Genomic DNA, 144179 nt, shown 5'->3' on the forward strand with positions numbered 1-144179 from the left:
AGAAGACATCAAACGCGGGATAACCCACCCGTTTCACTTCCTTTAACGCATTGATGTCCTCCTAATAGATCACTATGAGCGTGAATGTGTTCGAGGACAGACTGAGCTCACCTGTAGGCAGCAGATAAAGAGAAACAGCCCACTTGTGCCTTGAGAAAAAAATCAGACCATTAGTCTGGAAAATCCAAAGCAATTTTTCCAAGAACTTTGATCTGGGATTAAAGACAGGAGAGAGAAAACGGTTAACTGAGGGTGGGGGGCGGTTTTGAGGGCTGAATCCATCAACAGGGCCACAATCAACCGGAGCGAAATTTTGCGGGCCTTTAGAGTCCATTAGGTTTTCTCATAACCGTGCAGCAGCTTGAGTTATCGGCTGATTTAAAATCCTAATACATAATGTAATAAGAACATCTCAGTGGTTTGTTATGAGGTGCAGAAATCTTGCGGAGGGAAGGTTCGGGCAATATTCACACTCGTTTTTTTTAACCACCATGTCTCCATCTCAAGGGTGCCACTTGTAATGTTTGATAAATGGCTCTCTTACGCAAGGCTAAAATTCTGTTTGCTGCCTCAAATGCTTGTTTCCTCGGTTTTCGTCCAAACCCTTGAGTGGAGTTCACATGATGGATGCTTTTGTCTTGTCAATGGTAATTTGCTAAAGCATTGTACACAGAGTCAGCTTTGAGTTTATTTCTGTCGCCACACGCATTGTTAAATGAAAGCTGTACTGTAGCCTACTGTGGAGGTACAATACTGGTGTCAGATGCTGAGACTGCTGTCTTTTAATGTATCATCTTGATTTAATACACTATATATGTACTATTAGAGAAATTCGCCTGAATTCTTTATGGGTCTCAGTAGTGTGCTGTCTTTGTGACAAACATTATGAAGTGTTTGCACCTTTTGAATTAGTTTTAAGAGTTCCTCTGTTGTCCTAGTGTGAAAAGATGGCCCTCAACATCTTATAGCTACTTTGAAGAAGAACTCAGGGAACATTTTTATGACAACAATGTAGTACAAAACTGATATGTTTTTTCTTTGGTTTTTGAAATTTTCACATTCACAAGAATATTGTCAAAACAATCTGCGTCAAAGGATTAGTTTGGGTGAATTATTCCGTTAACACGAATCCGCAAAAACGATCAAAAAGCTGTTTATGAATGTCAGTCCAATAGTTGGCAATGTCGCTTTTTCAAAGAAACACTGCGTGCCTATGCACATACGCAGACCCAGGCAGGTTTAACCCAAAAGCTTTTTTTGTACGGAGTAGTAGCAGGGTTCGAATTGAGGGGGGACTGGGGTGGTCACGGACCCCTCATTAGCATTAAGGGACACCTCATAAAGTCTAAATTAATGAACTTGGGGGTCCCCTGGTTTTTCATTAAAGCTAGACTACTAAAAACACGAAATTATTTTTTGTCAAGTTATCATGCTAAAACAAAAGAATATTGACCGTTATTTGTCCAAATTTAAGACAAATTACTCTTGCAGCATGCGGATCCTGTCATATTGAAAGGGACATACAGGTGGTGGAAAAAATATGTAGGCTAAGGGAGCGAAACTATTTTAAATCTTTTGCTCTCCCCAAGAACATTGCGTTGCTTTGCAAAACTTTTGCGTTTTCCCAAGAATATTTTTCTTTCCCTCGGAAAACGTTCGCATTCCCCAGAGAATATTTTGCGCTCCCTTCTGCAAAAATGAGCTCCGACTTTGACGAGAAGGGTACCCATCTGCTCTCGCCCATTATTCTGCATTGGTTCATATTGTTTTCATATACTTGATCTACATTATCAGGAGATGAATCACGTTTAAAACACTCATACGCTTCTGCATACAGTGACTGCTGGTTTGGCAGTCACTATTGACTTTGACCCGTCCTCTCCCTCACTCGCTGCAAGGGAACAGCACTGCATTACAATAATATAAAGAACGAGAATCAAAGGACAAGACAATAAATAAATACAAAAAGGAAAATAAAAGGAAAGGAAAGGAAATCTCAATTAGTAAGAAAAATGTTATCATAAATTTTGAAAAACTTGTTATTCTTGTTATCAATAAGTTTAAGAGATTTTACAATAAGCGTAATCTCAGCAAGAAAAACATCAACCCTAGGTTTTTCTGAATACAAATTATCAAGTTATTGATGTTTGTACTGGCAGCTCCATCTATTTCTTTTTTTTTTTGAGGGCTGGTTAGGGGACCCCCAAGAGCTTTGACAAATGCTGGAAAATGTTAAAGGGATACTCCACCTGAAAATGACAATTCTGTTATGAATTACTCACCCTCAAGTTCTGTTGAACACAAAGAAAGATATTTGGAAGAATGTTAGCAACTGTGATTTCTGGGATAGTCAAAATATGGTAGGTGGTTCTGTACCACAACCACAAATACAGCCCTGTGGTCCGCCGTTATTGTTTTGGTACAACACCACTCACAGCTATAGACTAAGCATGTAAAACGCATGTGCATGACGTCACTGTTATCAGAAATTTGTGTTTTCGGACCCCCAAAATGCCATTGTTTTCCATTTTAGTTGTAAACAATGTCGTGTAAACATACTTTTAAACTTGCAGAAGATGTGCAATCGTGGAAAAGATTTTTACAGGTCAAGCAGGGAATCTCAGGCAAACATGCACAACTTTCATGACAAACATTCATTAATCATCGAGTAGGCTACACAATGTAATAAGAACCAGAGGGATGTAAACTGAGCTGAATTGTTTTTGTTATTCTTTTATTGTTTATCTTGTGGAATTTGTGTAAACATCTGATATGTGAAATGGCTTAATTAGAGCAGTACTAAATAAAAAAACAAATTACAACATTTGGGATTTCCCTTATTTTAAATAATAAACAACTTATAGACTCTGCAAGGGGTATGCAAGCGTACACTCTCAAAAAGGATGTGTTAAATACTAACACATTTTTTGTGTTACAGAACACATTGAATCAGAATCAGAATCAGAATCAGAATCAGAATCAGAATCAGAAGAGCTTTATTGCCAAGTGTGCTTGCACACACAAGGAATTTTCTTTGGTGTTGGAAGCTTCTAGTACAGACATTTAACACAATGACAATACAATATAATACGATTTACAGTCTAAAAGATTCTAAATTGTGCATATATAAAATAAAGACTATTTTACAGAAAATGGGGGATAATAACATATAAGAGACATTGTACCGGGTAGTATATAGTAGAATAAACATATTAACAGATTGTATGTACACTTGTGCAAATGGATAATTTAGTAAGTAGAGGTAGTGTTATATACATGTATACATAAGATGTAGATATAATAAGGCACTATAGTGCACACTATAGGAGTAGTGGAAGTGGAATATTGCTCTTAAGGAGCAGTTATCTGTTTAGGAGGGAGATTGCCTGGGGGAAGAAGCTGCTTCTGTGTCTGGAAGTCCTGGTGTTTGGTGCTCTAAAGCGCCGGCCAGAGGGCAGCAGATCAAAGAGTTTGTGTGCTGGGTGTGTGGAGTCAATGATGATTTTTCTTGCCCTGTTTTTCACTCTGGAATCGTACAGGTCCTGAAGTGTGGGCAGAGGAGCACCAATAATTTTCTCAGCACTACGAACTGTCCGTTGTAGTCTTCGTAGGTCTGATTTGGTGGCCGAGCCATACCAAACAGTAATTGAAGTGCACAGAACAGATTCGATGACCACTGAGTAGAACTGGGTCAGTAGCTCCTGTGGTAGGTTGAACTTCCTCAATTGACGGAGGAAGTATAACCTCTGCTGGGCCTTCTTTACAATGGAGTCTATGTGGGACTCCCACTTCAGGTCCTGAGAGATGGTGGAGCCCAGGAACCTGAATGACTCCACAGTATCCACAGTGCTGTCCAGGATGGTGAGGGGAGGAAGTGATGGAGGGTTCCTTCTGAAATCCACTATCATCTCCACTGTCTTGAATGCATTCAGCTCTAGGTTGTTTTGACTACAAAATTGGGGCGGTTTCCCGGACAGGGACTAGGTTAACTCAGGACTAGGCCTTAGTTAAATCAGTACATTTAAGTAGTTGGTTCAAACATGCCCTACAAACAAATATTACTGGTGTCTAGTCTAAAGTCTAAAGGTCGCCATTCATACAGAACGTGTTTTTCCATTCCAATGCGCTACTTTTCCATCGTTTTTCTATGTAAAAACGTGTTTAACGAACATGCATGATGTTACGCTTCGCACATGAGAGATGCGTTTTTAAGACGCCGTCAAGTTAAAAGAATTTCAACTTTTACACGCAGCACTGCTCATCAATGTCAGTTCCAAAGCAATGGACCAATCAGAGGAATTTGGAGGTGGGGCAAGCGTTGCGAGCTTCTGTTTACAGTAGCAAGTTGGCTTGACATGGCAGAGACGTCTCGAGTCCCTCGCCTTCTACGCTGTGCTTTTTTAAAAACCATTCCTGAGCGCTGCGTGTGAATGGCCAACTCACACAAAATGTGTTGTCTAGACACAAAGATGTATTCAGTTAAGGACAGATTGTGTTGTTTTTAACTAGCGCTGTCAAATGATTAATCGTGATTAATCGCATATAGAATAAAACTTTGTGTTTACATAAAAAACACAAAAGTTTGCGTTTACATCTGTGTACTTTGCAAATTAGTTTTGTATTTATAGAAGCACATACGCATACATGCATATATTTAAGAAAGATATAATATGTACAAATTAATAAACATGTATATATAATTTAAATGATTGAATATTCATGTATACATGTATGTGTTTATAAATACACAATTAATATGCACAGTACACAGACATTGTATGTAAACACAGACTTTTATTCTGGATGTAATTAATCGCAATAAATCATTTGACAGCCTCATTTTTAACACAGCTGTTTTTAGAGTGTAAATTTATAACTGATGGTTACATTCTTATAGATTTACATTTATATTCCTCTCCAGAAAAGTTTTCGCACACACCTCCATTGCATTAAACACTTTTCAAATAAATGTACTTTTGAATTTCTAAATGGAAAAACAAAATTAAATCTTCACAACTTTTTCCACAGCATGACTGTAAGTCGAATACATTTAACTCGTAGATTTAAACTGCAAAATCAAAAGTCACAAGTTTATAATTTAAGTAATAAACTGCAGGTATGTAGTCAATACGGTTGTATGTTAGATTTGCTAGACAATAAATTACATCAAGCTCAAGAAGTTTCAGTTCACTAGCTGTCTCGTCTGGGATGGTCCCCGCTTCAGAGAAACAGCACGCCCATCTTTTCAGTTTGCATGCGGAGCTGACAGTGCATTGAAATGTACAGCTCTTTTTAGCTTGATGAATCAACTTTAAATTGCTCAGAAAACTGCCATAATGAATTTCTGTCAGCTCTCTGTTCTCTCTCTCTCTCTCTCACTCTCTCCCCCTCTCTCTGTCTTATTACCTGGAGTGAACTCACAGTCCTTTGGTTTTATTTAATGTGTTTTCTTCCCTTTAACTCGATTAAAAGGCTTGGCATTCATTTCACGCCATACAAACGCTGTTTACCCTCATAGGACTGGAACATCTGCTCTATACACTCCATGAAGCTTGTGGTGAAATCATCAAAACCCTCCTTAGGATAATATGGACTTTCTGAGCTTGCACGTCACAAATCAGTTGTGAGTCCTAATTCATACCGACTCTGTGACAATTACGAGGGTGAATCTTAGAGTTCAATTGATGTGTTTATAGCAGCCTGTGTTATGTTGGGATTGATATAATGTGCAGTCTCAACTCCTTTGGTAGGTTTTAGATTAAATCTAACAATACCTGGCACTTTGAGAGAACAAATTAATTTTCTTTGAGAGAGATAATTGACTATCGCCAGAAAATAGCCGTTTTTAGGGGGTTGGTAAGTTGGTGCATATAAGTGAAAATTAGCTTCAAATCACTGATTTCGCCATTAAAGACCTGGGGTTGAAAACATTCAACAATAACTGCAGAAATGCAAACATGAAACCAAAAATACATTTTGCGTGCTGGTTATTGATATACATTAAGCAGCAAGGTGCCTTAGTAAAATATATGTAATTTGACAGCCTCATTAAGCACATTACAGCTATATCATAGTTCAGCTGAGAAAAGTTTCTATACATTTACTAAATGGCCCTTAGTGACAGGAGGAAATGAGGTCAATGAGGTATGTGAGCAGTGGCGTGGAAAGGTCATACTATTAAGGAGCCTTTGGAGGGCATGTTAGCAATCTCTCCCGTAAAGCTCTCATACTTGCTGGCGGTGTGCATCAGCCTGCTGCTGGTGTGATCTTGTCATAATAGCCGATTTTTGCAGTCGAAATATTTCTCCACCTTTATCTATAATTCAGAACAAAGATTTTTTTGGTAAAAGAATGGATCTCTTTAGACAAGTCTGAAAAACAGCCAAAGACTATTTTTCAGATTCTGTTTTTGTACAGAAGCTATTGAATATAACATTGAAAAGAATAATACTTAGTTTTGGGACCCTGCTAAAGAAATACAAGTACAAAGTAAGACAACTAAATAAGAATTTTACAGCTTTCAAAAAAAAACAGGTTTTGTGCAGTTTTCAATCTCAGCATGATAGCAAAGCCTTCTGCAATAACATGTGTGGCAGTTTGGGAATTATTTCCTGGAAATGTATTTTGCAAAATTTTTACTTCTAAAACCTGCATATCATCGCTGTCCTTCCGAAACCTTGGATGTCCAAATTTGCTGTTTTTTAGGAAATGGACAAAACACTGTACTTTTAAAACTAGTGAATACTGTGTTGTAAAAGTCGACAAGCACTTTTTAATGCTTCTTATTAGAGATGCACCGATATATCGGCCAATAATCGGTATCGGTCAATAAAAGCAATTTTTCACACTAACGGCTGATAGTTTAAAAACAGACGATGATCAGGGCCGATATATCCTGTCAATCGAAAGCGAACGATAAAAATTCAATGAATTTGTGCTCTGTGTATAGAAAATGTTAAGAAACATCACCAGTTTGATGTTCAATATTAATAGTCGTTATAAAATTAATAGCATTAAGAAATATTAATTTAGCCTTTAGAATGTAGTTAATGCGAGTTAATATAACCACAAACTATCAGAATCGGCAGATATCACTGGGAATAAATGGCTATCGGTGGAGAAATTCAGTATCGTGCATCTCTACTTCTTATTGGTTAGATATTTGCAAAACCCAGCAACAAATAATAGTGATGATGACTAATAATTATGATTTATGGCAAAAATAATCTCTAAATATAAAGAGACAAGGTTTCAGAAGGACTTAACTCTTTCCATCCAGCGTTTTTTCTTTTTATCCAGAAGGATGATACAAACATTTTGGATCCGTATATGCTGTACTGTTTAAAAGGTGGGTAGCGGTGCCACCTATTGCCAATTAGCGGAAACACTGATTGACGTAAAATTTTGTCTTTGGCAGGGAAGTCATCTCTTAATTGATAAGACAACTCATCATTGGCAGGGAAAGAGTAAAGTGGCTAAATAGTAAAATAAGCTTGAACAAACAGTTCACCCAAAAACAGATAAAAAAAGATGCTAATACTCATCCTGACATGTTGTTGTAAGCCCCCGTGATCTTTTCTCGTTTGTGGAACACGACTGCGAAACAATTCATGCATCGTTCTGTTCTACACAATGAATGTTTATGACCAGTAGCTGTTAAGCGCCAAAATCGAACAAAGAATGCACTAGACAAGTAATCCATACCATTTGTTCACTGCGCTCTATCATGTGCAAAGTCAGATCGGTCATGAGATCCAATCACCTTTGAGATGTCAAACATAAAGCGATTCGTCTTAAGGCTGCGTGTTTCAACGTGTGTGAAATAAGCTGAAACCCAAGATGACTCTTTTCTTGCAGTCATATCTCATATTTACAGTTGCAATAGGGAAACTCATGCAGCGGTAAGCAATGCTAACCAAACTAAAAGAAAGAAATAAAACATTTCTGTGTGTCTGAAGTTCACAAAAGACCACTTTGATGTTCCACAGGGCCACTGGCACAATATTCGACGGACAAAGCTGAGGTGAATGCTGGAGGGTCATTGTGGTTTGGGGCTATTTGTTGCCTCAGGGCTTGAACAGCTTGCTGTTATTGACGGAAAAAAATGAATTCCCAAATCTATCAGAGCCTTTAGCAGGAGAATGTAAGGCCATCTGCACACCAATTGAAGCCCGACAGAAGTTGGATGATGCAACAGGACACTGACCCAAAGCATATCAACAACAGAACGGCTTCAACGGTGGAAAATACACCTCCTGGAGAGGCCTGGTCAGATTTTTGACCTCAGCCCGATTGAGTTTGACATGAAAACACATCAGGGATCCAAAGAATATAGCTGAATTTATATACTTTTGTGAAGCGGAGTGTTGTGATTTTTTTTCTGATCGTTGTGTGTTGCAGATCTTACTCAATATGTTTGGTGAAGTCTGTTCATTCAGTCAATAAATACAAGGATTTACAATATTGTGAAGTGTTACCAAGATGTCCAATCTGTGAACGTATCGTCACGTTTTCAAAGAATGGTTTCCTTTGAATGCTAACAGTTTTGAAACAATTGATTTCCAGACGTGCATCTGATTTCCCATCACTGAATGTAGTTTATGCATAGATCCAGGTGCGCCCAAAGGGTTGGGATATTTTTTCCCACATCCATATGAGACAGCCAAAATGAAGCATATGTAAATGTTCCTTTGATACACTCTAACTGTGCCTACTTGCATAGTTGATAAAAGCTGTTTGAAGCTGTCTGGATCACAGTGAATAGATTTCGCGACGCCTTGCCAGAGTTATTTGTGGTCTGGACAGCGTGTGCTGTCCCCGGTTTTTCTGTTGTGTTTAATGAGATGACAATTCCATGCCTGTCAATTCACTGCGTCTGTAATCCCGTTGTACCACTAAGGTGACAGTTTGTTTTATATCGAAATGGAAACTTAATCTCATTCTCAGATGAATGCTGAGATATCAAAGGGTTTTGAGTAGCTTTACCTCGAACTGCTAAAATATGCTTGGTTTTGCAATAATGTGATACATCTTTATACTAAATGGAACATGGTTTAGTACTACACATGAAAGGACAGATTTAATGTTGTTGTCATGCTGTCATTCTTGATTTAAGATGTAATGTGTTATTTTTGTGGTTTTGTGTCTATTGTACAATAAATGTCAATGGAGTTTAATGTTGTTTGGTTACAAACATTCTTCAAAATATCTTCTTTTGTGTTCTTCAGAAGAAAGAAAATTATGCAGATTTGCAATGACATCAGGGTGAATAAATTATGAAAGAATTTACATTTTTAGGTGAACTATCCCTTTAAAGGTCCAGTGCCATCTGGTGACATCTGGTGGTGAGGTTGCGAATTGCAACCAATGGCTCAATCCACTCACTTTTGAAGCACTAAGGTTGCTCTCACAGGACTAAGATGTCGTCACATTTTCGCTTCTTTGCCGAAGGAGATAACGTATTTAAGAAACATGCTACGAGCAGTTTGTCCATTAGGGCTACTGTAGAAACAACATGGTGAATTCCATGCAAGGCGACTTGAGGTGTAGATACAAATCGCTCATTCTAAGGTAACATAAGGCTTCATTATGTAAGGTCTTTACACACCTCTGAAGACAGAGTTACTGTATGTATATTATATTGCATTTCTATCAATAGATCCTCCAAAAATTACACATTGTACCTTTAAGTACAACTGTTTTAAGATAATTGAAATGTAGAGTCAGCAGAAAAGTTGTTTATTTTTTTAAACACGGATTCAAAGGTGTGTGAATACCACCTCTCTTCTTGTGGCGGTTGTGGGTTTTGATCATATTCATGAATTCCAGAAGCGGTGATCACGTCTCTGATCACTGCCCATGTTACCCATGACCCTCAGAAACAAAGGCCATCCAAACCCTCCCTGTGATAAGTCTCTTTATCACTCTCCACACATCAATGAGCTCTGGAAATGCATTCTCTCTCTCCCAGGACCTGACCTTTTCATATCTGAGCCTTTGAGTTTTTCTATTAGCTGGGAGGAGATTACACAGACACAATTCTTTCACTTCTGACTGCCATTCATATCAATTTCTTTGGACTTGACCGAGGTGGATCTGATCCCGTGGATCTATATACTTATTAAACAGGATTGGGTTCATTCAGATTTATGGAACAAAAACTGTGATTTGGTGAAGGAGCCTTGTAGCAGTAACATTTTTAAATGTGCAGGTTAAAGGATTAGTTCAACCGAAAATGAAAATTCTCTCATAATTCGTTCACCCTCATGTTGGTCCATCTCATATGACTTTTTGTCTGCTTCAGAACACAAAAGGAGATAATTTAATGAATATCCGACTTGGTGGATTCAATACTACGGCAGTACGTTGTGAATCATTTTAATGCTTAGTAAAGGAGCAAAGCGAGTTGGCATGAAAGTATGTGAGGCTTGTAATCATTTGTACTCGTAAAAAAAATAAAAGCTGCAATCTGTAACTTTTGGCGTTCATATCGCCATCTCTGTTTAAAACATAAAATTGCGTGTTGAATGTAATTATCTTTACATGTGTCAAACGAAGTCAAACTTACATTTCTGCCAAATTCTTACCTGCAGCTCAACTTCAAACAAATCATTATTATAAGCTTACCATTGCAAATATGAGGTTAAGTTTGACTTTTTACACTCCCTCAATAACTGATTTTAGTTTATATTAAATCTAAAAAAAATTACGGATTGCAGCTTTAAAGGGATAGTTCACGCAAAAATGAAAATTCAGTCATCATTTTTCCAACCCTCTTGCAATTTCAAACCTGCATGACTTTCTTTCGTCTGCAGAACACAAAAGAAGATATTTTGAAGAATGTTGGTAACCGAACAACGACGGTACCTTTTTCACTTCTATTGTACAGACACAAACCAATGCATATGTATATGAATAGGTGCTGCCGTTGTTCAGCCTTTCAGCTTTTGAAATGACAAGAGGGTGAGAAAATAATGACAGAATTTTCATTTTTGGGTAAACTATTCCTTTAAGCAAAAAAAACCTTTCCTCAGGTTTACCAGTGTCAAGATAATCCAGAGTAACTATGAATACAGAGTGAGTTTATTTAGTCATCTGAAGTTTATAATCCATCACAAGGCATATTGTGATCATTTGAACCCGCACAAGAATATTAAACATCGCATTTATGCAGACAATTCCATCTGATGATATCTCTCCGGCGTGCCACCGTCGCCAAAAATCCTCAGTTCAGAAATGAGCGAAGCTCTCTAATGAAGCAGTTCAGCTGCAACAGTCGCTCACTAGCGGGTGAAATCTAAAAGCGAATGAGCTTTAAAAGACAGAGGACGGCGGCCTGTGCTAATAGGCCTTCTGGAAACTCCGCTCAGCCCCTCGAGACAGCAAAGCACGGCCCTTGTAATGAGCAGCGAGAAACTGATTTTAAAGGAGGTAAAGCGATCAAGGGCCGCTCTTCCATCGAGCCCCGAGGCCAAACCGACACAGAGGAGCCGAAATGAAAAGGAGGAGGTTGAAGAGGTGTGGGGTGATGAATCATATCTTACAATGTGAAGTGACGCACATTGAAGTGGTTCATGCCAACCGCTGTGTAATCTCTATCTGTCATCTCTATGTGCAGTGTTCTACACGCTGACACGGATGCTTTGGGATATTTGGATCGGGTTCTTCGCGGGAGTGGATCTGTGTTCCCAAAACGTCCTGACAAATCTGTAACATTTGCTAGAACATATTCACACGTCACAGAGCTTCAAGTCTTCTTTTTCATGTCTCGCCCAAAAATAATTTTTCATTTAATCAGCATTTCTAGATGTATTGTGGCCATTCCCGTCCAGTGTTTGTTGAATTTCAATCAAATCAATCAGCAATGTGAAGACAGCATGACAAGACACATGAAAACTGTGATAAAAATCGAGGTTATCACACAATTTTTTTCCCTAAATACATGTACAAATATTATTGTGGTTAAAAGTGAATCTGAACTTGTTTTCTTTGCAGTATTTGAGGTCTGAAAAAATACAGAGCATCTTTTCTGTTATTTTGACATGTTTCTCCATTTTTCATTTTTTTGCAAAGAGAAACAATATTTTTATTTGAAATTTGGGAGAAATCTTGTTTGAAGTTTACAGAATGAAACAAAAATGATCATTTTACCTAAACACATACCTATGAATGCTAAATTCGGTCTCTTATTTTTTCTGCGGCTGCACATTCATTTCAACTTCAGGACTTGCATAGAAATGTTCTTTTCAAGTCTGAACTCTGCACTTCCCTTCAAATGCAGAAAAAGAAAGAAATATTGCATGAAAAAGCTGCAATATTTCCAGGTGCTTGCTAATTAGAACGACAAAAAACACATGGTGGCTTGTTATGTACCAATATAATACCATTGTGATGACTGTATGTTTACATTTCACATAATGAGGTAGTGCTAAACCAGATGTCAAGTTGTAGCGCTCTAATTGAACACCTGCTGCTAACAAACCAGATAACACTTTCAGATATGTCATAATCTAATAACTGTTTTGATGACTTCATCAAAGAGCTCACCTTATAAGAATCAAGTACGTGTTGAATCTAAAGGCAGATTCGTGTGTTTTTACTCAAGCTGAGAGCTTTGTAGGACGTCCACCTCTTCTAGTAAACAAAATTAATGACGCGTCAGGGTCCAGACAGTTTTTGTGGAAGTGGACCGCTACATCTAAGGTGGGCTGTAACTGTTTAACCCTTAACAGAAGTATAAAGAGGTCAGTACTCTAGAGAGGTGATTATCCTTTTGTCTGCTTAATGGCCCTCACTGACAGGCCCTAATGAGAAATAATGAAGGGCCGTATGACTCCACATCTCCATATCCTCACAGGAATCTCAACAGACAACGGTGGAGACGGTTTAGATTTAGACTTCATTATCGTCTTATTTTTTTATTGTTTGATAATTATATTGAGATGATGGCATGTAGTGATAATGTCAATCTATATAGGAGAAACAGTGAAAACAAAAGTTGATTTAAAGGGATAGTTCACCCAAAAATAAAAATCTAAATGTTCATTTTCTCACCCTTTTGTCATTTCAAACCTGTATGACTTTCTTTTTTCCGCAGAACACAAAAGAAGATATTTTGAAGAACTTCTTTTGTATGGACACAAAACCAATGCAAGTCATTGGGTACTGCTGTTGTTCGGTTACCAACATTCTTTAAAATATCTTCTTTTGTGTTCTGCAGAAGAATGTCATACATGTTTGAAATGAAAAGAAGATGAGTAAATGATGACAGAATTTTCTTTTGGGGTGAACTATCCCTTTAAGTGCATCATTTCTTTTTTATCAAATAGCATGCATGTAGAATCTCAAATACATCTACTTTAGTGTTTTGCAAGAGGAAATAAATAATACAGGTGTAGAACAACACGAAGGCGGGTAAATTTTCATTTGTAGGTTTACTCTTCCTGTAAATAGCTTCATTATCTTTATGTTTACATAATACGCCATTCTAACGCCCTATACCTGACCCTTGTGATCTCATAAGAAGGTCCTTCTCAAAGTTGAGAGCAGTTTAAACCTCACGTAATTATAAGATCATTCTGTTCATGAAGAGTAATGTTAATAGTGACTACAGTTAATTGTGATCGTAATGGCATCTGGCGGGCTAATGATGCTACTGAAATGAAGGCATTCTTATCAACAAATGAGTTCCACAAATATATCACGAACAACAATGCATTCGGTTTATCATCTCTAACATTCTGCGCATGTTTCTTTTGACGGTGATGAGCTTCTCTCGCCAATGATGTTTAGAGTTTATCAGTAGGGGTGCTTATGGGTCAATGACGGAATTAAACATTTTTCTTTGCTCAGATTTGTGAAGATAACAAGTGACTGTGTGCCGACGTGTGCAATACACTCTTAAAAATAAAGGTGCTTAAAAGGTTCTTCACAGCGATGCCCAAGAAGAACCATTTTTGGCTCGACAAAGACAGAACCATTTTAGGCTAAAATACACTACAAGACTTTTGCTCAGATTTTGCTCAGATTTTCAGTCTGGACTTGTTGCAGAAAGTCTGTGCCAATCTGCAGATTTCATCAGTTAATGTGTTTCTATCTGAAACTTTCAAAAAGTCTGCAAGTGTATGATGTCTAGTTTTTAAAAAAAATCTGTTTAGATTTTAAAAGTCTTCTAGTGTATTCCAGCCATTAGTCAAAGGTTCTTTGAATAATCATCTTCTTCGTACCTTTTCATAATCTGAAGAACCTTTATTCGCCACAAAGAACCTTTTGTGAAACAGAAAGGTTAAAGGTTCTTTATGGAACCCTCTATGGCATCGAAGAACCTTTTGAAGCACCTTTATTTTGGCCGACTTGAGTTTGAGTCTTGGCTCATGGTCCTATTCCAGCTCCAGATCCACTCTCTTGTTCCATCTCATTTTTCTAATTTCCATACGTTAAAGAAATTATTGTCAAATATGTCTAGGTGGTGTCTGATTGAAAGTCTGAAGTCTGTCATTTGACCAAAAAAGCAGGAACTTGACAGTGCCCCCTATGAACCCCTCCTAAAGTAAAAGTAGAAATAACAACAAAAATAATATAATCTTAACACAAATTAAACAACAAAATAATAAAAAATGACACTATTTACAAATGTTAACATAAATTGTGTTGAATGTAAAGCCTCCATGCAATATGAAAAAAGTGAAAAAATTTCATTACATTTTTTACCTTGACAAATGTGGAAATAATGTGGAAATAATGCTTTATATATTCTCTGTGTGTATCAACAAAAGGAAAACTTGACCTTCTTCAAACAGTTAACTCAAACATTCTGTCAAAAACTCAAACAGGAATGCAAAGATTTGTCATGTGTTTTGTTGTTTTCAAAGTGAACGTTTGCATTTTCAACATTTTTTAAGAATTCTCCTTTCATTTGTCATTGACCCTTTTATAAAAGCACCATAGGTGCTAGACCCATCTCAATTCCCACAAAGCCAAGACATTTCAAGGCTATTTCCAAAAAGCCGGGCTCTGGCACGCTGCAGCGAATGCAATCAGAGCAGATTTTCCTCTGCATGTGGACGGGGGTCCTCTCAGGAATGGTGGTGGAGTTCAGAGGAACCAGGCCTCCCGTGTGTCCTGGAGCTCTGGCACTCGTGTGTGGGCATGACTCTTAACACTGTAATTACACTGCTGTCGCTCAAAGCCTGTCAACATGAGAGACCGTTCCAAGAGAACATTTACATGCAAGAGACAGTCGCCTCTATCCTTCGTAGCCTTGTCTTCCTTGCTGTTTCTTTTTTCCTAACTATAAACTTCAGCGCCACTGCAAATATTGCTGGTGAAGTGTATTAGATTTGGGATGGACTCAAATGATTAGGTAAAATGATGATATCCTTTTTCCATGTGTTTGTGCTTTCATAAGGACGGTATTGGCAGCGGTTATCCATTTATGCTGATCTGAAATCAGTTTTGAGGCTTATGAAATAACGCAATATTTCATTGTCTGAAAGTGGAAGCTGCTTGTTGATCAGGAAGGGTGGATCAATATTTCGGTTCTCGCATGGTGCAAGACTGCCACCTGCTGGTGGTGTCTCAAAACTCCTGCTCGCCACATTTGTTGGAATTTTTGAGCAATGTTGCCAATAAGCCTGTTGGATGGGCAATGCGACCATCTGTTACTATGTTCCTTGTTATGTTTACCAGATTCTCCCTCAAAATGTGCCTTCCCCTAATCACTGTTTTGGCATATTGTGAAACTCCATAATCTTGTGTTCTTGTGAATCCCATTCACATATGCAGGTTGATCACTTGATCGTGTCAAGAGATGGCAGAACCATAAAGGTCTGTTGACTACTGCTGTGTGTACGAAATTGTGCATAATATTTCACACATTATGTGTAAATTATATTGCTGCTTTGTTTTTATTTGGCATTTGTCACTTGCATTACAGAGCTGTAGCACAACACCTACCGAGAAGCAGGTCTCATGAGCAACTGCAGTACCTTCAGGCTGAGGTCAGAAGGTCAGTATTAACCAAAATAATCCCACACAACGCCTCTTCAAAACCACAACAGTAACTGCCCACTTTTTCTGTGTCCTTCGTTTTCCTTTGTTTTCTCTACAGGCATGTGGAAACATCGTTCTGACCGTGAACCAAAGGAACCTGGTCTAAGATGAATCACATAACAAACTTTGATTTAAAGTAAAAACATGTGGAAATCAAGAATCTACAAAATTGTGTACAATATTGTGTGAGAAAATATAGTAGTCATCGCTTGAAACAACAATCAAATCAATAGGTTTTGATAGTTTTAGGTAAGAACGCATAGGTTAAATATGGATGGATGGATGGATGGATGGATGGACGGGCGGGCGGGCGGACGGACGGATAGAAAAAAGAAAAGACAAAGGGGGTACAAAGAGGAATTCAAAAGAGGAATTAAGAGCACTGTGTAAGTCCATTAGTCCTCAAATCTTTTCTGCTAGCAAGTCCTTTGTGTTTCTAAATACATTTTCAACTTAAACTGGATAATATTAGGTTTCCTTTCAGACCACTTGCATTTGTGAATGTGAAACTTTCCAAATAAAATTATAAGATTTAAAATAAAAATATTACTTTTGGTCATTTTATTTTCCCCATAGAAATAGATGACATCTTTTTGCTGTATATTAATTTTTGTCCCACATAATGACTCAGACACAGGTTCTACATCAATAAAAAAACTGGTATACATACAATAAAAAAAGGTGTACAATGTTTTCTGTACTAATATTACAAAATACACTAGAATCTGACGGACCATTGTTAATTTATTGTAGAAATTGGTTTGTTGGATAAATTGTGTGTATAATTGTGTATAATTTCAAAGTATACTTCACTAACTTTATTGTTAAAGAAGTCATATGGCACGGCTAAAACGAATATTATCGATTGTTTTAGATGTAATGCAATCTGTATACACGCTTTAAGGTTTAAAAAACGCTGTATTTTCCACATACCGTGCATGTTTGTATGTCCTCTTTGCCCCGCCTCTCTGAAACGAGCAGATTTTTTACAAAGCTCATGGCTCTGAAAAGCGAGGTGTGCTATGATTGGCCAGTTAACCAGTGCGTAGTGACTGGTCGAATACTGCAAGCGTGTGATGGAAATGTAACGCCTCTTACCATATTTGGAACATCAGGTTCCAAAGCAATTATGCTGACAGGTACGCCCACCTTACTTCCGTATACAATTGGGCGGTCTTAAGGTACGTTTATACTCGAGCGTGGGACCTAAGCCGTAGCCTACGTGTCGGTTTTAATTTATACTTCTACGTAGTTGTCCGCGTCGACAGGCAATGACCACTAGGCGTCAGTGTCCACGCGCGTGTTGCTTGTGTAACCAGCATTAGCCAGCATGAGAAGCATTAGCAGTGATAGCGGCAAGTAAACAGTCACTTTTGTTGCAGATTTGAGATGTTTAATACAGAAGCACAAATATTTTACTTAGATAATTCATTCGGAAATGCGTTTGAGTAAACATGACTCTATCAGTTTTTTGACCCGAGGAAGGGGTTCAAACAGACCAATCCCAGCGCTTGCGGTCCTCCGTAGGGTCGGCGTTGAGTTGACGCGCTGTTATGTTTTTGGAGAGGTGCGCGTCAGGCTACGGCATAGGGTACGCGGCTCTGCGTAGGCTACGGCGTACGTCCGACGCTCGAGTATAAACTGAATTTATTCAACTCATACCACGAACTGGATTTGTGTGGGTGTGGTTACACGAGGCGTTTCAGGCAGGTTTGGGTGAGCATTCGCTTTTAGATAGAATGCATCTTTTGTTCCGACACTTTAAATTTTGCAATTTTTACGTGTATACATGGGCAACTTATAACACACCAAAGACACAGAAAAACACGTGTTCGCGCCATATGACCCCTTCAATACAATATTTGTTATTGTAAATCCAGACTATTTTCCAATTAATGTTCTCAAAAAGATTATCCTAGTATTGTTTACTTCAGAATATTGCAGGACAATGAATTAATCTTCTAAAAAATCTATTATAACATTTACGGTCTTTAATATTAATACCATTTAAAAAGATTTATATCTTAAAAGTTGGCTTCTTGTCAGAGTAATAATCTTAAAAACCTGTAGGAATTCCATCAAATACAAAACTATATTCTCGTAGAGAAACTGGGAGATTAGGTTTCTTGAATATGTTAGTAAACAACCTTTGTCGTTTAACAGTTGTGAAATAAACAAAATAACATGTTTAACCTAGTTATTATAAAATATTGATTAATTCTTATATGACATATTTATTATTCCAAATTAAATGCTTGTGAGGAGAAAAAATATTTCTAGATAAGAAGCCAATATAAGAGAGGTTGTCAAAGTTAGATAATTGAAAGGGGAGTTTATTTACATCAAAATCACATTGAAGAAGAAACTCTATAACTTGAAGGTTATATTAGAAGAATGAAAATCAAGTACATATTCATATCCAGCCCACATAACCAAACGATATCATCCCGTTTACATCATCATCATCCCCAGCAGCAACCAATAAGCTCGAGCGGCTCGAGCACCTCTACACCCTCCGCGCCCCCATACCGACGAGCGTCATGAATGGCCAATGTTGATGACGTCAGTGCAGGGAGCGGTTGCGCCATTTTGAATGTTGAGAGGAGAGTAGGAGGCTACAGCAATTTCAGCAAAGGAGGGAGGATTGTAGGGAGAAAGTCAGGAACTCTTAAGATTGGAGGGTGAACAAAAGAAATACCGAGAGGGCTTTGTTCCAAGATCCGCGCTCATTTATTCTCAGACGTCTTGCTTGCAATAAAACAAACACGCCAAAGTTACCACTCTCAGAGCAGTCCTGTTCTAAAAATCTGCAGCAGCAAGCCAAGGTAAGAGGCGGAAGTGACGCAACAAACCGTGTTTTTTCTTCAAAATATAGCACCAATTTCTAAGGTATTAATAAAACTAATTGTCTAACAAAATGACCTCATATACATTTCCATAAAAATAGTGACAATTATGATAATTGTGACAGGGGAATAATAAATTGTTGATTGTTTGTCATCTGCATTTATTTATCAATGTATATATTATAGCCTATTTATTGTAAATATTGTATATTGTATTATGTACTTGTTATACGTACAATAAGGATATAGTCATAATTTATACTTTCACTGTGATTCACAAAGTACATGTTAGTTGTGTATTCTATTGTACGGTACATGCAATAATACATTAGGGGCATTTGTTAAAAATAAGCTAATAAAGATTTAAGACAATCTTGTGCACAGTTTCAAGAGTGTGCAAACACAGCGCAAACTTATTACACAAAAATAAATATATTGTGTTCATGTTGTATAACATTTATTGCTTTGCCCTACTAATTACAGATTTTCCCACAGTGTTTATGTCCAAGTGCTTTTATTTTGAAAATCCACATTTCCGGTTACTGTATTGAAACCGTGGTGTGGTCGCTGCCTTCACACTGCTTATCAATCCCAGGGTCCGACATCGCCACTCTCGCCATGGCAGGTAACAAGTTTATGAGTTAGTCAGCTGGGGATTTACTCAAACCCGTGTGTTTATATCATCTGCTCCTGTTTACTGTATTCCTTGCTCACTGTTAAGCAGCGATTGCGATAAAGCCACCCTCAGCGTTACTCATCACTGACAGTAGCCTAGCCAGTTAGCTGCCTCGTTTCCCTCCAGTTAACGTTAGCCAGAAAATAAGCAGATCTGCTTTCGAACGGGTTTGACTCGATTTGTCTAAGTTATGATTTTCGCATGGTTTGCAAGTAACGGCCCTGCTGCGTCTTGAATGTGATTTACTGGAAGGTGTTTTAACGAGGAGCTAACTTACATTTGTGTGGAAATGTGATTGACTTAACAGCGCTCATCGTTTGTTAGCTGAGATGCGTGCTGTCATTATTTATTTATATGTTGGTTGTAGTATTGAATCTATATTGAGTAAGATTGTCAGCCTTTCTCCGTGTGTATATGCATTGGTGTTAAATAAATCAGTTTCAGCCTCTTTAAATCAGCTAGCGAACTTCAACCGGCTTCTGCAGAGTCATGTGCAGCTGAGGAAGCGCCGCGCGGTGACTCTTGTGACTATAAACCGCTGAAACCATCACGATCCTCAGGAATAATGTCAAAGGCTTTGTTTTTTTTACTGATTTATCCGAATGCTGATTTCTGACATAACAGATCTCAAAGAAAAGACGTGACGTTAAAGGGAGGATTTACTGTATGACAATGAGTGGAAAAATGTAATGTTACAGATAACGTTACGCGACAAACTCTTTCACGCAGTGTCTGTGCGTTTAATAAATATATCTTATAAAATCATTTTATATGGCTATTGCATTTCATTTTTCCACGTTTTGTTGTAAGTGAATAAACACTGAAGTCTCTCGCGTGTTTTTACTCCGAGGACGGCAGTTGGTTGAATAAATGAATCGCTGAAAAGTCAAATAAATCTAGTTTTAGTTGATAATAGGGCGGTTGTTTTCCTCTCTCTCATTCAGTGTCTTGTAAGCACTTGTCTGGTGAACAAACCCAACCAGTTTGGCACTGCTGGGATATGCCTCAGCCCGTTTCTTACCTCAATAAAACATGATGCTCACACACACGATGGAAACTCTTCTGTGCATAGACACTGTTGTGTGTTGTGTATGAAAATATATAAAAAATAAAAATTTAGAACATACTTTATGTAGATGATGAAAGAGTGAAGTAAATTTCCTCACAGACTTCTGTTTTTCTGCCTCTACTTTTTCTTATTGCCACCTTTTTTAAAGAACAGAAATCCAACATTATGCAACATTTGAATGTATTTTTTTATTACAATCGGTGGGTTTTAAAATAAATGTATTTTATACTAAGATGTGTTTTTTGTTGCTTGCTTGTTTTTGGTTTAGGAGCCGGAGGCGGGGGCAACGATGTGCAATGGTGCTTTTCGCAAGTGAAAGGCGCGATCGATGATGACGTAGCCGAAGGTGAGTGCCTGGACGTAGGGCTGTCACGATTATGAAATTTGATTGACGATTAATTGTCTAATAAATCATTGCGATTATGATGATTAATTGTCTGTTTTAGGGCTTTGACGATTATGGCGATTAATTGTCTGTTTTTGAGCTTTGACATTTAATTCTCATACATTTTTGATTCAGCGATTGAAATGACCATATTGTTCTGAATACAAGACTGTTTTTTTCTTGGAAATACATCGGAAAAAATTGGGTCATCATATATTTAAGGTTTAGGCTTTTACCTGTCAATAATACAACCGCCAAATACTTGTAAATTAAGTAAATTGATCAGGTGTGAATTGAAGCCACCATTAAAATACTATCAGTCATAGAAAAGCTTCTAGTCTGTTTTTTTCTCACTTGCAAGACTACAATAAAATTTTACTTGTATGTTAATGAAATTTTGGTAGACTGGTTTTCACACTGAGATTTGCTTAAATAATATTAAATTGTACTGCAGGTAATTTGTATATGTTTTAGTTTTTTTTAAGTGATTGTGTTGTGGTGGTACATTTGACAAGTATTACCATGCTTTAGTAACAATATATACACTAAAATATGCAATATGCATATGCACTACAGCTCCCCCTAGTGTCTTCTATAGAGATGTGCAATAATTGCGATGATCTGAAACCATCGCGATGACGTCAAACAATCGCGATGAGACGATTATTTAATAATCGTGACAGCCCTACCTGGACCAACCTCATCCGTCTATATACAATTAATGCATAAAGCACAAAATTCTTGTCTAAATGCTGTGTTTCCTTCTGGAGTAACATGATTTAAGTAAACGTGATTTAAAGATTTGAAGGTACCAATGTGAAAGATACTATGAGTAAATGCTTTCTGAAAGTTTATGTCATGTTTTTTAACATTGCTATACATTGGTGAAAGGATCTGCTTGGTTTGTCGGACTAGTTTCCTGTCAGTGTTGGTCAGATGCAGGATGTAAACTGATAGATATAATGACATAGGTTGCTGTATTAGGTTTTGAGGCCATTTGTTTATCAAGCTTTATTCTCCTGATGTCATATAATTCTTTCTTTATCAGAGAACTTCGTGTCCCGAGCAGCAGAATGTCAGAATTCAAACTTTAAGCTTATGTGAATGTTACATTTTCTGTATTGACAAGTATTTTGTTGTAAGCTTCTTATAAAAACCTAAACATACTCTGTTTAGTGATTGTCTACATATTGGTTGCATAATAATGTTGCAGATACAAGTTTTGACATGAAATGTGTTCATTCATGAGACGCACTTTGTCAAGGCCACATTCATTGTGGAGTATTACACAGAAGTACCACTGTGGGTTATATAGCGAAAGGAAAGCAAACAGCTCAGTTTCTGTTGTTTTTTATATATTTCAATGTATTTGGTAATCGCTTTGATTTGAAATGACGTACACTGAAGTTTACCAATACAAAGCATCAATCTACATACCTTTATCAACTGTGGTTTAGGTATTTAAAACTGTGTGAACATGTTTGACTGATGCTGCAAAGCAAATAGAGTTATACCATGGTCTGTTTGAATACTGGATTCTGATTGGCTGGAAGGTGTGCATTAAAAGCCTTTAACGCACGGGTAGCTCCAGTCAGTTTGATTACATTTAAAATGAACTGACAAAATAACTGTCATTTTCACCTGTTTGATCTAAAATGACACTGTAAACATCAATAAAAGCTTTAAATTTGCAAATAACCATGGTATAAGCGGGATAATCCTCCGCTTCGCGTCGGGTGGTTCTTCGCCTCCACGTCGTGCATTATAATCCTTTAATGCACGGCTAGAAGTGGATTATCCCTTACTTACTTACTTACTGTTTTAAACTGATTAAATAGTCAGAATTCATTAAAATGCATTGTAGTGCTTAGGTTTTTAGTAGTGACTGTTTCATACGAAGAGCAGGTGGGAACTTTGTGGCGAAATAAAATAAAGGCTTTTATGTTAATGTGCTATTCATGATGTAATTAATGTTAAATAATGTTGAACAGATAAATATTCAATGTATTGTTGAGCAGTAGAGCAGATTTGTGGACCTTTAGTTTGTGCATTAAGATATCATTGAAAATGCCCCAGCAAATCAAAAAACCAAGCAGATCTTTGCCTAAAGGCTTTAGTGTGTTTTCAACATTTGTCTTATGCTATGTTTTAAAGCTCCTGAGCTTGTTGGTCTCTTTTCTCAAAGCCTTCTTGGTTTTGCGAATCACTTTTTCTTTACACACAAAAGTACTGACACGCAGGGAATCTCTCGCCCCTGAATTGGCCCCCGGAGATGCAGGCTAACACAAAGGGGCCTTGCTTTAATTTTTCTCCCGTGTCCTTCTGCTCTGCCGGTTAACACAGGGTTACATTTGTTTGAGTCCAGCTGCCCATCTATGACTGATGCAGGAATAGCGAGACAGCTGCTGTCTCAGAAACATATAGTGAGGCAGGAATCTAGGTTACAGATGTGTGTGTGTGTGGGGGTGCCTTTATATTGAAAGATTCTCAAGATGAGAATGTCAGCGATGAGCCTGTCAAGACAAAAGGACACTTTCTTCCTGATGCTAAATATGTTCGAAGCAAGTTTAAGGTGGCGTATGCGTTGACATAACAAGTTTAGGGTTAAGATTTATTAGATTACCAAAAATGTCACATTTTACTTCAGGTTTTCATTCAGTTTTTGTTAGTTTTAAAGGCAGTGACACACCAAGCCAACATTCAACCAATGTTGAACTGTTTTTGAGCGCTCTTCGGCTTAGTTTTCTTAATTGTTGGCACCCCTCAGTGACATTTTGGCAACATGAGGCACAGCCTTCGTTTTTGTTTTTTATTGCTGTTAGTCCTTTGATTTCGGTTTGGTGTGTTTTGGCCTTTACTGCTAATTAGGGGCAAGCCCCGAATTCTAAGGTGAGCATGCCAGAGGGTCATGTTGCTGTATCTTCGCGACACTATTGACACGAAACTTAGTGTGTGTCATCACTGGCACATCTTGTCTGCCTCATAAAAAAATGGTGACAGTGCCACTTAGCGGTCAAATGTTAAAAACTATATTATTGCGCTCGAAGTGCCTTTTCCATTTTTAAACTTGGTTTTCAAAATCTGGTCATCTGACATGTCCAAAATATTACTTTGTGGGGCATTGTTGGGCTTGACCCCTGATTGCTGCTTGCAGCTATATTGTTTGTTTTTATTTGTTGAAATTAATAATAGTATTGGTTAAAGGTATAGTTTAACAACAACAAAAACATTTTGTTATAATTGATTCACCCTCTTGTTGCTCAACCTGTGTATGACTCTTTATTGTGCTTCTGTTTTGTTCTGCAAAAGAAAATTAGTCATACACTTTCCTGAAGATAGATCATGTAAAAGGAAATGTAACGATTGTTGTGTATGTTGGTTTCTGCCCTCCCAACAGCCGACATCATCTCTACTGTGGAGTTCAACCACTCAGGGGAGCTGCTAGCCACAGGGGACAAAGGCGGTCGGGTTGTCATCTTCCAGCAAGAGACAGAGGTAAAGCGTCCGTCCAAACATTCGACAGCCCGTTGCCTCTCCGGCATTATATTGACTTTCGTTTCAATGTGTCTGACTATGATTTCCTTTGCCTTTTTCCAGAACAAGAGTCAGCCACAGTGCCGTAGTGAATACAATGTTTACAGCACATTTCAGAGCCACGAGCCTGAATTTGACTACCTGAAGAGCTTGGAAATTGAAGAAAAGATTAACAAGATCCGTTGGCTACCGCAAAAGAACGCTGCACAGTTTTTGTTGTCCACAAATGGTTAGTGCATCATTGGGGCATCTTGTCTTTAGACACATTTTATTTTGCAAAAGGAAATACTTTGTATGACAATTTTTCTTAAATTCTAAATTGAGTCATGGATATTTATGAAAATTATGAATAAATAATTTCATTATCATTAGTTATTAGAGTCTATTTGCTCTCTGTACATAGCAAAGCTTAACAGTGGTAGCCTATATACATTCAATACACAATCCTGTTGAATTAGGCTTTGTGAGTTCTTCAAATCAGTTTTTCCCCTCTGATTCACTGAATCCGTCTCCATGCTGTCTAAAAGTATGAGCTTGCGATTGTGTTATGCAACCGGTGTGTATTTATAAAGACTCTTTTGAATTGACTGAACGCTGAGTCTCTATTTACCAGCACACTGAAGAAAGATATCTGTGGGAGAGATGTTATAAAAATGTAGCCGTGGGAAACATTTTGCAGATGTTTAAGCTGTTTCCCAAATGACATACGATGCACTTAAACTATGCACTATGCACTCAGCCATGTAGTGTATGAGTTTTAGAAGGGTAGTATCGTCCGAAATGGAATACTAAACGGTTTTATACTAACTGGAAGTATATCGGTTTCCCAGAGGAGCGCAAATGACGTCAAATGCACGGCACAATGCGTGTGAATAAAAATACATTTTTGCGTTGTACATTTATTGTAGTTTTCATCTGTTTTGCCCAGCATTACTTTATTCGTCATTGAAGATTATCACTCTGCAGGAGAGTTGCTCGAGCAGTGTCTGATAGCCCCGCCTCCCTTCTGCAATGTAAGCGAAACTGCGACCGCTAAGTGCGTGAAGTGTCCACAGTTCCACACTTCATATTTTCAGTTGAAAACGTGCATCACCGGGCACTTTTTTGGGAATTTTCTATTTGAACGCACTACTCACGCTATTTATACTACAAAATGCGAAGCGAAGAAATGACTCTTTCACTTACCGCGTGCGGTTCATGTCCGGCATCTTTTAGCGCTGGGACCGCTCCATCCATCAGTTTCAAACGATCTCCAAATCCAGCGTTATATCCAACGTTTATTTTTCATGTTCGAAAAAAACTTTCCAAAACCTATATGAATGCTGGGGGAGTGTATCCAGCACAGAAATACTACATCATATGTCCAACTCGTTTTTTGACAAGTTGACCATGTCAAGCATGAGAAGCCAGCACGTTTAACAGTGTAAAGAAGTCGGAATGCATGAAACACTGTGGTACCCCACTTTTCAAGGTCCAGTGTGTCATTTTGTGGAGGATCTATTGACAGAATTGCAATGTAATATACATAAGGCCGTGTTCACAGTTGACTTCTTTTTTGAAGCTGCCAGCGTTTGTTTTACATTATAATCCTATGGAGTAAACCATGTTTTACAAAAAAGTCACGAGCGCTTTTTTAAACGCCACCGCCGACGTCTTTTTCTGCAGCTCCGAGCGCCTTTTTAAGTTGAAAAAAGTTCAACTTTTCTGAAGAAAACGCCCTACGTCAAGCATCTTTTTTGACAGCTGACCAACGACAAGCGAGTAGCGAGACCTGTCGTTTCCATAACAACATGCGAGGAAGGTGATTGGTCGAGCAGGATCCTTCTCTAAAAAATAAAATGATGGCCGAAGCGCTGCTTTGAACATATTTTTATATGAATTAAAGTTTATTTTTCACCTTTAATAACTTTCGATTGCATTTCTAGTGAGAAATTAGTACTATAGTTTTAAAATATGTGGTTGGTTTTTGCAAAGACGGTCTCTGTTTATAATTCAAATTTCAAATAGACTTCCGTTACTCTGCCTATATGAATCCCGTGTGCTGAGCTGCCTTCATGCACAAACGCTGCCAGCTTTTCTTTTTACTAAAAAAGCGCTCTTGTCAACTTTTTATGGTCAAAAAAGACGTCAAGTGTGTTCATGGCCTAACTATGTCTTCAGAGATGTATAAAGACATTACATAATGAAGCGTTATGTTTTTATTACCTTAGAATGAGCAATTTCTATCTACATGCATACTAGGGCTTGAATGACCTCAGATTTTTTGAAGTCGACTATCATGTGATGTCATGTCGACTAGTCGATGGCCTCACTAATAAATAAAATAAGAGCTCGGGAATATTTTGCAACACGATTTGATGGGTGTGGGCAGTAAGACACTCGTGTGTGTGCAGGCTGCTGGAGAATGGCGGGACTCTCACAAAATAGCCTCTAAATATACTGTAACAAAGTTCAATAGAAGGGAAGGAAGGAGGCGGGAACCAGCCGACTGCCGGCCACACGAACATAAACAAACTTAACTTCCGGGCCCGGTCCTCTCCCTCGATGGTCCGGTCGCTCGTCCTCTTATGCTCCCGAGCTCCCCCGTGAGGCATGCGGGGACCGGCGGTCGCACAGCTGACACTCGTTGCCACTTACGCCGCCGGCCCCGCCTTACTCGCCCCACGGCTCTCGCCCCGCCTTCCTCGCTACATATACAGTATCCATTCCAAATACAAATAAACTGTTCTTCATCTATTGCACAAGAGCAACAACAACTAAACTAAAATAAAACTATTTTAAAGCGCGAGGCCGGTGGTAGCGGGGCTTCAGTAAAGAGCAGCAGGTGGATCTCTAATGCAGCCTAACGTCACTTCAGATCTGAAGTGTGTGTACAGACCAAACTTCCCTGACATTTACAAGTCAAGTCAAAGTATCATGTGCACTAATAGATGAAACAACAGAAAAATGTGTTGAGTTTGTTTGTGACAGCCTATGACTTTAGCAACGTCAATATATTTATTAGCCCAATGCAGCAGACACTTTATCATAGCGGGCTTACAAATGCAGCATCTCAGTGACACAACAGCCAATTTGAGAAACATTTTTATTTATTCTGTTTCTTTCATGTTTTATTAAATGGAGTATAAGTACAAAAATATAATATTAAAAGAGTCATTGGTTGCAATTTGCAACTTCACCACTAGATGTAGCTAAATTTCATACCTTTAAGAAGCTGTTGTGTGCTTTTGGTTGCAGATAAAACTATAAAGTTGTGGAAGATTAGTGAACGTGACAAGAGACCAGAGGGATACAATCTCAAAGAAGAGGATGGCCGATACAGAGATGCTACTACTATCACAACTCTACGGGTACGTACACTCGCTACCTACTGTTATAGACTCTTACGCTACATTCACACCGCCAGCGGTTTCTAGCTGTACTCTCATGTTTTTGAACCTTTAGGAAGTCATTGACATTATATCACATTATAGTGCCCTCATGTGTATACACCAAGTATAATTGTTGGCATTAGTAGCACAAATCCATTTAATGTTAATCATCTATTATGAGCTCCATTTTTCTGCAGGTGCCAGTATTCAGGCCTATGGATCTCATGGTAGAGGCCAGTCCACGCAGGGTCTTCGCTAATGCCCACACCTACCACATCAATTCCATCTCGGTCAACAGCGACAATGAGACTTATCTGTCGGCAGATGACCTGCGCATCAATCTGTGGCATCAAGAGATCACAGACCGCAGCTTCAGTATCCTACAAGCATATGACAACAGACAAGAAAACCCTAAATGATGTTTGATGGGTATCGAGTTGTCTTGTGTATGCAGTGTTGTGTATCTTTAACTCAGTGCCAGACATCGTGGATATAAAGCCAGCCAACATGGAGGAGCTGACGGAGGTGATTACAGCCGCCGAGTTCCACCCCCACCAATGCAACACATTTGTCTACAGCAGCAGTAAAGGAACCATCCGTCTGTGTGACATGCGTGCATCAGCACTTTGTGACAAGCACTCTAAATGTAAGTATCAGACCAGAAACTTCACATGCAGAGTGATTTGACAAACCCACTGATGTCATTTCCTTATGGCTGAAAGGTGATTGCTCTTCTTGTTAACCCTTGTAGTGTTTGAAGAGCCAGAAGACCCCAGCAACCGCTCTTTCTTTTCTGAGATCATCTCCTCAATCTCGGATGTAAAGTTCAGTCACAATGGCCGCTACATGATGACCCGAGACTACTTGTCCGTCAAAATCTGGGACCTCAACATGGAGAATCGTCCCGTTGAGACATACCAAGTGAGATTTCCAGATTAACTAAATATACGAAATAAATAGAATTGTTAAATCTGTTTCAATATTCAGTATTGTGGCAGAATTGCAGTTTTAATATCAGATTCATTACTTTAAGACATGCGTTTTAAATGACAATTATTGGTTTAGTTATTTTTCATCAATGGTTTAGAAATGTAATGGTTTTAGCTAAAGTTCTTGACAAATAACAGTTCCCCTGTAATCAGTAGTTGATTCTAAATGCAAGTTTGTGTATAAAAAGATTTTAAGATACTAAATATAGTTACAGCCATTAGAGGGCGCTACATGCACTATATTACCGGACAGTCTTGAGATGGAAAGTAAAAAGGGAAGTCAGCATTTTTTGTCCAACCGCATAAAATTGAAAAGGTCTCTCTTTAATCTACAGTATCACACACCCTGATGGTTTTAATAGACCATCATGGGTGAGATGAGAGAATCGCTGCTACACTTGAAGTTGTTATTGGTATTCTGAGGTCATGACCTTCTCTTGTTGCTTCCGCAGGTTCACGAGTACCTCAGGAGTAAGTTGTGCTCGCTTTATGAGAACGACTGCATCTTTGACAAATTTGAATGCTGCTGGAATGGGAATGACAGGTAAAATAATCCAAATAAATCTATAAATTATCATTTCAATAATGAAATAACAGTTTTATTAACACTTAGATACTCCTCATCATCTAAGCAATAGACAATACACTCAGCTCATGATTCGATACAATACATGATGATATAATATTTTGAATAAAATTGGAAAACTTGTAGTTGTAGCTAGAGTTTGTTTTAGAATTGACAACATTTAAGGTTTATTTGAACCTTATGTATATGAATTATTGAAAATTGAGTAGGTTGGTCACCAGAAAATAAAAATGAAATTTAACCAAATTACAATGAATGGAACCCTCAAGAGGAAACTTCTTAAAGGAGTAAAAGCACAAAATTAAACAACACAATGAAACATCATTTCCCAGGCTTGGAAAAATTTAGAGAGCACTATAGTTTTCACCTTAATAAGCATTTCTAGATGTATTGTGGCCAGTCCAGTGTCGGTTGAATTTAAAAAACGAGTCAACCTCTGTAGTGACATTAAATCATCCAACAGCAATGTCGCAGTATTCAAGATCTGCAGAATCTTTGTTGTGATGAATTTGACCATTTTGTCACATTTCAATTTTTGCAAATAAAATGTAGTTCCTCGAATGAAACAAAAATGTTACTTAAACGCATGCCTCTAAATAGTAAATTCAGAAAAGCTCTCGCTCGGATCACATGCTGGAAGCTCAAAAGAATCAAACGGACGTCATTGCGCACAGTAATATTATATCATGATACATAGCGCCACAATGTGTTTTTTTACACCCTTAAGGTCTTTGCACATACAGCCTGAAAATTTCGTGTGCGTTTTTTCGTATTTGGAGCTCGTTTGTACGGTGTCTCTGAATTGTCAAATAACGCCTCTCAAACTGCTTGCTACGGAAGCGAAAAACGCAGAAAATCGAACCCAGCCCGAATTTTTTTATGACGGACGAAAATATCGGAGGCAGTGTGTAAATTATTCTTTATTAACTCGTAACCTGCAAGTCTGTTAACACAGTCTTTCTGGTTCTTTGTTTTTTGCTTTTGTTAGCGTGGTGATGACGGGATCCTACAACAACTTCTTCCGAATGTTGGACCGCACCCAGCGGCGAGACGTCACCTTGGAGGCCTCGCGCGAGAGCTGCAAGTCCCGGCAGGTCCTGAAGCCGCGCAGGGTGTGCGCAGGTGGCAAGCGGAAGAAGGATGAGATCAGCGTGGACAGCCTGGACTTCAACAAGAAGATCCTTCACACCGCCTGGCACCCGCAGGACAATATCATCGCCGTGGCAACCACCAACAACCTCTACATCTTCCAGGAGAAAGTGAACTAATACTGTCGTCGTGGGGAAAGAAAACCTCCAAACCTCTGTCTATGTGAAAAAGACGAACTAGCGAAAATCATTTCTGTGTCGACCACCACCATCATCACATACCAACCTTGGCCTACTCCAGGACGGGATGAACTAGTGAAGCTGGCTAGTGGCTGCCAATACTGAGTAAACTGGTTCAAACTGGTCTGGAGAGAGTGTGACCTGGCTTTGGCCTCTGTGGCACCGTGATGCGCGCCTTGCTCTGGTGACGTGCCAACCTCTGTCTGTACCCTCCATCCTTTTTCCCTTTACCTATAAGTTCGAGCCCAGGGAATGTAATGGGCGGCAAGTTCCAATCAGATTTCAACCATAGTTTACTTTTTTGTTTGTTTGCTTTATTTGTTTTTGTTTTTTGGCTTTGGTTTATTCAAGGTGTCTGTATAAAAACTAATCTGAACTCATGTGGATGTGTCCCTGTGTTCTTTAACGGCCAATATGTCATTTTTGCCATTGTAACCGTTTTTTAATTTTATCAGAGAAACTGCCAAGTTGTTTAGTTTTAATTCTGTTTCAAGAATAAGTGTTTTTTTATAGATTTTTTTGTTTGGTTAACTACACATTCTATACATTTCATACTGTTCACTACACTCCATACAGCTAGAAATGCTTTTGGCTGTGTCAAAGTGCAGGGCCGTATTTCTTACACCCTTGCATACACAGACCCTCTCGGTTCCCCAGAGCTTTTTTGTTAGCACAAACAGGCCTGTGGCGAAAATTGTCACTTGCTTTGTTTGCTGTTGTAGTCTTAATGTCTGCACTTGTTGAAGCACATACACTGCGGTTGGACTGCTCGCTCATGTATGAGTCGTACGGCCTTACAGGATTTCTTTTCTGATGTGATCCATGCCCACTTTGTCTACTCTCTCTCTCTCTACAAACTGAGAAAGATTATAGAGATTATGATAATGAAATGGTATTTATAAACTGAACAAACAAATCAGAGTTGTGTTCTTTTCTTTTACATATACAAACCCTGCCTAGTGACAACCTGAAGAGGAAACATAAATGCTGTTGGTGTGGACCAAAAAATAAACAATCTTGGTGGGAGAATAAGAAATACTTGATAGGTGTTTAAAATATAAAATACATGTCGTTTATTCATAATTTTGGAGACAGACATTCATTGCTTGCTTCGTGTGATTAGTGTTAGTCTGTTTCCCACTTGTGCCGCCAAAAGTTAGAAGATTTACCAATATATGCTCATGATGTATGAATAGTAGGTCCTAGAAACAAAATTCTTTTTTTTTCTGGTTCTATTTCTAAGACACTCGATAAAAAGCTCATTTTTGGCGATCGACCAGACATACAAACACAATACTTCTACATTGCAATATTTGCCATGATTCATCGGCACCCACCATTTGAAAGTACAGGTACTTGCAAGTTTTGGAGCTGGTGCCACCTAGTGAAAAACAAAACAAAAAGTTTTTGCAAAGCATTATTATATTTTTATTAGTTTGCTTATTTTTACATCCCGTAAAGGGATAGTTCACCCAAAAATAAAAATTCTGTCGCCATTTACGCATTCTCGGACTGTTCCAAACCTGTATAAATTTATTTGTTCTGTTGAGCACAAAGGAAAGTATTTGGTAGAATGTCAGTAACCAAACATACAATGGCAGTAAATGGAGGATGAGATCTGTTTGGTTAATGACATTCTTCCAAATACCTTCCTTTGTGTTCAACAGAACAAATGCATTTATACAGGTTTGGAATAATCTGATGGCGAGTAAATGATGACAGAATTTTCATTTTTGGGTTGAACCCTTCGAGTCATGTCGGGTATGGTGATACCAAATTGGCCCATGATACTTACTGGCCAAACATTTCTTTCAAACTCTTAGAGCTTAGGTCCGTTTTGAAAGAAAGTTTGTGTACAATAAGGACACTGGCAAAAAGTTACAAAAAGCTGTTCAATAGACCAAGCACGTCAACAATACAGATGTCAAGATGCTAAAGTTATTTTATGCCGTATGTTTTCAAAGGTTGGTTGTATAACATGAAACAGTGCATGAGTTATTGCCACCACAATGCACCACATCTTCATGAAGGAACCTCCTAATGGTCCAAAGTTATTATTTATGGCATAAACGATTTTAAAGGCATAGTTCACCCCAAAATAAATCATCTCTCGTAATGTATTCACCCTTATGCTGCTCAAAACCTGTGTGTGACCCTTTGTTCGGTGGAATACAAAAAAAGATATTTTGAGAAATGTCTTTGTGGTTTTGTGTCCACACAATGGAAGTCAATGGGGTTCAATGTTGTTTGGTTACCTGTGTTCTGCAGAAGAAAGAAAGTCATACAGGTTTGAAATAACGTGAGGGCAAGTAAATGATGAACGAATTTTAATTTATATGTGAACTATCCCTTTATCTATGGATGGGGCTCGATCCCTTTGTCATAGCAAGTCAGTTCATTGAAAGGAGCGTGACGTGTGTATTTTTTCAGTTTTTCCAATATGCAAAACCCTCACTACATTACGTAATGTTAGTGTCTTTGTTATCAGAGCAGCTCATGTATGCGTCATTTTAGCGCTGCAGGAAGTTCGCGCCTCATCCCCTCTGTTTTAAGATCGGCCCAATGGAGTTCTTCACCCAAATCCTATAGCGTGTGATTCACATAACGTCCGATCCGCGGTCAGGCTCCGTCACGCGTGTGCGCGCAGCTCTGAATGTGAGCGCGCAGACTGTGTTCGTGCTTCTGTGCTGCTGACAGTCTTATGCAAGCCACCCTACACATAGCCACGATGTCCGACGCTGCTGCTCCCGCAGACAACAACGGGGAAGCTGGATTAAACGGTACGTACAGCTGAAGTACCTCCTTATATTTAGTTGTCATCCTTACGGCCTGTCAGAAAAGTCTTCGACGTGTCTAAATTGGTGGTTTTTATACTTTTTTTTGTTTTGCGTAAGGTAAATAGTTCTTTGTTTAGTTCAAGTCAACATTACTTTGCCATAGACAGAGGGAGGGGGTTGGTGTAGCAGACGTCCGTCATTGCAATTGACAAGCATTCTGACCAATGGGGTTTAAAGTTGGCTGTCGAGGCGGGTCTTAAAAAACGACTGACTGCACCTCGAGCCAATAGCGTCGAGGACGGTAGGGAGGCGGGCCAAAATCCGATGTCAACAAGGCGAACTCTAACTAGAACAACTCGAAAATGGTGATTGTGCACATGCTCAAAAACAGGCTAACTTTGTTTCATAAACATACAAATGTGCAGTTTAAGGCCGTGTTCAGACCTGACTTCTGAGCGAAGCTGCTAGCGTCTGTTTTACATTATAATCCTATGGAGTAAACAGTGTTTTCAAAAAACGTCCTGAACGCTATTTTAAACGCCAGCGCCGGCTTCTTTTTCTGCAGCTAGGCCGTCTTAAGTTGAAAAAAAAAACGCCCTACGTCAAGCTCATTTTCACAGCTAACCAATGACAAGCGAGTAGCGAGACCTGTCGTTTCCATGCGAGGAAGGTGATTGGTCGAGCAGCTGCTTTGAACATATTTTTAGTTTAAGTTTATTTTTCACCTTTAACTTTCGATTGCATTTCTAGCGAGAAATTAGTACTGTAGTTTTAAAATATGTGGTTGGTTTTTGCAAAGACGGTCTCTGTTTATAATTCAAATTTCAAATAGACTTCCGTTACTCTGCCTATATGAATCCCGTGTGCTGAGCTGCCTTCATGCACAAACGCTGCCAGCTTTTCTTTTTACTAAAAAAGCGCTCTTGTCAACTTTTTATGGTCAGAAAAGACGTCAAGTGTGTTCATGGCCTGTGTGTAGATGGGCTTTAATTTCCAGCTGTTTGTCTTTTTTAATTTTACATAAAACAACATGTGGCCACAGATGTAAGGTATTCGTCTAAAGGCGAGCGTGACAACAATTTGATTTGTTAAAGTCAAAATTATTTTTCTGAAATACAAACGCGTAATTTAACTCGATAACTATCTTTACACACAATATAGTTTTCAAACACCTTAAAGATAAATTGAAGCTAAAGTAACTGTTTACTATTAAGTTAGCATATGGGCCATAAACAGGGTAACGTTAGATTATAATATGTAGGTTTGCAACAACCCTCTTACACTATAATTTTGGTAATTGGTCAATCGAATAAAACAGTCCTTAACATTTTGTACGTTTACTTGAAGTGATTATATTTACAAGCATAAAGGTAGAAATTCTTAAAAGGTGAACTGGGGTAAAAACTAGTGTCGTTGATATTCCTAGTATGTCTATGAAATGCAAAGAGCAGACTGCTATATCTTACCCTGTCTGAACATTAAGACCGCGGCTTTTGGTAAAGTACACTTAAGCAATCATGTCATACATCCCAGAATAAACAACCTGTCACTGTAATGCTGAGTGAGCTAACTTACGTGCACACAAATGAAAACGGCAGTAGTAGGCTTGCGTCCTGACGCTCCGCACGTACCGTACATCAATTAATTAAAAGGTAATGACTTGGCTAATGAATATTAATTTTCTTAAGAGTACTACAAAGGTCATAAATATAAATAGAATATTATTTGTATTGTGAAGTGTCACTAAGATACTGCATAGTGTGAGTGTGATAATACTGGTAAAATGTACCAACAAAAAACTTTAAAGTGAAAGTGATGTGAAGTGAGGCCAAGTATGGTGTTCATACTCGGAATTTGTGCTCTGCGTTTAACCCATCCAAGTGCACACACACAACAGTGAGTAACACACACACCCAGAGCAGTGAGAAGCCATTGCTGCGGCGCCCAGGGAGCAGTTTGGGGGCATACAGTATACCATAAAAAACTGTAGTACAACTTAATATTATTTAAGCTAAACTCAATGTGAAACCAGACTACCAAAATTTCATTAACATAGAAGTTAAATTTTATAGTTGTCTTGCAAGTGAGAGAAAAAAACAGACTAAGCTTTTCTATGACTGATAGCATCATAATGGTGGCTTCAATTCACTCCTGAACAAACTATTTGGCGGCTGTATTATTGACATGTAATAGCTTAGACCTTAAATATATGATGACCCTATTTTTTCAGAGAAAAATACATAGTCTTAAATTCAGAACAATATGGTAGTTTCAAAGCCGAATCAAAACTGTATGAGAATGAAAAGCCGTAAAACAGGCAATTAATCTCAATGATTTATTAGACAATTTATCATCAGCAAATGTTATAATTGTGACAGCCGTAACATCAGCATCATTGATATATACATTTACATTTATATTCAACATAGAAATATTTGTTTTATGCCATTTAATACATGCTACTCTTAATAAAATCAGGTAAGAAAGTAGAACAAAGTAAAGGAAAGTTACAGTACTTAAATAATTAGAAAATAATAGCATTATTATTGACAGTTGGTGAATAAAAATGACAAAATCTCAAATGTTGTTTAAGCCCCTGTGTCCACCGAGACGCTTTTACGCTGCTGAAAATGCCAGGAGCTCGGCCGAAAATGCCCGCCGCAGGCGCAGCGTTCTGCCCCAGGTTGAGAAATTTTCAACTCTGGGCACCCGGTCGAACACCAGTGCTGAGCATGGGAAAAACACAGAGTGCTGGCACTGAACGCGGAAAAAAAACGCCAGCTGCTCGCGTTTTCAAAAAACGCAGCGTTTCCATTGGAAACAATTGAAAAAACACACCGTACCCGGCAGAAACGGCTCGGTTGACACAGCCCCTAAGTCAAACAAATACTTTACAACAAAGTGCAAAAGGGTGTGTGGGGGGTGCTTTAAGGAAAAATAACTATGTGTTAAAAATCGATAACTTTAAATCGTGGTTCTTGTGTCTCATGACTAGTTGTTATGATATTTCCTCATGAGACACGCAATAACCAATGAGATTTTAAGCTATGAGTGCGTCACCATATTTGAATTACCACGTATTAGCACCCGGGATGGCACGAGGGGGAAATTTACGAGAGAATTTTTATTTTTGGGTGAATGATTCCTTTTATTTTTATGAAAATAACAACTTCTTTGTTTGGAACAACACAAGGGTGATTAATGGTGGAAGAATTTTTATTTCTGTATGAACCATCTCTAACATCCTTTCATACGTATAATATGGTAGATATCAGTCGCTGATGCTTCAGTTTTGATCTACAATAAGTCAATACATCAGTGTACATCAGACCATCTGATATTTTGATCCATTTTTTTTTCCTGATGTGAGACAATGTTACACTAATGTTCCGTTTGAAGGGTGTCATGGCAACATTGTTTATGTCACTGGATGAAATCAAAGGTCAGCTACATGGCCCAGTTCACAGGCTCTCTATCAGGACTCGATGTAAATGTGTGCGTGCGGTGCGTGCATCCTAACAGGAAAATGTATGTAGTGAGAGTCACGGCTGCCAAGTTAAAGCAGCCCTTATATCAGCTGATCTACATGAGTTTTCCTGAACCGAAGGAAGTCATGTGATCTGACCACGGCCTGGCCTTTGTCTGCCATTTTTGTTGTTTTCCTGGAAATGCTTTGACTCGAAAAGTGTGCAGTTTATACTTAGCTCATGCGGTTGGTCAGCGGTGTGTGTGAGAGAACAGGACCGACGTGTCAAGCCTGCAGTCACAAACAGAGGACTCTCTGTGCGGTCACACAGGCTTCCTGATGAGACAGCAAAGCAGATGTGTGTGAAAGGGGAACACAGGAAGCTTAGCTCTCCTAACTCGGGGATAAATGCAGTCTGTGTGTTTGTGAGACTGTCCATGCCCTCAGAGCGTGTCCCTGCTTGTAATCACGTAGGGCACGGAGCTGTGAGGTCAGATGTGAGTCATATATCAGTAGCTTGTAATGGACCAGAGAAGGAGGCATTTACTGCCCTTTCACCAGGCAGTAAATAGAAGCAAAGCCAGATGATCACTGACCTACTGGGAGATCCCTATGTCTGCCACTGGCTGCCCCAGTGTGTCTCTATTTTCCCTCGGTGCATTCTAGGTACAGAATCATTTCCTATGTTTTCAACATATTTTTACAGTTTTGTTGAATCTCACAAAATGAGATTGATCACATTTCACTTGTACATTTCTTTGGATTTCGATTTTTGTTTCATTGTTTTTACAGTATAGGGCTGGGTATCGATTCTGATGTTCCGATTCACAAGCTCTCGATTCGATTAGATTCTCGATTCGAGTCAATGATTATAGATTTAATACAAATCCTATAGATATTTCTAAAAAGGATCAGTAAATATCACATTACAATGGTGAATTAAAAAATGAAACGAAAAGCCACAAACCTGTATGTTAAACTTTAAACTCACTTGGGTATATTGAGACAGAACAGGTTATTTTACATTTAAGATACAGTATAACAACATAATTTCGCAAAATCAGCTGTAAAGCGGGGCTGTAATCATATGAACCGCTGACTTCTAAGTCAAGGTGATGTTAAATTCGACGACACACCGCATCCGCTACGGAATGAACGATGCGCTCCCTGTTGTAACATCCACCCGTTGTGAAAAGAAAAGTGACATCTAGTGGATAGTAGTAGCAATAACATTCACTTTCATGCTTGCGGAAACATGAAAGGGAAAAAAATCGCTTCACATCTTTTGAGAATCGATATTGAATCGACCGCATTTAAAAAAACGATTAATCGACTTTTTTGCCCCAGCCCTACTATGTTGTATATTAGTGAAAAATTGTTATAGGTTAATAAGGTTGTATATGTTAACTTTAGTAAATGCATTAACTAACAATGAATATAGTGTTTCAGCATGTAATTATCTTAATGTTAGTTATTCATTTTAGTTCATTGTGCATTAACCAATATTAACAAATACAAGTTGATTTTAAAAATGTATTGGTATAAACTAAAATAATATAAACTAAGATTAACAACTGTTATATTAGTGGGGTATTGCTCATCTTTATTAGTTTGTTAACTAATGCATTAACTAATGTTAACCAAAGATGTTTATATTAACAAAATGCGCCACTGCCGTTACAATGATTGGCGAGGAATGCAACGCTCAATATGGCCGCTCTAGCAAAAGAAGTCCAGCCTTCCAGTAAAGCGAGCCAATCATCAATTAGTAAAGACTGATGATTCCTGAGTCGACTCATGGCTCTCGTGAGGCGCTTGCCAGTCGGTGCGCAGGCGCAGTAGATGTAACGATCTCGAAAAAGGTGATTTTTAGCGCAATTTAGGCTTAGCAAACCAAAGTTATGATACAGTTCATGTCATGTTTAAATATTGATCGGAAATATGCTGTTTAATTGTGATTTTTGTAAGTGATTTTAGAAATACAGTACATGTGTTCCCACATTCGAGTAGATTGGACTTGCTGTGACGTAAATAACTGCCCAGTGGCATTGCAAACATGGCCGCCGAGTGGCACGACTTCCGTAAATGGACTTTGTGTTAACAAATTCAACTTTATTGTAAAGTGTTATCGAAACTACAATAATACACAATCCCACATACTTCTCTGACAAACAGTAGTAAACAGAATCAAATCATCATTCACGGGGGTAAAGTTAATACCTAAAGGCTCTTTAAGGACGAACTAGCCTTTCAATTTCATGTGTCAATAAGAAACATTTCAAACGAAAGCACAGAAAAAAATACAGAGTCAATACCATTCAGTTTTTATCATTCAGATGTTTTAAATAGCCATGTAAAGTCTCTCTTAAAGTTTGTAAAGCATTTCTTGTGTTTTTAAAGCATAGATTTCCATAGCCAGGTAAGAGAATTGTCACATACATAACGGTCCGTATTCTTCATAAATGGGCACATAATATAGTAACGATCTTATGTTCTTTAAAGAGTCATCCCTTCTCTATTTGTTGGCCATTATTGATTCTTTGTACATTTAATTCACAGAAATCCTACAAAGTACGTTGTCTCCACGTGTCCTTTTATGTCACATCCATAACACTTTCATTTTTCTCTCTTATTAAAATATAAAACTCATGCATAGACTGATCTTTTTTGATGTCTGGACATCATCATAAACAGATATTTAAAGATATTAAATACATTCTCTGAGAATTTTTATTTCACGTTTTGACTGAAAATGTCACATCCGTAACGCTGGAATTGCCCAGATCCCAAAAAGCGCAATAAATAATATCATAATATATAAATACTTAACAATGTAAATGATTTTGGTCTTTTTTTATATTGCGTTAATGAGAGTATGTTATTGCATTGTGGTAATAATAAGATTTAGTGATGCTTGAATGTGCTTAAAGCTTGGCTAGGCAGTGTTTGTCATAAACATTATTTGTTATTCTGGTTGAAAGTCTCTTCACATCCTGATAGCAAACATTATTAAAGTGGTTTAAATATTAATATACTGTATGTATATATTATTTTTGTCTGTGGAAGACTCAAAGCCATTAAGTGTTTGATTAATTACTCTGTTTGCACAGAAACATTGAAATTACAAACCGCCAACAAAAGACGTTCTAACAATAGCCATAAGTTGTTTACATCTATTTTAATTGTAATGTTATGTGCTTTGTACTGTAATGACATGAGGAGGTGTGGCTTTGAAGAGTGCTCCAAAGAGAGGGCAGTATATTTTCCCCTTTTGTGCATTTAACGCTAGCTTGCTATTTCTAGCATCTACAAAACTGCCTACCCCAGCTTTAATAAATAAAATCAATAATAATATAAAAATGGTCCTAATTCATAGAAATACCATGTCATCAGTTAGTCTACTCTACACAAATATTCCCATTCCTAAAAAAGCGGTCTGTTTTGTCACTGTAGTAATTGTTTTATGATATCTGTGTAGGGTCATGGGTGGCGCTGGAGATGAACAGAAACTCTGCATCGCTCACGTCCTCCACCGCCTCGGTCCCGCCCCCTTTAGTGCAGGTTGTAGAGGAAGATGATGGGATGGTGGGGGGGTTAGAACACGTTCCTTCATCATCCTCCATTCACAATGGAGATATGGAGAAGATCCTGCTAGATGCCCAGCACGAGTCCAGTCGCAGTAACTCCTCTTGCGATAGGTAGATTCTTCTTACATTTCGTCTACTTTAATGGTAAACATTACGTACAAGATGTATGTACATCATGTACAAGACTTCTGAAAGTCATTCAAATTTAGCTTTTTATTTGTTGACAACCATCCAAATTTGTGACACACAGCTATTGTAATTTATATGAGTTTGGGGGAACTGTTTCTTTCATTTTTCGGCACAGTTATCTTTACAATATTTTGTACAGATGTTGTTTACATATTACATGTGCATACTTTATCTGCAAATGTCACATGAGGTATTGAGTATGACCTCATTTATAGGGAGCAGCGCTATAAACATGCATTCTAACTAAATGACGTGTTCTCACATTGACTCTAACCTGACACTGATAGGATACAGTCATAATAACACTTTATCTCTGAGTCATGTGATTCAGGATGTTTACTGTAAGAATACGTTTCTCTCACATGTACTTAATGATACAGAGGCCCAAAAATAATACTAAAGTCACTTTTAAAAAATGCATGAATATCATAGCTTAACAAAATATGAAATCAAGTGGTGTTTCTTTCAAGCTTAGCACTATAAGACGTTGATAACTTTTTTTAACTAAATTTATACAGTGCAGTTACCTGTAAACTGTCTTCACACTTTATGTATATACTGTAATTATTTCATTTCATACTAAATCTCATTGATTTCTCCCTCAGCCCTCCTCGACCCCACAGTCCTCAGGACGAGGGGCAGATCATCTTTGACGTGGATATGAGGAGAGATAGTCAGGTACTTCCTCTTGAGAACTGTTTGTTGACTGTCCTGAAAGAAATTATGGCACATGTTTTAGCTTATCTTTATTACCTGTCATGGTTTGTTTACACATGTCTCTGGTTATGGATGCGTGTGTGTTGTATTTGTGCCCATACAGGAGGAAGTGATGGAGAGAATTAGAGATGATGAAATCTTAATGAAGGACTCAGACCGCGTGGCAGATTGGTCAAGTAGACCGGAGAATGTTCCACCTAAGTAAGCCGATGTGAAAACCCAAAGATATAAAAACAGGCTCCCAAACACACTCCATATCATTTATAAAAATTGAATGTTGTTGAACAATAGTAACCATTTGTATACAGTACTATACAGTTGTAACCATAGTAACCACTAGGATAATCATTCTGCTTAAGAAACACGTGCTGTGTCCCAGTTCTATGCCCTTAAAGTATGTATGTACTGCTTTTGTTATGGTAAAGTATATACATTTTTGTGCGTAGCAGAACTGTATGCACGCGAAACGGAAGTGACCGTTGTTGCCGAGACGACACTGTGATCCTTAACTGTCACGAACATCAAATTAAAGCTCTTCTATGCATTTAAGTATTTATTCATTGATTATTCATTTATTAATTTAGCAAAGCATCTTTTATTAATGCAGTGCAGCGTCACTAAACTCCGCCCTCTCGCTGTGAGTTGTGGGTAATTTTAGCTGTCCATGGATTCACACTTCGAATTTTCACCGGAAACAGTAGACCATCTGGGTACTTTGAGAGTACTCATTTCAGCATACTATGATTTGGGACATACTAATTCTATTTTCGAATACTATTTAGGACGGATAGTATGCGAATTGAGACGCAGCTACTGTTACTTCACTTTTATAAAACTGTAGGTAATCTTCCATGGGAATAACTCAATTTTGTTTACCCTCTCCGCTTCTGTAAGATGAAGATTTACCTGAGAAGCTTGGCTTGAATTTATCAATTCTGACATTATCATGGACAAAAAACTAGGGCTGTCAAAAGATTAATGGCATCCAGAATAAAAGTTTGTGTTTACATAATATATGTCTGTGTACTGTGCATATTCATTTTGTATTTATAAAACCATATACACACACATGCATATATTTAAGAAAAATATAAACATTTATATATAATTTAAATTATTGGTAAATATAAATGTAAATATTTCCTAAATATGTATACATGTATGTGTTTCTCTAAATACAAATTAATATGCACATTACATTGCGATTAGTCGTTTTACAGCCCTACAAAAAACATAAAGCGCACAAATGTTGAGTGATAATACATATTTTTATAATACAATACATAATACAGTTTTGGATTACATGATCAATGCATACAGAAAAAAAAAGTTTTTATTTCCAGTCAGCTCCATTCAGCATTATAATTTTCAGCTGTGCTTATAGCAGTGCATTGTGGGATTGTATTGTATCAAGTGTTGGTTTGCATAAATATGATTATGGTGCTTTTGTGGATGATGTTGATGGGTTGTTTTTGTCTGCAGGGAGTTTCACTTCCGGCACCCGCGGCGTTCAGTGACTCTCAGCATGAGGAAGACTGGAGTGATGAAAAAAGGAGGCATCTTCTCTGCTGAGTTCCTCAAAGTGTTCATCCCATCGCTGCTTCTCTCCCACATCCTGGTCCTGGGACTTGGGTATGTTCAGCTAACACAATCACAATCCCAGATATCAATGTTTTTCATTTCAAAATACTGTGATGTAAAGATGTAGTGTGGGGTCTTTGATTTGTTGAGTAGGGGGCAATCTTAAAGTATGTCTTCCAGAATTTGACAATTAGTATAACATTTGTCAACGTTTGATGCTCATACTAGTCAAAAACCATACAGTACACAACAGACAAAAATAAACTGGTAATAACAGTAATCAATAATAATAAAAAATATAATAATAATAATAATGACTATTATTTTTTCATCTAAAGTTATTAAGTATTGATTCATTTAGAGGTAAAACCTGACATAAATTGTTTACTGGCCACTAACAAACTTAAAACCTTCAATGGGCAATTCCATGCAAATGTCAACCTTACCATGAAAACGTTTTTACAAAAGATGTTTACTATAGTGATCTCAACATTTGGTGGTTCAAATACCCAATGTGAAGGCTTTTTTTATTTTTAGTGCATGACTTTCCAGTCAGTTAAGTGCCATCTTCGGGATTGTCACACACATAACGCTACATATTCCTCACGAATAGATTAAAATAAAGTAACTATTTTATGTTTTATGAAGAGGCATCCCTTCTCCATTTGTTGGGTATTATTTCTTCTGGTTTGTGCATTTTAATTCACAGAAATCCTACAAAGTATGTAGTCTCTCAAAAATTGTGCCCTTTTTTTTGTCACATCCATAAGACGTTTATATCTGTCACGGTCACAAGGAGAGGGAACCCAGGCGCAGGCAGAGGTAAGGGATAACAGGACAAGACTTTAATGAACGCAAAACAAAAACCCACGATGGGGTGCAAAAACAGAACAAGAACACGGCAACAAAACAAGAAATCAAAACAAAACACTTCCCATGAGAGGGCAAAAACTGAACTAAATCAAAACCGAGACACTATGTATAAACACTTACAAGGTACACAGGCAACATAGCGAACATGGTCTAAGGCACACGACAGGGAAGGCAAACAAAACTCCACCATACACAATGAACGAACACAGGACAATGAAACATGAGGCATTAAATAGGCAAGACAAACGAGGGATTATTACACAGGGCAGGTGAGGAACATGAGACACGGGAGGAAGGCAATACATGAGACGAGAGGGGCGGGGCCAATGACAAGACACGAGAAACCACATGAGAAGTAAAAACAAACAACTCATGGTTATCTCACATAAAACCTAAGGCTTTGTCATGGCTCTGCCACAGGACCAAGAAAAACATGACTAAATGAAGCAGAGCCATGACAATTTCCCTTTTTGAACATATAAAGCTTGTGCATAGACTTGTGCATTCTCTGATGTCGAGACTATCAACTGGGGTTTAGTAAAATATAAAATCTCAGAGAATGTATTTAAACCACCTGTGTATCTGTAACATCCATAACTCAATATGTCACATCCATAATGCTGGAATTGCCCCAATATCGAAGATTCTGTTCTACAAAACTTGCACATTTTGTTGAATCCAGAGAGGCTCATTACATCAGCCGTTGTGTACAGATGAGCATGACTTCTGACAGCTCCAGAAAGCTAGCCAATCAGATTGGAGTATGTGGATTTTGTAACATGCCTGTCATTTTTGTCTGCGGCATGCATCAAACGCTCAGTCTGTCTGCGGCTGAGACTAATATTCCGCTGTCTAAACCACTGGTTAGCCACCTGTTTGATCACTCTGCGTACACTCCAAAAAATGTTCATATCATACCACTAGAGCAATTCACACACCCCATGAGTATGTGCCTTGACAACAGTGACCTTGAATGTATGGGGGTGCTGTCGAAATGCCTGATTTCCCCTCGGCTCTCTCTTTCTCTAATACAGGGTGTACATCGGAAAAAGACTGACAACTCCTCCTGCAAGCTCCATTTGAACACACATCAAGTGCCTCAGGCATGGCCCGGACGGATTAGAAAGAAGGTTGAAGTTTGTATGAAGATTGCCCCCCCTTCACCCACAATCCTTTGCTCTTTCTTCTTGCAGACTCTCTCACCTCTGCTCTTTTATGCTTTTTTTAGCTCTTATTTCATTTGCCCTTTCAACATTGAGACATTCTTCTGACTGAGAGTATGAACTTTTCAAGCTTTCTATTTATCATTAGTTTATTTTCAGTGTTAAATCGTATCATGTCCCTTTAAAGCTCAATGTTATAGTTACAGTTGCAAGTTTTGAAGGTGGCAATGGGTTCAAGCAAACGTGCTAGCTTAACTGGCTAGAAACCAGTGATGTGTTTGGCTAGCTGCCATTTCGGGTCCGATCACATGACCCATGAATGAGCCACAGACACAACAGTGACTAAATAAACAATCCCTGCAGTTGTTACCCTAAACACGGGATTAACCTAAATATAGACTTATACCATGTATGAGCATGCCTGAGTGGTAGCTAACATTTTATTTATTAATACAAATTATATTGTTTTAGTTACACCATGGAAGATGCTAGAATGATGGATTTGTTGTATGTGGTTTGGAAAGACAGGGCTCTCCGTAGACCCCATTTTCATCTAACGATGACAGAAAATGGTAAAGTGGACTGTATCATATACACGTTTTATACCAAATTTAGCATGATGTTTTACATTTACCATTGACAGTACACAAATACAGTGCCTGGTACAATTGTCTGACAGATTCATGTTCGAGAATCCATAATCCATTTGGCTGGATGAGCTGGCAGATCCCTGTATGAAAAGAGATTATTATTATTTTCTCTGTCCTTGTTTCTGTGTGTTTGTTGTGCAATTTTTGTCTCTTGTTTACTTGACATACATATTAGGACCTAGTGATTTTATAACTAGGCTTCCACGACAGTTACACACACAACTTTTAAAGCATTAAGCGATACTGGATTTTCAAATGGTATGAAAACCCATGGACTTTCCGGAGCGCGGCGATGTTCTAACAAAAGCAGCGGCTTAAATGTTGTGCCATGTTATAGCCGTGTCAAAGGTTTATAAAAATGTTGGTATATCCTCTCTTTTACACTTGTTAACATTTTCACGCTCTTAGTTTGAGGTGACTTTTGAAATGTCAGTGGTGTTTGCTTAGCAAAACACCACGTAGCAGGAGGTTTTTTATTGAAAGGAAAAGTTCATCCAGAAAAACAAATTCTACCCTCATTTCCTCACATATCACTCAAAATCTCAATTTTTTGATTCTGTGGAACATAACATTAAACGTTTGGAAAACTGTTCACATTTATCTCGTCTATACAATGACAGTGAGTGCAGATGAGCTCTCTGTAGCTCAAATGTTGCAATAAGAAACATAAAAGTTATCTTGCGTATTTCTAAATATTACATTTGCGTGAGGATTTTAAGAATTTTAAATCATAAAACATGTGCCCTCCACTGTAGTTTAAAGAATAAAATCTTTTGTAGCACTTGTATTTTTGGATCTTGACCACTTGTGGTCACTTAATGCTATTAAAGGGATAGTTCACCCGAAAATGAAAATTCTGTCATTTACTCACCCTCCTGTATGACTTTCTTTCTTCTGCAGATCACAAAAGAAGATATTTTGAAGAATGTTGGTAACCGATCAAAAGCGGTACCTATTGACTTCTATTGGACAGACACAAAACCAATGCAAGTCAATGGGTGCCACCATTGTTCGGTTTTCCAACATTCTTCAAAATTTGTCTTCTGCAAAAAAAGAAAGTCATACAGATTTCAAATGACAAGAGGGTGAGTTTTCATTTTTGGGTGAACTACCCCTTTAAAAGAAGAGCACTTTAGACATTCGACATTCTTCAATGCAGAACACTTTTGTTCACACAAAAGATTGCAGATTTTGTACAGACAATACTACAGATGACATGAGGGTAAATAATAACATTTTTTGTTTTTTTGGATGAACAATCTATTAACGTTGTAAAATGGTGTCCAGTCAGATAGACACCAGTCCTGGGTGTGAACATCATGGCGCTCATTGTCTGGAACAGGGTTTGTGTTTTTCTAAAACCCTGATGTGAATTATTCTATTCTTATTGTGTTTTTGTCACATCAAGAGATTTGTATGTGTATTTTGGATGTGTGCGCATTTTCTTGGTCTTCACTGTTTGTTTGTATCCTGAGAAGGATCTGATTCTCCTCAAACACAGCTGCCTGAGAGCTCAAAAACATTGTGCCTCGCCTTCTCAATCATGTTTGATACAGTGTGATGTCATCACTTCCTGTCATCATGTGTACATTGTTCCTTTTTTCGTTTTGTCATTTGTTTTGCGCCACCTTCTTTGGGAGGTTTCTCGCATGCTTTGTTTTGATTGTTATATTCTTTAACATCTGAGGCAAACTAGTACACACAGAAGAGAAGGTACAGGAGAGCTGTTAATAATACATATATTATAAAGAGGATTTTAGTTTGTTTTTGGACTTTTGATTGTGGTTTTTATGAAGTGCGTAAGCCTCCTTTGTTGAGGTATGTTGATACTTTTTTGAGACTGCAACAATCAAAGGAAATGTAACTTTTTTTGATTTGACAACCATTTTACCCCCATGTTTTGAAATAAAATTTAAAGGATGACCTGCATTTCAAACACTTGTTTGATTTTGTATTTTTGTGTTTTGATATCATTGATCTCATTCTATTACATCATTCATTTTCAGAATCATGCATTAAAGTCAAACAGATTATCTGTATGATCTTCTACTTTGCAAGAAACTTCATTTACAAAGTATAATATTCTGCTATGTTAATACTTCTCTTAAACGGACAGTTCACCCCAAAATTCTTTCATCATTTACTCATTCTCATGTCATTTCAAACCTCTTTGACTTTTCTTCTTCTGCAGAATAGAAAAGAAGATATTTTTTGGCAGAATGTTGGTAGAACATTGACCCTCATTGACTTCTATTGTATGGACACAAAACCATTGAGACATTTCTTAATATCTTCTTTTGTGTTTCACAAAGTCATATAGGCGTATATGAACAACATGAGTGTGAATAAATGATGACAGAATTTTTATTTTTGGGCGAACTATCCCTTTAAATTCTCAACACATTTTTCTGTGCTCATTGTTATTAGTAGTACATTAACATGTAGGCATTGGTTTACATTTAGTAAAAGCGAGTGTCATTATTATTGCGCATACGTAAACTTCAGTGTTTTTATTGTGAATGGCCTCTTTCGATTTGGCCCAGTAACAACCTAGCCATGTCGAAGCAACCACCCAGTTAACTGAACAGAGCCACAACGCATAGGAGCAGTGCATCATGACATCATAGCGATCCCAAGCACGTGTCTGGGAATTTGACCATACTTCTGCTATAATTATTATGGTGCCAGAGGAGACCATAGTCAGTCTGGTCTAATGGAGGAATATGTCTGTTGTCCTGTAATAATAATATTATCACTACATTCATAAGTGTGTGCGCATTCTCTATGCAGTAGTTAAGACATGCCTCCATATTTAAAATGCCTATTGTGTGTTGCTTTGTCTATTGTGATAATATGGGGTTTTCACACCCCTTTGCTTAAATAACTAAAGTCTATCAGTGAAAATTAAATAACCAGTTATGAGGGACATACGATTAATTTTATTCGTTTTGAAACCATGCATAAAAGTTTAACAGAAACTTATTACTAAATCTACTCCATTCTTTGATTGTGTGTGAAATAAGATTGATTTGTACTATATTCTCTTGGGGTGTTGCATGCATTTACTCACAGCTAAGAGGCTGAATTTTTTTTTTAGGTTTTAGAAAACCTAAATTGTGTTATTTACCTGGTTTTATTTTCATTTAAATGACTCCATTAAGATGGACTCAAAGAGATGAGAAGGGAATCTAAAGCATGACGAAACTGCCCTCTAGTGGCAGAGATGGGAAACGGGATGTGTCAAATTCTGAGTAATGTCTGAATGTGTAAAAAAAATCACCCGTTTTCCCAAAACTTGTTGTATCTGTTTTGTGCACATTTGCCTAAAATTTATTTCACAGTTTCCCTCTCTTAGGATCCTTATTGCAGGAATTATTTGTAGCACACAGCAGAAACCAAACATGATGAGACCGCAATAGCTCCTATATACACCCCGGTCTGTAAATTTCTATTATTTCAATATTTGAGTTTCACTACATTCTGCACATTCATGTCTACATGACTCAGTGTTCAGCGGTGTTTGCTTTGTTAATCAACTGGGCCATATTAATATACTCTGTGGAAAATAATTGTGTTGAATGTTCACATGGTAAGGCTCTTTGAAATAAACAAAAAACATATGTAATAAGTAATTCTGTATTTCACTATGCATTGTTTTGTAAGAGTTTAAATATGTCTTGGATTCCATGAACCCATAGCAACTGCAGGAGCTGTAGAGGGAGGAGCTGAAAGTGAATTTGCAGTGCGGTGATTGGCTGAAACAGGTGTTCTGAGGTTGAAGGATGACGGTAGTGCCTTTGTGTGTGTGTTGTGATTTTATTGTAAAAATGTAGAACGTTTTCTGTGATTATTAGGTTAAAGAACAGGTTTAGTGAATAGATTTTTACAGTTTAAACAGTGCGCAGCCTTCACATTGGGACGCACCTATTATGCCTCTAGAAAGTCCCCATAAAACATGGCAACACAACGTGCGTGTGCGCGTCTGCGGTTGCTGTAACACAAGACCATTATCACAGCTACGTAATGATCCACAGGGACCACTATGTCAGAAATTGGTTCGGAAAAACGCATAAGTTAACTTGTTGCTGCATCCTACATCCATGCCTGCAATTTGATTTGAAGGTCTTCAATGATTTGCACAATGATCCGTTGTCCCTTTTGTTACCCAAACTTCATTTCTCACTGCTTCACCCAATCCCCCCCCCCCCCCCCCCCCCCCCCCCCCCCCCAATGCAACAGCCTGCAAAGACGGTAGCCAAAGCAACTCTTTTGAGCGGGTTGGGGTAGAAGTTGTTGTTATGGAAACTAGGCTTTGGGATCTATTATTGTGAGACCTCTATAGAGAATCGAACAAAATGGGCTTGTGTCTGCAGTGGGTGAAATGGAGTGTGGAAAAACACACCAGGTGAACCAAAGACCAAGAATAGCTCCTGCTTAAAAATACTTTAAAAATGGCCCTCAAGGGATAGTCCACCCAAAAAATGAAAATTCTGTCATGAATTACCCTCAAGTTGTTCCAAACCTGTATAAATGTCTTAGTTTAGTTGAACACAAAGAAAGATATTGAGAAGAATGTTAGCAACTGAGATTTCTATGGTTGTCAAAGGTGCCCCAGAATTGTTTTCCTAAATTCTTCAAAAGATCTTTTGTGTTTAACAAAACAAGAAAAAAATGTTTCTACTATGGTAGTCAATGGTGCCCCAGAAATCTCAGTTGCTAACATTCATCCAAATATATTTCCTTGTGTTCAACAGAACAAAGACATTTATACAGGTTTGGAACAACTTGAGGATGAGTAATTACGACAGAATTTTCATTTTTGGGTGAACTATCCTTCAAATAAACGTAACCACGGGTTGTTTAAGTTAGAAGCGCATGCACCTAATAAATTGGTCCCGCTTTTTGAAAGCGCGCGTAACCGTTGTAATGCCATTCGCTGTCATAAAACGCTACGCTTATTTCCCGTGACGCTACACAGCAAAATCACCAGTGTTAAAAAAGGTCAAATTAACACTCACAGTGTTTATAAACGACGCAGTTGCTGACGCATGTAAACATGACAAAAATATATAAATTTCACTGAACAAAGCACGCGACCTATTGTGTGGAGTCAACGCAACTTGAGTGTTTCCTCGCGGGTGACGCATGTGGTGCTGAACGGACAGCGCCCTTAACTTTTAACCTGCATGGGCGTGGCGCTTCAACTCTCCAAATGATCCCTGAAGACCCCCAGAAAATAAGGTGAATACATTTTTAATCCAGTCTAGTGCTTCAAGTAAACTTGATACACACGTCTCATGTTGCACGTTAATCGCATGTTCACCAACCATACGTGATTATGTCAGAAGGTATCGCGCAGCACAATAGTCATTAAGTGGCATGTCATCCGGAAAAGAGAGCCTTCAGATATGGACATTCGATCTTTAACCCTTAAAAACCCGCATCACTTCCGCTTTTTTTCTTCTCAGCTTTCCAGCAGAGCGTCACATCTTCATCCGTCCGATCTCACGCCTGCTGTACGGTAACATTGACTGTCTACCTGGCATCGCTTCTATAAATATAATGTTTTAGATACAGTTCGTCAATGCATGTGTTCAATTGAATAAAAATGACGTGTTGCATGATAAACGGTTATTGGCGTCTATTTTTGTAATTTTGTATTGTTCAACGAATTGTTTAGTGATTTTCATTGAAGGGTTGCGCAGTTGTGATGAACAGCATGTTAATGTGCAGGTCTGGAAGGTGTGATTGATGAAAGCTTGTGGACATCATCTTCCGCTTTACATGCCTTTGCATTCAGAGTTCTGTAACAATATTTACTGAGAGAAATGTCTGCTGCCGGTGATGCCCTCTTCCACAACATGGGAAGCTCCAGTCCCAACCAGCCTCGACAGAAATTCTGTGGCATGTTCTGCCCGGTGGACGGTTCGACAGACCAAAAGACGCTGGACGATTCGCTGTCCTCGGCAAGAGGTCGAGTGATAGAGAGGCAGAGAGATATCTCCAAACCACGAAAGGTTGAGATCAGAAGAAGTACCGGTAAAGAGATTCTCCAGAACCTAAACGACGAGGTAAGAGCTGCGGGGGATTATGCGTTGTCATGCGGGTGGAAACGCCTAAATCTTTGAATGGCCGAGAGTCTGATTACCATCATTGTAATCACGTATCGTTTTTAATCAGCTTTGCTTTCTAATAATTACCATTCATCAGTGAAACGTTTTGCTATTGTATTTTGTGGTTTGATTTTCACGACAATATAGTTTAAGGAATGTTTATTTATCTCCAGACTGTTTTCAAATTATTAGCTAAAATAAGGGAAACTCCATATAGTTATGAATACATACTTCATAATTTATCGATTTTTTACTTGATTACTTTATATATTTTTTAATTTAAAATCATATCTGACCAATACTGCAGCTGTATTTGTGCATTTATACACCAAGAGTGCAGTGCAGTTGTCAAGTTAGAGTGCTTTCCTTCAATAAGACATTAACTGTGATGGGGCTCAGTGAGTTGAAATCACAAATTATTTTTTTATTTTAAAACAAGCTATTACGTCACCAACAGAGTGCAACAAATTGGATGCAACATAATTTCTACCTTCATTGCTCTGTTCTATAACTTTGTGTTTGCTTATTTTCATGGGTTGACTGCCTGCTTTTGTTATGAACCATGTTGTACTCACCATTAACAGACATATTAGTGTTTTACAAATGAGAGAGCATTCAACATTTTATCTTATCGGTTTTCTTTATAGAACACTTTGCAAGACGTAGACACTGGTCAAGCACTTTTATTTTATAACTTTTATAATCTTACACGTATAATTAAATCTTAAAGTTTGTTTCACATTTTGATTCCGTTATAAATGTTCTGTTGGTGTTTTTTATTTATTCAAACTGTCAAGTAGTATTAAGAAGTTCTTCTGGACCAACATTGGATCAGCATTAGTTGCGTTTTCCAAAGTGGTCTATACGTTTAAAAATAAAAGTTGAAAACTGCCAGCACACACTTTTATTTACAGAAAATTTATAAAAAATATTACATTTTGTAAATGAGATCCACAAGCACTTTACTAGATCATTTTCACAATGACAGGTCTTACTCCTTGGAGCCCAGTAATCCAAGAGGTTACAGTGCATCCGGAAAGTATTCACAGCGCTTCACTTTTCCACATTTTGTTATGTTACAGCCTTATTCTAAAATGGATTAAATTCATTATTTTCCTCAAAATTCTACGAACAATACCCCATAATGACAATGTGAAAGAAGTTTGTTTGAAATCTTTGCAAATTTATTAAAAATGAAAAAAGCACATGTACATAAGCATTCACAGCCTTTGCCATGACACTCAAAATTGAGCTCAGGTGCATCCTGTTTCCACTGATCTTCCTTGAGATGTTTCTACAACTTGATTGGAGTCCATGTGGTAAATTCAGTTGATTGAATATGATTTGGAAAGGCACACACCTAAGGTCCCACAGTTAACAGTGCATGTCAGAGCACAAACCAAGCCATGAAGTCCAAGGAATTGTCTGTAGACCGCCGAGACAGGATTGTATCGAGGCACAGATCTGGGGCAGGGTAAGAATTTCTGCAGCTTTGAAGGTCCCAATGAGCACATTGGCCTCCATCATCCGTAAATGGAAGAAGTTTGGAACCACCAGGACTCTTCCTAGAGCTGGCCACCCGGCCAAACTGAGCGATCGGGGGAGAAGGGCCTTAGTCAGGGAGGTGACCAAGAACCCGATGGTCACTCTGACAGAGCTCCAGCATGTCTCTGTGGAGAGAGGAGAACCTTCCAGAAGAACAACCATCTCTGCAGCACTCCACCAATCAGGCCTGTATGGCATAGTGGCCAGACGGAAGCCACTCCTCAGTAAAAGGCACATGACAGCCCGTCTGGAGTTTGCCAAAAGGCACCTGAAGGACTCTCAGACCATGAGAAACAAAATTCTCTGGTCTGATGAAACAAAGATTGAACTCTTTGGCCTGAATGGCAAGCGTTATGTCTGGAGGAAACCAGGCACCGCTCATCACCTGGCCAATACCATCCCTACAGTGATGCATGGTGGTGGCAGCATCATGCTGTGGGGATGTTGGCAGGAACTGGGAGACTAGTCAGGATCGAGGCAAAGATGAATGCAGCAATGTACAGAGACATCCTCGATGAAAACCTGCTACAGAGCGCTCTGGACCTCAGACTGGGGCGAAGGTTCATCTTCCAACAGGACAATGACCCTAAGCACACGGCCAAGATAACAAAGGAGTGGCTACAGGACAACTCTGTGAATGTCCTTGAGTGGCCCAGCCAGAGCCCAGACTTGAACCCGATTGAACATCCCTGGAGAGATCTGAAAATGGCTGTGCACCGACGCTCCCCATCCAACCTGATGGAGCTTGAGAGGTCCTGCAAAGAAGAATGGGAGAAACTGCCCAAAAATACAAGCTTGTAGCACCATACTCAAGAAGACTTGAGGCTGTAATTGGTGCCAAAGGTGCTTCAACAAAGTATTGAGCAAAGGATGTGAATACTTATGTACATGTGCTTTTTTCGTTTTTTATTTTTTAATAAATTTGCAAAGATTTCAAACAAACTTCTTTCACATTGTCATTATGGGGTATTGTTTGTAGAATTGAGGAAAATAATGAATTTAATCCATTTTGGAATAAGGCTGTAACATAACAAAATGTGGAAAAAGTGAAGCGCTGTGAATACTTTCCGCATGCACTGCATATGTGGCCATTGATAGCTGTGGTGCAGTAACTATAGTTACAGAGGCTATGATGCTGAACGATGAGTGAACGATGATTGAATTATCCCTCGTCAGGGTCCTCATGTACAAAGACTTGCGTTGATTCCATACTGAAACATTGCGTACGGACAAAGCTGTAAATGTGCGTACGCACAAAAAAACTCATGCCTGACATAAAGTTGTCATGGAGGAACGCACATTCTGACGTTAATTTCACTGTTAGTACATCCGACCATGAGCGTGAAAGCTGGCGTACGCAACGTTTTTGTGCGTGCGCAGCGTTGATACATGAGGCCCCAGACCTTTAAGAGCAGTACCTTGGGATTTATTACAAAGTTTATACAAGTCTATCACCTTGCCTTTAGAATAACATTTACAAATCGCATAAACATTTAGATAAACAATGCACAACTTATGCACCGGTATTTTTTCTCTTCCATGTCAGCTGAGTACAGGTATTCCTAATTGAATTTTTTTACTTTTATACCCGGTAACATGATACTAGTATCTAAAAACTGCTACGTCACCAAGTCAATCAAACAGGAAATTGTTCTGTGTTCGACAAATGTGATTTGAACATTTTTTTCCTCACTTATAGAACTAATGACTGCAGAAATCAATAGTATGTTTAGGTTTACTGCATTGAGACCGCACCCGGAAGGATAAAAGCATATAACCTTAACACTTTGTAAACATAATCATATAAAATATGCTAAGACATAATATTACGACTAAAGCGTCTTTGTGTGTGCAAGTAAGGGACATATTATTGCAAGCAGGTGTCATATTCATTTTATGGCACTGATATTTGATAAGAGAAAATGTTTAAAAAGACTTTTATTTTCTTTCAGTTTCATTTAAATTAGAATACAGTTAAGGTTTTTATTTTATTTTTTGACATGAAAACGGTTGTCTGACGCGGGGTCCGGACTCTGGGAGGAGCTGTCCAGGGCGGGGTTGTGCGCATGCGCGCTGCTCGCCGCTGTGAAAATCTCGTTTTGTCTCAGCCAGTCTGTGGACTTGGTGCATCAGTGGAGAAAGAGTAAGGAGAGGAGATATTGGGCGCAGGTCCTTTGTCTTTGATTCACAGCGCTTTTGCGTCCTCTTTATATCACCAGACTCAGCTGAACTAAGTCATTTCCCCTCCCAAAGCAGACCTCTGCATCCATTATCGCAGCGATAACGGTTCGTCAAAGGGAATAAAGCGTCACGAAGATGTCGGGCTATCAGGGCAAGAAGAATATTCCCCGCATAACCGTGAGTTATGGAATATCTTCTTTCATTAGGCCTATTGGTTAGAAAAGTGCGTGTTTAGCGACATTTGACATGTCTTGAGAATCCATGTATTCAATTGACGATGTCGGTTCTCAACAGTCGCCAAACGACGGCTATGTGCGTGGATTAAACGCGTGCGTCAGGTCGAGCCGGTAACGCAAAAACCCTTGCCGCTAAGACTTGACGTTTTCAGCGAAGTCGAGCTGTCAAAGTCTTTGATATATATGTCTTGTTAGCAGCGATGCAGCACACACCCCATCTACACAGCAAGCGACGCGACAAACCCGGAACGCTCCAGTTAAACGAATTCTGTACACGCCTGATTATAATGCGCGTTCTGGTTCTCCCATGTTGTATTGCTATTAAGGTTACAATGAATCATACCATTCCAAGTTTATTTGATCATTTCAATCGAAAGGCAATTTCCGCGACTCCTCCGTTTGTGACGCGGAGGAAACGCACGGAACCGGTTGCGGACGCGATGCTTTCTTTGGTGACACGGCTACGCTCTTTGTTTTAAGACAGTCGCGGCTGCCGAGGCAAATGTGATGGATTTCGTTATGTTTTAGAGATCTGTGGTCGTTAGCGGGGGTCTTCTCGACTAGCTCACTGAAAAGTCGCTCGTGGGATCATGGCGAAATGTGGGAGCGGTACAGGATAACGGAAAATAACAGAAGCAAACGTGGGAAATATGATCTAATTTCCTTCCTCGTCTCATTGCCTTTATTATAATGGAAATGGTAGAAGTAGCCCTGTATATTTCTGCATACAGTGCAATGCAAGCTCCACCAATCTCACAATAGATCAGAGTCAGACATTGTCATGCATTCCCACCCCTTATAGATGAAGATGATAGTATAATCATCAAGACGTCCAAATATGCTTAGTTTTGGGTTTTTCATTACTAGTAATGTATGCTGGAAATAGCTGTCGGACAGTGGAACGGAGATCTCACCAAGCTCGGCTGGTGGCGGGTGTGCCTTTGTTTCTTTTCGATGGGAGCACTTTCAGCAGGGGTTTGGGGGGAGCTTTAAGACACCCTTTCAGATTCTTCAGGCTGTTAAATGAGAAGTAGGTACGCTGCGGTTTACATCCAGCATGTTCCGGAAACCACGTTCAACCGCTCTTAGTGATCTAAGAGGATGGAGACAAGCCAGCCCTAGAGTACATCCCTAGGCACGCGCAGAATTCCAGGCGGAAAAAGATCACATCTGCGGCCAGAAAATCAAAATATATAAAAATGGAAATTATCATAGAATGATGAAGGACAAACCACCCTCTGCATGGGGAAAAATGCGTGTGGAGTTATTCAAAGCTGTATATGCCACACCCCTGCACAATGGCTGTCCTTCAGTGTTGTGTCTATGCCAGATTAACAAAATTTACAGTAAAGAGAAAGGAATGTAGCTCGACAGTCGATTTGTCGATTGACATCGAAGGCATTTCTTACACGTGATCTCTTGGTCTGTAGTCACTCACAGCTTGGCTTCGGTCTGTAGTGGAATTAATGTACCGGATTGCACACAGTGGACCTCCCAAGCACACCGTGACCCGAAGACCCCATGCATAAATATTGTCCTCGAAAAGGCTTCAGCACAATTCTGTGAACTGTTTTGGCAGGAGTTGTACAGCAGAAGGGCAGACAGTGATATTTAAGAGCAATTGGCTCTATTCTCACAGACAACAGACAGTCAGAAATACACAAACACAGATATAGCTTGACACCATCATATTGTCTGATTTAGAGATCTTTTATTAAACTTATAGACACCGTATTTTCTGTACCGCAATTTGGTCTCCTGCACAAATAGACACAGGCGTGGTCTGAATACACACATATGTCACACACACAGACACAAGCATATGCCTTCATTGCCGGTGTGATGGAGGGTTGCTGGAATGGTTAATGGGGTGGGTCTGGGCAGGCCAGCTGCATTGGTCAGCTGCGCAGACAGGCGGAGGAGGGTGACACCTTCTTGGGCCTCAATAAAGATGAATGTTAACTTAAATTCACCACCTGCCTGGTCACTTTTAGCTATAGTTATGAGGTCAGATTTCAAGAAGCAGTTTTTGTAAATTCATTGAATGTTTAGTTAATTTATGTCGTTGTTTCATTAGACACTAAATATAAATGCGATAAGCAGTGAGTATTGGCAGTGATTTTATCATGGGTAAGGGGTGTTTTCAGTCATTTTTAATATGGCATAACCTCTAAATAATGACTTGTATTATTTACGTATTTAAATTTTTTAGAATGTTTAAGAACTTAAATATGATTAAATATGAATCACCCAATGATCCTTTCTTTGCTGTTTAGTTTAATATGGTGTCTACGATGCCCAATAAAACAAGAGTTGTCTGGTTGCCATGGCAACCATGGCAGGTCCATTGCACACTAGCTGTCCCAGAATGCGCGGCTGACCCGTAGTGTCTCGTTCTCACCCCCACATACATCAGAATTTCAGCTCTGACTCAAACCGTCTGCCAGGGATGTGTTTTTCCTCCACACACATTACATACAGGATTTCCCCATTCAGCAACATAGTGAGCGGCTGTGTTTGTAAAAACAAGCATACTGGTTATAAGCACGCATGCACATTAGCTGCCAAACACACTTGTTGAGTTTTCTTATAAGAGGATGATATGGAGATCAGCCTTGCATTTCAACCAGATTCTGCCTCGCAAATGTGTATAAATATAGGATGACTTAATTAGTATTTCTATATTGGTCTTTTCTGCTTCTCAAAATGTTTATGGCACAGACAGTATTTTATTTTCAGGGTTGTCAAACGATTAATCGTGATTAATCACATCCAGAATACAAGTTTGTGTTTACATATGTCTGTGTACTGTGCATAATAATTTTGTATTTACAAACACAAATTTAACACATACACAGACATACATGTATATTATATTAAGGAAAATTTACATTTATTTATTTATATTTACCAATATAAAATATATAGGTGTTTATTATTATTTTATCATGTTATTTTTTTTCCCTAAATATATGCATGCATGTGTATGTTTTTATAAATATAAAATTAATATGCACAGTACACAGACATATATTATGTCAACTTTTATTCTGGAATTTATTTATTTATTATTAATTATATTATATTATTTTATTTTATATTATATTAATTATATTATTTTCTGCATTGGTGTCAAACTAGTTCTGGGCGGTATGACCAAAAATTAATATAACTGTATTTTCCAGATTTATGCCGGTATCCCGGTACATGGCGTATTTTTTAAACCACATTTTCTACTGAGTGAGAGAGGAAATACTGCTGTTGATTGACTTAAAATGCCCTTTTATACTGTCATGGTGACAGTATCCCCTATAATAACTGCAAAGTTTAGACTTCTTTAACAACTGAATAGCATGTAAAGGCTTCATGATTTCCTGAAATCATATTTTTTAATCAGAAAACAAAGGCTTAAATTGGATGTGTGAGAGGAAAGCGATCGCATCACGCTGTCAATCCTCCTTCCTCTACCGACCCTTGTTTCTCATCATAGCATATAGAGAAACAGTTCAAACTAAAAACACATCATATTATATGCTTATATTGAGCAGATATGAGGGGAACATGATCGCTTTTTGAAAATGTTTGTTCGTGAGTATATTTAATATAACGTAATGCGAACTTGCAATTGCTACACTTGTGCTGCCGTTCAGCCGCGAGGTGCTCGCTCCCATTGCGACGCGAAAGAAATATGTAACATTACCGCTCAAGCGCGAGACGCAAACATCCAAGCGCCTCTGTTTAGCACATGTTTATATAGAAAAATGATGATAAAGTAGTGCCGCGGCATACAAAGACGCATTCTGTGTGAATGGCCGGTCACAGTGCAACAGTGAAAAGAGACCCCACTGAAACAGTGTCGCGCTGCGTTCCGCAAGTTGTTTAAGCGACATACACCGGTAATGCGGTATATTAAAAATTCATATCATAACAAAAATACACACCGGTATTCGGTATGAACCAGTATATCACCCAGCACTATGTCAAACTGAGCACAAAATACATTACTGCACTCAAATGGTAGTTGAAATCCAAAATATTAAACCAGCAATCAATAGGCAGGGGTATAAAACGTCTGTGAATGACTGGTGTGTTCATTGGAAATCTGTGGTCCTCCATATGGCTCATATCAAATATAAACCCTGCTTGATTTGATAAGTTTGTGTCATTATGATTTTTTTTTAAAAGGTCTCATTCGAGGGTTAAACAGTACTTAGAAACTGTAGACAGCGTGTAACAATTTAGGCATGTTTGGCAAAGCAATGCTGCAGATACGGAAAACGGGACTTAACCCAGAAACATTTACAAATGACTAATGGCAAACATTCAAACATACACGTTCATTTATGGCAGACAGTGGTTAAGCTGTGGTTTAAAACTAACATTCAGAGCACAAGACGAAAGACAAATGTATGTTCTCAATAAGTTACACTCTGATTTCATGGAGAAAGTCCAACACAAACGGCAATTTAAGGATAAACTCATTTTATTTCAGACTTCCTCTTATTAACATTTTGACCAGATTGATGATGTCATGATGCTTTAGCGCAGTACGTCGGCTGTGATTGGTCGGTGATTGCCTGGGTTATGTAATGGATGTTATGAAGCAGCTGTTCAGTGTGGCTGACCGCCAAAGCCACATGCATGGTCTCAGAGGCCCATGAGCAAAGATCCAAACATATAAAGTTCTTCTATGATAAAGCATTGTTTCTCTGTACAATCTTTGTTATACAAATTACATTCCCAAAATCTGGATTGGTGTGTCTGTAAACTAAACTAAAATGCTGTGGAAATTCACCGCCAGTGCATTCTATGTTTCTTTTCGGTCATGTTTTGCTTGTTTATGTCATCCAGAGATGTGTAGTAGATGTCAGGATCCTGGAGAATTTGCTTTCATCACAAAGTGAATTAGGGCAGGGCCTGAGAATCCACCCAGGGCCTCATGTTGCTGGGTTGCCATCAGGCACGCAAAGAGGCAGAAACGCAGACAGAGGCGCCTTTGTCCCCTGAGGGCCTTGTGATTGGAATTGTTCCACTGTTCCCCTTTCAGAAAAATGAATGTTCTGCTGGGGTTGAATGTAAAGTGAATTCTAGATGGTGATGGCTGTACCGGGGTGTCTGGACAACTTTACCTTAGACATGCTCAGTGGTGTTGGGAAAAACTGATTAGTTTATATCATTAAATTGTTGCTTGATAAATAGTTTTTTTATCCGTTAAATTATACACTTGACACTTAGTCCTCATAATACATAAGAACAGCTTTCTTTTGTCATTTGTTTACTAATCAGCAATTAAAACTAAAATCAACTGTTGCACATGTATAGGGCAAATTCCTATAGATGTTTGATTTAGATGTGATATGTGTCAAAAAGTCCCATTAACCTAAAATGACTGGGTAAAAAAGTTATTGATTTTTAAATAGTTTTATTTAAGATGATTATATACAGATTCAAACCACTTTTTTTACAATGATTGTGCTTTAGAACTAAAAAATGTTCACAGGTGCCATGTGTTGCATGTTTCGTATACTGACATGATTTGATCTAATATACTGTATGTGAGTAAATATTTATGTATATTACTGTATGTTTTTATATCATTATATATAAACAAAAATTATACAAAAATGATATATTAATTTTGTTTTATTTTATTAAGTTTATACAAATACTATAACATTATTATAATTTTATAAAATTAGATTAGGTTATTTTTAACCTATTTCACTTAAATATGACTGTCTGTCTGTTTGAAGTTACTGTTCCTCTATCTAAACAAGTTTTTAAAGCTCTTTTAAGCTTTTTATGCTTTAAAGGTCCAGTGTGTAATTTTTTGTAGGCTCTATTGACAGAAATGCAATATAATATACATAACTATGTCTTCAGAGGTGTCTAAAGACCCTACATAATGAAGCGTTATGTTTTTATTACCTTAGAATGAGCTATTTCTATCTACATACACATTACATGGAATTCACCATGTTGTTTCTACAGTAGCCCTAAACAACCAGTGGTTCTGAAACTTTATCATTGTAAGGCCCCCTTTGTGTAGAGTGCATCACTTTGCGCGCCAAACCCCCCCCCCCCCCAATTAAAGACTTATAATCTTAAAACTTTAAACTAAGCCTAAAACATATTGTTGATGTTTTTATGGCCTACAAAGTATGATACATTTCTATTTTGTATTAGGGATGCACCGATGTATCGGCCACCGATATTAATCGGCCGATATTGGATTGATTAACACCATCGGCATATCGGCAATAGTGTGAAAAATGCAAATACCAATGGTTTATTAATTAACTGCATGGAGGCAATGAGTTGCATGTCTGAATAATCCAAAGCAAAAATAATTCAATAGCAACAGCACAGACTTTATTTTTATTAAAGTTTATTAAAGAAATGTTCAATGTTAAGTCAAATATGAGTTAATGTTGTTAATAAAAGAAATATTGGATAGCAAAAATCACCTTTGAATATTGTCATGTTGTCTTATTGTATTTTTATCTTAACATGTGCCTCTCTTAAAATCTTAAATGGATCCAATTCATGTTCAGTAAAATTAATTTAATGCCGAAAAACTAGCTAGTATTGTAAAGTACTATGCAATTGACCAATATTGATATCGGAATCAGACGATAGTTGTTTGTTAAAATCGGTATCGGCCAAAAAAATCTTATCGGTGCATCCTTATTTTTCTTGAAATGCCACAAAATCTGCGGCCGCACCCTGGATCCATCTTGCCCCCCAGGTTTGAGAACCACTGCCCTAAACGGATAAACTGCTCTACAGAGCTTTGTCCTTCGACAAAGAAGTGAAAACGTGATGACCAGTGGCACCCCTAAGGGGGGTCCAGGGGGGACCGCGGCCCCCCCAAAAAGTAACTGGCACCCCATTCTCCCCCCAACCAGAATGAGATTTTTTAAATATACTTTATATATTTTTTTATATTATAATAATAGTATTAATATTTATTAATTAAAATGTACATTATCGAAGCACTATGTAAAAAAATAACTCTCGTTTAACCTGCGAAACCGCGACTAATGTCGTCTTTACACAGCAAAGGCGGCACAGAAACCGAATCTGAAGCGGCTTAAAACCATGAAAATGAGTATTTACACAGAGCGTTAATGCAGCTCTAAAGCGGCATAAATGCATTTACACAGGAATTAAAATAATGAGAAATAATGCAGAACATAACCACAAAAGCACAGTTCTAACAATATGCTGATGAAATAATATCTTAAATTAAACAATATAAACTCAAAATATATAAATACTGACACTAATAATAACAATGCATACTTTAGGATAAAAGCAACAATAGGCTATAAATGCAACATTTTAAATGATTTTCCTAGCTAACAAACACTCTCGGGCACCTCACCGCATATTGAAAGATGCCAAAAGTTGTTTTAAAGAGCCACAAAGTCAGTCGACCAGGTAAATGAACAGTTCCGATGTTACAGCAAATGTTACCAGATCGTTTTCGTGTATGAAATACTGTCCTCAATGAGATGCGTCTGGAAATATAACGACAAAATCCTGAATTTCAATCCTAGCCCGACAAGACCCAAATAATTTACGCTCCTAGGGCCGGGCATCTGTGCACAAGCGCTACTGTCCTCACTTTACGATCTGGACCGAAGCACACTTACATTATTATGATGCGACTGTTTTGAGGTAAACGGTAAGAAAAGCACAAACTCTCTCATCACAACACAATGTTAAGTTTGTGATTTATTAAGTGTTCAACTTCATGCATGTGTTGCGGAGACCCATCTGCTTAAGTAACACGAGAGCTTTTCAAATAACTCTGCCACACTGCATAATGTCCGACAAACCTAATATTTGAAGCCGTTTGAGACGCACAGTAAAACATGTCTGCATGTGATCGTGTCACATACCGGAAGTTTTTTTCCACGAAGGAGAGGAGCTTAAGGAGGAATTTAAACAATGTCATGAGTTCAAATAAAAAAATCTGCATGCCGGGCCTGAGTCACAAACAATCATACTCCAAACATTTTTTCTAAGTTAACTTTAAAAAGAAATGAAACGAAATAAATGTAATTTGCCATTAAAAACTAATCTAAACTATTTTAATGGCTGAAAACGGTCTCAAAATTTACATCCTGCATTCAAACTGTGCCACAGCCTGCCTGAGTAAACAAAAATACTTCAAACATTTCTCCTCATTAAATCATTTTATGAAGAAATGAAACGAAAAATTTGTTTGAATTATTCAAAAAACCTGTGTTGTTATTATTAGCCTAAAACAAATGTGGCTGTGTGTTTTGGGCTTCATCTTCACTCTCTCACTTTCTGCTGACATGACAATGACGTAGTTTAGAGCGGCTTTAATGCGCCTTCATTTACACTAAACCTGAGCCGCATCAGAGTCGCCTTTGATACTAGGGTCTGAGGAGGGTCAGAGGCGGCATATTTTAGATCGGCTTTCGTGCGGCATTGCGTCTTTACACAGAAATTTAATCCGCCACAGAGACGCCGGTAACACTTTACAATAAGGTGCTATTTGTTAACAATTATTTAATGCATTAGCTAACATGAACTAACAACGAACAATACTTCTACAGCATTTATTAATATTACTACATGTTAATTTCAGCATTTATAAATACATTATTAAAATCAAACATGGTCACTGTTAACATTAGTTAATGCACCATGAACTAACATGAATAGCTGTATTGACATGAACTAACATTAACAAGGATTAATAAATGCTGAAAAACGAAATTGTTCATTGTTAGCTAATGTTAGCTAATGCATTTACTAATGTTAACTAATAGCACCTTATTGTAAAGTGTTACCGAGACGCCTTAACTCGCCTGTGTAAAGACGCCTTAATATGCGCACGGCAGCCGCAGTACCACGCACGTGACGTCATGTTTGCTCCTGTTCAGTCAGCCCGCATGAAAGGTGTAGAGGGTTGGAGACGAAACTCACAAACTAGTAAGTAAAACGTGGTTTATTGTATGATAAAACGTATTGTATCAAACTCTAATACGGGTTGGCTAACTGAGATTAAGATAGTCGCTAAAGCATTGGATTAGAATTTTTCTGCTGCTCATACTCACATTTTGATCGATCACTATACATGTTTGGTTAATACATTACTCCATCAGCTGATCTTTAAATTGTTGGATTTGCAGTTTTTGGCATCTATTACTATCATATTTTTTATAGTCAAATATATGTAGAACAGTTAGCGAATTAGCATGTATCGATCAAACACTGAAAATATTGAAATATAGAAATTAAATCGTAAGACTAGTAATAACTTTATATGATCCCAGTAGTATTAATGGCAATGCCAAAACTCTTAACCATTAGATTCAGGCATAATACATTTTTTTAAATGTGCCACCCTAAGATTTGTACTGGCCCCTTTGTGCCACCCCATAAAAAAAATCCTGGGGGTGCCACTGGTGATGACATCTTAGTTAATGACGCTAAAGTTTCTACAGTACATCTGGGACTAGCCTTAAGTCTACGAAAGGCCATTAAGATATTTTTAAGATATATCATCCAATCAGGATGTTGGAAAGTGCAGGTGAGAACACATAGACTATAAATCATGACACACTAATAAATAACATCAGTTTATGAGAACAAATCTTGCAGAAGTGAAGCAGTATGTTTTACAGCACACATCTTTGTTAAACTGAGCTCATTGTAGCACAGTGTTAGATAAATGTTTTACGATGAACATGTGTTTATAATTGTGAAAGCCACAAAACTCACCGATGCTTCTTAGAAAGAATGTTGGTGTTGCTGCAATTGTGCTTAAATCTGTAATTGGCTAAATTATGCTGTGCCTGGATCAGTCGATTTGCAGCATATTTACTAAAGTATGATACTGATGCTGCTTATATGTCTCTGCAGAGTGACCGTCTCCTGATTAAAGGAGCTAAGATTGTCAATGATGATCAGTCCTTCTGTGCAGACATTTATATGGAGGATGGCTTGATCAAGTAAGTGTGACAGATTGCTTTTGATCATATCTAACACATTTTTATGTTTTATTATTTTATTATGATTATGCACTGATATCTTGCCCCAATCCAAATCTTACATCTAGTCTGTCATTGTATCCTGAAATTGAAAAGATGGCATGTCACTTTTTTAAAATCTGGACATAGACACAGGCTAAAAACAAGCTTTGGTGAATTTCAAGATCATTCGTCAATGAGATATGTAATTCCACTCTGTTCATTACACAAAGCTGTCATATGTCATTCTAAAATATCTGATCTCAATGTTGCGCTTTACAGGCAAATCGGAGACAATCTGATAGTGCCCGGCGGGGTGAAAACCATCGATGCCCACGGACGTATGGTGATGCCGGGTGGCATCGATGTGCACACCCGCTTCCAGATGCCCGACAGGGGCATGACCGCTGCGGATGATTTCTACCAAGGCACCCGCGCTGCCCTGTCTGGAGGAACCACCATGATCAGTACGTGTGCTTTTGTAACACTCCAATGATGCTTTGACTTTTTTTGACAAGTTTAGTATTCAATAGTATTTCAATTATATGTGCTGTTTGTGCTGTGCTGGCTTTAGTAACTTTGGTAGTTTTTTTGCTATTTTATTTATGTGGTAATATTGTTGATGACCTATTCAGGGAGAAGAGCAACTATGACTTTGCTATTTTTATAATAATAATATTTTCAACATATTCAGACTGGTAAATTAACCATGGTAATAATAAGCCATATGTGGGTTTACCAGTGTTACTGTGGTCTTATTATAAATACCACAGTTATACTCTGTGACCACGTTTACATGGACATCAGTAATCAAATTATTTGCCTTATTCTGAATAAGATAATATTACGATTAAGGTGTTTACATGAGTTGCTTTAAGAATATACCTTTCATGTTCCAGTTTTACATGTTACACAACATAGTTCGATTAGTGGCATACGTCATTACGTCCCTAAGCGACGTCGTTCGACGTTCCCTCCATAATTTCATGTATCAACAAACAGTTCGTCTTCGCCATGGTACCACATCCAGTTTATGGTGTTTCATTTATTTTCTAGAATTGTTGGCATCTTTCTTGTTTTCCATTCGGACCAAAAATGTGCTTTCTTGCTTAAGCCATGTTGTTTTCCGTAAAACGAAACGCCTGTCCACTGCCGTGCGTGTGTGGAACCTGTCGCAAAGTGCCGCTAAAGTTCCTACGCGCCGGTAATAGTGCGATTAAGCTGTGTACATGTCTATACCGCACTTCGATAATGCGACTAAAATAGGAGTACTCCACCCGTCTTAATTCGATTTGTGTTTACTACGATTATGAGTTTAGACAGATTAAGCAAATCAAAAAGCTCTGTTTACATGGTCCATTCTTAATCAGAGTATTGTCTGAATCGTGTTAATATCGGATTATTGTTGTCCATGTAAACGTGGTCTGTGAGAACTATAAAACATTTTCATGAGGGTTATTTTTTTGCTGTGTCACATGTATCCTGTATTCTTGATGATGCTCAGTGGTTCAGTGGTTCTCAAATTGGAGGCCGTGACCCCCTGGGGGGCCCCAAGGTGGGTGCAGGGGGGCACCAGATTACCTGGCATTTTATAAAATATTGAAATTTGTCATACATTTTGAGCAATCAAACTAACCAAAAGGTTTGGTGTTTCAGCATTGTATAACTGAATATGTCTTTGGTTTAATTAAAATTAATTAAAATTAAAAAAGTTGTATAAGTCTTTATTTGGGGGCCCACAAAGCAATGCAACTCGCACAAAGGGGGCCTTACAACGAAAAAGTTTGAGAACCGCTGGCTTAGATCTTCTCTGTAGTGAAGTTTACTTGAGAGCACTGCAGACATAATGGATACAGTGAGCTTTAAATGGCACATAAGACAGAGATAGTCCACCCAAAAATGATTTTTAGCATTTATTCACCCTAATGTCATTCCAAACCTGTATGACTTTCATTCTTCTGCATAACATAAAAGAAGGTATTTTGAAGAACGTTAGTAACCAAACAACATTGACCCAAACATTGGACACAAAACCACTGAGACATTTCTCAAAATATCTTCTTTTGCGTTGCACAGAACAAAGAGGAAAATGCAAGTTTTAAATGACATCACAGAATAAATAAATGATAACAGAAATATCATTTTTGGGTGAACTATCCCGTTAATAATCATCAAAGTGGCAGGCTTTTTTCTTCATGAGGTCTGTAATATCTGTTTATGTGTGTGTGAACAGTTGACCACGTGGTGCCAGAACCAGGAACAAGTCTGATCTCAGCCTTCAATCAGTGGCGTGAATGGGCGGACAGCAAAGTCTGCTGCGATTATTCTCTCCACGTGGACGTTACCGAATGGCACAAAGGCATCCAGGAGGAAATGGAAGCTCTCGTCCAAGATCACGGTAAACAACTGTCAGCATCTGCAGCGCCATTCGCCCAGAGCTGCCGTCCTGACTCCATCAGCCAGGAATTTCACTGTTCCTCTGTTTCACCTAATATCTCACCGACTCCCCTCTGTAATCTCATACACCGTCTTTGTGTGCAGGAGTTAACTCCTTTCTCGTCTACCTGGCTTACAAAGACGTTTTTCAGCTCACTGACTCACAGGTATGACGTTCATGTTACTTGCTTTGGCTTGAGGAATAAATTCTAGTTCTCTATAACAATTACACTAAAAATGAGAAAAGGTACCTATGTAAAGATGCTCCGGGTTTCCTCAGAAATGTCACTTTGGAATGATATTTAGCATTTAAGTGTGGGTGTGTGTGTGTGTGTCTCTCTCTCTCTCTCTCTTTACCTCCAGATCTATGAAGTGTTCAGTGTAGTTCGGGATCTTGGGGCCATCGCTCAAGTCCACGCCGAGAACGGAGACGTCATAGCCGAAGTAAGATCTGAAGAGAGCATGATCCAACATTCAGCTCCCATTCTCAGTTTCTATTAACAATAAGCTGTTTGGAGATGTTAAATCAAAACACGTGTCTTACAACCAACACTCAGACTTTATGAGTGTTGGTTGTAACACTCATAAACTGTTACAACCAACACTTTATGAGTGTTGGTTGTAACACTCATTTGGTTTTGCAAGCAAAACCAAAGCAAACATGAACTCAATAATATATTTAATTGCAGTTGACTTTTGCATATTTATTATGAACTCTTTGTAAAATGCAGTTTAAATTGAGATTATGACATAAAGAATGAAATTCCTCTCGTTTATTTCTGGTTGTCTCTTTCACCTTCTCTTTTCTTCGACAGGAACAGCGTAGGATCTTGGAGTTGGGAATCACTGGACCAGAGGGACACGTTCTCAGTCGTCCAGAAGAGGTAGGCACAATGAATTCTGGGAAAACACAGTTGTCAAATTTCTCTTAAAACTTTGCTTTTTTGAAATGCTCGGATGGATGGAGATGGGTTTGTGGCTTGTTTAGGTGGAGGCGGAAGCAGTCAACCGCTCCGTAACGGTGGCCAATCAGACCAACTGCCCCCTTTACATCACCAAGGTGATGAGCAAGAGTGCCGCTGATGTCATCGCTCAGGCCAGAAAGAAAGGTGAGATCCTTAACGGTGACAATTTATTTTATATTATAGATTTATACTGGACATTTTTTATATTAAATATATTTGTATGAAATTCTAAAAGATAAGCTTTTTCACCAGTGTTCTCAGATGTTTGGGCTAGAAGGCATGTGCCCAGGTGATAAATGATCTAACGTGATGTAAAGGGATAGTTCACCCAAAAATAAAACTTTTGTCATCATTTCTTCACCTTCATGTGGTTTCAAACCTCACTCTTTGTTCTGTGGAATACAAAAGAAGATATTTTGAAAAATGTCTCAGTGGTTTTGTGTCCATACAATGGAAGTCAATGGGGAGAGTGTTGTTCGGTTACTCCAAAGTCAGACAGGTTTAAAATGACATGAGGTTGAATAAATGATGAAAAAAAGTTTATTTTTGGGTGAGCTGTCCCTTTAAAATCACTTTCATAGAAACATTCAACATTCAAAACATGTAAATGGACAGAACATTGTGAAGTGGTTTTAGCTAATCCCACTTTCTTCATGCCATTAAAATGAGGTTTTATAAGACTGGACGCCGAAGCAGGTTTTATGAGCAAGAATGACTGCAGTCCAGCAAAAAATAAATAACACACACAGCATGCTATGATTCAGCTGTTCTTGGCTAGACAAAAAGAAATGACATCATAGTGGTCCGGCCCTAAAATTAGGCAAGGGAATTACAGTGAAATTATATGTGCTGTTGCTAATTCAGTATCATTCAACCATTTAGGCACCGTAGTGTATGGAGAGCCAATCACAGCCAGTGTCGGGACGGACGGCTCTCACTACTGGAGCAAGAACTGGGCCAAGGCCGCCGCCTACGTCACGTCTCCACCCTTGAGTCCGGATCCGACCACGCCAGACTACCTAAACTCACTGTTGTCATGGTATGAGCCCTCATAGGTTTTCGTCTAGCGGATGATAATACGAGTAAAAAAATGTTCAGAGCACCATAGCAACCACATAGCAACACCCTTGCAATGGTCCACATAAAGAGAATTATAAGGCACACTAAATGGATCAAATTTAAATGATTTGATCAGACAAATTTGTCATCCTAACGTATTGTCTCTTCTCACCCGCACGCTTCAGTGGAGACCTGCAGGTCACAGGAAGCGCTCACTGTACCTTTAATACCGCTCAGAGAGCTGTGGGTAAAGATGACTTCACCCTCATTCCCGAAGGGACCAACGGCACCGAGGAAAGAATGTCTATCATCTGGGACAAATGTGTGGTGAGACCGAAATCCTAATCGGATGATGTGTAAACATGTTTGAGAACATTTAATCCGCCAGTGTGATCTTGTTTACAGTATCTGCTCTTCCCGCAATTATATAAACAACTTAGTCTGTAGTAGTGTGAGTCTGAATGTTTTCAGCTGAATAGGAAAGCAAATACACATGGATGTGACACTAGAGGCGTATCCTCACTTTGGTCGTAGGTTACTGGAAAAATGGACGAGAATCAGTTCGTAGCTGTTACCAGCACCAACGCTGCCAAGATCTTTAACCTGTACCCGCGCAAAGGTCGCATCGCCGTGGGCTCAGATGCCGATCTGGTGCTCTGGGATCCCGACGTCACAAAGATCATCTCAGCGAAGAGTCACAATCTGGTGAGTTGTGTTGTCAGCAAACGCATTGGTAACAAAATGAACATAGAACTTCCTGTTTACCTCCATAATAAACTCTATGGGCCAGATTTACTAAACAGGGCAAAAAAGCACGAGAGCACAATTAAAAAAAAGCATTTTTTAACAAGGCGCGCATTAAAAAACACAGGTGCAATATTCCCATAATGATCAACGCAATCTACCAAGAGCAGTAGCGCAGGGTTTAAAACATGCTTTTTGGGTGTTAAATAAAGCCGCAAATACCAGAACAATGACGAGCGCAAACCTTAGTAAATCGTGTCACGTGATTCATTTAAATACTTTACTCCCATAAAGTTTGCGTCTGAAGAGGTTACTCCTACAAATGCATATACAATAAGATCAGTTGCAAAAACAGCTGTCCACGCATTTTCAGCACTAATTTTAACTGCGTGTTTAGTAAATACCCACAGTAGTTTTTTACGCCAAAAGAGACATTTGCGCTGCTGCAAGATTTGAGTAAATCCGGCCTTGTGGCCATTATGCATGTGCACGGTTCATCACTGCATATTATTCGAACAAAAACAATGCTTGTTATTAATATCCTGTTTTACGCAAATATGAAATGCATTACGATAAAATGAAAACAGTATGTTATACTAATGTTATTTCAGGTTAGAGCGCTAACGACGCGCTTCATACCAAAAGCATGCGAGAACTGCATTGATACTATAAAAATGTAATACACCAGTGGCCAGACGTGTGTTTTATGGCAGTGGTTTGCAGCTCCAGCCATAGAACATTAGCTCTGTGTTGTGCCGATCAGATCGTGGGCGTAGACGTGTTTCTCATGAGAGTGATGTCATTCTCGGCTCTTCTGGGGTAATTTGACGTTTCCCGTCTGGTTTGGATGCTTTGGAACATGTTTGGCTATTTCTGTGTGTACAAGAGGCCGTGCATTAGCTTTCAAGATATTTTATGTCCTATTGGCAACGCGTTTTTTTGTATTTTTTAGTTAGATTTATGCCGCGGTCACACTAGACTTCGTTCCATTGACTTCCATTCATACGCATATGGATGCAGCAGATGGGAACGCAAGCTCATGCGGAAAAAAAGAGTTTCGTTGCATTCCAAAAGTTAAGTTTGGTGAACTCTGACCTGTGAATCCGTATCACTTGAAGATGTGTGATCTAAAGAAGATCGATTCGTCACGGCGTGACCTTTTCAGCTGGAAGAAATGCTGATATGAAACAAAATCCAACAATCCCATTATGGACAATAAATACTCACCCTTTTGTCATTTCAAACCTGTATGACTTTTTTTCTTACGCAGAACACAAAAGAAGATATTTTGAAACATGTTGTTAACTGGACCCCATTCACTTGCATTGGTTTTGTGTCCAAACAATAGAAGCGAATAGGGTCCAGTGCTGTTCGGTTACCAACTTTCTTCAAAATATCTTATTTTGTGTTCTGCGAAAGAAAGTTAAACAAGTTTGAAATGACAAGAGGGTGAGTAAATGATGACAGAAATTACCTTTTTGGGTGAACTATCACTTTAACATATCTTTTTAGTCACACATCATAAATTCTAATGTATTTGCACTTTGTATGCCTAGTGGTCTGTGTAGAAATTACAAAAATATATATAAATGTATAAATATAAACAATCAATTTGCTAATCTTCTAAGAAAAATAACTTATTATATATAGTCTCTAAAACCAATGTTATGCAATTTTGCTTCTCAAGTAAATCCTGCACAGCAAAATCGCCAATGTTAAAAAAGGTCAAATTAACACCCACAGTGTTTATATAATGCACACTTTGAGAGTGTGGATTATATATACACTGTGCGTGTTAATTTGACCTTTTTTAACACTGGCGATTTTACTGTGTGGTTTTAAGGACTTTTAGACAAAAAAAGTCAATTTAAAAAATAGCTTTCTGCAAGATTTTGCACATGTAAGTGCACAATGCATGTAAGTCTAAAAGTAGTAGAGAAAAATGAAAGCGTGTGTGTTTGTTATCGGCCTGAATGAGCTAATGCTGTTTTTACGTCTTGCTGTATTACTTTTAGCAAAGTGCCAGTAGCATTTGGAAAGGGTGGTCACACTTATTTCACCGTATACACACACCCTTTTAACTTTTATATACTTCCTCCTTCACTGACCTCTAAATTTCAACATTCCTTTTTTTCCCAGCACTGTACATATTACAATAAATCATATTGTTTAAATAACCGCCTGAAGATCAATAATGATTTGCACATTTTGCACTGGAATATGATGCTTTAGTATGTAGAAGCGATTATCGAGTAATTCAGCGGAACTGTCCCACCAGGAGAACATACTTTTCATGTGATGACATCTTGTTTCATAACCATCTAAAACGAAAGTGTTCATAAATTTTCAGCGCCATTTGGTTCACTGTGTTGATCCTTTTGTCATCCTCCAGGCAGTAGAGTACAACATCTTTGAGGGGATGGAGGTGCGCGGGGCGCCCCTGGTGGTCATCAGCCAGGGAAAGATTGTACTGGAGGAAGGGACCCTCCACACCATTGAGGGATCTGGACGTTATGTGACCCGTAAGCCCTTCCCTGACTACGTTTACAAGAGGATAAAGGCTCGCAGCAGGGTGAGTGAGACTGAAGTTTATTCTGGATTTCATGTCTACAATGATGGGACCCCCATGGGTTTCCATATCAATCACCATATCGACATTTGCCAATATTAGTTTTGTCAGCGTTTGAAAGACTATTGAAAGTGTATTATGTTAGTGTTTACGGTAACACTTTACAATAAGGTTGTATTTGTTAACATTGGTAAACGCATTAGCTAACATGAACTAACAATGAGCAATATAGTTTTTCAGCATTTATGAATCTTTGTTGAAGTGATAGGTCACCTAAAAATGAAAATTCTGTCATCATTTACTCACTCTCTTGTCATTTTAAACCTGTATGATTTTCTTTCGCAGAACACAAAATAAGATATTTTGAAGAAAGTTGGTAACCGAACAGCACTGGCACCCATTGACTTCTAATGTATGGACACAAACCAATGTCAATGGGGGCCAGTTAACAACATTCTTCAGAATATCTTCCTTTGTGTTCTTTGGAAGAAAGAAAGTCATACAGGTTTGAAATGACAAGAGGATGTGTAAATAATGACAGAATTTTCATTTTTGGGTGAACTATCACTTTAAGTATACTTAAGTTCCAGTATATTTCAAACTATATTTTATTTAGTAAGCAAATTAATATCAATGGACTAGTAGTAAACTTGTAAGTGTACTTGTGTAAGTGTAGTATTTCAGTACAACTTCAAACTAAATTGGCCCACTTTTTAGTTTATAAAAGTATAATTTAAGTGTACTTCAAGTGTAACAGCACTAATAGTTATAGTATATAGTATACTTACAATATACCATTTATATATTGTTTTTGCACCTAGCCTATACTGCTCTCTTCCTATTTAGTTATACATAGGTATAAGTACCTAAAAAATATTAAAACTATAATTTTGTTTAAAAGAAGTGTTTAACATAATCATGCCCCATTGTTCTTCAGCTCGCTGAATTGAGAGGCGTCCCACGAGGTCTTTACGATGGGCCTGTCTGCGAAGTCTCTGTTATGCCCAAGGCTTTGACCCCCGCATCCTCTGCCAAGACCTCTCCTGCCAAACAAGCTGCTCAACCCGTCCGCAACCTGCACCAGTCTGGCTTTAGCCTTTCTGGTAAGTACTATAAGAATTACAAAAAAAAGAGCCAAATAATTTATTTATAGATGGCTGATGTTTTATTCATCTCATTTCAGGTGCTCAGGCTGACGACAACATCCCTCGGCGCAACACCCAGCGTATCGTTGCACCCCCTGGTGGCAGGGCCAACATCACCAGCCTGGGCTAGACCTCCCTTCAGCCGACCGGAGAACAGGGGTTTGGGGGGAGGGATGTCTGTAAATGTCTGAGGTGTTTGCTAAGACCACTGTCCTATCGAGAGACAAACCCTGTTTAGGGCGATGATTCTCCGCTTCCCAGGCGCCCAACCCCTTACCTTTCACCCCATCCCACCTTTCCCCAACCCTACACCACTTCCTAAAGGAGACATCTAGAGAAAAAAGTATTTGCCTCATTCGAAGAAAGACGAAACAATGTAACATTCACATTTGAGCACTTCTGATTGTATGATTTTTATACTGTACTTTCTACCCACCATGAGTCATGTTATTATTTTTGTATTTAACTTTATTTGCGTTCGAGGGATCAAGCTGTTGTTTATCATAAATACTTATTAACAAGGCAAGGGTTAGAGTGCCGTGCTCGATCACACCGAGAATTTCAACATTTGTCGCTATATTAACATAGAAATGTCTTATTAGGAATGTCTTTTTTACCCAAGACCAATAATGAACATCTGACCATTGCCTTTTCATGGCATTTAATGCGATCATTTCTGTACTCAGAGAGTAAAAGAAAGCTTTCCCTATGATTAACCCACAAGCCTCGGTAATTAAAAACGTGTTGTTTTACAAACAGAGATGTTCAATTAACAAAGACAGGCTTAGCAAAATTGGAAAAAAGAGTCGGCTGCAAGTGATTATAGTTCCTTTCATTTCATATCTTAGTTTTTAACTTCTTTACTTTAATATGTAAAGGTTAAGAATCAGCAAGAAATGAAGGCTACATTTGGCTGTGAATAAATTGTAAACGGTTTAGCCGCTGTCAGGATATTCTCTGGGAGTCAATTGCAAGCATCCCTTACAAAAATTAACCATGGTTTGTTTTAGTAAAAGTGTATTGCCAACTATTACTACTTTGAATCAAAACAAGAGATGCACCGATATATCGGCCAGTAATCGGTATCGGTTGATAAAAGTCATTTTTCATGCTATCGGACGATCGTTTAAAAACAGCCGATGATCAGGGCCGATATATCCTGTCAATGAAAAGATGACAGGAAAATGCAATGAATAGTGCTCTGTATATATATTAATGTTCAATATTAATAATCAATAAATTAATTAATAACATTCAGAAAGTTTACGAATATTAATTTATCCTTGTATCGGTGCATTATAACCATGGTTATTTTGTGGTAACCAAGGTTTTACTACAGTAACTATGTTTTTTTGGTGTTTAACCGAACCACGGTTCATTTTCGTAAGGGATGAGCAGCAGGTGCATTCCAAAACTGCAAAACTCAATGAGTTCAGGTATGAGATTGATGAAGAACTCTTTCTTGGTGTTCCATCACTAGCATGAAAGATGACACTGACTTGAATTTTGAGCCAATAACCTTGTTGCTGTACATTATGAGTATGCCATAAGAGTCCTGTACTCGAACATTTTACAGTATTAAGTATTTATGCTGTCAACAAATGTGCTAAGCTGATAGAAGCTGTGTGTCTTTTTGTATCTTTAACTTCAAGCTGTGCCTGAGATGTATGTTTTGAGTACTCTTGCATAAGCTTGTTCATGTCTTTTGTTAAAAAAACCTCAAAAGGCTGTTAAATAGCCGGTTAACCGATACAAAGGTGCCAGATTTGTCCCTTGACTCCTTTTCGTAGTACTCTCGCAAGACTCGCTACGTCCTTGTTTTTAACGTCTGTTTTAGTACCGTAATGAATGCTACATACTGTCATATCAGAAAAATAAAATAGAGGTACATCAATGAGATTTTCAACAAATGCCTTTTTCTCTAGCACCGTTTGTGACATTTTCTTTTCATTTGCTCTAAAGATACAACAGTCGTCCCCTGACAGCAAGAAGGGCTATGCATTGTCCTGCTAGGCTAGCTATGTATAATCTTTAATAGCTAACCACGATCCACCTTTTCTGGCTGGTGCTATCGAGTATTTTCACGCCAGACAACGAACGCATCGTAGAAAGTAAAAAGTAGTCATAAAAGGCTTTAACTGGTTTTGATGTGCCTTCCTTGAAAGATTAGCGGTAGCAGACCGACGCTCTCACCCCTTGCTTGTTTTTCATTTCCTTTAGGTTCGGTCTGGTTTTCATTTTGTAAAGCCATCCTCCAGCTGTTTTCTTTTCCTTTGCACATCCGCGGCAAAGTCTTGGCCTGTAGCATCATTCTCCATTGCTTGTCTTTTCCTCTGTGACTCAATACTACACACATTCATACACATATTCTGCAAGCTCGCATAGTTCTCGAGCACTGATCTTTGCTCTTAAAGGGATCGTTCACCCTCAAAACAGTCAGCTGTCAGCATTTACTTAGCCTTACGTCATTCCAAACCTGTATGAGAATATGTCTTCTGCGGGGCACAAAAGGAGAAATGTTTAGAAATGTTTACACTGCTCTCTACTGTAATGAAAGTGGATGGGGAATGGGTGATGTCAAGCACCTCAAACTAAACAAATCATCATAAAAGTAGTTCACATGACTTGTGCGACATAACCCAAATCTTTTGAAGTGTTCTGTGAGTAAAACACTAACATTCCAGTTATTGACCACAGAAATTCACTCTCATTGTATGGAAGATTTGTTCGGACATTGTGTTACAATTTCCTCCTATTGTCTTCCACTTCCTACTGGTTGTGAAAGACACGAAGGTACATGTTTTTTTGTTTTGTTTTGTTGGAAAACTATTCCTTTAAATCTTAGAAATTCATGGCTGCTTAAAAGATGCTGCCTACTTGGTGTGTAGTGAGATATTACCAAAACTACAAGATCTAAATGTAAGTTAGTCAATCTTTATTTGCTAACAACTAAAGCAAGTCCGAGAAGTTGAATTGTCTAAGCGTGAGACCGTGTTTGTGTGATGGCTGGTTGTTGGAATGTGCACAAAGGGTGACGCAAGGTTACAATGATGTATTCTTGTTCACAGAGGCTGTAAAAGGGGCCGATGCCGAATTTGAAAAAAAATGAACAGTGTGGAAAGTCAACTCATACAGTATATTTCTGCTTGTTATCACCTCCTGTGTGTTTCTTGTCTTGTTCTTCCTGACTTCATTGCTTTTCCACTGTTACTATGACTACTGGCTCTGTGGGACAACAGGATCTGACTATTTATTTGTCTTGGCAACACATTACAAAGCGGAAGCTTGCCCCCTAGCAACCCTTCTGGGCATGGTGTTTTTAAAACAACAAAAACTTTTTAAAGTGTGATGCTGCCAAAAAATCTTTATTTGTTTCGAAAACATCCTTAAAGGAACAGTTCACCTAAAAATAACAATTGTGTCATTTACTCACCCACGAGTTGTCTGTATTCATTTCTTTGTTTTGATGATCACAGAGAAAGATATTTGGAAGAATGCTTGTAACCAAACAGTTCTTGGACCCCATTGACTACCATAGTAGGAAAAATGACAATGATAGACAAACTGTTTGCTTTTCTACATTCTTCAAAATATCTTCTTTTGTGTTCAAAGAGAATCAGAAAGCAGTTTTTCCTATATGGTGGCCAAGAACTGTTCCAAATATTTTTCTCTGTGTTCATCAGAACAAAGACATTTCTTCAGATTTGGAACAACTCAAGGGCGAGTAAATGATGACAGAATTTTCATTTTTGGGTGAACTATCCCTTTAAGGCAAGTTAAAGTTACTCGGGATTTTTAGATAATAGGAAATGTTTTCATATACCCTACCTGCATTTTTTCTTGTTTAACACAATATTAAAATGTACACAATTTGCAAACCAGATAAGAAAGTAACCTCATTGCTAAGTAAAGTTGGTGTGGAAATACAGTATAACTTGAGAACAGAACTGTCATATGCGAGTTACACATCATTTGCCCGCCGAGACACCCTGTTGAAAATGCTATTGGTTTATATTATAAACATATGCAAGAGTTCAAATAAACATGCCTTAAACACTCCCACTGATCTCAGAGCAGCTGTTGGCACTAACAACAAACACACACACACACGCACTCTCTCTCTCTCATACACACACACTTTGCAATGTAAGCCTGAATGTTTTTCTATTCCTGGTGTGTGATCTCTGTAAAATGCAGATGGAAAACGAAAGATCATTAATTCTGAAATTGCCAGTGATTTATAACCCCGCCCCCTCTCTTTCCCCTTGCCCCGCCCCCACTCCACAAATGAAACTGTCGTGTGCTGGTGTTTATTCTATTGGCTGTGCAGTGTGAGGATGTCCGCTTGCTCTGAAGTGTCAAATCCCTTGATAGTGATGTAAAAAAGAAAAGTGAATAAAGAAGTCCTTTTCCTGTCCTTGCCTTGTCAGGATGAGTCTCTTTGTTGTGTTTCTCATTTGTGAGTTGCTTTTTATAAAAGCGTCTGCCAAGTGAGCAAATGTCATTGACATCCATGTCTTTTTAGCCAATGAGGGCATTTGTGTTGCTTTGGAAAACTAGCAATGTATCTGTAAAGATAACTGAATTGACTTATGAATCTAACATACAGTATACCGAGTCTTCAGTATATATCACAATCACTTAAAAAAATAAAAAGTAAAACCTGGTCATATCCAGTAAAGAATTCAAATAAGTAATGAATAATAGACAATATGTTAGATTGTTAAATGATAGTTCACCCAAAAATGAAAACGCTGTCATCATTTACAAGTCATACAGGTATAAAATGACAAGAGGGTGAATAAATGATGACAGAATTCTTATTTTGGGTGAACTTTCACTTTAATGTATATAATATAAACATATAACATAAATAATATACAGTATATAACAAATTGTTTGTATAATAGTATAATTTGTATTTCTTTATTAGAATCAGAAGCATTTTAACTCATGATCTCAGATGTTTGGACCCCTCTGCACGTAATACCAATACTTAAAGGGATAGTTCACCAAGAAATGTTAATTCTGTCATCATTTATTCACCATCGTGTCATTCCAAACCTGTATGACTTTCTTCTGCAGAACACAAAATAATATTTTAAAGAACGTTGGTAACCAAACACATTGGACGCCATTGACTTTCATTGTACAGACAAAAAAAAACACAGAGACATTTTTCAAAGTATCTTCTTTTGTGTTTCACTGATAAAAGAATCATATACAAAATTAAACTACATGGGGATAAATAAAAGATGACAGAATTTTTATTTTTGGGTGAACTATGCCTTTAAACTACACAAATGACAACTTGTGGCCCTGTCCACAAGTGTGGATCAGTGAACAGTTTAACAAAATGAACGTACTGTATGTAGACAGATTTAAACGGATATAGTTCACAACGACGCTGCTGTAAATGAACACAGATTCACAGAACTGTTATTTGGCCAACAGGGGGCGCTTTTGTAAAGTCCTTATTTTTCCATTCTGCTAAAGATTTCTGACGTTCCCTTTTTATTGTTTTTTATTAAATAAATACCACCAACAATTCTTATGTCTTAATCCTGTCTTTTATAAAGCCTCTCCTTCCGTCATGCCAATAGAGACTTGATGAACCTTAATAGACGGTACTGTAGTTTCAGCAAGTGTTTGTTTCTGCATGTCATCCACATTAATCTTACTATGGTCATTTTCAGTCAATGCCACAACTTTAGGCAATGCATTATTAATGTCAACAGAAGTCTGAAGGCTGAAGGGTGAGACCAGTTTGGGGGCATGCAGGGTCGTAGCATCTTGACAACGCACCGGAGGACTCCAGACTCTCTGTGTTCTGCTGAGGCAGTGACAACGTAGAACATTCTGGAAAGCCTTCTTGAACTCCTGGCTGAAGCACGGGTAGATGATAGGGTTGAGGCAGCTGTTGAAGTAGCCAAGCCAGAAGGTAATTTTGAAGACAGTGTCTGAGGGTCTATGAGACGGAAAGATGGAGCCTTTGGGGACACAGATACGAAAGAAACGAAAGAAAAAGATTTTCTGAGTAAGGAGACCTCCAGCACTATTTAGAAAATGACCACAAGACACAGAGATCAAATGACTATACGTGTTTCGTATAAGTCTGAGTCTGGATCCAGATAGCACACATACATCTGGTTTACGTCTATTTGACGTCTGCATTTACATCTGCAAGACATCTACAATACATCATTTGCTCATCTGCAATACGTCTCAGAGATGTCTGTTGTCAGACATCATATAGACAAGATGTCTGTAAGATGTTTATGATTTAGAATGGATGTACAACAGCTCTTTCTAAGATGTTTAGCAGATGTTTTTAAGCAGCAGATCTCCAGATCTTTAGCAGACGTATTACAGACGTTCAGACGTCTCCGAGACGTATTGCAGATGAGCAAACTATGTATTTAAGATGTCTTGGAGATGTAAATGCAGACGTCAAATAGACGTAAACCAGATGGATTGTGCTATCTGGGATACATTAATGTTGATTTTATTTATTTTATTGATGAATTACAAATACTCAAATTACTGTAATTGAGTAGTTTTTTCAGGAAATGTACTTTTTTAAGTAGGCCTAGTTTAAAAACAGTGTACTTTTACTTTTACTTGAGTACATTTTTAGTGCTGTATCGGTACTTTTACTGCGCTATTTTTCTTCACATTGTCGTCGCTACTTTATATGTTTAATCTTCATGTGATTGGCTAAGGAGAATAATCAGTCCCGTCACGTGACCCCGTCCACTCAAATCGCGCATAGAAAACTTGCGTCACACAGATTTCAAGACATCTGCCGCCAATTTAGTTTAATCATGGAGGAGGAGGACGAACGTGTGCGGCAGGCAGGGTGCGTATCAAACTGCGGTTTGAAAGTCACTGCGGGAAAGGGACACAATACGAAGGCTCGTCCGAGATATGGAGAAATATTGAGTTCCTGTATCACTCCGTTCGCCAAGTTTCATCCAAACGGCTATATCATGAGATAAAATTGCCCATCTCTCTCCAAAGTCTCTACACTAAGTGCTCTGCCCTTATAAGTGAGTAGGGAACATATGCGTAGGGAACGCATGCGAAGCAGTTTCGCAAACTGCATTACTCGTTATAATGTTGTAAATAACGTTCAGTTTCTTGCACAGTTCGATCGACTCGCTTAATTAAGACGTCATTACATCGAAAGAAGCCGCAGGGATTACTTTTATGTTGCCTCTATCTGTATTTTGAACGTTTAAAGACATGAACCATGAAAAACCATGGACCACAACTCCAGGTAAAACTCTTTATTGTTCTACCTAAGAAATAATGTCACACACATCTTGGATGGCTTGAGGTTGAGTAATTGATCAGTAGTGACGGCCGGTTCACGAACGAATCGTTCATTTGAACCGGTTCTTTTTAGTGAACCGGTTCACCAAATCGGACTTAATCGTTCGAAACGGTTCGCGTCTACAACAAGCACTTATCCACAAATTCCTTCAGTTACTCACTTTTGACATGCATGAAAACCCATCCGACTCAAAATAAACCAGCCAGTATCAACGACTTTTCAGTAAATTCAACAGTACACTACACGCTGAACTGAACTGTTAAGCACGAGCGGAGAAGCTATTCAAGTTATAGCTAAGCTAGCTGATATAGTGAGCATGCGTGCAGTGGCGTGTTCTATCGAACGCTCCGCCTAGAGCGATCCTCGTTCTCGATTCAAGAATCGGTTGCCAAAGTTTTCGGATCACCACTGAACCAACCGAGAGCTGTTTTTCGGACACGTCCGATTTGTTAACCAGTTCAACATATAAGAAACTACATTTGCAACATGAACATAAACATTTGAAAACAGATTTTTTAATGGTCATAAATATTTGTACAAACATATTCTTTATATTAATGTTGCTTAAAATGCATTACAGAAAACGTTTGTGCAGTTGTGCTTTTATGTTAATTATTGTAAAGGTTAAAAATAATTGTTTGTAAAAATAATAAACTAAAGATTTATTTGTTTCATAAGTAATCCATGGTGTTTTCATGAACATCTTATTTAATTTCTAAACAAGATTATATAAATCTAAACATGACGTAATCATCATGTGCGAGAAGCAAGCGGATTCCTTGAATCGCTCTTGCAGACTAGAAGAATCTAGAGTCACGAGAACCGTTTCTGTCGGACATGTCCGGTTTGTGAACCGTCGAACCGGTTGCCGGTTCGCGAATCGCTTCTTCTGACACGAACCGGTTGCAACAGCTTTCGATTCAGCAGTACACAAACCAAAGAGCCGCTTCTTTCGGACACGTCCGACTCAGACCCGATAACGATATTTCTTGCGATATAACATTTCGATAACATGCTTTTTTATTATTTATATATATGTAATTATCATACTGAAATAAACAGGTAATATATATTCTTCTGATGTAACTGACAAAAGTTCTGTGTTTTTCCTTTTTTACTATACAATAGTGGTATATTTGTCCACATAAATTACTGTAGGATACTGTAGTATTTACTATAGTAAACTGCAGTAAAATTCCTACTATATTGTTTTTGAACTTTACTATAGTATACAGTGTTTATCAATTTACTACAAAGGCACTTCAATTTTCAATAGTACACTACAGTATTTTTCGTCTTGAGTGTTCAATTTAACGGGACTTTTATTTTGACGGGTCTTTGGGAAGACGCGTGTTTGCAGATAACTTCACTCAAACACTAAAACCCTCGTAAAATGAAAGGCTTGTTCGACTTAATGCGGCTCCGCAAGATCCGACAGGTGGATGACATCAAAGTACCACGAGAGCGATGCGAAAAAGAACTTTTTATGGTTTTTCGAATCGCTCTCGCGGTACTTTGATGTCATCCGCCTGTCGGATCTTGCGGCGCCGCATCAAGTCGAACAAGCCTAAACTCTCAGAGCAACTCTGGAGATGAAGTTCATGTGTTCATATCCTCATACAGTGCAGCACAGATAAATCCTCGACCATCACTCGTGTTGTATGTTAAACTGTGCACATAATTCACTCAGACACGCAGAACAACCAGATGACATTTAAATAACAGGATTCCGCATGGACTCAGTGCGGTGCGCATTGATTATAGTCACACACAAACAACCACGACAAACACGCAGCTCTGTCTAATGCACATATTCTTATTCTACATATATGTCGCACTGTTCTTTTTTTCAAGTTACTTGTCCGGTCGGGCAAGTAACTATCTAACCAATAGTATAATAGCACCTACTTGGCGGGTATAAAGATAGTAATGCCCCTTCTGATTGGTCCAATTTGGACAATCTAAGCATGCAACACACAAATGATTGACACATGAAACAAATTGAATTTATCGCAACTCTCTGCGATATGGATATCGCATATACTATTATCGAGATAACGATAATTTTTCGATATATCGTGCAGCCCTAATAGTGAGCATGCGTGATTCACCGTGAGGCTACAGAACAGTGTGGACAACTGATGCTGTGCTAATGTTACAAGCGCACGTGAACCGAGGACTTAAAATATATGGAGCAATCTGGCAAAGCGTAAGTTTATTTAATAACACATAAATCGTATTGAATTATGCATGGATCATATAGTTTCTGTAAAATGCTGATGAAGATGAATTATTCACTTTTTATCTTTAAGACTTAAAATGTCATAGTTTGCTGAACTTCGCTGTGCCTATTTGGGTGCTTTAGTTGCAAAACGTGTATGTAAGAAACGTGTCAGATCATGACGTGATGTGTTAACTGACATAAGTTATGATTACTGGTTTTGGTTTATATTTGAATGTGCCGAGTGTATTTTCATCCCAGCCGGTCGGGATGATACTAGAGTCTAGACTTGACGCGTTTCGTCAGGGCGAGTGACGTCAGAGCATAAGAGAATCGGTGAACCGGTCTTTTGAACCGGTTCATTGAAACGAACTGTCCGAAAGAACCGGTTCGTAGAAAAGAGCTGAACTTCCCATCACTATTGATCAGCCAGCTCCTCTACAGATATGACTGTTAAAGGAGTCATTCACCGGAAGTATGTGTTTTTCTTTTGTCTTTTGTGTGTTATAAGTTGCCCATGCATGTATTAGACACGTGAAATTGCAAAACATTTAAGTGTCGGAACAAAAGATGTATTTTATCTAGAAGCGAATGCTCACCCAGACCCTGTAACCACACCCCCACAACTTGACGACAGCTCGTGGAGTGATTTGACTAAAACCGCCCAAATCTACACGCAAGTAAGGTGGGCGTACCTGTCAGCACAATTGCTTTGAAACCTGATGTTCCAAATATGGTAAGAGGCGTTACATTTCCGTCACACAATTGCAGTATTCCACCAATCACTACGCAGTAGTGAACTGGCCAATCATAGCACACCTCGCTTTTCAGAGCGATGAGCTTTGTAAAATATCCTCGCGTTTCAGAGAGGCGGGGCTAAGAGGAGATACAAACATGCGCGGTATGTGGAAAATACAGCGTTTTTAACCTTAAATCGTGTATACACATTGTAATACATCTAAAGCAAACAATAATATTCGTTTTAGCCGCGTAAAATGACCCCTTTAATGCTAATCCAATGCCATTTAGGTTACAAAATATTTAGCAGTGTTTGCATGCAGTATTTGGGGCTCTTATTTATTAATTTCTGCATTGTGGGGCCTAGTACACATGATTGAACAGTGTTGGAAGTGCATAAACGGTTTTACCTGGAAAACTGACCTCATGATAGACAGACAGAACAACACATTGAATGGTTATTTTGTCTGAGTTGTATCCAGTTATATGCTTTATCAGTAAGGTAAATATGTGTTTTGTTAAAGTAGCTATTTTCTATATAAATCTCCAAATTTGATTATTAATAATTATTCTTAATTCATTAAATAACCCCAACTAAAAAGTAACGAGTAACTCTGAGTAGTTTTTGAGAAGAGTAATTTTTACTTTTACTCGATTACTTTTTTAACACCAGTACTTTTACTTGTAATTCAGTACAATTTCAGCAATGTAACCGTACTTGTACTTAAGTACAAATTTCCAGTACCTCTTTCCACCTCTCTAATCCACACTCTCAAAGTGTGGATTATATAAACACTGTGAGTGTTCATTTGACCTTTTTTAACACTGGCGATTTTGCTGTGAGGCCTAATAAAAGAAATCAAACCACAATGTCTCACATTTTTAAAAAAAATATTCAAAAATGTTATTTGCTCTGCTGTTGAATGACTTAGCCTACTTCTTTTTTTAATTTTACATCATTTCACATATGTGTCAGTCATGGATTGTAGAAAATACTTTACTTTATGCTGGGTCTTTACAAATGCCCCGAAGCCTTCATTCTCCAACATTGAAAACGGCTGTAAATGTTTGATAAATGTCCACTCAAGCCTCTTCAATGTCCTTTGCACTTGCTAAAATAAAATTGAATAATAAATTCTGTGTAATTTTTTTATGTTGTATAGCTTTTAATAGGATTTGAGGGCTTAAAAGTAGTGGTATTTAATTACTGGCCATGAGATACCCAGAATTTTTAGTGATTATTCACCGTGAAACACATACATACAGTGCATTAAGAACACCTGATGTTTTGGCTACACCTATATGCCCATCCAATAAATGAAGGTTGGAGTGCGGTATTTCAACATTAATAAGTATGTAGTTATAGGGCTGTGACGGTGGCCGTGACAACCGCACCACCGCGGTGGTAAAGTGCCATGACGCCACCGGCGGTAGTGCACGTCACTCTGACAAATAGGTGTAATAAATATGAGAGTTGCGATAACGATTGCTAGTTGTAGCCTTTCACGTGGATGGTTTTATTTAAAAGATTTTACATTGACAGAAATTATTGGCATACGTTTCCGTTGGTGCGTTCGAGCGCGGGCCTGCACGGCAAAACCCAGGTTATTCTGCGGGTTTTGCAATGGATCTTGTTGTGAAATGAACAGATACGTAAAATCAAAACTGGCTATGACCCGCTTGCTTAGTGTCGGAGCGCGCGCAGGTTTTGCTGCGGTTGCGGAGAGACTTCTTTTCATTTGCGCTCCTGTGCACATCTTCTGAACGCGCATTTAGTGCAGCTGTACACATGTTAATCTGGACAATGTCAACAAGTAAGTTTCACATCAACGAGTCGGAAAAAGTAAAGTTTTTATGGCAATCTGAATAGGAAAGCCAATGTAGGTTTAAACAGTTTGTTTCAAATGGAATTGTTAAGGACTGTAAGGGTTAATACGCCACTGACTGAAGTTACTGCAACAAGAGCTTTTTTATTTAGTATTTAGTTTTCTTATATCATTTAAGTTTTCATTATTTACTGATGTTTATTTAAATGTTTTATGTAGTGTGCCGTTTCACTGATGGATTTGCGCGTTAAACATTGACGGATGTTTCATCCTCATTTATTTCAGATATCATATTTCAATTTTACAATTTATTATTACAATTTCAAGTATTTAAATAAGGTCTATATTTCTCTTCCACTCGTCATGTGGTTGCTACACGCAAATATAATAATATAAATATTATTTATATAAATAATATGTATTTCTCAACCACCGCACCACCGCGGTGGTAAAAAACTGCCACCGTCACAGCCCTAAATTGTAGTTATGATTTGCCATCACACACCTCACAAGGCTGTTCTCAAAATGGTCCCATAGGCTATGAGGTAGCCTATATGCACACGGAGCGATGACGCCATTCCGCTAAAATCTCTGACAGCTTTGTTACATCCATAACAGAAGTAATGAAGTATCAAGTATAAAAAAAATCCTTCAGACCTATTTAATCTTATCGCAAATTTTGGGACTGTGAAGTCTGAGGGGCGGTTTCCCGGTCAGGGATTAGTTTAAACCAGGAATAGGCCTTAGTTTACATAGAAAATCTTAGTAGTTTTAACAAACATGCCTCACAAAAAAACATTGCTTGTGTGCATTTTTGAGACAACACAAACCGATGTATTTGAAGATATGTCAGTGCAAGTTGTTTTCAGTTTGGACCGCTCTTACTTTTATTGGAGTCTAGAAGTCTATTTCCTGTCCAAGAAACCATGCCCAAATCCTTTAAAGTTAATCTTTTAGAATAAAGACCATAAATAAAGGTAGCCTACCACATACCATTTTCATGTATTTTGTCGATGTATATCTTTTTTCCTGCTCATTTTAGAACAAGCCAGACTTTTACTTCACTCTAAAAGTGTTGCATTGTTTTTGACCGATGCTGGGTGAATATTGGACGGAACACACTGCTGGGTTAAAATGACTCAATGCTGGAATTTTTCAACCCAACTGCTGTGTTGTTTCCACCCATGGTTCGATAAAGAAAACCGAGCAATGCTGGGTCATTTTAACCCAGCAGTGTGTTCTGTCCACTTACTGGTAACACCATACACTATTAAAAATAAAGGTGCATAAAAGGTTTTGCACAGCGATGCCATAGAAGAACCATTTTTGGTTCCACAAAGAACCATTCTGTCAAAGGTTCTTTAAAGAACCATCTCTTTCTTACTTTTTTATAATCTAAAGACCTTTTTTTCGCCACAATGAACCTTTTGTGAAACAGAAAGGTTCTTCAGATGATAAAGGTTCTTTATGTAACCAAAAGGTTCTTCTATGGCATCGACGAACCTTTTAGGCACCTTTTTTTAAAAGTGTAGACATAAGTGGTCGTGTCATCACCAATAATTGAATAAAATTCAATTAAAAATCGGAACGCTATTAAGCTTTTATTTTACTAGGGCTGTCAAACGATTAATCGCATCCAGAATAAAAGTTTGTGTTTACATAATATATATCTATGTAATGCGCATATTCATTTTGTATTCATAAACACATACACATACATGCATATATTTAAGAAAAATATAAAATATCAAAATTAATAAACATTTATATATAATTTAAATTATTGGTAAATAAATACATGTCAATATTTCCTATGTATGTATTCATGTATGTGTGTGTTTATGGACAGCAATACATTTATTAAAAATAAATTAAATTCTTAAAAAGTCTGCCTCTCATTTGCCACCATAATTGAGGAATGACCCATTGTACGTACAAATATACTTGTCATCGCACATCACTTTTGGCCACAACTGTAGCTTTCCAATTTGGTTACCTAAAACACACAGTAGGGCTAGGCAAAATTATCATCTTAATATTTTTTAGCCATTCGGACACTTTTGATTTATGCTCTGAAATGGCTAATGGGTTTGCTTTGTATGCGAGTCATCAAGTGCATGATGTTTTTTGTTTGTTGAATTACGATTGGCATCAAAAAGCCAGTACTCTGGTAAATTTGTTGGTTTATTGCAACCTATGATGAAGGTTGAAACAAAGTATTCATTCTGTTATGTATTCTCTTTTTCTAAACAACCTCATTTATATGCAATGTCAATAGCACACAGAGGAATATGAGAATGCGGCATTCACATAAATCTATGCTGAGTCATTGGGAAATACGCATCAGAGTAAATAACAGAAATGAAGACCTGACATCCAAAATGTGTTTTCCGTGCCTGAAAACAGTGTTCCCATTAAATCCCCCTTAAGCCCAAAATAATATTTTCAGCATTGCTTTCATATACTGGGAGTTATTGTATCTGTTCAGCAAATTCAGTTCACCTTTCATTATCGGTATGTCGATACTCACTTATGGGCAGCACTAGGAAAAATGGAAGCCAGCAGAGCACAAAACAGCCCACCACAATCCCTAAGGTCTTGGCGGCCTTCTTCTCCCGGGAGAACTTGAGCAGACGCACAAAGGCATGGCTTGATCGTTCAGCTTCTTTTTTGACAGCATTACGACAGTGGATCCTCAGCATGACCCCGTGTTTCGTTAACCCATTCGTCTCTCGGCCTTTACTCATGGAACTAGTCTTGTGCCGGGCCACCACGTACACCCTACAGTACATTGCCAAAATCACAGTCAGTGGCACGTAAAAGGAACACGCAGCTGAGAAGATGGCATACCCCTGTTCTTCATTAACCCTACACACCGACTCGTCCTCCGGCATCGGATCTCTCCATCCAAACAGCGGGCCGACGGAGATCGCTATTGAGAAAGCCCAGAGGGCCACCACCGCTGCCAGTGCCCTCCGCCCAGTGGCCAAGGAAGGGTAATGTAGCGGGTAACTCACTGCCACGCAGCGATCCACAGAGATGACAGTAAGGCTTAGGATAGAGGCTGTGCAACACAGCACGTCGAGGGCCGTCCAGGCGTTACACAGAGAACGCCCGAATGCCCAGCAGCCCAAAGCTTCAGATGCGGCGGAGAATGGAAGCACCACGGAGCTGAGAAGCAGATCCGCCACTGCCAGGTTGGCGACGAAGTAGTGTGTCATGGAGCGAAGGTGGCGATGGCATGCCACGGAGAGGATGACCAGGATATTGCCCATCACACCAAATATCATAAAGACCATCAGTACTAGGCCCAGAACTAGTGATTTACTAATGTCTATGTCAAATGATGAAATCACACTGCAGTTTGGACAGCTTTCGGGGAAAATAGTGGAACTTATGTTATCCTCTGCCAGCAGCCCGTTGGTCATGATGTGAAGGTTCTATAGATGCAGATTTATGAAGTGGAGATTGTGTTCCTCTTAAATGTCATGTTTGAATCAGAATGTACTTGAATTGCTGGAGTGATGGCTTTGAGTTGATCAGTGCTTTGATAACAGTTTGTCGATTTAAACATGTCTGAAAAGGCAGATTAGAATAGATTACCAGTCAGGCACAATAGACATACTGTATAGGTTTCAATGTGGAAGAAACGTGGCTCCTTACATCTGTTACGAACTAATTGTAGTTATTCTTAATGAATATCAGTTGTTGTTTTATGAAGTTTAGTGTTTCAAAAATGAACAGCCTACAGGCTTTAAAGGGATAGTTCACACAAATATGTAAATTCTTTTTACTCACCCTCGTGTCATTCCCAGCCTGCTTTTCTTCTGCAGAACACGAAGGAAGATATAAATGAACAATGTGGTTAACCAAACAACATTGGCCCCCATTGACTTCTATTGTACAAATGTCTTCTTTGGTCTTCCACAGAAGAAAGAGTCATATAGTGTTTTAAACAACACAAGGGTGAATAAATGATGACAGAATTATTAATTTTGGGTGATCTGTCCCTTTAGAACTCATGCTGGACTGAAAAAAGCACCTGTTTAGAAAACAGACAAATGCAATCCTTGGTGTCTTTTCAAAAAAGCTTTCAAAATGATTAAAGAAAGCTTGGTCAGATTTATAAACAAACATAGCAGAAACCCTAAAATCAATCTTGACGAGACAGGAAGAAAATACACACCATAAATATGCATTGCTCTTACAAGAACTAGATTGATGCACGCACACACACTAATGTATGTATTTATGTATATTACATTAGTAAAAAACCAAATTTATGAAACAAAAATAGGGGAGTTAAAATACAAACACTATTTACGTGACCTGACATGAAAGTGTATAGAAAATCATTGTCCTGTGAACCTTTGGGATAAAATATCTCTTTAATGACCTTTGCTTTAAATATGTTTACTTGCAAATATGATTATATAACATATAATTTGAAACCGTTATGGTTTTGAAAACCAATATAGAAAATCACTGCACAGGAAATTAGATTGTGTTTGTGGCACATTAGAAAGATTCTTTAGTATTATAAGGTTTTTTCTCTATAAAGCAAGTTGTGACAACTTGCCCCGATCCTGACTGCAGACGCTGAAAATTTAATCAATCAGACACTATGCCACATTTAAGAACACAACAATAATCTAAAAAAATTAAAAACACAGCAAATGAGTGGCCGATCGTGTTAAACCAACCTGATAAAGCTCCTCATTCATTTCACTAAAGATGCAAAAAATGCTTTTGCTTGAAACAACAAGTGCCAAACAAATAGGATTATGTTTTTACTATTGTTAATGTTGCAATGCCTAATGCTGTTAGATTTGAGTACGGAGAACTAAATCTATTCTAAATCTAAATCTGTTCCATTGATTCTAATTGTGGACACATTTAAAGAAACGTAGCTTGTCTGTCTAAAGACAAATAGTAATAAAAAAACTTACCATCGTCCAAATAACTCCATTATTTTGGTTCATTTGTGACCTTGAGGAAACGAATAACACAAGCTTGATGCAGAGTCTCTTCACGTCTTATTTCTCTCCTCTTTCTCTCTCTCTCTCTCTCTCTCTCTCTCTCTCTCTCTCACACACACTCACTTTACCCTTACATTAACTGCAACACAACTTTTGGTGGCCATAGATATATATATATATTTTGAGCAGGATAATCTGCAATGCCTTTTATTGTCCTTCACCAAACCTGATATTCTGACAAAATTTATATTTAATTTGGTTTGATTGAACAAAAATGACAGTTTGTGCTCATTTTTCATAAAACATTCCAAATGTTTAAAGCACACTCTACAGTGGCTGTTTGAGCAATCTGTGAACAATGTGTAATTCATCAGCATTGATCACTCATGTCGCTGAAGGTCAGTTTTGGTAATAAAAGTAAGTGTCACAGCAGAGGAAAATGATTTATGTGAGTCTATGAAATAGCCCGTGGCTGTGATTTTGCCTGTTTTTCATCTCGCTTGCTCTTGAAAATCCATCATCATGGTTTGTTTCATCTGTTCATTTGTTTGACAATTATCCACAACCTCAACAATTAGCCCAGCAAAGGTTTTGTGCTTTAAAAGTTATTGCTTGAGAAGAAAAAATACTTTTCTCATATGTAGCATTAAATGTAACAGCCTCGATCTAGATTGCATTGACTGCAGACTTCAACCAGCCTTACCACAAAGCTGCAGTCTCAAGACGTGTTGCGCATGTTAAGTGTCAAATGTTTGTTTCAGGATTGCTTGGGTCTTAGCCAACACCAGCAGTTGCACAAACTATAAAGAGTATAGAAAAAAGAAGCTGGCACACAAGCAGTGTCTTTATCTGTAAATAGATCCCGTCCAACCAAGGGAGAGCCTCTCGTGTTAAAGGAATAGTTCACCCAAACACTCTTTAACTTTCTGTTGAACACAAAGGAAGATATTTAGAAACATTTTAGCAAATTAGATTTTTGAGGTAGGCTAATAAAAAAAATGGTAGTCAAAGGTGCCCCAGAACTGTTTGTTTACCTAAATTCTTAAAAATATCTTTAGTGTTTAAGAGAAAAAAAGTAATGTATTAACGTCCCAGTGTAATAAAAAATGACAATTCTTATTTTTTCATGAAATATTGCAGCGTTTGTAGTAAATAGCTTATCGATGTGGGTCATTTTCTTTTTAAAATTCATGTACCCTCATATAATCTTCAGTTAAAATCTGAAAATGCACTTCCGCCCTGAAAAGACTATCCATCTGAAATGACGTAAATTAGACTGCTTGGCCGGAGCATCCATTAACTCCTCCCCTTCAGCTGTCAGTCTGCTGCCAGTTTCATTTCAACACCAATGCAACAGCTGTTTTACACATCCAATCAATTTGCAGTGAAAAACGCAAGTGCCACGCCCACTAATTTTCTCCTTTGAAATTCCTTTTCACTCGGAAATGTGTCAGAATACAGAAGTAAACTTTCGGTTCACGGGAGCTTTAAAGACTGCTATTGGATTGTTGAAGGTAAACGTCATATTATGCGACTATGCATTACTTTACGGAGAGCTTACGAACTACTAGCTACATTCTGCCTTAAGACCAAATGGTGCAACCGAATAACGTACAGAGTTACAAACTAGCCAGTAGTTATGAAGCCTTTAGTGTGGACTTTACGTTCACATTTAAGAAAGAACTTACGAATGGCTGATGCAACCCTACCCTGGAGCGCTACGCTTTCATAGCCATGATTGTAGCCTCAAGCTATTTTTGTATTAATTATGTCTGTGGTGTCTATGACAACAACGGCTTGGGATAGATTAAAACCATTCTTATGTCATAACTGGGTCACACTATAAAATCTAAGCAGAGCGTACATTCGTACAGTAGGGTCGCTTGAGTGAACACATGCAAGTGTAGTTAACGTTAGCTGAACAGTGGTCAATAAAGAGTAAAAGACGAAGAGTTTGATCAACTAACATCTTGAGCTAAAGAAAAGCTTTGATCCAGTGCGGATTACAGTGCGAATTAGTGTCGATTTCGACCAGCAGGTTTTTGACTTCTCAGCTAAACCGTTGAGAGTCCACCGACCGCGGGAAGCTTTTTCAGCCATGGGGAACAAACAACAGGTTAGTGGCAGTATCAGAATAGCGTTGAAATTATTACTCTGTATTAACAATCATACAATATTCAAACAAATGTACTGATATAACGTTACACAGTAAGTTATAGGCATGGGCCGAATACCGGTTTCAAGGTATATAATCTCTCATACTGGTCACTGGAAGTTCAACATGGCACCTCATGACAAAGAACTCTCTGAGGATCTGAAAAAAAGAATTGTTGCTCTACATAAAGATGGCTTAGGCTATAAGAAGATTGCCAAGACCCTGAAACTGAGCTGCAGCACGATGGCCAAGACCATACAGCGGTTTAACAGGACAGGTTCCACTCAGAACAGGCCACGCCATGGTCGACCAAAGAAGTTGAGTGCACGTGCTCAGCGATCCAGAGGTTGTCTTTGGGAAATAGACGTATGAGTGCTGCCAGCATTGCTGCAGAGGTTGAAGGGGTGGGGGGTCAGCCTGCCAGTGCTCAGACCATACGCCGCACACTGCATCAAATTGGTCTGCATGTCTGTCGTCCCAGAAGGAAGCCTCTTCTAAAGATGATGCACAAGAAAGCCCGCAAACAGTTTGCTGAAGACAAGCATACTAAGGTCATGGATTACTGGAACCATGTCCTGTGGTCTGATGAGTCCAAGATAAACTTATTTGGTTCAGATGGTGTCAAGCGTGTGTGGCGGCAACCAGGTGAGGAGTACAAAGACAAGTGTGTCTTGCCTACAGTCAAGCATGGTGGTGGGAGTGTCATGGTCTGCATGAGTGCTGCCGGCACTGGGGAGCTACAGTTCATTGAGGGAACCATGAATGCCAACATGTACTGTGACATACTGAAGCAGAGCATTCTGCAGAGCATCTGGGCCGCAGGGCAGTATTCCAACATGATAACGACCCCAAAAGAAGCTGAGGTTAAAGGCGATGGACTGGCCAAGCATGTCTCCAGACCTAAACCCTATTGAGCATCTGTGGGGCATCCTCAAACGGAAGGTGGAGGAGCGCAAGATCTCTAACATCCACCAGATCCGTGATGTCGTCATGGAGGAGTGGAAGAGGACTCCAGTGGCAACCTGTGAAGCTCTGGTGAACTCCATGCCCAAGAGGGTTAAGGCAGTGCTGGAAAATAATGGTGGCCATACAAAATATTGACACTTTGGGCCCAATTTGGGCATTTTCACTTAGGGGTGTACTCACTTTTGTTGCCAGCGGTTTAGACATTAATGGCTGTGTGTTGAGTTATTTTTAGGGGACAGCAAATTTACACTGCTACAATGTAAAGTAGTGAGTGTACAGCTTGTATAACAAAGTGTCATTTCTTCAGTGTTGTCACATGAAAAGATATAATAAAATATTTACAAAAATGTGAGGGAAATAATTATTCGATCCCCTGCTGATTTTGTAAGTTTGCCTGGTTATAAAGAAATGAAGGATCTAAAATTTTTATGGTAGGTTTATTTCAACTGATAGAGACAGAATATAAAAAAAATCTGGAGACATTTTTTATATAAAGGTTATAAATTGATTATTGATTATTTATTTTGATAAATTGACATTTAATGTGCTTCTCCTTAAGCCCTCTTTGGTTGTCTTGGCAATATGTTTTGGGTTTTTGTCATGTTAAAGGCACATCCACGACCCATCTTCAGTGATCTAGTTAAGGGGAGGAGGTTCTCGTCCAATATTTTACGGTACATGGGCCCGTTCCTCAGCCCCTCAATGTGGTGAAGTCATCCTGTACCCGTAGCAGAGAAAAAACCCTAAAGCAGAATGTTTCCAACACTGTGCTTCTCTGTAGGGATGGTGTTCTTGGGGTCATAGTCAGCATTTCTCTCCCTCCAAACACAGGAGTCCATTTTGGTCTCACAGCACTTTCTCCAAAGCCTTTTCTGAATCATCTTGATGTTCATTGTCAAACTTCAGATGAGCCAGGCGGGCCTTCTTGGGCAGGAGGACCTTGCGGTTGCTTCAGGGTTTCAATCTATTGTGGCATAGCGTGTGTTACCAATGGTTTGCTTGCTAACTGCGGTCCCAACTGTCTTGAAATCATTAACAGGCTTCTTCCGTGTAGTTCTGGGCTGATCTTTAACATTTCTCATGATCATCTTTACTCCATTGGGGAAATCTTGCAGGGAGCTCTAGACCAAGGGCATGTGATAGTTATTTTGTATTTCTTCTATTTCCAAATAATCGCACCAACAGTTGTCTCCTTCTCATCAAGCTTCTGTCTGTAGCCTATTCAAGGTTTGTGCAGGTCTCCAATCTTGTCCCTGACATCCTTTAAAACCTGTTTGGTCTGGACCATGGTGGTGGAGAGGTTGAAATGGAAGATACAGATTCTGTTGGCAGGCATCTTTAATATACATAACAAGCTGATTTAGGAGTACTTTCTTAAAGTGACGGGACTAATCTGCGGTCCATATAGGCACATAACAAGTCTGTGGAGCCAGAATTCTTGCTGGTTGCTCGGAGATCAAATACTTATTTCACTGACTGAAATGCAAATCAATTTATAACTTTTATATACATTTTTCCCTGATTTTTTGGTTGATATTCGGTTTCGATCAGTTAAAATGAACCTACCATAAAAATGATGGACCCATTTCTTTGTAAGCAGGCAAACTTACAAAATCAGATTTTGTAAGTTTGCCTGCTTACAAAGAAATGGGTCTATCATTTTTATGGTAGGTTTATATATATACAAATTATGTTTTAATGGCCATCTATGGGTTTTGGTGTCTTTTGTTTAGCTGTTTTTTCTTACTCTTTTAATACTGTGTACATGCCTGTATAAGAAGGCAGGAATTTAAGGAGGCTTGGCAAAAAATTACACATGAACAAGTTTGTACAGACAGCTCAGGAGAATAACTACAAAATCATGAATAAGCAAATATTAAAACAACAATTGTAGTCAATGTATACTTAATTTCTGGCGACCTTTTTTCTGTCTGTGCATTTTTGACAACATTTACATGACGCATTTGATGGCAGAGGTATATATATCATAGAAAGGAGGATGTATTATCCAAAGGGACTTAAAAAGGAATTAGGAAACATTATGAAATTAGTTGTTTTTAACAGAAGTCAGCATTTACCTGTGAAGTTTTCACGGAAAAGGTATGTTTTAGGATGCTTTTTGAATGTTGTGAGAGATGTGGTTGACCGGACCACATTTGGAAGATCATGCCACCAGCAATGAGTAGTGAATGAGAATGAGCTCAAGGAACGTTTGATTCCCTATATAACATCACCCCTTTAAGCGAGGACAAACTAAAGTTTAGAAGATCTTTACTGCCCTCTAGTGGAACAAAGGTGGTAATAATAAATACATTCACACTTTACCACTATGATTTTTCTTCACTAAACACCCATCACCAGTTTTCATTATACCATTTAATCCAAATCTTATTCTATAAACGTGACAGACAGGTCGGATAGGTAAATATATAAGGATTGTCAAAGACATGTATCACCATTAAAAAATCAACACACTCCTATCACTTTATTAAACGTTTATTAGTTTACTTAGAGCTTGTAATCTCAGGAGTGTTTTACAAGTACACAGATGACAAACAAGAGTCAAGACCAAAGTACAACATACTCGTTCGACATAGACACACCTCTGCATTATGAAGTCATATCTCTAGAAAAATGCAACACGCCCTGTTTAAATGTAGGGCTAATAAACAAATATACATTAGATTATAGCCATGTGGTTTGTTTTGTATTTTAAATGTATTTTAAAAGCTTTCACTACTGAAAAATAAACTGGTAATGTGTTGGTTCTGGAAATATACTCCAGAACACCACATACAATTTTTAGTTGAATAAATGGTGAACATAATTGTATTTGTAATATTAACCATTAGAATTCGTATCTGTCTTTACAAAAAAGGTTACAAGTATTTTTTCTTGAAGTTGAATTTGCGCCGTTTAGTTTGTTTGGTTCCGCGCATGCGCTGCGGTCGGAGCCGCTGATGGAGGAAGCGGGGAGGAGTGAGCGCGAGAGGTGCGCTGATGTCTTCAGCTGACCTCAAACCTGCCAGAGGAGCAAAGTTTGTGCGCTTGCTTTTTCATCGCTACGGCAACTGCGACATGTAAAATGATTCGTTATTGGGAATTTTTCCGAAGTGGTCTTTGAAATTTGCCAACCATATGGCAATAAAGCCGAATGAATATATATTCTTACTTCTGGAATAATTCTGTTCGTGGTCTTTTTCCTGAAAACAACTCAGCTTTAACAAGTAAAACAGGTGAGTGTTGATTCAACAAGACTCAATTAAATACTTAAATTATTATAATCTGTTTGACTTGAGCTAGACTTAACTTTTTAATATGCTATATTCGCGTGACTTGAACTTTAAATGTGTAAAGTGAAGTGTAAATATAATCTTCAGCGTGTAATAAACTTTTTGACATTTATTCTGGAATTTGTATAATCCTACACATGTAATAACCACAAACAATAAGTAGATTTCTGGATGCAGTTTTAACTATACTGCAGTATTTAATTCATAGGAAAAGTCGCTTGAATTCGTCATGGTAAAGATAGATTACGTCACTCTGCACACTAATTTATACTAAATCCTATATATAGTTTTCTATCTATCTATCTATCTATCTATCTATCTATCTATCTATCTATCTATCTATCTATCTATCTATCTATCTATCTATCTATCTATCTATTATTAAAATAGTGGTGGTGATGATTTGACGTCATCAGCAGCACTCATACAGTGATTTGGCTGTAATATGGCAAAGTAGATTATGTCAAAATAGTCTGTGTGGTTTTTTGAGAGATGGGGGAGGTTTGAAGTGGTGGTGGAATTAAATGGTTTTGTTGCCCCTGCAGGGGGTCCAGAGGGGGGTTGTGGGGACAGGTCGAGCTAGATTGAAGCAAGATATGAAATAGCCTGTATAAAAATATATTTTTTAAATTGCACAAGTGTCAGCGTTGTTATAATGATACACTCTGTGAGTGTAATAGTAGTAAAATTCTAAAATGTTTGATTTAACAGAGAATTAAGAGGTTTTCAACATTTGATTGCTTTCTTTTCTCTTGTGTTTATAAATTCTGCTTGAAAAGTTCATGCAAACACCTATCTTTTCAAACTTTACAAATGGAGTGTAAAAGCTGGTCACATGGATCTTCCTTTTTTATGAAATGTAAACCCGGTGTGACTCACTCTTAGATCGAGAGCGGGTCACATGCTCAACATAGTCAAATTCTCACTGTACCACAGTGCTGGTTCATACGCCAGACTTTGCTATGGCACTTGTCAAGATCTGGCTTTTAGTTACAGTGAGATAATGCCGACACTCACTTTTTCGGGCTGCTTCACTGCAGGCAGATTATCCTGGATTAATATGATCCTGGAGTGTAATAGCTGTCTACATCTGACCCCAGCTCTCAAAAATGGGCAGTGTGCCGTGCCATGTAATATATGATAGCACACATACATCTGGGAGACGTCTGTTTGATGTCTGCATTTACATCAGCAAGACGTACTTTTTTATTGTTTGTACATCTGTAATACGTCTGTTAGACGTCTCCTGTCAGATGTACACATCTAGAAGATGTCTGTAAGATGTTTATGCTTGCTTTAGAATGTATGGAAAACTGCCTTTTCTAAGACGATTATTAGATGTTTTTACACGGCAGATGTTTTCCAGATCTTTAGCAGACATCTTACAGACGTACCTGTGCTATCTGGGGATGCTCTCACACCTGTGCATGCCACTTGCATTTGCGTTTGTTTTTATAAAGTAGATCATCTCTGTTAACAGTAGCAAGATTTTCTCTCTTAAGCAGTGATTTTATGCTACACATGGCTGATGTTTGCACAGCTTGACTGCAATGCAAAGGCCCGTTCTTTGAAGTTTCTTGAGACGCTTTAAGATGGTGTTTGTCCTTTTGTCCGTCACTGTGTAAACGTTGTGTTTGCCACCGGAGGAATTTGCATGCGCATGAGGGCTGACGAATTCCCGGCCAACTTTTGGTTTCACTGATTGTTTTACATTATGTGACAAGTTGTGATCTCATCTTTATTCTGAGCTGCTTAGAGGGTTTTTTACCTAGTAAAATATAGAATAAGCAAAATGGAGCAAGCAATCTATTTATAGCAGCCAAACGGCTATAATCATTGTAAAATGAATACAGATTTTCTTTCAATTAAATGCACTTCTGGCTGTATCTTCTGTTGAGTCTATGAAAGGGGTTTTTGTTCCCATGTCTGTAAAATCAGATCATTGGTTCCATTTTGGACCTCTACAAATCAATAGTCCATTTTCCTGATTAAATCCATCCAGCCTTCACATCACGTCTCGATGACGTCATCTGTCTCCCTCTTTCTCTGGGGTCACATGCTACAGCTGGTCTTGTTTATTTGTTTCTACAGTAGTAAAGAAATGCAAGTAACACTAGTTTTCTCAGCATGGCATGACGGTAATGTTTATGGTTTTGAACAGTAAACAGTGCCGTTACTACAGTATAGTGAGAGCAGTTGTTGCCTCTTGTGAAAAAGCACCCTGATGTGAACTTGAGCCTGTTTGCTTTTGCGTCCTTTACGTTTTTTTTGTCTTTTTGAAGTGACGATCCAGTTTTATTATTTTATTGCTCTGACACATTCACCGTTCATGCACGTCTATTCTACGTATTTACAAATGACTCCAGTCACACATAAAGAATTTGCCTCCTTGCTCTATAAACCCAACACTCCCTCATTATCAGATATGTTAGATCTCGAAAACCAGCTTGTTCATTCTATGAACAAGTTTGAGTTATTATACCTGTTTACTCAACATTGGTCCATTGTATGAACAAATCAAACATGAGTAATCGAATGACCGACAATCTTTTTTGCATTACACTTGAAATAACCTATATTTGGCTTTCCCTTTCAGCCAGATTTGTGGAGAAATTTGTGATCTGAACTGTGATGAATGAAAGAATAAATTAGGATTGTGAATTGAATTCTTTTAATACTTTGAATTTGCATAATCTACAATGTGGTCCCACTTCCCGATCTTACAAGCTCAGCATGATGTCATTTGAAGACAGAGGTCTAGACGGCGCTTAGAAAAAGCGCTCACTTCTCTTGGTCTAACCCTTGCCCCCAAAGGTTATTAAATATAACTTTTACTGCTGCTTGCCGAAACTATGACAGTAAATCTGAGAGACAGTTTTTGTGTGCTTTGTAAATGATGTGGGACTTTGGTCTAGCTTGAGTGGTGTTGTCTGTCCTTTGACAGGTGGTAAACAGTAGCAAAGCACCCACCAGCTTTTGTCAAGGAATAACCGGTTTACCAGCAATAAATATAATGCATTTTTTCTTTATACACACCCTCTGTAAACAAAAAAAGTATTACCTAATTCCTCAAGTTGCTAAATCACAATTAATCGTCTGGCACACAAACGTACTGTGAGAAACGTGTGACCCATGGGTTTGCCCCGGGACCTCTTTCAGGAGTCTTTAAGAATAGCTTTCGGCCTCATTGCATGGGGTTAATGAGCAAGCATTTGCATTGTGCGCCGATGCGTAAGGCTGGCTCGGTGTGTGCTGATGTAGAGCCAACAGGAGCATTAGCTTTGCATTAAATTTACCCTTGCACGAGTCATACTACGCTTTAGTATTTACAGGAACAGGGTTTAACTTGTGTACCCAATGATGCTAAGCAGACGTAATGTGCTGATGTGCTAATGTTTTACTAAAGACTGCAGTGATATGATGAGGGCGTTGGGTTTTTATCTAATTATATGCCAACTTCGTGTCCACTTACATGCACATTACTGATGGTATAGATAGATATATTGACTCATTCATCCCCGTGTGGGAAATTGACAAAAAAACACAATAAAGACAAAAAACACAGTCTAAAGCCTGTGGCATACTTCTTTTTTTACAGCCGAACGCACAGCCTTGCAAAGTATACTGCTTTCGGGTTTTGCGCATTACGACATATATAGGATATTGACGTGTCATCACTTTACCACGTGAACACCACGTGAGCACGCCAGAGCGCGCCTCCGTGAGTGGCAAAACATTCAGCAAAATGACTGCTTACAATATCAGGAAACGCAATTCCGTGCAACATTTCAGTGTCCAGAAACACTTGATTCCTTTGTGAGTCATAGGGAAGTCGTAAGGATCAGTTCAGCTGCTTGTAATTTCAGCAAACAATTGTGTTTTAGTCCCGGTTTCTTTGTTTCTCCTTTTCTCCTCAGCCATTTTGCTGCGTGTTTTACCACTCAGGGGAACGTGTCCTGGCGCTCAAGGGGGGCGTGTCCCGGCTTGTCAATGTAGTACTTTAAAGGAGCAATGTGGAGATTTTAGCGACATCTAGCGGTGAGGTTGCGAATTGCAACCAAGAGCTCACTCCACCCCTCCCTTTCGAAGCACTACGGTGGCTCTCACAGAACAAATATGACGTTGTGGTTTCGCTTCTTTGCTGAAGGAGATACCATATTTACGAAACGCGCTGTGTAGAGCAGTTTGTACGGTTAGGGCTACTGTAGAAACAACATGATGAATTCCATGCAAGGGGAACCGCGGTGTATGTAGATAGAAATAGCTCATTCTAAGGTAATAAAAACATAACGCTTCATTATGTAAGGTCTTTATACACCTCTGAAGACATAGTTATGTTGCATTTCTGTCAATAAATCCTCCAAAAAATTACACATTGGACCTTTCAGGGTAGGGCTGTCTTTCATTATATCAGACTTTCACTACACGGTATCACACAGAGGTGGAGAGAGAGTTTGTAAGCATTTTGTCTCTTAAGCCAATTTTTCAATATTTAATATATTATCGTATGTGTAGTATTAACATTTTCAACATGTGTGGTTCCTGGGAATTGAACCTAGCATAATGCTCTTCCAGTTGAGCTGCAGGGGCGATGCAAATGCAAATGCTTCCTTTTGCATCAGTCTACAATAAAAGAGTGCATGTTATTATAGCAGGTTTAATCGCGTTTATGGTGTCCACAACCAGGAAATTAGCATTACATACTGGACTGTACTTTAACCCCTTTGACTCATAGCAGCTTATAGAGATCAGTTTGACAAATGAAACACTTAAAAACTAAATTCGATTCAATGCAGATGTTGCGCATACTGTGTACATATGAGGTACAATGAGTACATGAGATTTCATAATCCTACTGTTTTCTTAGAGATTACGTGAACATCAAAAGGATGTGTGGAGATGTTTGGTTCAATGCTTTCTGTCTGGTTTGTATAGCTGTGTTTTGATCTCTGATCTTTGATGTTCTGCAGGTACAGAGATATGTGAGTCTATATGAATACCCACCATGACACCGAAGACTCTTCCAGTGTTGGAGGCCATCATTGTTACAGTACTGTGCTTTTACAGTGAGTATACTTTATACGAACTAGACTGCTTTTACAGTTGACATGTCCATAAACATACTTGAGTAGACATTCTGTCTACAACAGTGGTTCTCAAACTGGGGATCGCGGACCCCTGGGGGGGCCACAGTTCTTGTGGCAGTTTATGAAATATAGACATTTATCATACATTTTGTGCAATCAAACAGAACAATAATACCACCAACCAAAATAATTGATGTTCCAGCATTGTATAATTGATGTCTTTGGTTTAATTTAAATTCTAAGTTTAAGATCATAAGACTTTATTTGGGGGGGCCACAAAGCAATACGACCCACACAAGGGGGGCCTTACAAAGAAAACGTTTGAGAACCACTGGTCTACAATATGAGCGTTATGATCTATTATTGTTTTTTTTAAATATGCATATTTTAAAAACCCAACCCTAAGGGTATGTTTACACAAAAATTGTTTTCAACAAAAAATGGGCTTTATGCAGTTTGGCTTTAGTTTTAAAGGACATGTGATTGCTTCCGTATAAATGACAAAAACGCAAATTTGTGAAAGCGGTAACATCATGCACATCAACTTTGCGGATCCATGTAAAAACAGATCATTTCGACAGCGTTGTCGTCTGTACGTAAAACTTTAGAAAAACTAAAATGAAAAACGTTTGACTGTTTTAGTACATTGTTGTTGTGTAAACATACCCTGCGTGTTAGATATTGCTGTGATGATAACCAGTTCAATACCCTTGCATTGTGGCTGTGAGTTTTACACACGCTCTCACCACACTCGTTTTTTAATCAAATATAAGTATGCATTTTTTGCTGTCTGTTTTTCATTTGTTTGTTTCTCATTGTCTCAGGTCACACATGCGCCACCGATGACCTCGTCCGTGCCAGGAAAGGGGACATTGCTGTATTATCGTGCAATCTGCCATACCCTGGCCTGGTCATCTCGGCCTCCCAGCACGTCATCGAGTGGGTGCGTCAGGGCTATGACATCCCCATCCTCATCCAGTTCGGAATCCACGACCCCCGCGTGCATCCCAGCTACGATGGTGAGTTGGTCAGCTTCACCAACTTTTCATGATCCATTTTCTAAGCCTCTAGGCCTCTTTTGTGATTGGTTCTCCTGAGTGGTCGTAGCATCTCGGCTTACAGTAACTATGCCCTTTTGTGTGCTGGTTTCTCTCTCTTCTTATTGCCCAAGTCCCTATTGTTTTCTTGGCAGCTGGGATACAAAGGGTGTCTATGGGGAAAAGAGTCTTTGAGCAAGTTGAAAATACCTGAAAAAACAGACTGCAACTTTTTGTGCTCTGTTGAGTCTCCGCCTCCCAGTCAGAGAACCGGAGACGTCGCAGTTTATGCATGAGTGCCGTGCATCCCTTTGCAATTAAATGCATTCTTAAAGTGCACCTGTTTCATGGCAGGATGATGGAATGCTCGATCACAGCATCAGCAAATAAATTCATGCACCAAACAATAGTTTATAAGCTTGTTTAGTAATGGCGTTGCATCGTTTTTGTTGTTGTTGCATTTCTAATACTTTCAAATCTGAACGTCACCAGATATTGATTTTATTCTTTGTTCAAGGGTTAAGCTTTCCTTCCTTCACAAGTGAAAGAGTAAAAGGATAAGCCCATGTAAACCAGCAGCAAAAGAAAAGCCTCATGTGACGTGAAACAAAGAGTCCGAACAAAAGGTGTGAAGCCGGGACTTTCTGTTCAGTTAACACACAGATCTATGAAACTGGATGGGGGTCGGGTGCAGCGTGGGAAGAGGTGGAGGGTGAGCACGGTGTGAATTTCATCTCCTCTGGCTATATAGTGTCTCATGTGTCCACTCTGGAGATACCAAGACCGTTGAAGCTTACAAAATAAAAAGCACCCGGAAACCCTGCACCCTGCACTGAAAACCCCAATAAGTTGACTGTACTTCATTAAATGAGTTTACTCTATTAACTGAGTAATGGGCTCTACTGAAACATGTATAGGTACACTTAACTTGATGCTCATGTAGAGTGAACTTAAAATGTGATGTTGACTTAGCTTTGTGCTTCTTTAATGCACTTAATGATGTTATAACACAAAGTATTGAAAGAATTGAAAGTGTCAACCATTGACGAATATTGGTTGCCCACATTATACACACGAAAGCTCTGATGTGTTGAGTGGTTAACAAACTAAACATAAATTACCTGAACGCTTTTGTTTTGTTTTGCAGTCCATATATCAAAAAATTCTTAAACCAAGATACATTTTCTTCAAAAGCAAAGTGACTAAGACGTTAAGGTTTTTTTCAGAAAAGAAAAAAACGAGTGAGGTTATGCTCTAAACGAGCAAAAATATATGCACCCGCCAGCAACTGGCAGTGACAGAGCTACATGGTTTCATTCATTTCAAAGGTAGCATACGCCACCGGCACGCAGCTTAAGAAACATTCACTTGTTTTACATACTTTTGCTTGTTTTACGCTGAGTTCACACCAAACCCGAAGCATTGTGTTTCTCGCTTTATTCGCGCTGAATGTTTTCAAAGTGCTCAAGTTATTATAGTTTTGGTTTTAGTTTTATTTAGTTTTATTAATATTTTAAATTAGCTTTTATTTTTTAGATTTTTAGTTTTTGTGTTAATTTTAGTTGAACTTTTAGCAATTTTGGTATATGCTTTTGTCATTTTATAATTTATTGGTTTATTTTTAATGTTGCAATATAAGATTCATAAATTTTTATTTTAGTTTTATTTTATAAATATAATATTATTATAATTTTACTGCTTTAAACTTACTTCAGTTTTTACTTCAGTACTTCATTTTTGAGGCAACATTTACATTTTTCCTTGAATTAAGTTTTTCCAATAATTTTTAGGTCAATATTTTATTTGATTTCAATGAACAGGAACGTTTTCAAAGTTTTAATTTTAGTAAACTAAAATTCGCACGTTTGCGACTATTCACATCTTTGCATTGACTTTGTATGTAATTTACTTGCGCAAAGAGTTCAGTTCGCACTTGGTGTTAACATACAGTTAAGCATAAACTTGCCTAATTCTTATATTTTCTTGCAGAAAACAAGATCGTTTTTAGATATTTGTACTGAAAATACAATGACATTTTTTGTAACACATCTGTAATAGTAAAAAGAGTTCAAACTCAATTTAAATTCACCGTTGTTCTTTGGCCAAATGTAAAGAATCAAAACATTCAGGTATCATTGCATTATAAACCAATTTTAAGTTTGTTGCAATTGAATTTATAAAGTGTTTGGACTTTGTAGTTTAGCAATTTTCAAAAACTAAGATTTGGAGTTTATGTGTCCCAAACCCCACATTTTAATCATGATTACTTAATTGTTTGAGTACAAACAACAGTGTGGTCAAATTTAGCATTTTGTGTAGGTGTTTTTGAGAAACGTCACCCTCTGAAGACCCCTACTCCCCTCTTTCTGCTGCCATTCACAAACTCAGTCGAGTGAAAGCTCTTCAAACGGCGCTTGTCCGGTCACACCATGCAGCGCCCCAGCATGATTCAAATTTCAAAAGATAACAGTGTCTTAAAGTACAATAACAAGAATACCGATGACAGCGGCGGAGTGAAACCCGAACCACGCTTTCCCGAGCTGAAACAGGAGAATCCCTACCTGGGAAACCTGTGCCAAAAGTGACACAATGTCTCAGGGAGGAAAAAGAGACTCTTGAGGTTTCATAGCCTGAAGTCATTGCACTCAATGGAGTATAATAACCAGACATATTTGACAACGTTAAACCTAACATTAAAAAGGGTGGAAGTGGTTAGTAATACAAACTAAAACGGGTAGAATATGCTTTAATTGCCTATGGGTTATATTCTTTGGGGACTTAAAAGACACGTTTTGTGGCTTTAAATGCTAAAACAACTGTATTCAACTGCAGTACTCCACTGGCAGCATATGTTACTTCATACTTCAAAGAGACTAATATTAGTCTCTCCTGAGGTTGGACTAAGCAACCGAACGAGAGTCTGTTTTGTACGACCGGGATGGCCTCAGTGGGATACGGTTAGTCAGTCATAAGTAAACAAGAGTTAATGTGTGCGTGTGAAAACACGAAATGAATCTCAGCCGGCTCAGGAAACAGGTGAACGCACAGATTGTGTTTTATAATGGATTTATGTATTAGAATAACTATAGGCGGCTATTTTCCTAACTATGCTTTTGTCATTTATCAATAGGTGTACACTGTGTGTTTTACAGAGGAACATCTGTCGGTTCTCATTTGGGCAATTTCAGAGTTATGTATGTGACATTTTGCGTTATGGATGTGACATATAGAGAATGTATTTGTAATTGTTACCAATATACTGAATCATCGTTTTTTATTTTACTAAACCTTCATTGATAGAATCTAAACTTCAGAAAAATATACAGTCTTTGCACAAGTTTTCTGTGTTAAAACAGGGACATGCATTATTGATGTGACAAAACAAGGACACAGTTTTCGAGAGACAACACCATTGTAGAATTTCTGTAAATTAAATGTGTAAACCAGAAGCAATAGTACCCAACAGATGGAGAATAGTTACTTTGTTTTAATTGACATTTGTCCATTTATGAGCAATATGGACCGTTATGGATGTGACAATCCTGAAAATCTGAAAAATTAATGTGTAGCATACAGTACGTGTCAAGACCATATGGGATTGTTTGCTTTTGGACGAACCATGTTCATATGGAATGGTCTTGTAAAGCATGAGCCTTCAACAAGTCTTAATTTGCTCTCTATTCAAATCATCATTTAAATCACATTTCTCTCCCAAAAACCATCTGAGTTGTTAAAGATTTTGTGTGTTATTTCTCTCCCGTGTGCATTTGATCTCAAATCGTATCCATTCCCCTCCTCCAGTTGCCGCTTTTCGTCATACGTTGTTGTGTGACATTTCTAAACAAACAGTTTACTTTTCCCCGGCTGTTCTCAGAAGCGTGAAGTAACTCGAGAGTTTACCCTCCTCCTAAACCCCGCCCCCGAGCTGATTTTAATCCCGGTCGCCACAGCGACTAAATTCAAATCCACACCACTGGCACCATGGCAACATTTTAGTGCAGGCTTATACCCCGGGTGTTTGGGTTGGTCAGGAACACATCGTGTGGCCCCAATCCCACGGGATGCTGCCTGTGTCCCTTTTTATTGACCCCTGGCTTCCGTGCGGCTAACGTAAACACTGTCGGACGGTCGGCGATTCTCCCAGCTGTTATCTTAGGTCTGTTTCCACAGACACGCCGCTTCTCTCGGGAGCTCGGTTAATGATTGCTGTCACCACACATTCACACAAATACATCATAGCTGGACGTCATGCGTCAGTCGTGCGCAGGTTTACATGCGATGGATTTTCAGTTCGAGGCAGTTTTGTCTTTGATGTGGGTCTTGTGGTAAAGATTTCAACCACGGCACTCTTTAAATGGCTACAAAGTTAGGGAAACAAACGTTTTTGAAAAGCTTGTTATGCTGAATGAGGACGAGACAAAGCGAGAGAGAGAGAGAGAGAGAGAGAGAGGGAGAGAGGGAGGGAGAGAGAGAGGGAGAGAGGGAGGGAGAGAGAGAGGGAGGGAGGGAGGGAGGGAGGGGTGAGTCAGCAAACACCATCACCACAGGGTGCAGTCACCTGGCAACTGAGAGCTAAAGTTTCAAGCGCTAAATAGATCAAGACTGAACACAACTAAAATAAATTGTTCATTTTGTGCAACTAATCTGATATTTTCTTTTTATGACTACCATGTGCATTTTTAACTTACATTTTTAGTAACCCTTTACATACGGTCTTGTTCATTAACATTTGTTTATAGCTAACATAATCTAGCAATAATCTATATATTTTTACGGCATTTGTTAATCTTTGTTAATGTTAGTTAATACCAATAAAATTGTTCATTTTTAGTCATGTCAATAGATACATCTTTTGGTTTTTAAAAACGGATTAGCAATTGTCAAAATAAAAGGGACAGTTCTACGATGGCCGGGAAGTGCAAAACAAAACAACAAATTGCAAAACTAAAAACAAATCTAAAAGCAAAACAAAAACCCCAAAATCAAAATGACAAATCTGAAAACGCAATATCAAATCTAAAAACAAAATAGCAAATCATAAAACTAGGGCTGTCGAACGATTAATCGTGATTAATCGCATCCAGAATAAAAGTTTGTGTTTACATAATATATGCCGGTGTTCTGTGCATATTCATTTTGTATTTATAAACACATAAATGCATATATTTAAGAAATATAAAATATAACTATTAATAAACTTTTATTTACAATTTCAATTATTGGTAAATATAAATTAATACATTAAAAATAGACAAGTATGTGTATGTTTTGTCTTTATAAATACAAAATTAATATGCACATTACACAGATATATATTATGTAAACACAAACCTTTATTCTGGATGTGATTAATCGCGATTAATCGTTTGACAGCCCTACATAAAACACAACAACAATTCGGAAACAAAATAAGTCAGAAACCACATCGACAATTCAGAAAACAAAACGACAAGTCAGAAAACACAATGACAAATCAGTCAAACCGGAAAAGGTAGGTATTTTGTCGGAATGGGATAGCTACTGCTGATTGGACAAAACTCCTGTCAATCAAGATATCCAGGACGCTCAATGTTACTATGAGAAAGGACATGCATATGTGATACAGCACATATTCATTGATTAAGCTTCAAAAGCCACATTTTGTTAATAAAGTTGAAACGGGCTCATCTTGCATTAGGAGTGTCTGTTTCACACTGCATGCCTGCGCGGCATGAGCCCTGAGCAGCACGCATAGTGTAGCTGGAAGGCGACTGCCTGTGTACCATCACAGGTAGATCACACTGTGATCATTTTCCCCTCACAAGATACATACAATATAAGCATATAACATGATATGTACTTTAATCTGTGTCTATATGCGTGATGCTCAGGGCTCACGCCTCGCAAAGACTGCTCATATGCAAATATGTGTATCACATATGCATGTCCTTTCTCATAGTAACATCGAGCGTCCTGGATATCTTGATTGACAGGAGTTTCATCTAATCAGCAGTAGCTATCCCATTCCGACAAAATACCTACCTTTTCCGGTTTGACTGATTTGTCGTTGTGTTTTCTGGCTTAACGATGTGGTGTCATGGTTCTTGGTTCATGTCTTGGTCTTGTGGCAGGATCATGGCAGAACCTCGTGTTTTGTGTGGAGAGAAACATATTATTGTCGGTCATGACATAATATGCGTTCTCTCCGGTCTCGTCTTTGGCCCCGCCCCTCTCGTTTCCTCGTTTAGCTTTCCATCAGTGTTTCATCCCCAACACCTGTCCCTTGTTAATTATCCTTTGATAGTCTCCCTATATTATGCCCTTGTGTCTCTTGTCCTGTGCTTGTTTGTACTGTTCGTGCCATTGCATGTTTCGTTCATTTGCTGATTGCTGCATATGATTCATGTCTTCGAAGACGTTGCGTCTTGTTCCTGTCTGTAAGTTATCCCAGTCTAGTCCAGTCCAGTCCAGTCTAGTCTAGTGTAGTTTTGTCAAGTGTAGTTTTAGTCCAGTGTTAGTTAGTCTACGTTCCTGTTTGCCTGTCATATTATTTCTCCTTGTTGTTGTTGTTTTACCCCCCTGTGGGTCTTTGTGTTTAAATAAATCTTGTTTTTTGTTAACCGCTGCCTGCAATTGGGTTCTTCCCCTACCACCGATCGTGACATGTGGTTTCTGATTGATCTTGTTGTTTTGTTTCCCATATTGTTGTTGTGTTTTAAGATTTGCTATTCTGTTTTTGGATTTGTCTTTTTTATTTTGGGTTTAGATTCGTTTTGCAACTTGTTTTGCACTTCTCGGCCATGGTACAGTTCACCCAAAAATGAAAATTCTGTCATGTACTTACCATCAGATTGTTCCTGTATATATTGCTAAACACAAAGGAAGATATTTGTAATAATGTCAGTAATCAAACAGATCTCATCCCCCATTGAGTCCCATAGTATTTATTTTCCCCACTATGGGAGTCAATGGGGGATGGGATCTTTTTGGTTACTGACATTCTTCCAAATATCTTCCTTTGTGTTTAGCAGAACAAAGAAATTTAGACAGGTAAGTAGAAGTACAGTATATTGTTAATGCATTTTAATTAATGGTAACAAATGGAGTCTTACTGTCATGAGTTAGCACTTTTTCCGTATTTAAATAAATTAGAAGATAATTGGAAATGTACTTATATTCAGATGTTGAAGTTGTAAGAGATTTTTGTTCTGAACCGTAAACCCTAGTTTTGTTTCATAAAAGCATGGCATGTTTACTCTCCCAGCTAAAGCCCTACAAATGTGTTTTTTGAAGTGTACACTACCATTTTAAAAGTTTAGGGTCACTTCTTTTTTCTCTATGTTTGAGAATAATAGTAAACTCATCAAAACTATATAACACAAATGTAAATACAGTTTGAGAATTGATTATAACTGTGTTATAACACATACACTTTGTTATATTGTAGGAATCTTTATTTGCAAACATATTAATTTTACAAACTTTTTTACATTTTATAAACCAACTTCTTGATGGATGGTTTTCCCACCTATGGGCTTTTATTGGCTTGCTTTTTATTTAGCCAGAGTAATGCATTTTCAAGTAAAATGTTATCTTTTTAAGGAAATAATTTATTGTCTTCACAATTATATTCTTGTCTACATAATAATTTCAAACATTTAAGCATATGCCTTCAGATTCAAAGATTAAGATCACATTTTTTCCCAAGTAACCTTTGGTACATTGTATATTTTATTTATGTATTTGCTGTCTTAAATATGAATGTACATGTATGTATGTGGCTTTACAAGTCTTTTTAACTCACTATTGTTGTGAGATCAGTTGTTATAGCGTGTTAAAATTAGTTGATATTGCTTAATTTATTTTGATGAGTTGATGCAATGTAAAACATGAAAAAATGTAAAATAGTAAATTGAAATGACTGAAAAGACAATTTGATCGTGCATACAAAAAATATATAGTGTAGTTTACCTTTGGCCTCATGCATATAAGCTCAGCAATTTTAGGTACATTTTGAGGTCATTATCCCCCAAACCACATTCTGGGGTAATCATTGGACACGCATTATAACATATATTCTTTAACACCATCAAGTGTTGTTAGATGATTGGTTATCTGACTCTCCCCCTCTCTTGATCATCCCCAGGTCGAGTGTCTCTCTTGGGGGGCACATCACTGCAGGTGAGGGATCTTCTTCTGGACGATGAAGGCTGGTATGAGTGCCGCATTCTTCCGCTGGACAAAACCACAGATGAGTCTAGAAGCAACGGTAGCTGGACTTTCCTCTCCGTCACAGGTGAGGCTCGCCATGCTCGACAAGATCACGGCCTGAATTAACCAACGTAATCAACAAACCATCAAAACATTCCGCTTCATGTCAGATCAGTCAAACAATGCTATTATGTTCATCCCATTAGTCTCCAGCTCAAACATGACTCTGTACACACATGCAATGAACAATGAATGAATACACACCCCAGACTGTTTTCATGCACCTGTTACCAGGCTCTTCCCTGTGCACCTGTTAGAAAAACAGCTTAGTCTCTGTCGGCCGCACCTTAAAGGCAGTTTTGTGATCGATGAAGCGTCACTCGGACGCAGTTTAGGGTCCGATTGCAAAAGCTAAATCCTCGGATGACATTAGGGTCAGTTTCCACCAGTATTGTTTGAGACACAGACCGTCCAACAGAAAGAGCATCTTGCAGGCCTGGCAGGACTCTTCATTTGTGTCTAACAATAAAGACCACAGTGAACAATGTCATGAAATGAATGCTTACAATATCAACCGAAATCCGACAGTTTACTGGTGTGTAAAGTGTGTATGATGAATCATTTATAAGGAGAAAGACATGAATTGGTTTTGCTATTTAGTATCAGGCTTAGTTTTTTCCAGTGTGTCTTGTTTTGATCCTTTTCATTCTTTGATACATTATGACTGTTCTTTGTTTATCTGTTTGTCCAGCGCCACCCGTGTTTACCGAAACCCCATCTCCTGGCGTCGAAGTATTTGTGGGTAGATCGGTAACCTTGAAGTGCGCTGCCCGTGGAAACCCGCGGCCCACGATAACCTGGTCTAAAGATGGAGTCCAAATAAAATCACCAAACGATGTGAAGGTGGGCATGTTATACAAGCTAATAAGATCAACACAGATATTTTGTACATGAAAGCCCATGAAATTATTGACAAATGTGTTGACATTTTTATTATTTTGTTCTTTTAATTAGCCGATTTTCTTTAGTTTACTTTTACCTTAAAGCTACAGATTGCAAAAAATGAAAAAATTGCTTAGTTTTTTGTCTGTTTTCCAGTAAAAATGACATTAAAACTCTTAAACTTAAATGTAAAGATTTATTAAATTAACTTTCCTGAACTGAAAAGTGCAAAAATATATGCTGGGGTAAGCAGAAAAAAGTTTTAACATTTTTACTTAAAGTATACTTAATTCGGGTTTATTTTTCTTACCCTTTTGGCAAATAATTAGCTTGTTATGCATAAACTGAGTTACATTTTTCAAAACAAAAAATGTCTTAGGTTATTTAGCGTCTGAAGAAAACGCATCCTGAATTTAAGAAATTTTAGATAGTTGTACTGCAAAAAAAAAAAAAAAACTCATTAAGAAATTGTTGCAGTGTATTCATAATCAGTTTTTCTCATTCTTATAGAATGGAAGTCTGTCTGTCCATGCTGTGAGCCGTGAAACAAGAGGCATGTATAAGTGCCATGTCTACAATACAGAGGGAGAAGTATTTCACATCACAGTGCTTAAAGTCATTGGTAAGTCGGAACCCTACTATGCCATTGCTCTGAAAAAGATGAAAGAACTCTGTGCTTTTATTTTGAAATGTTGGCTGTTAGCATTTCTGAATGGATGTCGCCATCTAGTGGTGCTTTTTCAACACTACAACAAGAGCAAGCAAAAACATGTTAAGTATACAGTATATATATACCTATAGTACTGTGACTGCATGACATTAATGACATAAAACAGGTCCTCCCGTGATTCTAAATCCTCCAACGGACACCATTCTCAACATGCACCAGGATGCCAAGTTAAACTGCCGGGCAGCAGCCGACCCACCTAACATGACCTATGTGTGGCAAAAAAATGGAGAAGATATTTATCACATTGAGTGAGTAAAGAGTGAATTTTGCCTGTTGTCTTACTGCTTTTAAAAGAGGGATGTTATGCATTTACTGTATGTGTGTGTGTGTTTTAGGTCTCTGAAATCTCGTGTTAAGGTCATAGTGGATGGCACGCTCCTCGTATCACGCTTGACTCCAGGGGATTCTGGGAACTACACTTGCACGCCTACTAATGGACTGCCTGCCTCCCCCTCCGCCTCGGCCATGCTCACTGTGCAGCGTAGGTGCTTTGTGTTTAGTATAGTCTGGTGGCTAAAGATCTGTGCTGGTGACAGATCTATTTAAAGTCAATGAACTATCACCGTTTTAACCCTTTAAGTTACTTAAAGTAAACCCCAAAATAAAAATTCTGTCCTTTACTCACCCTCATGTCATTCCAAACCTGTATGACTTTCTTTCTTCTGCAGAGCACAACAGAAGATATTTTGAAGAATGTTGGTAACTAAAGAACACTGAACCCCATTGACTTTCATTGTATGGACACAAAACCACTGAGACATTTCTCAAAATATCTTCTGTTGTCATATGCAGGTTTTGAACAACACGGGGGTGAAGAAATGATGACAGAATTTAGATTTTTTCACTTCCCCTAAAAGTGTGCCTGTATTTGACCTGCTACGTCCTGCTTTCGCAGACCCAGCGCAGGTGATGCACATGCCCAAGCTGACCTTCCTCGCCACAGGCATGCGGGGCGTAATATCCTGCCCATTCAGAGCTGAACCTGCACTATTACGTATTGACTGGACCAAGGATGGAAACCCGCTTGATTTGGGCATGGTGTGTAACAGTTTGTTCCCTTTTCCTGCTTTTATTTAAGAAAATATGAAAAGTATCCTTTTATAAAGTCACCTCTACAAGCGCTTTCAATACTTTCAGTGCGGTTTGACATATTGATTTTCTTCTGTGCACACTTACAGCGCCCTCTGTATAAAATACCTTGCATCTCCAAAAAGCAATCTTTTAGAAAACACTTGAATTTGAATTACTAATAACACTCTCTCAACAGTATCCTGGATGGACACTTACCTCTGAAGGCTCCATCGTCATAGCAACAGCCAATGATGATGCAGCAGGTGTCTACACGTGCACTCCATACAACAGCTTGGGGACAATGGGCCAGTCAGAGCCCACCACCGTTATGCTACAGGTTGGACTTTATAGAGCTCTGTTAGAATTTATTTATGTGTTTGTTATTGTTAGTTTTTTTTTACAAATCACTTCTTATAAATGAAAGGTTGTTAGAGAGAGAAAACCAGCTTATGAGTTAAACATGTTATAGTTATAGTTCACCCAAAAATGAAAATTCTGTCATCGTTTACTCAGCCTCAAGTTGCTTCAAACCTGTATAACTTTTATTGTTACACTGTACACAAAAGAAGGTATTTGGAAGAATGTTTGTAAACTAACAGCTCTGGGGCACCATTGACTACTATAGTAGGAAACAAAACTACTATGGTAGTCAATAGTGCCCCAGAACTGTATGCTTCAAAATACTGTATATTCTTCTGTGTTCAACAGAACAAATACATTTATACAGATGTGAAACAACCTGAGGGTGAGTAAATGATGCTAGAATTGTTTATTTTTGGGTGAACTGTCCCTTTAATTGTAATGCGGTTAGATGTGATGAACGTGTAGAGACATCAAATAAAAGCTTTCAACTTTTTAGGACCCTCCATCATTCAAAGTGTCACCCAGTAAGGAGTACAGACAGGACGTGGGCAAGATGCTTGTCATTCCATGTCAGATGAATGGTAACCCGGCTCCAAAAGTCACATGGAAAAAGGTGAATGACTTTACATTTTGCTCTTGCGCACACTCTCAAACTTTCTTCCTTGGTGGTTTTTCCCACCCTAACTTTCAAGCAAGAACACAAAATAAACAATCATAATAAAAACAGTATTTTTTTATGAGTGACTGCAGGCTAATGAGTAAAGATTTATACTAGACCTAAGTGGAGTCCCCTGTAACCTTCTTGTAACCTTCCTAAAAAAATCCTGTTATTATGAGATTTGACGGTGAAGATACTCATTAAAAATACTTAAAGGGATAGTATACCCATGAATAAAAATTCTGTCAATATTTATTTACCCTCGTGTTGCTCAAAAACATGAATGTCTTTTTGTTCCGTGGAACATAAAAGAAGATATTTTGAGAAATGTCTCGGTGGTTTTGTGTCCATACAATGGAAGTTAATGGGAGCCAATCTTGTTTGCTCACCAATGTAAATATATTCTTTTGTGTTCTGCAGAAGAAAGTAAGTCATTCAGGTTATGCATGAATAAACGCTGAAAGAATTCACTTTGAAGTGAATTATACCGTTAAAGAAAACTCTACCACAGAACATTTTATTAAAAGAAATTCCAATAAAGAGCAGCGGTCCTGTGCATCGAAATGGAGATCATGAATACCTTTTGTTACAGTTTTTTTATATAAAATATTCACCATTGATTTTTTTAAATTGCAATGCATTAGGTGGGTGCTTCCACTCGCTCTCTGTTCCTTGTAGCAGCGGATGGCTCGCTCATTCTTCAGCCGCTCAATAAAGACCACCAGGGGGAGTGGGAATGCAGCTCCAGCAACCGAGTGGCTACTGTTTCAGTGAGAACAACAGTCCTTGTGCTGGGTAAGACTAAACACATCTAGGTTAACTCTACTTAACATTTGGCACCCAAGATCTTCTCTGGCTTGTGTCATATTGGCATTGTGTGCATCGCAGCCGCATAATCACAAACAACCCTTGTTTGAAGCAGCATGGCTGTGCGATGCTTCCGTTGTAGATGCCTTTGTTAGTTATGGTATCATGGGATGTCAAAACTTGAAATATAAAATTTAAATGATGTGTAGTTGCAGGTGTGTGTATATTGGCTGTTTAACAATAGCGTCAATGTGGCTCATCCAGGCATGTTTATAGTGTTTTCAACTCAAGCGTTGTGTATACTTTGATGTTAAAACATTTTTTTTATTGATTTATTATGAATAATCTTGTAATTACAAATTATAAAACAAAAGAATCAAATGGGATAAAGTGCATTAAATTGAAAAGGATTTAATTATCAAAAATATTTTCAAATTGTAATACCACTATAAGGTTGTGTATTTCCATTTTTTTAGTTAATCTATAAAAAATAAATATAAAAATAAGATATATATATATAAAATGATATGTATATGTATATATATATATATATATATATGGCTCTTTTATATATAAGATATATAAAATAAACATACAAACAAAAGTACCCAGATTCCTTACAGTCATTATAAAATTTATTTATTAAAAAAAAGAAAATTAGTTCATAAATAATAATAATACTTGTAATATATAATTTTGGTAGTACTGCATACCACACAGCCTTGCTGAATTCATATAAAATAATAATTATTATGATTAATTATTAGAAGCGTAGCCTCTGAGCTCTCCAAAACTGAGTAGCTCTAATCCCGGTTAATGTTGTGTCTTCTTGCTGTCACGCCTCATGTGTCACACATTTCATATGTCACACATTTCTTGTTCACTTCTCATGGCTTCTGACTAACAGGTACAAGTCCCCATGCAGTCTCCTCGGTGTCTGTGATCCCAGGATTTAACAAGGCCAATGTGTCCTGGGTGGCCGGCTTTGATGGAGGATATACACAGCAGTTCACTGTCTGGTTGGTATCTTGTTACAGTATTTGTGTGTCCCTGCCTTCCCTGTCGCCTTTTTTCCGCACACCACTATATGATGTGTTTTGAATTCGGGTTATCAGCATGGGAACTAGCATTACCACTATAAACCAGTTTTAGTTTTGAAAACTCACAAATCCTCCTCTGTGCAGGTACAAGCAAATGTCAGCAATAAAGAAAGAGGAAAAGCAGGAGTGGCTGTTCTTTCCTGTCGTGTCTACTGGGAACAGTGTGTTGGTCGCTGATCTACTTCCTGCCACCGAGTATCAGTTTAGAGTCATGGCCCAAAATAAAGTGGGCAGTGGACCTTTCAGTGAGATCGCCACTAGCAAAACTCTGGGTAAACATCAGCTGTGCATTAGAAGCTTTAAAAATCAGATGAAATGGATTGACAAGTGCTGTTTTCTTTCATGTGTAGACGTACTTCCTTTTGAAACAGGAAGTTGTGGGTGGGACATATTCATCATCTCTTGTTTAGTTGGATCATGCCTTGCAACCTGAAATTGCTAGTTGGGAGCAGATACTATTAACTCTTTCCACACCAACGCTTTCCCGACATCGACGGAAATTTTCGACAATATGTATTTTACTGTTATACAGTACGGGGTGCTGTTACACACCTTCTGAACGAGTACAGCACTATAGATCAAAAAGCTGTAAATATCTGTTTTGATCAGTGTTCTGAATTCGGTCTGGGCGAAATCTTTGCCAAAATTGCAATTTTCTCAGGGTTTTTTTTTGTCCCACATTTAAAGACCTATCCACATTTAAAAATTGATTAAAAACTCATGAAGATATTTTTACCGAAGAGTCTCTGTTCTTTCATTTGATGTATTGTATTCTTAGAAAAAAAATTTCTGGGGCCATCAAAAATTAATTAACACAGATTGTATATTTTCCTGTGTGCAAGCAGTTATCAACACTTTCCTCATGACTTTGAAGTCATATTTGTTCATTTAATTCTGTCACATTTGGGAGCAAATAGACATTCACTTAATTTTACTCCTTTCCAGATGCATTTTCTGTTGGGACCAAGCTGGAACCACCTAAAAATCTTTCATTCAATCGGACTTCAGAAGGAATCTTTCTGTGGTGGTCAGCGCCCCAATCTCATTCTCTGCTCATCGACGGTTTTGTCGTCCAGTCACGCCTTGAAGGAGGCGAATGGAGTAATCTGAAAGAGGACGTTAGCCCAAACGAGAGTCAAATCTTTCTTCGGGGGTTATGTAAGGTGAGCGTTGTATAAGACGTGATCTGAGGGTTTTCAATTTACATGAATCAGTCTGCTTTCCGTTTCTGGTTTGATAGATGCAACCCTGCTTCACGTTTTTTTTACTTGACTCTCACTTTATCATCTTCTGTCTCTCACTGACTCCATCTCTCCTAAGGATTGCAAGTATGAACTCAGGCTTCTCTCTCGACATGAAGATCAGCTGAGCATGCCCAGTCCATCCATCAGTGTCTCCACCATCGGTCAGTGTTTTAGCTCGCTGCATTTTCTGATCTGTTCAGCCGTGTATCAGTTTTTACAGTAATTGTCATGATTTGCGTATGACACTCTCAAGTCTACTTTCAAGAAAATCTGGACTTTCTACCCACCCACACCATTAATCCTAACATTCCCTTTGATCTCTACAGGAATGGATGTGAACCCCGCTAATTCCCGTCTCTTAGACTTTCCTGACCAGCTGTTGGCTGGTGTCATGGGTGGCGTGGGACTCCTTTGCATTATTCTTCTCCTGATCTTGGCAACAGTTTGCTTCATTTTTTACAAAAAGGGCCAAAGGCGCAGACAGAACACCAAGGGTAAAGAAACAACACTTTGATTATGTATCCACCCTAGAGGAGGCTCTCAAAATATCAAAATGTCCATTTGTCATCACCCTCATTTCATTGTAAAACCTGTTCCCTTTCAGATCTCCCTCCAGCCTTAAATAAGAACCCACCTGACAAGTAAGTGTACCTCTCCACTTTGTAATACTTTTCCTTTTTTAAAACGTTCACATTTTTTTACCATTAACATGTTGAAATTCCGCCTTGTCCCTGGCAGCCCTGACAACTCCTTGACGCAAAAGCTCCTATCAGCCCGTCCGCTTTCCCTCACTTCCACTTCCTCCGGCCATTCCTTCCTTGACAAGTCGACTCGCAGTGACTTTCACGGCCAGCGACAACATCATCTGCCCCAAGCTAACCCTCCATCCCACCAATCCCTTCCCGAGAGCCACCTCCAACGGGCATCGCTTTCCGCTACGACCTCTGTGGATTTCATTCACCGAGGACTCGACGGACGCTTTAATATCCAGCCTAGTGAAAATGAAAGCATTGCCAGTTCTCATATAAAGAGAAACATGAGTCAAACCTCTCACCGGTCAGCAGAAGGAAACAGGAGCTTTAGAATCCAAAAATCACACTCTTTAAGATCCTACAGGGATGAACGAAAAAAGCCTCCGTTTGTCCTTTCTGTAGATCTTCCACCTTTCGGATCTGATATCCCTGCTTCCGGCAGAACACGAGCTATGGCTAAACACCTGTCATTGAATGGACATTACCTGCCCATTCGGGAACAAGAGTTCTTAGAGGCTCCAGACCAAACAAGCTTGTCCTCCGAAAGCAGTGGCTCTTTTTTCTATCCTCCTTCTGAAAGCACTTTAGGTCAGCCTTCTTTGAAGCACGGTAACGTCCACTCTGCAGCCAGTACCTTGGTTTTACAGATGGAGCACGAGAGGGAACAAGGGAACTTGAGTCGCTGTTTAACTCTGGCACGGGAAAGAGAGGAACTTGAAATGGAGTTGCGCAAGTACATTGTTAGCCATGGCGGAACACTTGATGAATATGGAGAAATTTGTAGAAGTCGAGAAATGTCAACACCTAACTACCAAACCGCGAGACATAGCTTCTTATCGGAGAGTACCAACACTTTGAAGGGAAGATCTGCTTCTTGTATTCCGTGGGAAGAACGGCACAGATTTTCCACTGCTAGCTTAGTGCCCCTCCATGGAAAGGATATCAAATATAGACAAAATCAACATGAATACCAGTCAATCCAAAAATCGAATTACCAAAGATCCAAAAGTCTAGACAGAGGCGAACTACAAAAATCGCACATGTGGGACCGAAGGCAAAGCAGAACGCCTGTTGATTCAAGTCTGGGTAGAGTCATAGATGAGTCCTTCAAAGTGGAAACCACCAAACCTTACGTAGGGTACAGTCCAAACAACTCGAGTAAAAGTCAACAATATTTCGACCTGCGTGTATGTCCATCTTTGGACGATCACCAGGGACGGAGAATGGCAAGAAGCCCCAGGGAGATGAATCAAACTGGTGATTTCTCAGAGGTGAGCGTGGATGCACCTGAGCTTGAGAACAAGACTTATTCAAGGTCTTTACTAGAACACAGTTATGAGACACTTGACTTTGACAGGCCCAGGTTATCAGAGCTGGAAAGAGACAGATCAGAAGACCAAAAGTTAGAGTCCATAAACGTGGGTTCAAGGAGAAACCAAGAAAGGTTGAACCGAACTTTGCCTCCGATGGATTATTCTATGACGCTGCATCGGAAGACAAAGAGTCTGGGGTCAAATAACTGGAATCGACACAGGAGCACTCATAGTTTAGACTCCAGACAATACAAGCAACAGTTTTTGCCTCCAGATGTCTGGATTGACTCGTTGACTCACGGTCGAGATTCTAAAACACTGCCCTTTGGGACTAGAGCTAAATCTGTGGCAGATGAACCTAAAACCAGTCCCAATCTCCAGACAGATTCACCTTCAGAACGTCAATTGAGAAACCTCAGGCTGGCCCATAAATCCCCCGGCGGCTCTACAAATGAGGGGGGTCAAAAGGGGGGGTCTAGCAAGCCCCCCTCATATTGTCCCTCTCTGACGTCTGGGAGCCGGAGTCAGAGTCAAGATGAGCAGAGAGAGGAGAATGAAGATGGGCAGGAGGTGGATGTGGAATTAAACAGATATAGGAAGTGTTCAGAGACAGAGGGAAGTTATAGGAGCTATACAAGTCAGAGTAGTGGCAGAGGGAGCATGAACAGCAGACAGTTCTCTCTCAGCCCACCATTCACTAGCTCACCAGAGACCACAGAGGACAGCGACAGGGATGAAGCAGTCCTACAGGAGCAAGAAAGGTACGAATGGCTAATCTTTGTCTCATGCAATAAGTCTGACTGAAATTGCTTCTTATGGTTCATACTTTTACAAAAATGACAGTGGTAAAACCATGTTTTTGGATGTGGTACTTTGATGTGTTTTTTTCTGACACTTGAGGCCATGATTGTTTTATTTTTACTATGTAGATACCCTTATGCATAGAAAATACATTTTACACTATATTAACTGTCAATATATGAAATCATTTAAAATATATTTCAAAATATATAGAATAATACATTGTTAGATGTCAATTTAAATATTATGCTATTGCAATATATTGAATAATACATTTTTGTTGCATATACAATACAATTTTGTTGAATTGTTGCTTTTATATTGAAACATAAAAGCACTGGGTTCAATTCCAAATATATAAAAATGTATTATTAAATTATAATATAATGTATTATGTTATTATACTGACCTGCACCGATAACTCATTTACTGTATAATGCAATACTCCATAAAAAAACAATATTCTTGATTTCATGGTGACTTTCAATAGTCACTCTGGCATTTTTCTTTTTAATAGGTTAACCAAAGCATACTGTGCTAGAAGAGGGTCTGTGGATGAGAGCTATGAATGGGACACTGCCTATGCCCCCATGCATCCCATGGACCCTAAAGCTTCAGTGAGTAAAGCAGGTGTACACAGAGAAGTCACTGCTAGGGATGAATACAGGCCAGAATTACACCTGAAACAAAAAGGTAAGACATTTTGTTTTGTATATATCTGTAACAAAACTGAAAAAAAACTGAAAAACACTTTACATTTAATGTAATTGAATACTGTGTTGTCAAAGTTGACACGTTGTTTTTAATACTTTTTATTGTTTAAATATTTGTAAAAATTGTTTAAATATTTGTAAAGGGTTACCAATAGTAATGATTTATGGAATAAAATCAAAATCATGATATATATATATATATATAGTATATAAAATCAGCTTTTGTTGAAATGCTTGAAATAGGTTTTTCCAGACATGTTATTTATCTATTGGTATGCTTATAAAAATAATGATTTGTTTTCCAGCTTCTAAATTATTTTCGCTAAATTGAAATTAAGATGCTTGAAATTAAGATTATTTAACACGATTACTCACTGACTAAAACAACATAAACATAAATAAATAATAGCTTATCTTTAACTTGCATTCAATTGAAAAACAAATTAAAATAAAAAGCTACGGCGTAGAACCTTGCACAACGGAATGCCGCACAATAATCGTTTCCCATTATTGATTATGATTATCATAAATTGCACAGCTCTACTTTATTACAGGTATTGTTTTTTGTTTTTGTTTTCAAACCTATTTAAAAGCATGTGGAATACCTCATAAAGTTTTTTTATTCATTATTAGGGCTGTTCAACGATTTATCCCAATGTCACATCCAGAATAATTTGTGTTTACATAATTTATGTCTCTGAACGGTTTATTTTGTATTTATAAACACATATAGCCGTATACATACATGTATATATTTGGAAATATTTGCGTTATATATTATTTAAATTATATATAAACTTTTATTCATATTTATATGAATAAATATATTTGTATTGTTTTTATATACATACTCGTATACATACAAAATTTATATGCACAATACACAGACGTGTATGTAAACACAAACTTTTATTCTGGATGCGATTAATCATTGAACACCCCAGTCATTCATTATGTAGTTCCCATGCTTTCATTTGTTGTCATAGGTTCCTGACTTTATAATTATTATAAAATCAGAATCATTATAATAAAACAGAATTTGACGATGGCTTTAGAAGCCAGCATAAATGATCATGATTATGATTCATAGCTGTCCTATATGAAGACGAATTTGATGAATTAAGAAGAAAAATATGATGAATTTTTCTCTGAAATGTTCAAAGAATTAATATTGTCGTGCATTAAAGTGCCTTTGCACTTTCTGGTTTCATTGATCTCTGGCCGTCTTTCTGACCCAAGGTCTTTTCCCTCCGGCTGGTTTCAAGGAATCTGTTCCACCCTTTGTAGTTTCCAACATTCGTTCTCTTCGCTGCGAGCAAGAATCGCTTTTAGCTCAGGAGATACAGAGGAGCTCCACATCATTCCCAGAACCAGACCCTGACACCGTTCTCTTCTGACTGCCGACAGTAGGTGCGCCATTCCTACCGCTCATTAGCTCTGTCTATTTCTGTCTGGGTTTGCCTCTTTAACATTCATGAGAAATTACTTCCTGTTACTAATTACAGCATTTGTGCTGTAGGTGGCGCTGTATTTACTTTAGAGCTTTTTAGGGTTAGGTATGAGGATACTGTGCAGAATCATTTAGGCCTATTTTTACAGTAATGATGTAGCTGAATGTTTTTGTTTTCAGTGGCTACATTAAAATTAAATGTATTTAAAGACATGCTTGTTTCTCAGATTGAGACTTTTTAAATGATCATCCGAAGTCAAGCCGCTTTTCTATTCTTGCAATGATTTAAACACAGCGGTTACCTTACCGTATCCATCAGTTCTGTCATAAAATGTATTTTCCACAGCTTAGGCGATGCTTATATTCTGTGCATTTTTTTTCCAGCAGAGATGTTAGATTGGACACAGCACGGTTCCCCTTTATCACACATGTGAGTGGTCAGGACGATGGGGGTCAGCTTGTTTCACCGTTAATTAAACATCTCAATCACTCCAGCAGCAAAAGACCCCAAGAACACACTCTTTTCTTCTTAACTAATGAAAAACACATATGATGGGTGAGCTGAACCTCAACAAAGAATAGTCTCCTAAAGAGCATGCTTTATGCATCGCAAATCAAAGGGTGAAAAAAATAAAGCATATTTCTCTCTGCATGCCGCTTTTGCTGATCCGACTGAGTTTCTTTATCCACTTTTAAAGAGATACTTCACCTTCAAAATGAAAATGCTGTCATCATTTACTCACCCTGTTGTCATTCTAAACCTGTGCAATTTTCTTTCTTCTGCAGAACACAAAAGAAGATATTTGGAAAAATGTTGGTAACCAAAAACCGTTGGTCCCTATTGACTTTTATCGTTACAAAACCAATGCAATGGGGACCAACGGTTTTTCAAAATATCTTCTTTTGTGTTCTGCAGAAGATTGAAAGTCATACAGGTTTGAAATGACAAGACATGTAAATAATGACAGAATTTTCATTTTGAAGGTGAACCATCCCTTTAAAGCTTTTCTGCTGTAGCATCAAATTGTTTTATTTTTATAATTGTTTTTATTTTATAATTGTTAAATGTCTATTTTGGCAGTAAGTTCACATTGTAATTAAGAAAGATCATTCAGAGTTTTACTTTACATCTTATGCTACGGCTTTTTTTATATGAAACTGGGCAAATCGGAGACGCACTTAAATGCCTCTATGGATCTTGTGAAACATTTCTCAGAAAATCTGGATTGATGTGCTGCTTTGTCAACAATCTTTATTTCACCCAACCCACTTGTACCTACCTCATATACACCACTATCACAAAAGCACAATTTTTGTGATTTTTTTAACAGAACAATAGCATTAATGTAGAAAATTGTGCCCATTTAAATCAATGTGGTAGTGCATCATGCAGTACTTAAGAGGAATGACAATCAATTGAATCATTTGAGGTTTTAACCCTTGCTGGATAAAAAAACCTTCATTTCTCATGTCCTCAAATGGTCACAGATCTGTGATGTTGTATGCTGAAGTTTCCTTTTAGACATTTTTGTCCTTGGTGAATGGGCCTGTTTTGAAAACGTTGCTGAGATTTTAGTTCGTGTCTCATCCTTAAAGCGCTCATTTTTTAAGCTGTAATGAGCTGTTTAATAGGAAATTACATGTTAAATTGGTTTGATTGTTTAAATCGGTGTATTTGCATAAGGAATCTAATGAACTGATACGCATTCTCTGAGATTTTACAGGAAGGAAACTATTAAATTCCCTGCATGTGATGGGAGTTCATTGTGATTTCGGTCAGACTGAAAATACTGAGCTTTACTGTTAAGTGTTTATGCTAAACATTTCAGTTCCTGTTTGCTTTTCATGAAATTATTAAAAACACATTTTAGAAGTTTGCTACAAAATGATACGCAATTTTATACCCAGTTTTTTATTGCTTCAGAATTGTAATATTTATAAATGCGTTATTGCAGAATTTACACTTCGTTTCTTTTCTGCCAATATGAAATGTTTCACTGCAGCGGATGCCAACCAGGCACTTCATCGAATATAATATAGCTTGCAAATATGTCTATATGTAATTATTACCTTTCACCCTTTTTCTCAAAATGTATTCAAAAGGGTCTATACAAGGGTTTTGAAGTAGAATTGTTTTAAACTCAATATATTTTTGACTACACATTTGTACATTTTTGCTACGTCATCAAATCATGGGTTGTATTTCATGTATGGATTTATATTGAGATTAAAGGCAACAATGTGTTGAATTGTGCTTGTGTGCAGATACTACAGTTTCTTTACATTCACATGTTTTATGTTAAAAAAGAAAGCATTTTCTAAATAATTGTGCATCATGTACTGTACAAATTTGACTCAAACAGCTTTTAAAGGAACAAGGATCCAAACATTTTCGTCATCCAAACATGGTTATGCTTAGACCCCACAGCGTTTCATCTGAACATGGGCTTGGAGATCTTTATTTGTCTTTTAACCGTCATCTGTCCATTTGGAACACGCACAGCGTAAACTCGATTAGTGATCGAGTGGACTGTGAAATCCTGACAGGTCACAGTGGACGCATTAGTGTGTGTCGAGCGTAAGGAGCACTTCCTCCATCATTATCTGCTCCCAGCAATGGCACATGCTACATTAATCACAGCGGAGGTGAAAGGCAAGAGTTCACACAAGCATGCAGACTGCATTTCTCACACTTCCCGCTTTCTAAATTCACTGTCGAATGACATTATTGCTGCGTCCCAATTCGCATATTATCCGTCCTAAATAGTATTCGAAAATAGAATTAGTATGTCCCAAATCGTAGTATGTTGAAAACAGTATTCCAAAGATTCCCGGATGGTCTACTACTTCCAGTAGAAATTCGAAGTGCAGAATGATGCACACTCTAACGGCTGATATTACCCACAACTCACCGCGAGTAGGCGGAGTTAAGTGACGCTTCACTGCATTAATAAAATTAACTAATGCGTCACTAAATTAATAAATATAAGCACAGAGTAAACATTACATATGAAACAATGAATGAATAAATACTTAAATGGAAAGAAGAGCTGTATTTTGATGTGTGTGACAGACACAATGTTGTCTAGGCAACAACGGCCACTTCCGTTTCATGTTAGTATGTCCCAGTGCGTGCATATTGTTTTGCTACACGCTAAAATGTACATACTTTTAGTGCATAGTATAAATAGGCGAATTGGGACACGGCATATGTCTTGCGTCTTCATTTCCATGCGTGCCTTGTTACCATAGAGACGTCAATAATTAATGATAAGCACAATGATTTAAAGACCACTCCTTCATGCATACACCAGAGACGCCCTCCTGATGCTGTGATTTCATGGATTTCTTTAAAAATCAAAAAATCTAATCTACACACAAACTACATGAGATCACCACCTCCAAATTTCCCATAAATGTTATTTATTTTGGTGTAGAGGCCTGTTTTCTGACCCCGGCCCTTTGACCTGCAGCGATGCTGCAGTGTTATTTCTTTCCTGTGCCCTGTAGCCCTGACTGATTATCCGATCACCTTGTGACAAACCTTTCATTGGCAGACTGTAATTGCTTAGGCCTGTTTCTCTTCATGTTTTTACAATCTCAAGGGAAACAAACAATTAATTAGCGTGCCGTCTTTCCCTCTCGCTCTCTGGCTCTTTACTGCACAGCAAAATCGCCAGTGTTAAAAAGGGTCAAGGGTCATTTGAGGTTGCCTTTGCAACAGGCGGAATTTACAAAACTTTAACTGAGCCAACTGATAAATTTAGATGAACAAGTCACTTGGAAATATTGAGCTGGAGAGCACTGAAACTTGTTTACAATGAAGAATACAAGAAAAAACATCCTGACTTACAATATACAGTATGGTTTCAGCCATGGCCGTAGCCAGGGTTTGAGAATTAGTGAGGTCCAGGGTTTCAATAGTTATACCTAATATTACCAATAAATGCTATAAATAAATATAATAAATACTATATTAATAAGACAATTATGAGACCACTCCATTATTATAGTTTTTTTATTACTATTTATAGGTACATGTTTAAGTACAATGTTCATTTTTGTTGCAATGCAACATTTCTCCCAAATTCCAAATGAAAATATTGTTTTTTATTTGGATTTATTTGCAGAACATTTAAATGAGACAAACTGGTCAAAATGAAAAAGATGCAACGTTTGCAGATCTTGAATACTGCAAAGAAAACAAGTTCATATTCATGGTTAAACTTGTATTTACTTCTGTTTTAGGATCAGTTTAAAAATGAATACATCATCAAATTTTTTTCACAACTTTCATGTGTATTTGCATCGTCTCACATTTCTTTCTTTCACTTTGATTTTGGGTGACTTTCTGTCATTTGTTTCTATTGAATTCCAAGGCTGTATACTTGGGATGAATGTACATGTAAAAAATATGTACAGTATACTTTTCAGAGCTAAATGTACTAAAGTACTAAAACAAACGAAGAAGCCTTTCCAGTTGTGCATTATCCTTCAGAAATTAAGTAAAGGGATTATTGGCATTCCGTGGGCATGCTGTCTAAAGTCGAGACAGGGTTCAATTTAAGCCTGCTCCTCAGCACTGCCCTGTCTTGCAGGTTAAAGCCGTCTGTTCCTTTAATCGAGAGACAAAATAAGAAAACCTGACAGTAAACACCAGCTCAAATTACAGTAGGAGCTTTTGATTTACTGAGAGAGCAAAATGTGATGATCGTGTCAATTAACCTAAGGCCACTAGTCATTGCAGGCCAGTCATTTATTAGTGTTGGCAGCATGTATAGAAACCTTCAGGCGGATTTGATAGTTGAACCACAAAAAGAGAATGTGAGCTGAAATCTTCCTGTTGTGGAAGAAAGGTTGTTGTAAAAGCGTCTGGAGAGATCTCCTTTCGGTATATCAATCATTGCAATTATTTCTTTTTTATGTTGCCTTATACTTTCTAGTGCTGGGTCAAGTATGTATGTGGTAGAGAGTTAGAAATAAAATACACTGATTTGTCACAGATTTGTTTTTTTCTTTATTGTTCATGAACATGTTTCATGTTGAATTTGGTAGCTGCTAAAGTTGGTGAAGATTGGCTCTCTGCATGGTGCTTCCTCTTTGGCCCGTCGTGTCCTGTAGCTTGGCTGATTTAATAGAGCTGGAGGATGACAGCCTGTCTGTTTCTGCTGATTGTAAATCGCATTCAATGACTATTTGATTCATGGTTGCACATAAGCTGCTTTGCATATACTGCACTGTATTGCAAATAGCTAAGAGCTTAAATGTCGGTGAGGGAATTTACTGAATATTGAATATAAAAATATTTTTAAGAGAGTATAACTTGTGAATAGATCTGTGGAGCAAGGTCAGTTCACCTATGAATTTGCATTAAACAATGATATACTGTAAAAGGCTTCTTTTTTCTTTCTATGTTTAATCAAAAATGGTGAAAATGTGTTTTTATTTTTAAGATTCAAGGGTTATTCAAAGCATTTTGTGTTGACTTTAATTTTCAGTAACGAACAGAGTTTTTTGAAGCAAGAACAGGTGCACATTCAGATACAGAGAAAAATGAGAAACACGGACACGCTCCTGGCCCGCAGTTAACTTCCGGTCTGTGTTTGTTTATTGGTTTATTGATTTAATTCTATTTTAATCAATTTCTATTCCTATTAATTTATATGAAAATTTTTATTGTATAATAGTTGTATTAAATAAACAATTAGTTTAATTTATTGTATATTCATTTTATTAAATAAATAATTTGTTGGACGGGTCGTGTAACTTTTTCACATTTAGGTTTAGCCAAGTAATGGTTACTAAAAACCAAAATCATACTGGCTAGACATTCTTTTATCTTGATAGACAAATAATTTATTTGTTATTTCTTTTGCTTGATATCAAAAGTAATCTACAGGGACTCAAATCTGTGCGGATGCGACCGGAAGTAAAGTTCGGGCCACAAAAGCGTGCATTCGCAGTAACGTTTGTTTATGTTGTTGTTTTGAAACGTCTATAGAATTGACAACATTCAAGGTATAATTGAACCTTCTGTGTGTAAATAAATGTTGAAAAGCTAAACCCTACAAAATACCTTATAAAGGAGGAAAAGCACAAAAAAACTGTTCAGACTTTATATGTTGGCAGCTCAACCAAATATATATTGGGTTAGAAAATCACTGTTTTACAATATAGATTTTTAGTATCAGTCTATTGTGACAACATACACACTGATAAACTGCTATATAACATGAACTGAACTCTTCGAAATACAGTATTATATATGATATAATTATAGATATTGATACACAGTTTATCGTTATATATATTGTTTAAAAAATCTATAACAAATGCATATTTATAGTCAGGGATAACAAACAGAAAATGTCTAATCGTTAATCTACATGGATTTGTGGAGAAATCTGTATGGTATAAAGAGCTGAGATTTATTCCCAAAGTGACTGTAAAATCATCACTTAATTAAAGCTGTAAACGTAACTGCTTTACTTCTGGCACATTCTCACCACTCACCCTTCCAAAAAAAAAGATTTACTTTTTAGAGAGAAAGTTTTTGAGACTATACAGATTATACGTTATTTTAAATGAACAGAACGCACACAATGCGTGGTCCAAACATGTTATGGCTGCTTTTAAAGGAGCGAGCTTAACCCGAGCTTTTGTTGTATAAGAGGGAATCGTATTCAAGCAAACATCCTGTAAGTGTCAGAACTGAAAACGTGTGGTTGAAGTTTATTTTTAAAGACGTTCCAGCTCACTTGGGTAAAACATTACCACGGATTCCTTTGTAAACAAGGCACAGGTTGATGCTGGATTTGCTGAGAGACTAAAATTAAAAAGCAGTGCTGTGCCTTTAATATTGGATCCGATAGGAATTGCGCAGTAATCTTATGTGAGTAAAACATATTTGTACTATGTGTCACTATTGCTTTGTTAGAGATCTCTTGATATGCCCTGATAGCCCCATTCGCACGGGATTAGTATTACCTGGGGACCTCTAGTCATTTGTATTATTGCAGAGGTTGTCTGTGATCTTAATCCCGTGCAAATCGGCCATGTCTGTAATTTGTTAAGTAAAAATTCCCCCACAAATTACCTGCCATATTTTGACGAACACCGAGGTCCTGTGATAATATTAGTCCCGTGCGAATGCAGCATCTCTGTGATTTGGCAGGCTCATATATCATTTTTCAAGATTTTATCCACCGTTTGCGAATAATGGAGGCTGTTTTGAAGTGTTTTGGTATTATTTCGGGTGCTGGGTCATATCTATAAGTTACCGGGAGTCTCCCGTTTGTTTATTTATCATGGAAACTCTCGTAACATTTGAGACCCGCGATCTCGGTGATCTTCTGTCCGGTTCGCGATCACGGGTCTCAAATGCTGACAGGTACGGATATCATTAAACACCAACTACAAGCTATACAAACTATATGCAAAGCCTTGCCATCACATCCAGGAAATAAGTCAGTCAATTTGAATAAAATCACAGGCTTCATTTATCCTGTGCGAATGCGCCACATGAAATACAGATGTGGTGGGGAGGTAATTTATAAATCACACGAGGTCCCCAGATAATACTAATCCCATGCGAATAGGGCGAATGTGTAACCTAAAGTTATGTCTCTAACCAAATTCACAGAAGGCTCCAACTAAGTTTACTACGCAAACTGCTATCCAATCATAGCAGTGGGCGTTTACTTCCAAGTCTTCATGGTGGAACGCCCATTAAAACCGAGCGTTTGTCGAGACGACATCAAAACCTGGGTAGAAAATAGCCTATTACTTATTGATTTTGATGTTTTTGAATGTAAAAACCACTCGAACGTCATAAGTAGACCTCATACAACAGTATAAAACAATAAACAAGCCCAGTTCATCACACCTTTAACATTGACCTTGATTAAAATATTAATTGTATCACTGATTATTATTGCAGATATTGAATATTAGGGTTATTTTGCTCTGAAATGACAGATACAGTACAGTATACAGTCTTACTTCTCAGACTACAGGGTTCTCAGTCCACAGTTTACAAGGTTGATACCACACATGCTTTCAAAGATTGAATCGGGCATATCAGATCTTTGACAGGCACAGTGTTTAGACTAATGTGTTTCTCACAACTTTTAATTAAAGGATTTATTTCAGACCATGTAAATACAAGATTGCATTATGCCATCTAAAAATATGTCGTGTAACTCCTACACAACTCTTGAATAATGATATCTCGTAACCACTGTTGTTTTCTCAGGCTGTTGACATGATGGTTTTCCGTGATTTCTCCACCGCACGTCAGATCTGCCGGTGCAGACGGCGGATGAATTTTGAGTAACGCGGTAGTCCGTTCTGTCACCTCCCATCATTTCCAGAGTAAGACACTACCATCCTGTGGGTGGTGTTGTCTAAATGTCTTCACCTCTGTTTATTTTGGTCCCACAACCAGCTTGTTTCAGAAAGAGGATCCCTGCCATCGTCTTGAGTAAAAACCCCGTTATCGCTGTCGGTGCGCATGCAGGTGACAGATTTCATGTACAGACACCATCAGACTTTAACTGTATATATTTCAACTATTTTTATGAACACAATGTACAAAAACTAATGAGTCATAAATTACAAGCATGCAGTGGGAGTGTCCTGAGTCATAAAGCTTTAAAAAGAATGTGGTGGGATTTTGACTCGCCTACTTCTGATTGGTTCATTTACTGGGAATGCTGCTATCTGATTGGTCCCTATCTCTAATTCCCTCCCCCCATACCATATCATACCCTAACCATAGGGGAAAACAAGGCAGTCAGATAAGATAAGATAAGATAAGAGCAGTTTTACATACATTACAAACCAGAAGCATCTTCTAAACGTCTATATGACATCTGACAGCAAACGTCTCAGAGACGTATTGCAGATGAGCAAACGATCAAAAAATGTCTTGCAAATAGATGTCTGCTAGATGTATGTGTGCTATCAGTGTAAACTCTGCAGGACCACCAGAAAGATGGTTGGAGAACGGCTGCAAACGGTAATCCATTCCTATTATATTTATACAGTAAACATACAGAACTTGCGCTAGCATATTTATTAACAAGCATTAGCTCTCTAGAAATCCTTTCACTGTATGATATTCATGGTAGCTTTACAGTAAATTTGCCCTTTACAGCTAGTTTCAGCTACCTGTAAATTATTCACAAACCTTCCTCTTGTTACCGCAGAAACACCAGCAGCTAATTATTCCTATTTTTTTATATGGTGCTGTATGGTGATTATTTTTCTCCCTTTACATAAAAAAATACAACGCTGGACTACAAAAACCCCATTAAAGGAACCATGAAATATGAAAGACGTATATAAAAAAACGACCAAAGATGCGTTTATGATTATACGCATACTGCACATCTGTGCAACGACAAGATTTACATGTTTTACTTTAAAGTTGCCATTGGCTGACCCCGTCTGTGTTTTCTTCCACAGATCTCATTTGGCTCTTTGTTACGAAAATTACGTGAAATAACATAGACCCGTGCAGTCTCATATAGAGAACGATGCATTAAATTATGCGAAGGCCCGTTCCCCTACTGTGTTTTGTCTCTGGCTCCATTGAGCTTGATTCCACGGAGCGATGCTTTAATTGTCTCCTGGCTAAATGGCAGTCACATTTAGAAACATTTACATAATCTGAGACATTTGCATATGGGCCAGTAGAGTTTGTTGTAGGAGAAAGACTACAGCAGACGTGTGAGTTGATGCCAGCGTTGTCTGCGTATAGCTTTTAGTTAGTGTGTGTCTTTGAATAATGGGATAGACTCCAACCTCTTTAACATGTAATGTGAAGATGTTAGAATCTTGGGTACAAGAAGGAAAAGTGTGGAAGGAAAAGGAAAGCGTGGCACATTCTTTATTAAAACTAGGTGACGTAAGCCTATTCATTACGCAGAATTCCTCAGCTAAGTGTTAATTTTATCACTGGTAATTTTTTAGCTCTTGCGCTCTGAGTTCTCATGTGGAGATAAATTGATTCTACGTCTTATCATAAATAATCACTAGTTATGCTAATGGGTGAGATATCCCAGCATGGCACTTTTGGAGCTTCCATGGACAGCTTGCTAAAACCCTGAAGAGAACACTAAAAATGCTTTATGTAGACATGAATATGGTCGTTTTCAGGGAGATAAAGAATTGGAATGAGAACAGACTGTACCGTTTATTGTAGAGCAAATGATATCGCTTCGGTAATGTTCAGAAAAAATACATTAGTTATCACTATAGATTTTGGAACCTGAAAAAAAATCCTTTGAGGGGCTCTTTCAGTCTCTTTTAGTTAGACCTTCATACTGAAGCTTTCTATGGCCAAGGCCTGCCCAAGAGGCCATATGACTGACAGTTAAAGCAACCAATCACTCGTTTCGTGTCGCGTCATGTTTAGAGGCGTGGAAATGTCCCCGCAGTAACAGACCAGTGAACATTCACGAACATGTCACAAGTTAACAGCAACAACGATTACGTTTATGCCGTGAACCTCGCGTACTTTTAAGAATTAACGTTAAGCGTTTAGTCGATCGTGATGAAGTCTTATAGCAACCGTTGTAAACACGACAACTTACTTCTTAGATCAGACGGCTTCGTGTTGTTCCAGGCGGACTGTTAAAGAACGCGACACGCACATCTCCCGGAAATCCTGTGAAATTCAACCAATCAGATGACGACTTCCAACGTGCTGAAGTATTTCCAGAAAAGTGTGCCTTGTGCATCAGACGTTTAGCCAACAGTCTGAGGCTGAGACAAGGGCGCTTTAGGCATCATTGTAACCTAATTGAAAAAAGCCAGGGGGTCTAATTTGACAACTGTATTGTAGATAAATGTTGTGAAATTTGTGAGAAAAGAAAAAAAGAACATATCCAGTTGGTATTTTACCCTAAAATCCAATGAAAGTAAAATACATTTTCATAACATCAATACCACATTGCAAACAATTAAGCTGAAGCCTCTGACTCAATTTTCATCTTCGAATTAAAATCAAAAGAAAAAAAATCTATTGTTCATTTGTCATTAAAATATGTGTCCCTTTCTGAAATACAGACTGAAGTCTCAAAGTTCATCAAAGTTTGATTTCAACCATTAATTTCTTATGCATTCAGTTTTGACATGTCATTACTATTATGAAATGTCATATAGCATGATTTTATGGAGAAAACAGTAAACCATAAAAATGACTGTAGGTGGGTTTTTACAGGTATGTTCACATATTTGTTGCACTGCCTTTAATTTGATTCTTTTATTTTTAGTTCTGAGGATTTGTGTGTGGGTGAAGATAAAAAATGTGTAAAAAATCCTAATAGTAAAAAGTAATTTATATTTATAAAGTAACTTATGTTTTGTAATTTATAAAATCTGTGTGCATGTCCTGTGTGCATATTGACATGAGATTTTCCTTTTTTTTCTACAAATTGTTCACACTTTATATTAGGTGGCCTTACTATGCATTTACATTCATGCATTTGGCAGACGCTTTTATCCTAAGCAAGTCAAGTGACTTACATTGCATTATACTATACATTTGTTTCTGAGTACTATGCACTAATATTAAATACCTGCAAGACTACATTACTGTAATGATATTTCCCACATTTAGTGCTAATGAGTTTGAGGTATGGTTTATGATGTTATTTTATGATATTATTTATATATGATTTATTTAGGAGTAAAGGTACGCTTACGGTTAGGAGCTAGAGTTTTGGGGTAAGAGTTGGGTTATGGCTAGAGATAACTTTAGTTAAACTGCATGTTAATGAAATGCAGATATACTTTAGAGGTATAATTCCCACCCCCAAAGAAATTCTGTCATCATTTATTCACCCTCATGTCATTGCAAACCTGTATTACTTTCTTTATCCTGCAGAACACAAAATAAGATATTTTGAAGAATGTTGGTAACCAAACAACACTCACCACATTGACTTCCATTGTTGGAACACAAAACCACTGAGACATTTCACAGAAGAAAGAGTCATATACAGGTTACATCGATGTAAATAAATGATGACAGAATTAGTATTTTGGGGTGAACTATCGCTTTAATATCCCCTAAAATTACAATGCACCAACATACTGTATATGCACATAATAATGACATATTATGGTAGTTGAGGCTGCCTTATATAAAGTGAGACCAAATTGTTAAATAAAGTTCTCTAGGACAAATTGAAATGCCATTTGTATTTAATTGGAGAAAGTATTAATAAGAATAATGTCAGTGGTTGTAATTGCTTTCCTGTATCTTTATTATTGTCCAAGGCACTCAACAGCTTTAAAATGAGGAACTCTCAATTTTCAAGAAAATGCTCAATGCATGCCATTTTTGATAACTTGTAACATAAAAACAAAGCTCTCCTTTGCAACCATAGTTTAGCAGAGCACATACTGTAGATTTAAAATCTACCCTTTTAAACACCTGTCAGGGCTCTACAGATATACAGTATACAGTGCTCACGAGAACCGGTGCATGACAGGGTACAGAAAGTGTGAACAAAGGTTCAAAGCAGGAAAGCCAATTTGACTTGTTCCAAACCTTGCTCGGTGTTCAACTGATCAATAAAACATGTGCACAAACACAAGCAGCAAACAAAGGAAAGGTGGCAGAAGTCAGTGGCACGACGCCTGAATTTGTCCGTTTTCCCCTGCTTGTTACAGCCGTGTAACCGCTAAACAAGAGTGGCACAGTTTTGGTACATTTAATGAGATAAAGGTGAATGTCTGAGATGTGTGAAAAATCATTTTTCAGACACTTTTTCATGTTTCGCATTGAATGCCAAAATGATCTATACCCTGATACATAAACTACAGTATTATGGACAAAAGTATTGGGATGCCCCCTTCTTGTTTATCTAGTAATTCCAAAACAAATATGTAGCAAAGCTCAATAAAACGGGAAGGAAGGAGGCGGGAACCGGCGAACATTCAAAACATTTAATCAAAAATAAATACACAAAAATACAAAAGTAACAAGCCGGCAGTCGTCCGCGAGGGGCTTGGAACACAAACATAAACAAAACTTAACTAATGTCTGGGCCCGGTCCTCTCTCGCCGTCTACTCCTGTCGCTCGGCCTTTTATGCTTCCGATCTCCTCCGTGGGAGGAGACGCTTCCTCCTCCCACGGCTCTCGTCACGCCTCCCTCGTCACATACCCCCATCGACCCTCACAGGCCGGGGGGTACCCACAGGACTGTGCCTACTCCCCCCCGGGGGGGACCAGTCCCAATGGCCCCAGCACCTGGGGGTATGGACCAATGAGACGAGAGAACGTAGACGGAAGCACCAGGGGCGACAGGGGCGGGAGAGGGGAGAGAGGGAAAAAAAAGAGCCCGGTTCCCCGACACGCTGTCGCTCGGTCCTCAACCAGCCGAGAGGCTCTTCCTCGCGGTGCCATGTGGTGGTACTGGACGCTCCCTCGCTCCTCCTCTGCCCCCTGGCAGCCGGCGATGGCTCCTCCGGATGAGGGCAGATGGCAGGAAGTCCCCCGCTTCCTGCTCCTCCCCTACACGGCAGATGGCAGCAGGCTCCGGCCCATGGCAAGCGGGGCTGACTCCTCCGCTCCCTCCCGGAAGGCAGCCACCCCACCTCAGACCCAGGGGCACGGCAGCGAGGTCCTCGTGTCCTGGCGGCCGGTGGTGGCCCCTCCGACCGAGGGCAGCCGGTCCCCCGCTTCCTGCTCCTCCCCGATCCGGCGGACGGTAGCAGGCACCGGCCCACGGCAAGTGGGGCTGACCTCTCCGATCCCTTTCGGACGGCAGCCACCCCACCTCGACCCATGACACGGCGTGAGGTCTTCGCCCCACCCGGGCACACGCTCCAGCACCACCGCCTCTGGCAGCCGCTCACGGACATCACTCGTCCGCGCTGCCCGAACTCTTCGGCACCGCGATCCCCCTCAGCGGCGAGGACTCTTTGACAGCATGTCCCTCCTTCCTCCCGGGTTTCGGCACCAATGTAGCAAAGCTCAATAAAACGGGAAGGAAGGAGGCGGGAACCGGCGAACATTCAAAACATTTAATCAAAAATAAATACACCAAAAATACAAAAGTAACAAGCCGGCAGCCCCTCACGGACGACTGCCGGAAACACAAACATAAACAAAACTTAACTAATGTCCGGGCCAGGTCCTCTCTCTCCGTCTCCTCCTGTCGCTCAGCCTTTTATGCTTCCGATCTCCTCCGTGGGAGATACGAGGCCGGTGTGGCGCCCAACCGATGCTCATTATCAATCACATCACCGGCCTCGCTTCCTCCTCCCACGGCTCTCGTCACGCCTCTCTCGTCACAAAATCTTAATGCTATACCATACAATAACATTTTTGGTTTTGAAAATGTCTTTTTCTGTTCTGAAATAACTGCACAAGTCAGTGATGGGTTTATGTGATGAGTGTTTGGCTCAAAGGTGTTCGGATGGGTTCGGTTCTGGGACCAATCAAGTTCCTCCACACTAGACTGAATCAATCATTTCTTTTTGAATCTTGCTTTGTGCACAAACTGTTATAAAAATAGAAGCACAAAATTCTCTAGAATATCATTGTATGCTGAACGTTTAAGATTTGTGCTTAAGAAAATGGCTAAAGTAAAGAACGTTGTTCACCGATAATCTTGGGTGAGAAGGTAGACAGTCAATAAAATGAATGAGCCACTATGAAGGTTGACGTTCACGATATTCCGATTCATCAATCACCAAGTCAGGAATACATGTTTTATTTAGATCTATATTCATGTATATGCAAATACAGTTTCAGCCTAATGAACATTTTGAAATGAAAAATGAAAACATGGCTTCCCCCCCAAAAGCATACTGTATGGATTTGAAGTTGTCTGTCAAATAATAATTGAGATTTCTTTTTCATTCGGTAATGAGCCACATGTTCGCATGATCAATTGCCTTCCTAATATGTTTGACATGCCTCGTGTAATTAGCCGTTTCCTTCTCTCTAATTAGAGTTATCAATCTAACCTCAAATGAAAATAGACTGAGAAAGCGCTATAGAGCTCTTACACCCTCAGCGAGATGAATTATGAAAAAACATTTCCACAGGCACTGAATCACATTCAAGAGGAATATAAATCTATCGTCAATTATAAGGGCGAGTACATCCTGTTTCTTTACGAGAAAAGAGAAAAAGCTCTTCACGTTGTTGTTGTAGGAGATTTTGTTTGGTCTCATGGTCTTGCTTAATAATGCAAAACGCTCACAAATGTTGATCAGATCCGATGCCTGTCGTAAAGCACATGCTAAAAACAGAATTCAGTTACTGACAAAGTCATTTGGAGTGCTTTGAGGCATAATTCATGCCTCCTTGGAGATGTTATATGAAAATCTGCACCTACATTTGTCTTGAAGTAAACAGGAAAGGGAGAAGCCTGCTGTTGGCTTCAATTGTCATGAATACAAGGCAATGCTCTCATTTTTTGAACACCTGTGAAAATTTGAGGCATGTCCGACTGACGGTCTGAGGGGCTCTGTGGCACTGCGAGGGGAAATTCTGTCTGATGATATCAAGAAGTGCCATGTCTTCACACTGTCTGCCAAACATGTTTGCTGATATAATGAACTTGGTTTAATTGATGATGTCTCACTGGTGCTTCTCGCCTGAAGTGAAAAGTGGGTAAGAAATGGCAGCTGTTTTCTATTGAAAAAATGTGATTGGTCTAGTGCCCGTCAAGCTCCAAACATGAGCATAAACAACAAGATATAAGTAACATAACTCAAGGAGTAATGAATGCATACTTTAATCTGTTGATTTAATAAATTAACATGAATTGCTTTAAAGCTAAGAAGTTTTGTAGAAGCTAGCATTAGCATACAGGTGGAAATGTTTTTCCTTTAAAGCCACGCCTCCTCAATGACCTCATGTCTCATTTATTCGTGAGACAATATTACAGTACAAAGCACGTAACATTACGAATGCAATCATTAGATGAACATATTTATTCCTGAAAACTCCACAGAAGAAATATATTCATATTTAGACCGCTTTAATGAATAATTGCTCTCATGATATAAAGAAAGCAGTCAATTGTTTAAAATAAAAAACATTACCTACCCTAGTTTTAGTTCCTCAAGTAAAACATGCTGCTTAAAATAAATCCACACTCTGTTGTCACATACAAATTTCACTAAAATGACCCTACAATTTGTTTTGATACAAAAATGCATACTTTGTGTTTTAAATTAAAAAGAGTGCTTTGTTACACTAACATGTAAATATATCTAGGGACAAGTCAAGACAATTGTGAGGTTTTAGTTGTGCTTAGTTTTTTTACAGTACAGCCATCAAAATGCTAGCAACGCTCGCAATTTTTTAAAAGGTATTTTAAGTGATTCTCATATCTTCATCATGTTTCTGTCTAGTCTGGTAATACTGTCATGTCTTTTATTTTGAAGTTGAGTTTTGTAGTCCTTGTCACTGGTCGTTATAGTCTTTTAATGTTAGCCTGCCTTAATTGTGCCCAGGTGTTCCTTTTATCACTTGAATGTCTTGTGTGTAGCCCTCATGTTTCCAGTGTCTTTTATCAAGCTTTGTATGTGTCCAGTTATTGCTGGTAAGTTTCTTGATTTTTACGTTTTCATGTTAAGCTGCTCATGGGTTTGATACAACATTAGTGATTGTTTGTGACATGTTTGAAAGAACAGAAAAACTTTTACGAAAGTGCTATACAGGGATGAAATGTAACATTCACAAATCTGTGGACTTCTTCATATTTAATTTTGAACATAAATAATATTATTTAAAATGTGTTAATATTATGTAGGTCTACTTACAAAAAAAGCTTACATTTGTGTTGCTCATATTAACTTTTAGACCATAACGTCATCAAATCAACAGTAGGTGAATAAAGTTTGAAAGTTGTATTTTTTAAAACGTAGTTTTAGTTTTATTTAAAGTTTAAAAACGTAAAATTCATAAAGTTTTTTTTACATTCATAAACACCCTTTAAAAAATGTCACACATAATAGCTTTAGGCAATTTCATTTTTTAGCATTATAAAAACATCAATATTAAAAGAAATTCTGCAAATTACAGTGATTCAGACCATCAAATGAGAGGGAATCACTCTTTTATGAATGTGCTATAATAAAGTGCTTTAGCATGATCGGGAGATCACATGACAACCCATTGTCTCAGATGAAATAAATTCAGTCTTAATTCACAAATGACTCTGTTGATTAGTAAATATTACACTGAATAAGTCATGCAGAAGGGAGTTGGTTAAAGGCGGTGTGATAGCTCTGGGCACCCTTTCCAATTTAACCTCTCTAGTCATCTTCAAAGTTGCTGCAACAGTAATAAACGTATTTCCTCAGGTGGGCGTTATCTCACCTAATGATCTCATGCATTGAATAGATGTGATGATTAGTTTCACACTTTTTGAAAATCCTGTAAGCTTCATTACCTTTCCCGATTCCTGCAGGGCTTGCGTGCCAAAAGAAAACCTCACAGAGTGGGTCATTGGTAGTTTCTAATTGGGGGGAAAAAATGTCTTGGAGAGAAATGCTCATTTTGATTGCCAATTATTAAGTCACAAGCAGGCTTGGTTTTTGTGAAAAATAAATGGACCTATTTATTAAGTGCTTGCTCTTGCTTGCCTTATTCCTGTAATGGTTTGAAGGGAGAATTCTCACAGATTTTGAGATGTTTCTAACTGTAGGCAGAACTTCCTGTTTGCGTTACGAAATCTTTGCAGAGTATTTCCTGGCATTTTAACTCGCTTACTGTCAAATTAGCCCCCAGACTTTTGCTCAAATTGTTTAAATTTTCTACAAGCCTGGCACCTGCACTTATCAGTTTCTGTTGCTTGACAGTATCTGTCAACATCCTCCACAATCACGTTTCTGCGGAGGCCACATCATCTGGCTAACCAGCCTGGAGATATCCAGTGTTGTGCATCATTTGGAATTAATAGAAAATGCTTTTGAATTCCAAATTACATTCTAAATTTAAACACACAGTGTTACACAAGCATCAGATGTTTGACATTGTCACATTTTCAAAATTGCATTTGAAAGCCAATGTGCATTTTTTGGAGGATCTATTAACAGAAATGCAATATAATACACATAACTATGTCTTCAGAGGTGTATAAAGAGCTTACATAATGAAGCGTTATGTTTTTATTACCTTAGAATGAGCTATGTCTATCTACATACACCACGGGTCCCCTTGCATGGAATTCACCATGTTGTTTCTACAGTAGCCCTAAACGGACAAACTGCTCTACAGAGCGCGTTTCGTAAATACGTTATCGGCAAAGCAGTGAAAACGTGACGACATGACATCTTTGTCCTCTCTCAAGCTATCTCTCATAGCGCTTCGGTGAGCTCATGACTACATTTACATGCACCCTGATAATGCGATTATAATAGGATTTTGGCAATATTGCGATTACGTTTACATGAGGTAAAGCGTAATAATTCGATCTCAATAATGCGATTAAGCTCCTAATCGCAGTAAGCATAATCAAAGTAAGGCATTACTATTTTTTTATTTTTTTTCCCTGTAATTTAATTACAGTTACTTCGGATGTAATTGAACTAAATACTGTGTAATGTATACAATAGTGGAATTGACATTAAAATTCAAAGTCTAACTTTAAAATGCACGCATTAATGTATCTTTCTCNAAGAAAGGTTGTTGTAAAAGCGTCTGGAGAGATCTCCTTTCGGTATATCAATCATTGCAATTATTTCTTTTTTATGTTGCCTTATACTTTCTAGTGCTGGGTCAAGTATGTATGTGGTAGAGAGTTAGAAATAAAATACACTGATTTGTCACAGATTTGTTTTTTTCTTTATTGTTCATGAACATGTTTCATGTTGAATTTGGTAGCTGCTAAAGTTGGTGAAGATTGGCTCTCTGCATGGTGCTTCCTCTTTGGCCCGTCGTGTCCTGTAGCTTGGCTGATTTAATAGAGCTGGAGGATGACAGCCTGTCTGTTTCTGCTGATTGTAAATCGCATTCAATGACTATTTGATTCATGGTTGCACATAAGCTGCTTTGCATATACTGCACTGTATTGCAAATAGCTAAGAGCTTAAATGTCGGTGAGGGAATTTACTGAATATTGAATATAAAAATATTTTTAAGAGAGTATAACTTGTGAATAGATCTGTGGAGCAAGGTCAGTTCACCTATGAATTTGCATTAAACAATGATATACTGTAAAAGGCTTCTTTTTTCTTTCTATGTTTAATCAAAAATGGTGAAAATGTGTTTTTATTTTTAAGATTCAAGGGTTATTCAAAGCATTTTGTGTTGACTTTAATTTTCAGTAACGAACAGAGTTTTTTGAAGCAAGAACAGGTGCACATTTAGATACAGAGAAAAATGAGAAACACGGACACGCTCCTGGCCCGCAGTTAACTTCCGGTCTGTGTTTGTTTATTGGTTTATTGATTTAATTTTATTTTAATCAATTTCTATTCCTATTAATTTATATGAAAATTTTTATTGTATAATAGTTGTATTAAATAAACAATTAGTTTAATTTATTGTATATTCATTTTATTAAATAAATAATTTGTTGGACG

The 144179-nt window shown here is 38.2% G+C and overlaps 5 protein-coding genes and 1 long non-coding RNA gene across 13 annotated transcripts; 5 read left to right on the forward strand and 1 right to left on the reverse strand.

Moving 5' to 3' along the window:
• The first annotated feature begins 15734 nt into the window (after positions 1-15734).
• On the forward strand, positions 15735-16303 carry LOC130545678 (uncharacterized). The gene is made up of 3 exons (XR_008961691.1): positions 15735-15825; positions 15935-16006; positions 16109-16303. It is a non-coding gene; the product is annotated as an uncharacterized LOC130545678 (long non-coding RNA).
• Positions 16304-18614: 2311 nt separating this feature from the next.
• Positions 18615-31750, forward strand: ppp2r2ab (protein phosphatase 2, regulatory subunit B, alpha b). Its single transcript, XM_057321430.1, has 11 exons — positions 18615-18875; positions 19392-19521; positions 20910-20987; positions 24424-24521; positions 24624-24789; positions 27798-27910; positions 28129-28306; positions 28413-28577; positions 28683-28852; positions 29373-29464; positions 30495-31750. The coding sequence occupies exons 2-11, from the start codon at positions 19515-19517 to the stop codon at positions 30772-30774; spliced, it is 1347 nt and encodes a 448-aa protein (XP_057177413.1). The 5' UTR covers positions 18615-18875; positions 19392-19514; the 3' UTR covers positions 30775-31750.
• Positions 31751-33340: 1590 nt separating this feature from the next.
• Positions 33341-49446, forward strand: bnip3lb (BCL2 interacting protein 3 like b). The gene is made up of 6 exons (XM_057321541.1): positions 33341-33614; positions 40556-40775; positions 41459-41531; positions 41674-41771; positions 43053-43202; positions 45059-49446. The coding sequence occupies exons 1-6, from the start codon at positions 33536-33538 to the stop codon at positions 45105-45107; spliced, it is 669 nt and encodes a 222-aa protein (XP_057177524.1). The 5' UTR covers positions 33341-33535; the 3' UTR covers positions 45108-49446.
• A 1859-nt stretch (positions 49447-51305) lies between these two features.
• Positions 51306-79260, forward strand: dpysl2b (dihydropyrimidinase like 2b). Of its 4 annotated transcripts, none has more exons than XM_057320557.1 (15): positions 51306-51353; positions 51638-51908; positions 65819-65907; positions 66208-66392; positions 68159-68323; positions 68467-68528; positions 68725-68805; positions 69177-69245; positions 69350-69470; positions 70209-70365; positions 70571-70712; positions 70920-71090; positions 73522-73701; positions 74636-74801; positions 74882-79260. In XM_057320557.1, exons 2-15 carry the CDS (start codon positions 51666-51668, stop codon positions 74971-74973), a joined length of 1923 nt encoding a protein of 640 aa, XP_057176540.1. In that variant the 5' UTR covers positions 51306-51353; positions 51638-51665; the 3' UTR covers positions 74974-79260. The 4 variants fall into 4 exon arrangements, with proteins under 4 accessions (XP_057176540.1, XP_057176538.1, XP_057176539.1 ...); XM_057320555.1 differs by having other exon boundaries at positions 51338-51353; positions 51571-51908; XM_057320556.1 differs by lacking the exon at positions 51306-51353 and having other exon boundaries at positions 51441-51908.
• On the reverse strand, positions 79138-92026 carry adra1ab (adrenoceptor alpha 1Ab). Of its 2 annotated transcripts, XM_057320561.1 has the most exons (4): positions 91914-92004; positions 90763-90791; positions 89495-90540; positions 79138-80833 (listed from the first exon to the last, which is right to left on the reverse strand). In XM_057320561.1, exons 3-4 carry the CDS (start codon positions 90390-90392, stop codon positions 80415-80417), a joined length of 1317 nt encoding a protein of 438 aa, XP_057176544.1. In that variant the 5' UTR covers positions 90393-90540; positions 90763-90791; positions 91914-92004; the 3' UTR covers positions 79138-80414. The 2 variants fall into 2 exon arrangements, with proteins under 2 accessions (XP_057176544.1, XP_057176543.1); XM_057320560.1 differs by lacking the exon at positions 90763-90791 and having other exon boundaries at positions 91914-92026.
• Positions 92027-98097: 6071 nt separating this feature from the next.
• igsf9a (immunoglobulin superfamily, member 9a) lies at positions 98098-126847 on the forward strand. 4 transcript variants are annotated; one of them, XM_057321978.1, is made up of 22 exons: positions 98098-98300; positions 103328-103423; positions 104269-104463; positions 112607-112756; positions 113423-113574; positions 114124-114235; positions 114450-114591; positions 114679-114824; positions 115239-115381; positions 115611-115751; positions 116274-116390; positions 117080-117230; positions 118150-118261; positions 118427-118614; positions 119288-119505; positions 119663-119747; positions 119913-120080; positions 120191-120227; positions 120325-122412; positions 122970-123145; positions 124405-124575; positions 125000-126847. In XM_057321978.1, the coding sequence occupies exons 2-21, from the start codon at positions 103363-103365 to the stop codon at positions 124560-124562; spliced, it is 4740 nt and encodes a 1579-aa protein (XP_057177961.1). In that variant the 5' UTR covers positions 98098-98300; positions 103328-103362; the 3' UTR covers positions 124563-124575; positions 125000-126847. The 4 variants fall into 4 exon arrangements, with proteins under 4 accessions (XP_057177961.1, XP_057177963.1, XP_057177962.1 ...); XM_057321980.1 differs by having other exon boundaries at positions 125003-126847; XM_057321979.1 differs by having other exon boundaries at positions 124405-124571.
• Positions 126848-144179: the final 17332 nt, after the last annotated feature.

The sequence above is a fragment of the Triplophysa rosa genome, linkage group LG22 (genome assembly GCF_024868665.1).
Source record: "Triplophysa rosa linkage group LG22, Trosa_1v2, whole genome shotgun sequence".
NCBI classification, from domain to species: domain Eukaryota; kingdom Metazoa; phylum Chordata; class Actinopteri; order Cypriniformes; family Nemacheilidae; genus Triplophysa; species Triplophysa rosa.

Bases quoted from the DNA above. Each gene is read 5' to 3' on its own strand.
- ppp2r2ab (XM_057321430.1), top strand. The intron at 24,522-24,623 runs GTAAAGCGTCCG...GCCTTTTTCCAG, and splicing joins TCTTCCAGCAAGAGACAGAG to AACAAGAGTCAGCCACAGTG. The intron at 29,465-30,494 runs GTAAAATAATCC...TGCTTTTGTTAG, and splicing joins TGCTGGAATGGGAATGACAG to CGTGGTGATGACGGGATCCT.
- bnip3lb (XM_057321541.1), top strand. From the start codon at position 33,536: ATGCAAGCCACCCTACACATAGCCACGATGTCCGACGCTGCTGCTCCC. The intron at 41,772-43,052 runs GTAAGCCGATGT...TTTTGTCTGCAG, and splicing joins CCGGAGAATGTTCCACCTAA to GGAGTTTCACTTCCGGCACC. The intron at 43,203-45,058 runs GTATGTTCAGCT...TCTCTAATACAG, and splicing joins ATCCTGGTCCTGGGACTTGG to GGTGTACATCGGAAAAAGAC.
- dpysl2b (XM_057320557.1), top strand. From the start codon at position 51,666: ATGTCTGCTGCCGGTGATGCCCTCTTCCACAACATGGGAAGCTCCAGT. The intron at 66,393-68,158 runs GTACGTGTGCTT...GTGTGTGAACAG, and splicing joins TGGAGGAACCACCATGATCA to TTGACCACGTGGTGCCAGAA. The intron at 70,713-70,919 runs GTGAGACCGAAA...CTTTGGTCGTAG, and splicing joins TCATCTGGGACAAATGTGTG to GTTACTGGAAAAATGGACGA.
- adra1ab (XM_057320560.1), bottom strand. From the start codon at position 90,392: ATGACCAACGGGCTGCTGGCAGAGGATAACATAAGTTCCACTATTTTC. The intron at 80,834-89,494 runs GTGAGTATCGAC...GTGTCCCCAAAG, and splicing joins TTTCCTAGTGCTGCCCATAA to GCTCCATCTTTCCGTCTCAT.
- igsf9a (XM_057321978.1), top strand. From the start codon at position 103,363: ATGACACCGAAGACTCTTCCAGTGTTGGAGGCCATCATTGTTACAGTA. The intron at 113,575-114,123 runs GTGGGCATGTTA...TCATTCTTATAG, and splicing joins AATCACCAAACGATGTGAAG to AATGGAAGTCTGTCTGTCCA. The intron at 115,382-115,610 runs GTGTGTAACAGT...CTCTCTCAACAG, and splicing joins ACCCGCTTGATTTGGGCATG to TATCCTGGATGGACACTTAC.